The 144,179-nt window shown below is 36.1% G+C and overlaps 2 protein-coding genes across 3 annotated transcripts; one reads left to right on the top strand and one right to left on the bottom strand.

Moving 5' to 3' along the window:
• The first annotated feature begins 30,650 nt into the window (after positions 1 to 30,650).
• Positions 30,651 to 62,839, top strand: SERINC1 (serine incorporator 1). The gene is made up of 10 exons (XM_029223960.1): positions 30,651 to 30,777; positions 47,014 to 47,175; positions 50,054 to 50,223; positions 55,189 to 55,268; positions 55,506 to 55,643; positions 57,326 to 57,495; positions 57,600 to 57,690; positions 59,239 to 59,383; positions 59,493 to 59,723; positions 61,049 to 62,839. The coding sequence occupies exons 1-10, from the start codon at positions 30,739 to 30,741 to the stop codon at positions 61,182 to 61,184; spliced, it is 1,362 nt and encodes a 453-aa protein (XP_029079793.1). The 5' UTR covers positions 30,651 to 30,738; the 3' UTR covers positions 61,185 to 62,839.
• Positions 62,840 to 67,199: 4,360 nt separating this feature from the next.
• Positions 67,200 to 103,861, bottom strand: HSF2 (heat shock transcription factor 2). 2 transcript variants are annotated; one of them, XM_029224326.1, is made up of 13 exons: positions 103,670 to 103,861; positions 88,092 to 88,200; positions 87,790 to 87,917; positions 86,811 to 86,935; positions 84,548 to 84,623; positions 81,201 to 81,262; positions 80,217 to 80,304; positions 78,542 to 78,690; positions 77,882 to 78,121; positions 77,118 to 77,223; positions 71,465 to 71,518; positions 68,655 to 68,736; positions 67,200 to 68,220 (listed from the first exon to the last, which is right to left on the bottom strand). In XM_029224326.1, exons 1-13 carry the CDS (start codon positions 103,760 to 103,762, stop codon positions 67,928 to 67,930), a joined length of 1,605 nt encoding a protein of 534 aa, XP_029080159.1. In that variant the 5' UTR covers positions 103,763 to 103,861; the 3' UTR covers positions 67,200 to 67,927. The 2 variants fall into 2 exon arrangements, with proteins under 2 accessions (XP_029080159.1, XP_029080160.1); XM_029224327.1 differs by lacking the exon at positions 71,465 to 71,518 and having other exon boundaries at positions 67,207 to 68,220; positions 103,670 to 103,835.
• Positions 103,862 to 144,179: the final 40,318 nt, after the last annotated feature.

Below are 144,179 nucleotides of genomic sequence, written 5' to 3'. Positions count from 1 at the left end.
ATATATTCAGCTCTCAGTGTTATATATTCAGCTCTCTGCTTGATCCTTTTGAAGCTACTGATCTATTCAGATAATTTTTAAATTTTTTATTGGGAGAGGGATGGAAATCCCCACCCAAGTTCTGTCATGGACACTGCCTTTTCTGGCATGCTCCATTCCAACATCCAGGCCCAGATCTCAAAACTCCCTTCCAGGCTAGAGCCCTAGACCATCTTTTTGTGCAAAAGAAAAGATCAGACACTGATTATCTGGGAGACAATTTTCACATTTTTTAGTGCATAATAGGTGCTTAGTGAAGATTTGTCTACTATTTAGACATTTCCTAGAGGTGCTAGAAAGAAAAACATTTTAAAAATTCTTTAATGGAAGTCAAAATAGTGGTTACTTTGGGGGTTGAATAATGTCTGGTACTGAGCATGAGGGAAGTTTCATGGGTACTGGAAGTCTTCTATAACTTGATTTAGGTGGTTGTTAGGATGGGTACACTTGATAAAAATCCAAGAGTTGTACACTTGTATCAATAACGACTGGTTATTCCCTGGGGACGCAGTGGTTAAGAATCTACCTGCCAATGCAAGGGACATGGATTCGATCTCTGGTCCGGGAAGATCCCACATGCCGCAGGGCAACTAAGCCTGTGCGCCACAACTAATGAAGCCCATGAGCTCTAGGGTTCGTGCTCTGCAACAAGAGAAGCCACTGCAATGACAAGCCCGTGCACCGCAGCGAAGAGTAGCCCCCGCTCACCACAACTAGAGAAAGTCCACACGCAGCAACTAAGACCCAACGCAGCCAAAAGTAAATAAATAAATAATAATTTTTTAAAAGGATAACCATTATTGTATGTATCAATAAAAAGTCACCCCTAAAAACAAAAAGCAAAATCCTTGAGTTATTAGAATATTCCTAAAAACCTTTTTATCTCTAAAACTTCTGAGATTCTAAGACCGAATCCACTAAATAAACATTCAGATGATCCGTACATGACCAGGGTACCTCTATCTTTCTGGCCCATGGGTGGGAGTAAGGTTATCAGCACAGAGTAAGCTAGAATGGAAATTAGAATCAGCTGTCTGCTCACCCCAGCTCTAAACGGCATATCTTCCAAATGTCCCTGAAGGAACTTAAAGGACAGACCAGGAAAGAACGTCCCCTGCTCCAATATTCAACGGGGATCGCTCACCTTTCCACTGTTCCCTTGTTTCAGTATTTTTCAGTATGTTTCAGAATGTTTCAGTATTCAATATTATATTTCAATATTTCAGTATAAACAAGTAAATACTTGTTTCAGTATTGCCTCATTTGGTGGAACCTCTTCTGCTTTCTGATCTTGTCCTGTCCTATTTGATTCTAAATTTTCCATATCCCCTCAGTTTCCATCAGCCTGGCTCTTGCTACAAGCTAAGTCTGAATGAACAGTGGTATAGCTGCAAAATAGGACACACAGCAGCTGGACTAGCCTCTGGCCTCCCCGCTAATAGAGGGGTCCAGGACACAGGAAAACTGGATGCAGCGTACAAACGTGAAGGAGGCCAAGCCTGAGGTCTGCAGCAAAGTAATCAGAATTGGGAATTCAGGCAAAGCCTACAGGAACAGTTACCTATTAAATATTAAAAAGGAAAAAGAGAACTTATTCATCATCCAAGAGTTGATCTTAGCAGAAGGCACAAAGAGAGTTGGAAGTTGAAGGCAAGAACTTGGCCGAGTGATTGAGCATCAGTGATCAGAATTATGAAAGATGGATGTGCAAGAGGGAGAGGGAACTGAAAGCCAACTCTGATTCATCCTGAGATCTCCTGTGGGGTCATGTTAAATCAAAAGCAGTCCCCAGAGAGGCCGGTCTGAAGCCTGAAGGTGAGGATGAATAGAATTGCCTGGATGATGTGAAGAACAAATGACTGGAAAAAAAAAAAGACAGCTCTATATTTATACTATATCCTCCAGAAAGACAGGCACAGGTGTGCTCCCCAGCCCCAAGCGGTTATGTTTGTGCTCTTTGAGATTTACACTTTCTACTATAGGACATTTGAGTCTGCTGAAATGCCTAGAACTTTTGTATACTACCAGCCCAGGACCATTTTCACATAAATTTGTGGCTTCTGTTTTTCCCAGGCATATGGGGCATATGAATTCTGGCCCCAAACCAGAGAGAAGGCTTGTTGAGAATACTCAAGGAAAGAATTTTCTTTTTTCCCTTTTATCCAGGACAAAGGCCAAGAAAGGTAAGCATCTTAATAACCACCATCTCCTGGCTAAGACAGTTCACCCCCTTAACGTGTTCCCTTTGGAATTCCTGGATTTGCCTCTGTGTCTTGCTCCAATCTCTCACATTGCATATGAGCCCAAGTGTTCCTGACCCTGACAATCTACCCATTAAAATAAAACTTTAAATTGCCAGGGATCAACAGATGCCCTCAGTGCAAATGCTGACTTCAGCACTGACCGGGAGAGAGACTCATAATTTCTTATTGTTTCTGGACTTTAAGGCCTTCCCTACAGTTATACATTTTTTAAAATATTTTATTCAGTTGTTCCGTACTTGCACTCCAGGACCCAGGTAGAAGGAGAACACTCATGTGTGGTTTGATCTTCTCAATGTAGAGAGTAAGAAGAGCAAGAGAGCTGGTGAAACCAGCTCTGGTTTGTATAAAAGTTTCTGCTCTGGTGAGTGTACTGTGACTTCTGCTCACATTTCCTTGGCCAAGATATGCCCATGGCAGAGCCCGGTGTCTGTGGTGTGGGAAAATATGCTCCTCCCAAGGAAAACACTGTCAGCACGTGGCAGTGGCTGGAGATATACAATCCTGTTACAGGGAGGAAGAGAATGAATAATTAGAAACAATAATACAAGCTGCCACAAGGGAGATCACAGGTGGAAGAGCAAGTCTGATGAATAAGTTGATGTGTTCACATCAGACATGTGATGCTTGAAATGTCTATGAGACACCCAAGCACAGATGCTGAGCAAGCAGTTGGATATATGGGTCAGAAGGTGAGGGAAAATAACTGAATGGGAGAGATATATTTAGAAACATTAATTGAAAATGGTAGCTGAAATCTTATGGAAGTAAATGAAATCTTTCAGGGACAAGAGGATAAACTTGCCATTTGCACATTAATTTTTGCATTCTTCCAATTTTCCTTAAAACACAAAGCTCTCTTGGTCTTTCACTTTTCAATTTTTTATAGAAACAATGGATATCAAGAAATACTTCTCTATTATAAGAAAATCAATAACTGAGGTAAGCAATAACTGAGGCTTAAGGTCAATGTGTGAAGGATAGCAAAGAGAGTAGTAAGTGGAAGAGATTACAGTACATATCCTATCCAAATGGGCAGCTCTAGCTAACTATTGCCAGGTAGAAATACTAGCTTAGGTTGTCCAAATGGTCCAGTGTTTTCAGGAAAAGCTGAAAACATATTTAATGGGTAGTCCCCAATTTAAAAATATTGAATATAATTATTTCAAAATATTGCAAGGTCCAAATTATTATTATTTTCATTATCACTATCAACATTATTATTGTTATTCACTGTCTGTAGGCAGATTTGGTCTATGGAGTCACCAGTTTGATATATGATCTATGATACAGAGTGAGAAGAGGACAAAGAAAGAAACCTGAGAACAGTTAAAGAATGAGCAGAAAAAGAGAACTCCACTAAGAAAAGTGGTAGGAGAAACATAAGAGGACAGGGAAGTCACAGATCCCCAAAAAAGGAATATTTCTAGAAGCCCCTAATCTGGTTATTTTAAGGCATTAATGCTTCCTTATATCTCAAAAATGCACACAAAAAATGTGTTTTATATTACTTGAACTAAAAATATAATCTTGAGATGCTGGTGTGTTAAGATACCACCACAATTTTAAAGAGGTTAGGATATGTCCTGAAAAGTGTCTGCAATGCAAATCTATTTTTAAACCAAGACATTTTATTCACTAATGTGCTGTAAAATGTTTGTCCTTCAGTGAATAAAATATACAATTATGGCTATACCAAAATACGAGAGAAATATGAAAGATGTTATATAACTGGTCAAAAAAATTTTAATGATAATTTTAAGCCAGAAAATATAGCACAGCCTGTGAAAATGTGCTAAATCATTTTTCAAGCTATGGGAAGTAACTATCTCTGAGCACCCAGGTGTCTCTAACAAACATGCTAAAATTAGACAAAAAAGTGCATTAAGAGAGACTGGCATCAGCTTTCAAGGAATCTTAAATGAAGGGTAATGCTATTTGAGCACCTGCACTCAGCGGCTGGACACTGATACCTTAATGGCATGGATGCTACTTGAACTATATAGTAAAAAAAGCAGTGCTTCATTAAGTTCATATTTATTCCAGGTTGTCAAGGCCCATACTCCCTAAAACAACGTGAACTTTATAGTAAAATGAATTATTTTATCAAAAGGAAAATAAATTTAATTGATGGTAAAGATTCTAAAATAAGGAAGAACCCAGATTATTAAAGGTTATTAAAACCATAATCATGAATATCAAAAGACTTGACAACCATTGACCTCAGAAAGAAGACTCATTACTCATTACTGCAGTCTACCACCAAATGTAATAAATGTATGCCCAGCCCACTGAATCGGGAATTGAAAAAACCGTTTATGAATATACCCTTTGTTAGCATCTTTCCAAAGAATGTGGATAGTTGTCTGTTTTAACTTCTAGAAAATATTTTGGGCACTGCCATTAAAGACATTGGAATCAACTCATTATCATTACCAGAAACTATTGGTATAATGTAGTTGCATATGTTTGGCTAAATATAATAGAAATCTCTTTGAGTTTTGTTTCGTTTTGTTTTTTGATCTTCCCATAATCTTTTTGTCTCTCCTAAATTTGTTTGGTATTGGAGTCCTCACTTTCTTTGGGTGATTGTCCTTCCTTGACCCTAGCCTGGAACAGCTTCATGAACCAAGAGATGGTTACGTGACCAAGGCCTGACAACCATGATTGTCCACTGCACTGGCCACAGGAAGTAGCAGAGGAATGGGCAGAACTAAAGCTAGGTATTCAGTCTGCCCTGTAATACCCCTAAATAAACAAGTCCTCTCTTTTGGGGTACTAAATGGAATGATATGTATCCTTCATGAAGGAAGCTTGTGGTAGTAGAATAGAATTAAGCTACAAGAATAAAAGAAAAGAGATAAGTGAAGGAAAAAGAAAATCCTGAAGAGCTTATTTAAATCCCTGGATTCAGTCACCCTGAAATACAAAGTAAATTTCTTTATTTCCTCAAGCCACTTGGAATTGGGTTTTAAGAAATAGAAACATTTGGGGCTTCCCTGGTTGCGCAGTGGTTGAGAGTCCGCCTGCCGATGCAGGGGACATGGGTTCGTGCCCTGGTCTGGGAAGATCCCACATGCCACGGAGCGGCTGGGCCCATGAGCCATGGCCGCTGAGCCTGTGCATCCGGAGCCTGTGCTCCACAACGGGAGAGGCCACAACAGTGAGAGGCCCAAAAAAGAAATAGAAACATTTGTATAAATTATTAACATCAAATACCAACTATCCATAATAGTGATAACATTTGAATAAATTTAAAAGTAATATATAAGCCTCTCGTGAGGCATAATTTTTACTTCCTCTGTGACTTTTAAATCTTTATAAGGATTGCTACATGAAAATTTCAGAGACTCACTACCCTTGTCTGACTCTTTCAAGGTAGATATGTAGTTAGTTATGAAAAATTACTGAAGAGTGACCTTTGAGAGAAAAGAAACCAGGATCTACATAATTCATGAGCTGCAGAGTTCATCTCCAAAAAACCTGGAAATTACCATATTTAGCGTACCAAGAAAATGCATTTGGCACATATAGCAAAATGAATTTCCCTGCATCTAAGAAAATGCAATATCTACTTATTTTATAGAAATAAACTATATCTAGGATTCCATGCATGCAACAAGAGGTAAGTTCTCTCTTCTCTGTAGCAATTGGAACAATTCTAGAGACAATCTCAGGCAGCATGTTTTGTGTGAGCTCTCAGCTACACGGTGTAAAGGTTTATAACTAGCAATGTGTGAAAAGGCTCAAAGAAAATTATTTCCTGTACTAACTGTATAAATGTACTGCAAATGAAAATTTATCTATAGAAAAAGGTTGAAATAGTGGGACAATCTTCTGTTCTCTTCCTCAGCGTTACAATTTAGTTTTATTAATATTTATTGAGCACCTAGTATGTGCTAGATACTGAATATAAAAAATGAACATGACATAGCCTCTGCTACCTAGGAACTCAAAGCCTGTTGAGAATTTTCTTCCATTTTTCCTAATCTCGTTGAGGAGCCAATGACTTCAATACTGAAAAGGTTATTAAGGAAAGAGCTTTCACTACCATGGGCCAATCTGGCCTCTGTCTCAATAAACGCATCATAAAACTGATTTATCTGTAGAAGCATAGTTGAAAGGATTGGTTATGTGTAGTCTTATTTCTGTGGTGCAAGGCTAAGTCCTATTCTCTTAGTTGTATTCTTCCATCCCATTTACCCACTATCACCACCAGTACTCTCACTGAAAGTATTCAAAAAACTTTGGAAACTGGGTGCAGGTTATATGTGAACTTCCTGTACTATCTTTATGGTAAATCTATTCTAAAATTTTCTTAAGTTTTTTTTTTTAAACTTAATGTGTGGATAATGAGCTTTTCATGTAGGTATTTTCAATAAATGTTGCCAGCAATTATCAATCAGTCATACAAGAAGCTTAGGACGTTGAAAAACAACTTAAAATATTAACATTATTATCTTCTATATTAAGTATTTTCCTGATATGAAAAAAGAAATGAGATTTCTTCTAGAGGCAATTTTTATTTTGATCATTACTTTTCAACACATGTTCAGGGACCACAGGAGCCGAAAGACATCAAAGAAGCTTAGTGATCATCTGCTGATGTTTCCCAAGGGATGTGTCATTGACATTTCAGTCAGGACAATTCTCTATAGTACAACAGTGTCCCATGAATTAAAGGATAACTAACATTCTGGCCCCTGCCCTGTAGCACTCTTCAGTTACTGTGACAACTAAACAAACCTAGATATTTCCAAATACCTACTGGAAGGAGGTACCATATGGTACCACTAGCCTGTTCCCTATTTTTGGAAAGGGGTAAATAGAAGTCCAGAGAAGTTCTATGGCTTGATTAAGGTCACAAAGGTAGCAAAGTTCTAAACAGCAAGCAGGCTTTTCTTAATCAATATTCCTAAGATACATGAATGTTTTCTTAATCCTATAGCATTACATTTAAGGTTTCTAAATTTTTGGTGCTTGGATTTAGTGTGAATTATTAAACCAAATTCTCAAACAAGAAAACTCAAGGGGGGAATTTCCTGGCGGTCCAGTGGTTAGGACTCGGCACTCTCACTGCCGTGGCCTGGGTTCAATCCCTGGTCGGAGAACTAAGATCCTACAAGCTGTGTTGTGCAGCCAAAAGAAAAAAAAAAGAAAGAAAAGAAAACTCAAGGCCTCTATGAAATTGGATTTAGTAATTCATTTTGAATTACTAATAGATTTTTTAAAATTTCATCTCTATTAACATAAGCATATACCTCATGACTTTTTTTTTGAATTTTATTTATTTTTTTATACAGCAGGTTCTTATTAGTTACCTATTTCATGCATATTAGTGTATACATGTCAATCCCAATCTCCCAATTCATCCCACCACCTCCTGCCCCCTCACCACTTTCCTCCCGTGGTGTCCATACATTTGTTCTCTACATCTGTGTCTCTATTTCTGCCCTGCAAACCAGTTCATCTGTACCATTTTTCTAGGTTCCACATATATGCGTTAATATATGATATTTGTTTTTCTCTTTCTGACTTACTTCAGCCTGTATGACAGTCTCTAGATCCATCCACGTCTCTACAAATTACCCAATTTTGTTCCTTTTTATGGCTGAGTAATATTCCTTTGTATATATGTACATACAGCTTCTTTATCCATTCGTCTGTTGATGGACATTTAGGTTGCTTCCATGACCTGGCTATTGTAAATAGTGCTGCAATGAACATTGGGGTGCATGTGTCTTTTTGAATTATGGTTTCCTCTGGGTATATGCCCAGTAGTGGGATTGCTGGGTCATATGGTAATTCTATTTTAAAAAAAACAAACAACCCAATCAAAAAATGGGCAGAAGACCTAAATAGACATTTCTCCAAAGAAGACATACAGATGGCCAAGAAGCACATGAAAAGCTGCTCAACATCACTAATTAGTAGAGGAATGCAAATCAAAACTACAATGAGGTATCACCTCACACCGGTTGGAATGAGCATCATCAGAAAATCTACAAACAACAAATGCTGGAGAGGGTGTGGAGAAAAGAGAACCCTCTTGCACTGTTGGTGGGAATGTAAATTGATACAGCCACTATGGAGAACAGTGTGGGGGTTTCTTACAAAAAACTAAAAATAGAAATACCTCATGACTCTTAAGGACAATTTAAGAAAATAGTTAAAAACTTAAAGCAAGCAATAAGGTAAGTGGTGAAGATGAGAAAGATCTCATTTCTTCCCAGCAGTGCCACAGTACACAAATGACTGCAACAGGATTAGTGGGAACAACCTTCAATTTGGCCATGGACCCAAGAAGAGGATTATATATACCTAAATCTACAGAGAGGAAGGTCAAAGTCAAATCTGCAAATATTGGACTAGCTAGACCACCCCTTATAGTAAAGATGATTAAGGAAATTTAAGACCTAGGGAAAGATTCTGAAGGACAAGGGAAAGAAAATATAAACCTGAAGCTCAGAAAAAGGACAAGCCTATGAATTTTGTATACTAATCAAGCAGTAAAACATTTTAGAAAACTCCTTGGAGCTCTCAATCTCATGGAAAAAGACAAAGTAGAACCTCAGGCAGAAGGTTCTATTTATGAGGAACTAGCAATATCAGAGTTATAGAACAATGAACATTTATGTGTTGAAACGCAGAGCATCATTTATTAGATACATGTGTATATATAATAAAATCTATTAGAAACAGAAAGAATTGAGAACCACCCCCATAACTTTCCATAGAGGATTTTAATACTTCTCATACTTTGACAGCTCAAAAGGATTCTTTTTTTAATGCAGAAAGTTTGGATAACCTCATAAATGACGTTGAGTTTAGATAGACAGATATCATAGGAAATTATCCTTTTCAAGAATGCATGAAACAAAAACTAATCAACTACTAGGACACAAAACCTCAACTAAACCTGGGTAGAAATGGTAAAAGCCATATTCTCTGACTACAATGTATCAATAACAGAGCTGTAATTTAATGACAACAGTTTAAACAAAAAGGCTCATCATTGTGGAGAATGGAAAAAACATGTCCTAAATAATTGTTCGGTTAAAAGAAAACCAAAGCTACCGGTAAAGAATATTGAGAACATTTCTAAAAATAAGAACTCGTTCTATTAAAATGTAGAAGACATGGCAAAGTTATATGGAGGCAAATGCATAACCTCTTATACTTAATTATTTAATAGGGAAAAATAATTTAAAAGAACAAGCACTTTAACGAAAGTAAAGCACAAAATGTTAGAGCAATGAAAATAATAAAGTGGAAACTGAATAAAAAGGTAGTTTGATTTATAAAAGAAAAAGCTGGTCTTTGGGGGAAATTTTTGTTTGGAATAATATCTCTGATATTCCTTATTCTGGTCCAGGAATTAGTGGAAACAAAATATAATTCTGGAAAAATTACTGAGCCTGTCTTTGGTCCCATATTGTTTCCTAGGTACTCAATGGTAATGCAGATTTAGAGTCCAGAAATCGCCCTAGGTCATAGATCCAAAAGAAGCTCATGGCTTCCCTAAAACTTGGATTCTACTTTCTTTTCCTCTTTTCAGAGTTTTTAATCCCATAAGTACTACCAGTGAAAAACTGGTGATTCACCCAGTATACAAACATCACCTTCTGTATTTAGCGTAAGTAGATGAATCTATTTATCTGTATCTCCAAGACCAAGCCAGAATCCTCACTGTGTCCGCTACCTCTAGGGCACTGCTCTGGTAGCCCTCTGCTGCCCCCTCTTGGTTCTAAGCAATACTTTCTCAGGAACTGGGACAAATGGCTTAAAGCCTCTGAATAAAACCTCCAAATGTTTCAGAAATACCTGTGTAACCAAAGCACACTTGGTGGATATTCACTTTTAGTAATGTAATAAAGTTATAGGTGGTTTTCAGTACTCATAATCCTCACATACAACTAAAGGAAATTTGCCACCTGTAAAAACAGAGTACTTATCTTTAGCAAGTAGTTTCAGAAATTAACTTCAGCTCAAAGTTTTCTAGATAAAAACAGTCAAGGTATAGACATAATAAATATTCCCAGTAAGACAGTGATTCTTTACATTTCTGAGTCATGAACAGCTTTGAAATCAGATGAAGACTAGTGTCCAGAAGAGTGCCTATTCAGAATAGATCCACCAGGACACCGTGAGGAGATCCATTTTCTAGGAAAGACTTGCCTCAGCTGTGGGAAGTGCTGTCTTCAGTTAGCCTTCAGCTGCCAGGCCCTGCAGGAAGCCTTGGCTTGCCTGTCACCATGCCCCTTCTAGAGCCCTATACTGACAACTGATTGATGCCGGGATATAAATGTCTGGTCACCTTAGCCCCACTCGAGCAAGTCCAGAGCTACCCCATGGAGTCAGCTGAGGCTGCAGTTGAGTCTCTGCCCATTCTTGTTTCCTTCTCCTTCTTGCTGCAGGTATTGATCCCAAGGCACAACCTAATAAACATCCTTGTGTTAAACCTCATGTCAGAGTCTTCTTGGGGAACCCAACATGTGACAACTATGAATATCACTGCATAAAGTGTTTCCCCCTCCTTGTGGGAATTATTCACAGGCTACAGGAAGAAGCTTTTATAAGTTCCCAAACCTTTTTTGGAGAACTTGGAAACATATTTAACTTCCATACTCCATTTTATAAGTAAACTACCAAAAGCAGATGACATTTATTGAGATCACGAAGGAGACAGGGGAAACAAGGATCCCTGGAGAGAAATCTCAAGAGCAGGGGCCCAGAGAAAATAGATCTCAAAAAGCACCAGCAAAAATATACTTCCTGAAAATGGGGGTCATCCTGAAATCAATAAGTAATATTCCTAGTTTATGATCCTTGGTGCAAGGACTAGCTAGATTGAGTTGGCATATCTTTCCTCCTAAGAAGAGGTGGGGCTATAAAAAGAATCATAAAGAAAAGTTATATTTGCAGGAAGCAGCATGACTCTGTGACAGAAGAAGAGAAAGCCCTTGCACTATGAAAACTTGCTAGCCTAAAACTCTACCTTGTCTTCTTCCCCCAAAAGGAACCTCTGACAAATGACCAGTCTAAGAGAACCTAACTCATTCAATGATGAGTAGTATTTTAAGAGGACAGAGTTGATTTTTAAAAATTCCCTTTTTTAAAAAAAGGTTTTTCCTCTTCCCCCTTCCATTAGTTACAAAATATTCGTTGATTCCTTTCACTTCTTTTCCCTTGAAGCAGCCAAGGCCAGTGACACTGGTAGAGCCAAGGAGATTATTGGGGCTGTTGAAGTGGGCAGGGCATAGCTGGGTCAGTAGTTTGATTACATACAGGAAGAATGACCAAGTAAGTAAATTGAGAATAATGGGAACCAGATTTCTCACTATTAGAAAAAGGAGTTACAAATATGGAAAAGCCAAAGGTCAAAATCAGCCCTGTGGTATTGAATTGTAGTTGGAGTTGTCACTATGAATGCATGCTACTTAATATATAGAGGTAGATGTAGAAATAGATATAAATGTTTATGTGTGAATATAGATGGATGGAAAGATAGATAGATAGATAGATAGACATATTTTCTCTGCCTGGTGGGAAAGCCTAGAAGCAATTGCATCCCAGGGGCAGTGAGCAGACCTACTGCTCAGATCTTAGCTTCTAAATAGAATTCTCCACTATATAGAATGAGAGCTCCTTGGTGAAATGAAAGAACAATATGAACCTGGAAGATCTTGTGCCAGAAAGTACAGAAGGGCTAAAACGAAAGTGATGGGGAGATGTCAAAAATAAGGTCCAGCCTCGAGGGAGGAACATCCCATTTGCCAGATAAGTAGCAAATTGAGCATCAAAATAAATAATTATATCAATGATTATCAACCCCTTAAATCAATAGAACTCTATAAGCATGTATGTGTATACACATATACATATATCATATGAATACATAAATAAGAGAGGGGCAAGAAAGCTATGACTTCCAGAAGGATGCAACTAGAATGTAGAAAGAATGATGAAATTAGAAAATCACAATTTGGCAACCATGATAGTAAATATATATTGAGGTAAGAACTTCCAATAAATGCTGAAATGAATGGGTAAATAATTATTGAGAACAATATATTTACATAATCTCAAAATAACTCCTTTCAAAATACTTATTAATTACAAAGAGAAAAACAGAAAGTTTACAAAGGAGAAACTTCACAGATACAACTTTAAACAAGTGATAAAAGTTATTATCACTAGTAGTAGGAAAAATTGAATCAAAATCCAGACATGAAAGGCATTCTACAGATTAACTAGACTGCATTCTTCAAAAAATAAAAGGGTCATGAAAGAAAAAGAAAGAATGAGGATGAGTTCCAGAATGGAGGGTAATAAAGAGACATGACAGCTAAAAGCAACATGTAATCCTTCATTGGATCCTGGACCAGATTCTCTTATCTATCTATCTATCTATCTATCTATCTATTATAAAAGATAACATTAGGATAATGGGCAAAATTTGAATGTGCCCTATAGATAGTATTGGAGCAATTAATTTTCTTTATATTATTTTTATATCTTTCCTGTAAATTTGAAATTATTTCAACTAAGAAAGTTTTAAAATGTTGCACTTTTAAAAAGTAAAATATACAAGAAAAATAGTCATAGTGTAGATTTTATCTGTGATCAAACATTCTTCCAAAAAATTAAAAACTTATTAACACTAATCCCTCTAACTAGAAGACCACGAAGCAGAAAGGGGGCATCATGTCTCCCTTATTCTCAATTGATTCAATCACACTCATTGTTAATTCATGACAAAGAAGACATCAGCAGATGCAGTTGAGTGTTTCAATCCTCAGGCACTCTTCAGTCTGCTAAGGATTTCTATCACCACCCTTCAGGTCATACACCTGAACTTCATCTTCTGCTGAAGATGACTTCAGTCATCAAAGTAACACTGCTTTTGACGTTTCTGCTGTTAAACTAGCCGTCTTTAACCATCTCTGCTCTTTTCTAGCTTTGACTTGGAAACGCATTAGCCACTCCTTTGTCGCTTGTTTCTTGTTTGCTATGTGTGCTTCCCTTGGATCCTAATTTTTTTATTCCAGTCACATACTACTGGTTTTATCCAGACTCCAAATTATTCCAGAGCATTTCATGTTGTTTTTATTGCTGATACATCTGCCTTTTACCTAGAGAATAATGCTTTGACATGTTAGTTTGTTCTGATATTTTAACCCAAACCCTTCAAATAAATACTTTATTGATGACTATCTGGTCTATTTTTAAAACAAGATTCTAATTTTCCTTTGGGAAATAATTTTAGTGTGTAAATTCTTACTTAGATCTCTTATTTATATCTTGTGTAATAGGTTAATCCAGTTTTCCCATTTTGTCTAATTTTATTCTCAGTGGAAATATAGACCACCTAGTTACCACATTCTAAAAGAGTATATTTTCAGTGTTTCCCCAAACATGATCCATGGGATGTGATGTAGGTTGTTTTTTTTGTTTCAGAAGATAGAAAGTCCTGAGGTCACATAAATACGAGAAACACTGGCTTAATAGCTTTTTCACATCATTTCTCAAAGCCTTTAAAATGTAATGTGTGATGTGAATCTCTAATAGGGAAAGTACCAAACCTGTTTGAAAAAGGTCTCTTTATTTTGGCTCCTTTTTTATTTCAGGGCTCCTTCTTTCAACAGAAACAAATAAAATCCCTCTTCCTGTAATTGGCTACCTGAAGTTCTCCCACTTACTGACTGAGTAGCCTTGGACAAGTCATTTGATTTCTCCAGCCTTCAGATTCCTCATCTGTAAAATAGAAATATTAATAATATTTTTCCTGATGGAGTTGCGATGAGGATTAAATGAGTTAACACATATAAATATTTATAATACTGGTTTGCATACAATACAGGTTTTAGATTAATATATGATTATTGTTATTATTATGATTGATGACAATGTTAAAAGTCATATAGAGGAAAAGCAGCTCTATGATTACTTTTACTACCCTGGAATAAATGTCTGTGTTTCTAAATCAAATACAAAACAGAGGAACTAACTTGTAAAATGTATAAATAATCAACGAAAATATTCTTGTTGGCTTTTACTTTTTTTAAAATTAATTAATTAATTTTTGGCTGAGTTGGGTCTTTGTTGCTGCACGCGGGCTTTCTCTAGTTGCGGCGAGCGGGGGCTACTCTTCGTTGTGGTGCACGGGCTTCTCATTGCAGTGGCTTCTCTTATTGCAGAGCACAGGCTCTAGGTGTGCGGGCTTCAGTACTTGTGGCCCACGGGCTCAGTAGTTGTAGCTCACGGGCTCTAGAGTAGTTGTGGTGCACGGGCTTAGTTGCTCCGTGGCATGTGGGATCTTCCAGACCCAGGGTTCGAACCCGCGTTCCCTGCATTGGCAGGCAGATTCCTAACCACTGTGCCACCAGGGAAGCCCAGGCTTTTACTTTTGAAATGGAATATCATCCATTAGTGTCAGCTCTTTTAGTTTGGTTCTCATGTTTTAAAAGTAAATATGTTGTTACCAAAAAAAAAGTCATTAATGGACAAAAAATTACCTCTAATAATTCAAGCACTGCCTAGATAGAGTATTAAGAAAAACAAATCTGATTATAATTTAAAACCAATGTCAGAATGGTAAGATTTTAAAGTGCATCTATTGTAGAATATTCCATTACCTTGCATTGGACAGGACTAAACCTTACTACTGCAAACAGATAATATACACAATTTCTTTTAAATTGCAGCCTATTTTGTACTCTATATATTTCTCCCCTTCCCCAGGACATACCAATAACCTTATAAAATAAGTCAGGGTTCTTTAATCTTAAATATACTAACCCAACTTTCAAGTGTTTTAATGTATAATTTCAAGATAAAATTTGAATATCTATATAGAATAAAACTCTTATTTGAAACTGAAATTCTAATTCAAAGATAAATATATATAGAATCAACATTTTAATTTTAGAAGAAATAGTTCTACCATTTCTCACTGTTCTTACTGTTCTACTTTCTCAGACAAGACATTGGTTTTATTTATATAAAAGTTACCATATTTTTTGGTTGGCATAAATAATGCCCACACAAATCTTTCAAGGAATATAATGTCTGCTTTTTATGAAGCCTACATTCTGTCTTTAAATAAAAAACAAAGGTCAAGCTGTAGAAGTCAAAAGAATTTATGACATTCCCTTACCAGTGCCTACAGAAGAGGGTATTACTGAGGAAGCAATGAAGAGCTCTTAAAGAATCAAAGATCAATCCGTTTGCAATTAACGTTGGCTGCAGGCATGTTTGGAAGAGGCAGTAAACGCAATAGAAAATTTTTATGTTTACTTGTAAGTAAATACCAATTTAAAAATTGTCTGTGAGTTTTGGGAACAGCAAATGACAAACAAGATGTACCTATAATATGGAATTATTTGTAATCACACTATGGGTACAGTGTTTTACTTTTCATTCACTTACATAACATTCACAATCATGCTTTATTTTTTCAGTTCAGTTTGTTTTTTTGCTTCTCTCTTCAATGACTTGAAAGCATCTCATGAATTAAGCGACCATACTTTCTGAAAGATTTGCTTCCTTCTCCACATCTCTTTAATCCCAATTGTCTAAGTCAAGGCTGATACCTTCTGAAATAGCGGACGATTTGAACACTGTGAACCTTTAAATTGACTTAATATTTCTAAAAGCTAAGAGGAAAAGTTTTTAAATTCTTCAAGGCTGCAAGGATTTTCTTAGTTAAAATTCGTGGCATCTCACATTCCTGGCTTTCTAAATGTTACAATTTGTGGCAATTCAAATTTCTGGCTTTCTCAATTAAATTCTAAGACAAATCATAGATTCAAATTTTGTTTCCAAGGTAGTCACTTGTTCTACTCACTTAGGTACAGAAGAGGTCAAATGTTTTCAGGTCCCATTCATGTCCCATTCATTAGACAAGTGAAGTTTTGTTGAGATATTTTATCATAATATACCACACTCATTACCCTTTCTATCACTGAGGATGAACAAAATAGAAAATGAAAATTTGCTTTGTGAGCTAGAGTTTAATTTAATACTGCTTTGTATTGTGGGGGAGCAGAACTTGCCACCCCCAAATATCTCTTTAGCATTCAGATTTTTTCTAGCTAAAAATAATCAAGGCCCAAAAAACTCAGGAAGAAACTTTGACCTTTCCCCTAACTGCCTAAAGAATTTAGAGGGTTAATTACAAGAATAGAGCTATTACCAGAGATGTCTGCAATGAACATAGGCTAGGTATTGTGGGGGAAAACTTAGAGATCAGAGACTCTGTGTCCTATTGTCTCTGTGCGGCCCAGCAAACATTTGTTTACCAAACTTTTGATTTGCCATCTCCATGTGAATTGCCTTCCTCCCCTTTGAAGTCCCAAGCCACCCCCCCAACATCTTCTTTTGTCTTTAGCTGAAGATAGTATTTAAGGTGAGGGTTTTAGTCGTTTTGACAAGTCACTCAGTTTTTCTGGGGCTCACCCAAGGGTGTATGTTATTAAAATTTTGTTTGATTTTTCTCTGGTTAATCTATCTCATGTTAATTTAATTCTTTGACCAGCCCCAAGAACCTAGAAGGGTAGAGAAACCTTTCTTCCTCCCCAACAGCATTAAAGCCCTTCTATTTTACTGGAATTTGGGGGGATGGGATAGGAAGTAGGAAGAAAACTAAGAGATTTTCTCAACGGTTAATGTCACAGATTGCTTATCTCTAAATTTGTTAATATTGTGAGATTTAATAATAGCTATTTATTTAAGACTATCAATGTACTTGCTCGATTTTTTTCATAGAAAATAATAACCTGGGAAAAAATAAACATGATTTCCAGATTTTGGTAACTTAGATTATTTTCCAAGAAAATAATTTTGAAAGACATCAGAAATTTTTCATCTCCTAAAGAGATATTTTCACTGCAAGAGTAAGAGAAGGCAAAAAGGGACCGTAAGTAAGTACTTAGTGTCATCCAAATCCACCTTCTCTTATCTCCCCCTGCCATCAAGTTCACTCTTAAATTCATTCATTTATAAGTGTTTATCGAATGTATATTATATGTAGATGCATGATGAGTACTATCAGACATATAAAATAAAACTATCAGAGCATATAAAATAATCTATGACCTTATGTAATTTATACTATAGTGGGGTATTCAAGCAGGGAAACAGAACTAAAAGGAATAGTCAAGTTCATATCACACCAGCTCTGTAATTCATTAATTAATTCAACAAACATTTACTTAAACATACCTACTATGTAAAGGGCATGTTTTCATTTTGCAAATACAGTAAATTGCATAGGTATTGTGTGATTAACTGCTGGGTGTAGTGTTTGGGACATGGTGAAGACTACACATTACTTAAATGTATAACGGTATGCTTCTCCAGAGAAGACCTTACAAAAACAAGCCAGAAGCTTCATTAAAATTTTCAAGTATATATTTTGCAAATGTGTTATTTATTTCTGAATAATATTGAAATCTTTTCTTAAAAGTTATTTTCCACAGACAAAAATTATGTAAAGATTAAGGAGAATAAAAAACTCATTAACCAGACAATGACAAATTCTGCAGTTATTGCCAAAATCACAGTACCTGTAGTAGGTTGAATAATGGCCCCTACAAAAAAGGCCACATCCTAATTTCCAGAACTTGTGAGTATGTTACCTTACAAGGCAAAGGGGATTTTTCAGGTATGATTAAGTTTATAATCTGGAAATAGAAAATTAGCCTAGATTATCCAGTTGGACCCAATGTAATCACAAGAATCATTATAAAATAAAGGGAGAGGCAGGAGAGTCAGAGAGAGAAATATGACAACACAGTAGAAGTTGAAGTGATGAGGGATTGTAAGCCAAGGAAAGTGGACAACCTCCAGAAGTTAGAAAAGGCAAGGCAATGGATTCTCCCCAAAGCTTCCAGAAAGAACACAGTCCTACCAACACCTTGATTTTAGCCCAGTGAGACCTATTTTGGACTTCTGACCTTCAAAACTATAAGATAATAAATTTGTGTTCCTTTACACCACTGTTTGTGGTAATTTGTTACAGCAGCCATAGGAAAATAATACAGCACCTTCTTGAGCATTTACTTTGTGCCACTACACATATTAGACATATTATATCTTTTAATCTTCATAAGAGCCCTATAAAGTAAATACTCAAATTTTCTGTGTTTCACAAATGAGGGAACCAAGGTAAAACTGTTTAAGCAGTTTGCTCAAGAGACTGAACCCTTGGATTCCCTGGTGGCGCAGTGGTTGAGAGTACGCTTGCCGATGCAGGAGACACGGGTTCGTGCCCCGGTCTGGGAAGATCCCACATGCTGCGGAGCGGCTGGGCCCGTGAGCCATGGCCGCTGAGCCTGCGCTCCGCAACGGGAGAGGCCACAACAGAGAGAGGCCCGCATACCAATAAAAAAAAAAAAAAAGAGACTGAACCCTTAATCATCATTAAATTTCCTCATGATCAAGCAAGGAAATACATACATATGAAGCAGGATATCAACCTAGGAGCAATTTTATTTTTGAAGTGTTTTACCAAAGTGCTCATAGTTTCCTTCGATTTTATTTTGTAACTTGATGAAAATTCTGTAAGCATACACTACTAAAGATTTGAGTGATTGCTTGAGTTTCATGATAAACATGTTGGCTTTGTTTATTCTTGATGGCAGTACTCCATTTCTAATGTTTTCCATTTGTTTCACTCCTAGGAATTTGATGAGATATCTGCCACTGTCTCTCTATCTCTCTCAGAAATGGACCAAGACCCCCTAAACACCACCATACGGAAATGATATTTGAACAGCTTAAGGTAGAGTGGTTTATCTAATCAAGGCTAGATTAGGGATGGTAGAGCAGGTAATTGTTTAAAAATAACATAGAAGTATTGGAGCAGTGTGATAAAGGTATCGATTTTTTGTCACAGAAGTCTTAACTGCTTTCTTTGTTTAAAACTCACTCTTCTACAAGTAAAATATCAAAAAATATTCTCTCTATATATATTGGTAAACTGTTTAAGCACCATGCACTTAGTCAAACATTACATAAAACACATGTTTACCTTCTATTTTTCACACACAGATAAAGATAAAGATGGCAACTGGGGCTTCTCTGGTGGCACAGAGGTTAAGAATCCACCTGCCAATTCAGGGGACACGGTTCAAGCCCTGGTCCAGGAAGATGCCACATGCTGTGGAGCAACTAAGCCCATGCACCACAACTACTCTAGAGCCCACAAGCTACAACTGCTGAGCCCGTGGGCCACAACTACTGAAGTCTGTGTGCCTATAGCCCGTGTTCTGCAACTGCAACAAGAGAAGACACGGCAATGAGAAGCCCACGCACGTCAACGAAGAGTAGGCCCTGCTCGCCGCAACTAGAGAAAGCCCACGCACAGCAATGAAGACCCAACGCAGCCAAAAATTAAATAAAGATGGCAACTGTAAGCATATTAGAACCTATTATTTATAACTAGTTATCATGCAACATAATTTTTATTATTCCTATCAATATGCATCTATTTAACTAGTTTTATTATATCTTTTATTTGGTTGAACAATAAAATGTGTTCTTTTATATTTATTCTTTATAGTAAATGAAGAATAGTATGCAGTCTATGTAGTACTACCTTTTCCTCAAAACAAAGCAAAAACAATTTTTAAAAAAAATCATATGATACTCTTTTTTATGTGCTTGTTTTTACTTCCAAAAGCTTTATAGAGTAAACAACCAAATTCAGTGCAGTTTTGCTCATGCACAACTGAGGAAAATATATGTCAGATTTATATTGCTAAATGTCAGAGATACATTTCCCAAGGGGCTAAAAGCAAAACACTGTACCCTTAAACTTAACATTAAGATATATGATTCTAGATTGTATGAAAGTATACTTACCTTTAAAATTTTACTAAAAAGCTGAATTTTCCAGTTATTAATTTATTGCAGAAAGAATAATAGAATTTCTTTCTTACGCTACAGAAGGAGAATTGTCAGCTAAGATACAACTGCAATAATTATTGCTGATGAGGATACAAAAGACAGAAATAGCACTACTTGCTGACAGATCACAGGTGGAGCATGGGTTACTGGAAGCAACAAGAATTACATTTCCATTGAACAGCAAATGGACTTGCTATGGAGATCTCTAAGAAATAAATAGATCCACTCGTAATCTTATTCACACAAATCTATATTCCGTGAACTGAATTGCTACTTTTTATAGTTTTGAACAATTATTTGTCACACTTTCTAAAAACTTTAAATTCTAGTTGAATTTAGGTTCAGGAGTGTGATGTTCCTGATCACATATCAGTTACCAATATTTTCAGGGTTTTTTTTGTAAATAATACATTTATTCATTCAACTAACTTTATTGATTGCCTGTCAAAGGCCTAACGTTTTTCTAGCCTGAGGATACAAAAATGCCTAAGACACACTCACTGTCCTCAAGAAGCTTAGGATGGTTTGGGAGGTTAATAAAATACAACAGACAATACAATGAGGTAAATGCACTCTTGCAAAAATGCATAGGTTACATAGAGAGTAGTTAAGTTATCACACTTAATGTTAGGAATTAGTCAAGGAAAGAAGGGGAGGCTGTCAGGGAAATGCCATAAAGGAGATGCACCTAAGCTGAGTTTTAGTGGATGAATCGGTACCAGCTAGATACAAGCATTTATGGGGAATGGTGCTGAGAATATTTCATGCAGAATTATATACATGAGCAAAGACAGAAAGATAAGAAAGTTCATGGCATGTTGGGTAAAGTCCTAGTAACATGGAGTGATCGATGAAACGCAAGTTATAATACTGGGCTTCCAGTTGCAAGATGGAAGTGGAAGTTGGCATTTTCCCTATTCTATTCCTTGAAATCATCCAAAAGGAATGAGGAGAAAGAAAACAAAACTACACAATCTCATTTTTAGCAAAATTAGGGAATAGCTAAATCCTAGATGAAATTGGAGGAAAGGCTGACATAAATTACTGGAGATAAAATAATAGTACATTTAGGAGGAAGCAAAGAGAGTTTGCCTTGGTTGTAGATCCCCAGTAGAACCAGCAAAAGCCACTTCTCAATGGGAAAGAGTACACTTGGAGGTGAAAACCTAAATTCCTTATTTGCAATCATTAAAATCATTGGTAGACAACGTTGCAGTGCTTCTCTGGACCTAATCTGGGTTTGAAAAGCAGAGGTAGGGTTAACTGAAGCATCATGAAAATAAGTTCATTTAGGAAGGAAGGAATCTATGGTAGTAGAATAAAAGAGAAAACAGGAGAAATAAAAAAAACTTTGGTGGGGCAGTAAGGAGTGGGAAAAATTTCACTGGCTAAGGAGAAATGAAATAAAAATGACACAGCCACACCCCCGCCCCCTAAAATATCCAAGGTCAAAAGGAAATTTTCAGATAGATAGAGCATGGTGCTAGATATTTCTCCATATGTATCTCCTTTAATTACCACGTCTAGGACAAAACTCACCATTTAAAGATGAAATATTAAAATAGTATGAGCACAAGATCTATATAAGGATATTATAAGGAATAAGGAGAAAAGAAATAAGAAAAACAAATGGCAGATGGTGATCATGGACGAGAAAAGCAATGTGGTAGAGCAAATAAAATAGATAACCATGATCTTAAACAAGCAAATCGACTTCTATGAAGTATTGAGTAAGTGAAAATAGACATAAGAACTTAGTGAAGAGATGGGGAAAGTGTAGGAAGAGAGAAATTGTGAATTGGCAGAGGTCAGACACTAAGTGGAAGAAACTGAACAAAATAAAATAGAAATAAAGTTGACCCTTGGACAACACAGGTTTGAACTGTGCAGGTTGACTTATATACAGATATTTTTCAATAGTAAATAGTAGAGTACTACATGTTCCATCGATGGTTGTATCGTGAATGTGGAGGAACGGCACATATGGAAGGCCAACTATAAATTTTACACAGATTAACCCCTGCGTTGTTCAAGGATCAACTGTAAAGAATTTAAAAGGCTATGAAAGAAGATAATATGTATGAAAGATAGGCAAAAGAGAGTCAATATATAAATAATTGGTGTTTCTATAAAAATAATAGAAATAAGCAAATAATTAAAGATACAATTCAAGGCAACTTTCCTGGAAAAAAAACACCTTAAATTTGCTCATGAAAGGGTTCCTCATACTTCACGGAAACTTGACTCAGAGTGTTTAATACTAAGATATATCCTAGTAAAGTTACTGGACTTGAAATTAAGAAAATTGACAGCTAATTTGAGGTGGAACTAGCATTTAAGCACTGGCAGCCTTACTTCAGGTTTAAGCATTTCTCTAAAACATTTCTCTCAACTGCCATTCAATCCAAGGCTTTTCTGTATGGAGACACAATGGGAAAAGTCCATCTTTTGGATTCCATTTGTAAAAGCTACTTCTTAAAGCGTAATTTCCATGTATTATTATGTTAACCAATTCTGTTCCTGTTTTTTCTCTCTTACTAAAGACTACTGTTTGAAATTGCTGTCCAACCATGCCTGGATGAAAGCATACCATAGAAAAAGGAGTACACTTTTATATGTAGCTGGATGAGTATTTCTGGGAAGGAGAAATGTGCATTTATATTAATCGTACTGGAAATGTTCTCTCCATGGCAGAGAAACTAGATGGAGAGAGCTCTGCTCTCAGCCCAATAGCCCCTGACAGGTTTTCAAAAACTGGATGATCCCCGAAAGACTGAACTCTACTGTACAATATAAATAAAACGGGCCAACTGAGGCAGGAAATTCCCTTTGAGAGATGTCAATGGAAGATGGTTTCTGGTTGGCTCACACATGAGCTTCCTTTAACACCAGATCTTTAAAGAAGATAGGACTGTTTCTGGAGGAAGACAGATCTATGAGCAATATGGCAGAGTTCGTGGAAGCCAGGCCAAGCTATACCAGAAACAAGTTTGGGGAAAACAATAGAAGAAATGACACAACTGGATGCTACCAACAGCTACACATAGGATTTTTGCAGGTGATGCAGAATGGGTTCCATATATGAAGAATGGAGTACTAGGAAATACTGCGATGCTTTATGAAGAAATTAGGACCTTACCAGTTAATTATTGGGTTGAGTAAAACTTGGTAGGGAAAGTGTCGAAGGGTGTCCACACTTTTTTTCTAACTATTTTTGAAGTTAAAGCAAATCTTCAAGAAAGGAAAGACTGTGAAAAAAAAGAGTACCCAAAGTTCTTGATCATTCAGCAAAAAGAGAACAAGAAGAGATCAGCTTTATGTAAGAATTTGCAGAAGTGTTATATGGGGTAACAGAGAATACAGGTAGTGGAATGAGGTGTGGAGAGCTGAGTGAGAATCAACAAGCACTGTCTGGAATTATTTGAAATCAGGCTGCCTAAAGTGTCAAGGACTTCCTGGGAGCACCCTATTGTTACAATTAACTCTGGAGGGGAGAAAGCTAAGGCCATAGAAACTTATCAGATGATAAGTTGGTTAAAACAGAATTATGGATTATTTGGAATGCTTGAAAATCAAATCTGGTGAATTTCATACATATAAAAATAGCAGTATGATAGCCTAAATAATTATAAGAACTTAACATTTACCCTTCATTCAAGTCTATTGGATTTGATTTTTATACAAAATATTAATTAGATGAAACAGATTCGATACCTGAAGTAAATGTACAGGCTTAAAACCACTTTATCCTGAAATAGCTTAATAATTTATCCAAAGAAAAGTATGTTTTGCTTGTTTGTCTAGCTTGAACTGGATCACCTGGATAACTGCCTCAATTTTTTCTCTCAGCATTTAGATACGTGTTGTCCAATATGTGAACTATTGAACTCTTATAATGTGGCTGATCTGAATTGAGATGCACTATAAGTTATAATACAAACCAGACTTAGAAGACTTCTGAAAAATAATGTAAAACATGTTATTAATAATTTTCATATTAATGTCATGTTGAAATGATAATAGTTTGGATGTATTGGGTTAAATGTATTGTTAAAATTAATTTCATCTTTCTCTTTCTTTTTAATGTGGCTACAAGAAAATTTTAAATTACGGATGCACTGTATATTTCTATTGCACAGTACTGATTTAGACATTACCTTCATAACATATTTAATAAGAATTCAAAAATCTGATGAATGTCCCAACAGAAATAGTTGGCTCTTTTCTGTAGCATAATAAATAACATTTTTGGGTAAATGAATGCTTGATTTTAATATATCTTCAATATAGTAACATTATACTTGATCAGTTTCTATGTGCGATCAGTAAATACTAAACATATTTCAGCTAACTGCCCTTGAGAGGCAAAATGTTTTAGAATGCCATTAATGTTTCTTCAAGTAGTCACTCTATCAATGATTGTAAAACATTAAACATTAGAAACATTTGAATTCTCTATCCATTTCATTATTTACATTGTGAATATTTGCTTTTTGTCCCTAAATTTACATATGTTCTACCTGAAATAAATATTCTATTTTTGTAGTCATCTACTTCACTGGCATTCACAAACACCTGATTGTCAGAATTACTGGCTTAGATTTGGGCAAAAAAAAGAAAATCTGTGTGGAAAGAAAAAGTTTCATTTATATTTTTATGTTTTTTTTGTTTTTTGCAGTACATGGGCCTCTCACTGCTGTGGCCTCTCCCGCTGCAGAGCACAGGATCCGGACGCGCAGGCTCAGCGGCCATGGCTCACGGGCCCAGCCGCTCCGCGGCATGTGGGACCCTCCCGGACCGGGGCCCGAACCCGTGTCCCCTGCACCGGCAGGTGGACTCCCAACCACTGCGCCACCAGGGAAGCCCCATTTATATTTTTAATATTAAGTTAATAGTTTAGGAGAGTGTGCCTTTAACATTATTACTATCGTTATTTTAAATATCAAGATCACTGAAAAAAGCCTATCTTAAATCAGGATATGGTCTCTTCCAATTCTAAGTTTATACTGACCTCTATAGGCTATTATGTCCTAATCTATTTCTGGCTTATTCTTAAAGAACATATGGTGAAATATTTAAACATGTTTACATTAGGATTAGTCATAAAATACTTTTTATAGGCCTTTTTTCTCCTTATAAATGCAAAATTTTACTCATCCTTTAAGACAATTTATTTTGAGGGCCCAAGGTGTTTTATCCCTCAATAGTGTCAGTGTTGGTCTACTGAGGACAGGGGAACTAAATAACAAAATCCCTAATTTACAGCGAAATATGACCTGATTATTTTCCATTAAAAATCTGTTCTGTTTTCACAATGTTTCATAGCTATAGTCCATTAAGAAATTAGCTTTAAAGTTGATACAGAAATTTGTATAAAGGCAGGAAAACCTTGGGACCAAAGGTAAGTCTGATTTCAGTTAACCTTGATGGAAGGACACTAATTCTAGGTTAAAGTGGGAACTTTTAAAGTGTTGTGCAAGATACTAAACCATTTCCTTATGGATATGGGTGAGGAATTACAGGAGAGGGTGAAAGTTTACAGACCGCTGGCTTCTGGGCACAGGCATCTCCAGTAACATTTAGTGAGGAAGGAATTTTCTGCGGATGACCACTAGACAATATAGAGAGGAGCATGGCAGCAGCAACCAGCCAAGGCAGCAGTGGAAATTGTCCCATAGGTCATCATTGGTAATCTACAACAGGAACTCTATATACTCCGCATGCTTCCTTAAATTGCCAGTACCTGAATGAGATACTGAACTAATTTCTTCCCAGTCTATACATAGATAGTAAGAAAGGGAAAATCTCCACCTCTTAAAAGAAGAGTTTCGGGCTTCCCTGGTGGCGCAGTGGTTGAGAATCTGCCTGCCAATGCAGGGGACATGGGTTCGAGCCCTGGTCTGGGAAGATCCCACATGCCGCGGAGCAACTGGGCCCATGAGCCACAACTACTGAGCCTGCGCGTCTGGAGCCTGTGCTCTGCAACAAGAGAGGCCGCGACAGTGAGAGGCCCGCGCACCGCGATGAAGAGTGGCCCTCGCTGGCCGCAACTGGAGAAAACCCTTGCACAGAAACGAAGACCCAACACAGCCAAAAATAAATAAATAAAATTTAAAAGAAAAAAACTTTCTTTAAAAAAAAAAAAAGAAGAATTTCAACAGTGTTAATTATCAGGGAGCAGAAACTGCAGCAGCTCAGCAGTAAGTATGAGGTAGGCTCCAAAAGGTACAATGCCATGAAGTCCAGAATGTCGGTTCTATATTACTCTGTAATAATAAACACTCAAGAAGGAGTAGTGCATGACTATGAGATATCTATAGCTAATGTTTAGAAAGATCTTTCATTATTCATGCTTATTCTGGAGGAAAAAGTCAGTTATGGACTATGCTATATGAATTTAATATGAAGCCTGACTTGTTTTTCTTAAACTTGTACTTTAATATAATCTGAGAAATAGGGATAATCGAATGGTCTCCTTCCAGATCAGATAGTAATTTCCAGAGTATTATAGAGCAAAGATGTCTTTTGATCCTTTTTATGACTTGAAAATAGGCATGGATTGCCAGAAAAAATATTAAGTATTTTCCTTTACACTGAAGATATGGTTTTATTGCCATACAGGTAAATTCTGAAACCAAAATTATTATTTGGGTAGATACTCTCACAATACTAATGACTGATAGTCAATAAGCCTAAATTTCAGAGTAACTTATTTAGTTACATTAGGGTAAATTTTGTGCCCAGTTCATCCTGGGGATTACACTGGTCTAAGATGATTTTTATTAATGTATTATTGAAACATTTACTATTAACAGGATAACCTTGGTAACCCTGCTTTACATTTTTCTCAGGCTAAAATTATCACAATCATGCTCTACTTGGGAGCTTTGATTCTTTGTTCATCCATAAGTGAGAATGAACCCAGAATGTTTCCTGAGGAAAATCTTAAGCCTGCTTATAGTATTCCAGAATTCTCTCAGCCCACTCCTGTGCCTGTCTATTCTGACCTGTGTCTTGGTCTTACTCCTGAATTTCCCTGAGACTACTAATTTTAAATTCCATTTATTTTAATGCCAAAGTTTATATCTTGTCTTTAATTGGCAACATAGAGCATGCTCACATTCTTGCTAAAGAATATAACCTTGAGCTCTCTAATGCTCAAAAAGATCTAATCTTTTGATCTAATGACCAAAAGCTCAGTTATGAAAAATGATATTTTAGGAGGATTGCCAGAAGGCTCTGCAGTCCATCCTTTCCTCCATCAGCATATCTTAAACTATCTTCCACAGAATATTAATTATGATAGATATTAATACATGTTTCTTGGAAAAGAAAAAAGGGCTTTTAAAAGTCAAATGTTTCAAATGTTAACATGCAACATCAATCACAAGAATATAATACGCAGTACCACCCAAACATATTTGAAATATTTTCGGGGGTGGATACCTATTAGCATTTCTAATATTTTTGGAAATTGCCCACTTGAGATCTTCTAAAGTTGATCCCTGAATCAGGTCACACCATAGGAGAAATGAGCAGTTAGCATTTTTTAAAACTCCTAATTTACTTACTTTTACTGATTTGTGCTTTGGCATTATGACTTTGACTTGTACTATAAGAAGTAGCCTGGAGAAACTGCTCCTACTGAATTGCTGATTTGTACTGAAAACATGTTTTGGGTTGTCTTCGAGTACAAATCTAAAAAAACCATCATTTTAACTCTTTCACTGTTGGCAAGGAGACAATCTGTTAATTATAACTAATAATTCTTTCTTTGCTTTACTATTGGTTTACAACTAACGGTTATATTGTCCCTTAGTGGGTATCACAATAATTAGGGGTAGGGGATAATTCTGACAGTTAGTGAGTGGAGTTAATAATACTAACAAATCTGTCTCATAAAGCATAATCTCACATAATAAAATACTGTCCAATCTATAATGCAAATAATGTCTCTTTGAGAAGCTCTCTAGCCACTAAGAAGCTTATAGTCAAATTTATCACACACCTCTAAAATATCAAACTCTTATGATTACTGAGGCTATATAATTTATTATCCAAACTTGACAACTTGACTCTAAAATATATATATATATATATATATATATATATATATATATATATATATATGAAGCATCAAGAACAGCCAAAACAAGTATGAAGAGTAAGGTATAGAAACCCTTCCAGATATCAAGACTTACTTTAAAGCAACTATAATTAAAACCATGTATTTAGAGACGCAACTATAAAACTATGTGTTAGTAAACTATGTATAGATGGACAACTCAATCCATAAAATAGAATAGAGTTCAGAAACAGACACGTGTATGAAATGTGACATATGACAGCAATGGTATTGCTGCCATATGAGATGAGAGAGAAAGGATTATTATTCTAAAATTCATACTAGAACAATTGGTTATCTATAAGAAAAACTAGAATACAAGTGGACCTAGTGGTATGTTGGTGCTAGATCAAACTGACCAGTTGCTAAATAAATAGTCAAGAATTTCACAAGTGTATTGTTAAAACAATGGTAGATGGGAATCAGCCACAGTGGGAGTATTTATACTGGAAATCTGCAAATGCTACATATCGGGGCTATTTTTCCCCCCCTGGAGAGGCAGTTTACCATCACATCATTGACTGGATTTCTACCTCATACCATACACAAAAATCACCTCTAAGTGGATTAAAAACCTAAGTGTTTAAGAGCAAAACATTAAAACTAGAAGAAAATATACAAAGGAAAATATCTCTAAAATCTTGGTACTAGTAAGCAGTTCTAAACAACAAAATCATGTAACTTAAGGATCAAGTTTGTCAAATTTGACTACATTATAGTAAATTTAAAACTATGCTAAGGTGTCATCAAAGGACACCACAAAAAAGTGAAAGAATAAGTCCAGACTGGGAGATGTAATTGCTCCACACATAACAAAGAATTTGTATCCAAAAATATATTAAAACCATCTACAAATCAATAAACTATAGATGGATAACCCAACTGATAAATGGACAAAAAACTTGAAAAGGCACTTTATTCAGAAGATGATGTTGCGATGGTCAATAACAAAAGTTCTCAATCTTACTAGTTATCAGGGAAATGCAAATTGATAGTATAATGAGACATTTCACTTCTCTCATGTTAGCTAAAGTGTGACAAACCCAAGTGCTGAGAAAGATGTGGAGCAATTCTCATACACTGCTGGAGAAAGTGTACATTGGTAAAACCACTTTGAAGAGCAATTTGCAACAGTCAATAAATTGAAGACATTGTAGCAAGATTGCTAGTTGGTCCCTAACATTCATTCATTATGATCATCTCTTGGTGGAGGGGGAGGAGCAATTCTATTTGTAATGTTTTATTTCTTGAAGACAGGGGAAAGTTCATGGTTATGACGTTATTCTCTTTACCTTTTTGTAGGTCAAAATATTTCAAATTTTAAAGATGTTTGTATTAATAGCTTATTGGGTGATACTTCACTTTCTTACACTTTGCATTTAATTGCCCATTAGGCATCCAGATGAATCCCCTTACGGAGATGAAAATGTGGATCTGCCCCTCTGTCTTGAAACTCTGTACTACTTGCACGCCACTCCTTCTTAACTGGATTTGGTAGGTCTTCTCATCTCCCATAATTGTAGAGTCCCTAAAATGTCTTCCCAAGTATTGTGATAAATCAAACTTGTGTAGAAGCTATGATCTTTATAGTGGAGATACCACTTTATTTTTGGTTTGCATACAAGAGGTCGATCTCATATAAATAACTATAAGCCTACCTGAGGAAAAGACACAGCTCTGCAATCATAAATTGCAACTGAGTAGCTCTCTAGATGATCAATTAAGATTAACTGCTATATGGGTTTTATCCATAAAGGTATCAAGGGATCTCTTTTCTCAGAATATCTTCAGGGACTAATCACTATAAAAATAACTGGAACTTTTAGTGAATACATTCCCTGGAGATGTCCATTATCACCTATGGACAGGGTTCTAAATGTTTCCTCAACAGCTCGTGACATTCAGTAGAATCAATAACATGTTTGAATTATTACTATGTCTTATCTAACTCATTTAAAATTTTTAAATGTGCAAACTTCTTGTAACATCTTAATAAGGACAAGAAATTAAAATGCGTTCTCAATCGCAAATAGTAATAGAATTGGAAGCACCAAAATGAGTAGAAATATCCCAGTAAAACTTGGCCTAGGCACTGGCCTTCAGAAATAAGTTGAGAACATAAGTGGGAAAAAAAAGATGCAAAAGTTGAAAAACGAGACGCGTTCGGGAGTTGAATTAGAAGAGTAATCGCGGAAGGAGACAGCCTCGGGTTCCAGGGTCGCGCATGCGCAACCCAAGCACTGCACCCTCCGCCTCCCCAGGCCACGAAGGAAGTGACGCAACTGAGGGGCGGGGTGGGCTCTGCGCCGGAAGTGGCTTGTAGTTAGTAAATAAGCACGAAAAGGAGAGAGGAGCTGTCTCCATCTTGTTGGCATCTGCTACTCCTGCGACGCTGTGAAGATGGGGAGCGTCTTGGGGCTGTGCTCCATGGCGAGCTGGGTAAGGTGGTTTTTAGCGGCCTTCGGGGTGCTAGCGTGAGAGACAGAAAAAAGGCACCAGAGCTGGGCTGGGTGAGGCCTAGAGAGACCGTGGTACCCCACCCAACGGGCAGTGCCTTCCTTCCCCATTTTCTCCCTGTCTCGCCTGGCCACTCCGACTCAGCTTCGGGGCCCTGAGTCTTTCGAAGAGCTGACCGGGGTGGCCGTGAGGAGCAATGGACATGAGAAGTTGACCCCGATGGGAGAAGTGTAGCAGAGAGCTGGTAGTCTCCCTCCCCTACCCGTCTTTCGTGAAAGCTTTTCCCGATTCTTCCAGGCCCCCTTTTGTCCTATTTTTCTTATGTCTGCCTAGGCTATTTCTACAAAGGTTTTAGGCCCCTTCCTTTTGTGGAGTACCCCATCTCTTCCCGTCATCTCTTCCCAGCGACCTCAGACTGCAGCACTGTCATCCCTGGAGGCATGTCGGCCTCTTTGTTCTGTCGCGCAGACTACAAATAAGTGACGGATATGTAGGGCAGCTTGGCAGTAATACTGATATAGTTATATCCTTTTTAAATGGTCCTAACTCTGCGACTGGGTCCTCGACCTCAGTGGTATGAGAAAATTACGTACTTCTCAAGTAATTTATGTATCTAGAAAAGCTGGTCAGTTCTGTGGTATTAAATACCAGTTTTTTGACAGAAAGATGCTTGCGTAATTTGACATCTCACTTTTAATTAGGTGCACGTTGCATTTTGATTAGATAGCGTTGTTAGAGTGACACTATTCTTCATTATAGTGCCAAGATTTCTTGTTTCATGTGGTACAAATAAATTTGAGTTTGATATAACCACTCCCCCGCTCCCCAATAGACAAAATTTGACTTTACAGTTAATAAAGATATTTGTAATATGGGGCGAGATATTTGGGTTCAAGTCATATTTCTTTAATCCATGATTTATAAATTCCACTTATAACAATTGCTGGTCTGACTTCTCAGATGGCCCCATTATATACATTAGCCAGCATTTTTAGTGTTTTACATACTTTACCTCTTTTTAAAAAGTTTTTGATATGGCTTGAACTATAAGTGTTAAATTTTAGTTAAATAATACATAGAGGTTACTCCAACCCAGGTCATTGTCTTGATTATGTTATTTTTTCTTGTAGTTTGGTGTGGAAAGCTGGTATATTTTTCTTTCTTTCAAAGCTCAGAAAGTAGAGAATCACTTGAACCCATTGAGTATCTTATAAGAGGCATATTTAGTGTAATAATTTAAATGTATTACAAAATGATTATTATAAAATTGTCTTAATTTCGGGGATGTTTAATTCGATTTGTAAAGTCAGATTTTGTCCATTTATCAAGTGGGCCTGTTATTTGTATATAGTAAGTCATTAACTTAGATCAGTTAAGCCAGAATTAAAATGAACCTCATTCTTCCTTTGCTCTGGTTTCTTTAGACTTACTCAATTTTTGTAAAGGTTTTTTGTTTTATAAAACTGTAGAAAATACCTCAACTATGAAAAAAAGTATAAAAAGATTACATGTAACACTACTGTATAGAGATTAGAGTGTTAGTTTTTTAATTTCATTTTGTGGTTTTTTTGTTTTGTGTTTTTGCTGTTAAGTGGCCTAGAATTAGATTGATCTTAATCCTTGGTTCAAGCATGGTTATTTGATTGATGATTACTTTAAGCATTATTATAAACCTCTGTGGACCTCCTGCCTAATCCTGTAACTACATTACCAGCAATTTATGCCTACTTAAGTGCTTTTCCCCACCCCAATCTTACAATGCTGTTAGTGAATAGCATTGATATTTTGAATCACTGTACTTTATATACAGTAACTATTACTTTTTGCCCAAGATATTTAATGTAGTTAAGTAACTGAGAAGAAGGAGCTTGTGATTCCTGACTGCTTATTTTGTGCAGCCTCTGCTAGATTTTTATATTTTAGTACAATGACTTGATTTTGTAGAAATGATTCACAGTTGTTATGAATAGTCAAGCAGTGCAGAGTACAAAATGTAAATGTCACCAACAAAGTCCCACCACCAATAACATATCTTCTCTCTCAATGCATATATACAGTTGGATGAATGAACAGACAAAAATACCTTGTTAAGGAACGGTAGCATGGTGGACATGTATTTTTAAAGAATTTAATTTTTTTTCTGAGTTTAACAAAAGAATGTAAAAGTAAAGGAATTGCTGAATGTTAAGTAAACATTTCTTCATCAGGAGAGGTTCTGAAAAAGAGTTCTCTAAGGAGGTGTTTCTAGAGCAGTGGTTCTCAGCTGTGCCACAGGGAATATTTGGCAACGTCTGCAGGTATTTTTCATTGTCACAACTTGGGATAAGGGGTGCTAATAGCATCAAGTGGGTAGGATACTGCTAAATATTTCACAATACACAGGATAGTCCTCAACAACAAAGAATTATTTGGCCCAGGATGTCAGTAGTGCCATGGTTGAGAAATCCTGCTTTATCCTCTTCACTTGGCCAGTGTAAGAAAGGGAATGAAATTTAAGAGTCTTAGCTGCTCTTTAAAAAAGGATTCAACTAATCATCCTATTTTCACCTCTACCTTCAACCTCACTTATGGAGGCACCTGGTGCCACCAATTCCTGATGTATTTGAGGATTCTATACAAATTTTATTGCTTAACTTTTTCCTTACTTTTTCCTTTGATGGTTTATAATTCAACTTTCTTGACCCATTAAATCAGTTATTATTTTGTTCCTTACAGTTTATTCTCCTGGGTTTTGTTTCTTTTTACTTTTTAAGTTTATTCCTTCTGTTAAAAATCCTTTTATTTTTCATTTTATTGGTGTTTCTAAAGTAATTCATATATTCAGTTTGCCATCTTTAACCAGAATTCCTTTGTATTATTTTTTATATATGGCTGTATTGTGTTATAACCATAATTCCCACAGTTGTTTAATCTTAGAACTAAACCAGTCATCCTTAAAATATCCGGGACCTAGTAGCATCAGCACACTAGGAGACTTACTGGAAACACTGACTGGGCCCCAGCATTCTATTTTAATATGCTCTCCTCGTGATTCTGATGGAAAACCACAGTTCTACACTTAAATGGATTCAAAGCTCAAAGCATTCTTTTTTACCATGGCTTCTCCCAGTTTTTTTTTTTTTTTAATGTTAATGTCATCTCATAATTGACCAAATTTGGTCGACCAGTAGATTTTTTCAAAAAGGATTTATGCATGATGAAATCCCTGAATTTTTCGTATTTAAAAATGCCTCATATGTTTTTGAGAGACATTGTAGACTGGTATAATAGTATACCCATTTCCTTCAGGACTTTGTAGTTATTTATATGAATTGTGTTCTGTCTTATCCCACCCTGGTAGTCATTCCCTTCCAACACATCTCATATACATAATTGACCTGTTTCTTCTGCTTGGGTATCTGAAGAGCTTTACTTATCTTTGAAATTAACCAAGTATGTCTGACTTTAAATCTTTTATCACTTTTTTTTTCTGGAAAATATCGTTCTTTTGAAAATACAGATTTATTTCTTTAAGGAAGTTGTTATTGTATTATATCTTTGAATGTCCTTTTTTGTTTTATTTATTTAGAGGATTCTCTATTTTAAGGGCATGAGTTACTTTCATGTTATATTGTCTTAGTTTTCCTTCCATATTATTTTTCCTATTTTTATTTTTGTCATTTTTTAGTTGATATAATTTACATAAAATTCATACTTTGTAGTATGTGGTTCTGTGAGTTTTGACAGATCATGTAGTTGTGTAACCACTACAGAACATTTATCACCTTAAAGAATTATGCCATCCCCATCCTGGAAAATCCCTGTTTTTTTTCAGAGTCCTCCCTTTCCAGAATGTCACGTAAATGGAATCATACAGCATATAGCCTTTGGAGTCTGGCTTCTTTTACTTAGTGTAATCCATTTGAGATTCATTCATATTGTGGTGTGTATTAGTAGTTTCTTCCTTATTGTTGCATAGTATTCCATTGCTTGGAAGTACCACAGCTTGTCTGTCTATTCACCAGTTATGGGGCATTTCCAGATTTTGGTGGTTAAGTAGCTGTAAGCACTCCTGTAAAGTTTTTTTCTGTGACTATAACTTCTTATTTTGTTTACCTAAATACCTTGCAGTAGGATTGTTAAATCATATGGTAAATATACATTTCACTTACAAGAAATTGCCAAACTGATTTCCAAGATGGTCATATTAGTTTTTATTCTCACCAGCAAATATTTTCTTCAAGTCTGTGGCTTGTCTTTTCATTTGTCTTTTCATTCTCGTAATGGTGTCCTTTAAAAAGTAGAAGTAATTGTGCTTTCTATATTGATTTGCTTTGGCACTTTTGTCAAAAACTTCTTTACCACATTTAAGTCTGTTTTTGAACTCTGTTCCTTTTATGTGTCCATACTTTTGCCTAAATTACCCTATTTTAATTACTGTAGCTTTAAAGTTAGTCTTGAAATCAAGTAGTGTGAGTCTTCCAACTCTGTTCTTTTTCAAAATACTTTGGGCTACTCTAGTTCTTTTGCCTTTCCATAAAAGTTTTAGAAGCAGCTGGTTTGTTTCTACCAAACTCCTGCTAGAACTATGATTGGAATTGGGTTGAATTCATAGATCGGTTTGGAAAGAATTGATATCTTAATATGGATTCTTCCAATCCATGAGCCCAGTTTATCTTGCCATTTATTTAGATCTTTGATTTCTTTCATTAGTGTTTTTTAATTTTCATCATTTGAAAGCTAGTGTATATTTTATTAGATTTATACTTAAGTATTTCTTTTTGTTGGTTTAATTTCAGTTTCCAGTTGTTTGTTGCTAGTACTCAGAAGTATAATTGATATGTCCATACTGAACTTGTGTCCTGTGACCTCATTAAACTTTCTTATAGTTCTAGTAACATTCTTGTAAGTTCTTCGGGGTTTTTCATGTTGACAATTATGTGTGGAAGAAAGCAGTTTTATTTCTTCCTTTCCAAAGTATATACCTTTTCTTGCTTTTTCTTGCCTTGTTATATTGGCTGGGACCTCCAGTGTGCAGTCGAATACAAGTGGTGAGAGCAGAGATTCTTGGCCTTGTTTTGGATCTTAAGGGAAATCATTCAGATTTTCACCATGAAGTATGGTTGACAGCTATAGTTTTTTGTTTTTTTGGTTTTTTTGGTAAATGTTCTTTATCAACTCGAGGATATTCTGTTTGTTTGCTGAAAGTTTTTTAGTTTGTTTTATGATGAATGGGTATTGAGTTTTTCAAATGATTTTTCTGCTTCCACTGAGATGGCCAAAATGGTTATCCTTTAGTCTATTAATGTGGTGAATTGATTTTTTTTGTTGTTGTTGTTTTTGTTTTTGTGGTACGCGGGCCTCTCATTGCTGTGGCCTCTCCTGTTGTGGAGTACAGGCTCCGGACGCGCAGGCTCAGCGGCCATGGCTCGTGGGCCCAGCTGCTCCGCGGCATGTGGGATCTTCCCGGACCGGGGCACGAGCCCGCGTCCCCTGCATTGGCAGGTGGACTCTCAACCACTGCGCCACCAGGGAAGCCCTGTGGTGAATTGATTTGATTGATTTTCAAAAGCTTAATCAGCCTTGCTTTTTCCCAGCTAAACCCCACCTGATCACAATGTATCCTTTTGTATATTTTTTCTAAGACTATTTTTTTTTAAAGCAGTTTTAGTTTCACAGAAAAATGAGAGGTAGAGATTTTCCATATATCCCCTGCCCCGACACGTGGAAAGCCTCCCCCATTGCCAACATTCCCCACCAGAGTGGTGCATTTGTTACAATTAATGAACCTATCAATACATCAACACATCATAATCACCCAAAGTCTGTAGTTTACATTAGAGTTCATTCTTGGTGCTGGACATTCTGTGGATTTGGACAAATGTATAATGACATGTATCCACCATTATAGTAGCATACAGAGTAGTTTTCCTGCTCTAAAAATCCTCTCTGTGCTTTGCCTGTTCATCCCTCCACCCACTCCTGATCTGTTTGCTGTCTCCATAGTTATGCCTTTTCCAGAATGTCATACAGGTGGAACCATACATGTATGTATGTAGCTTTTTCAGATTGGTTTCTTTCAGCTAGTATCTATTTAAGGTTCCTCCATGTCTTTTCATGGTTTAATAACTCATTTCTTCTTAACATTGAATTATATTCACTGTCTGAATGTACCAGAGTTTATTTATCCATTCACCTACTGAAGGACATCTCATTTGCTTCCGAGTTTGGGCATTTACAAATAAAGCTGCTATAAACATCCATGTGCAGGTTTTTGTGTGAACTTAAGTTTTCAACTCCTTTAGTTAAATACCAAGGAATGCAATTGCTGGATTTTATGGTAAGAAATGTTTGGTTTTGTAAGAAACTGCCAAACTGGGGGGATTTTGATTTGGATTGCATTGAGTCTGTAGATCAAGTTTGAGGAACTGACATCTTAACAATATTGAGTCTTCCTAATCCATGAACATGGAATATCTGTCCATTTTGTAGTTCTTTGATTTTGCTAATCAGAGTTTTGTAGTTTTCCTGATATTGATCTTGTACATACTTAGTTAGACTTATACTAAGTAATTTGTGTTTTTGGATGCTAACATAAATGTTATTGTGTTATTTCAAATTCCACTTTTTCATTGCTGGTGTATAGGAAAACAGTTGACTTTTGTACATTAACCTTGTATTCTGCAACCTTGCTGTAATCGCTTAGTTCCAGGAGTTTTTTTGTTGATTATTTTGCACTTTCTATGTAGATGACAATGTCATCTGTGAACGAAGACAATTTAATTTTTTTCTACTAATATGTATACCTTTAATTTCCTTTTCTTGTCTTATTACATTCTAGACCTTCCAGTAAAATGTTGAAAAGAAGTAGTGAAAGGGAACATCTTTGCCTGATTTTAACGGGAAAACTTCCAGTTTCTCACCATTAAATATGATGTTGTCTGTAGGTATTTTGATGATGTCCTTTACCAAGTTCAGAAAGTTCTCCTCTATTCCTAGTTTATTGAGAGTTTTTATCATGAATGAGTGTTGGGTTTTGTCAACTGCATTTTCTGTATCTAAAATGTGATCATATAATTTTTCTTATTTTATCTTCTTGATGTGATGGATTACATTAATTGATTTTTGAGTGTTGAACCAGTCTTGCATTTCTGGGATAACTTGGTCATGGTGTGGAATTCTTTGTATACATTATTGGATTTGATTTGCTAATGTTTTGTTAAGACTTATGCCTCTATGTTCATGAGAGAGGTTAATCTTTTATTTTCTTGTAATGTGTTTGTCAGGTTTTGTTATTAGAGTAATGCTGACTTCATAGAATAAGTTAGGAGGTATTCCCTCTACTCCTGTTCTCTGAGACTGTAGAGAATTGATACAATTTGCTCCTTAAGTGTTTAGTAGAATTCACCAGTGAACCTGTCCGGGCCTAGTGCTTTCTGTTTTGGAAGGCTATTAATGATTGATTAATTTTCTTTAATAGAGGCCTGTTCAAATTGTCTCTTTCTTGTGTGAGTTTTGGCAGCTTGTATCTTCCAAGGAGTTGGTCCATTTATGAAGGTTATCAACTTTGTTGGCATAGAATTGTTCATAGTATTCTTTCATTATCCTTTTAATGTCCATAGGGCTTGTAGTGACATCCCCTCTTTGATTTCTGGTATTAGTAATTTGTGTTCTCTCTTTTTTTCTCAGTTAGCCTTACTGGGGGCTTATCAATTCTGTTGATCCTTCCAAAGAACCAGCTTTTGGTTTCATTGATTTTTCACTATTTTCTATTCCTAATTGCATTGATATCTGATCTAGTCCTTATTTTTTCTGTTTATTTTTTATTTAATCTGCATTTCTTTTTCTAGTTTCCTAAGATAGAAGCTTAGGTGGTGATTTTAGATTTTCTTTTCTGATAAATGCATTCAGTGCTATAAATTTTTCTCAAAGCACTGCTTTCACTGAATCCCACAAGTTTCTATAAATTGTGTTATTTTCATTTATTTCAAAATTTTTTAAAAATTTTTCTTGAGATTTCTTTGACCTATGTGTTTATTTTAAAAAATGTGTTGTTTAATCTCTAAGGATTTTGGGATTTTCCAGTTATCTTTTTGCTGTTGATTTTTAGTTAATTGCATTGTAGTCTGAGAGTAGTCAGTGTATGGTTTCTGCTGGTTTAAGCTTGATAATGTGTTTTATTGTCAAGAATGTGGTTTTGGTGAATGTCCTGTGTGATCTTGGAGAGGAATGTGTATTCTCTGGTTATTGGATAGAGTAGTCTATAAATGTCAGTTATCCATTTGATTGGTGGTGTTGAGTTCAACTGTATCCTTATTGATTTTCTGCTTGCTCAGTCTGTCCATTTCTGAGAGACAGGTGTTGAAGTCTCTTAACTGTGATAGTGGATTCATCTATTTCTCCTTGCCATTTTATCAATTTTGCGTTACATAGTTTGATGCTCTGCTGTTAGGTGCATACATATTAAGAATTATGTCTTCTTGGACAATTGACCCCTATCATGGAATGCCTTTCTTTATCCCAGATAACTTTTGTTGTTTTGAAGTCTGCTCTGTCTGAAACTAATATAGCTATTCCTGTTTTCATTTAGTGTTAGCCTGTTGTATTTTTCTCCATCCATGTACTTTTATTCTGTATATGTGTGTATATTTAAAGTGGGTTTCTTGTAGATGACATAATTGGGTTTTATTTTTTGATCCACTCTGACAGTCTCTTTTTTAATTGATAAATTTAGATCTCTGACCTCCAAGGTGATTATTGATAGATTTGGATTCATATTTACCATACTCGTTAATGTTTTCTGTTTGTTGCCCTTGTTTTTCCTGTTGTGTGTTGGGGGGGTGTTTAAGCATTGTATATGATTCCATTTTTCTCTCTTATTTAGCATATCAGTTAAACTTTTTTTAACTTCTGTAAAATTTTATTTGTTTACTTATTTTTGGGTTGTTGCCCTATTTATTAGTGCATTTGGGCTGCTCTAACAAAAGACCACAGACTGGGTGGCATGTAAAGAACAGAAATTTGTTTCTCACAGTTCTAGAGGCTGGTAGTCCAAGATTAGGGTGCCTGCGTGGTTATCTTCTGTGTCTGGTGAAGGCCCTCTTTGGGTTGCAGACTGCGAACTTCTTCATATGTCTTCACGTGGCCGAAGGGGTGAGGATCTCTCTCGGGTGTCCTTTATAAGAGCACTAATCCCATTCATGAGGTCTCTGCCCTTTTGATCTAATTCTTCCCAAAGGCCCTATCTCCTAACATCATCGTATGCATTAGATTTTCAACATATGAATTTCCATCTGTAGCACCATGGAATTTGCAGTGTACGTTTACAACTAATCCACTTTCAAGTAACAGTATACCACTATACAAACTTCAGTATAATGCTGTACCAGTTGATGGCTAGTGTGAATACCTTGTAATAGCAGAACAGTCTTTCCTCCTTTCCCTTCTACATTACTGTCATTCACTTTGTGTGTGTGTGTGTGTATGTGTGTATATATATACCCACATATATGTATGTATTACAGAAGTATGTGTATAGGCATAACATATATGTGCATACATAATACATTGTTTCTCTTGTTATTTTGAGCAAACGTTAGCTCAACGAAGAAAAATAAGTTTTTATTTCACTTTCATTTACCCTTTCTTTATGCTCTTTCCTTTTTTATGTAGATTAGAGTTTCTGACCTATACTATTTTCCTCATCTCTAAAGAACTTTGAACATTTCTTGCAAGTAGGTCTACAATTTGGCAACAAATTCTATTAGCTTTAATTTGGGAAAGTATTTCTACTTCTTTCAAAGGATAATTTGCAGAGTAGAGAACTATAGGTGGGTGAGTTTTTTTCTCTCAGTGCTAAAATATTTCACTTCACTCTTGTTCGTGGTGTCTGAGGAGAACTCGGATATAATTCGTTACTTGTTTATCTATAGGTAAGGTGTTTTTTCTTCTGGCTCCTTTCAAGACTTTTTATTTTCTGTAGTTACAAGCACTTTATCTAGGTGTAGGGTTTGTTTGTTTTGTGGAGGGTGGGGTATATATGTCTGATGTTAATTTGGGAAAATTCTGTCATTTAAAAAAAAATTTTTTTTTCCTTCTCCTTCTGGTATTCCCATTATATTATACCATTTGTAGTTGTCTCACAATTCTTGGATGTTCTGTTGAACAGAATATCAGTCTTTACTCTCTTGGCCTTTTAGTTTGGGAAATTTCTATTGAGATAGTCTACAGCTCAGAAATTATTTCCTCAGCCATGTCTGCATTCTTCATTTCTGTTAGTGTTTTTTATTTCTAGCATTTCTTTTTGGTTCTTTTTTAGGATTTTCATCTCTGCTTCTTGTAGGCTGTCTACTTTATCCATTAGAATCCTTAACGTATTATAGTTGTTTTAAATTTTTGGTTGGTAAGTCTAACTTACCTGCCATGCTGGTTTTGATGCTTGCTCTGTCTCTTCAAATTGTGTTTTTTGCCTTTTGTTATGCCAGTAATTTTATTCCTAATAGCCAGACACTGTGTACCAACTAAAAGGAACTGCTATAAATAGACTTTGGATCGTGTCATGGTGACGTGTGGGGGAAGGAGAAACATTCCATCATTCTCTGATTAGGTCTTAGTCTTTTAATAAGCCTATGCCTCTGGACTGTGAACTTTACAAGTGTTTTTCAGTTTTTTCCTCCCCCCTTAAATGGGGGAGGATGGCTAGAATAGGCTAGAGTTGAGTATTTCTCTTCCCCCAGATTATTTATCCTCTGATAATACCCCAGCAAGTTAAACTCCATTTAACTAGTTTCTCTTGAGGTCGAGTGTTAAGAGCAGTGTTCTAGTATATTTCAGAATGGTTCCTTTTCCCCTTTGCTGCAAGAAGCAGGGGGGAATTTTTCTCTCATGTTTACTATGAGAACCTGGTTGAAGTCCTAGAGGAAAAGTTCACAAATTTGTGGGGCCTTTGTATAACTGGGTTTTCCTGGAATTTTTAACTCTCAGACTTGTCCACAGTGAGGCTCCAGCAATTCTTCAGTTATTCTCCAGGATATCCTCCCTGCACAGTGGTTCCCAAGTCAGTTTCCACTTGTGGGCTCTAGTAAGCCACGACTCCCTATGTTCACCTGTCTGTCTCTTCAGTCTTGGGGACAGTGACTTACCCTATGTCCTCACCTAGCTTATGGATCCTAGAAGAATTGTTGATTTTTTTAGTCTGCTTGGCTTTTTACTTGTTGTTAGGATGGAGTGGGGTTTCTAAGCTCCTTACCTGTGGAAATGGAAACTGGAAATCTTTGTATACTTTTTATATTGTTGACAAGATGTTAGGGACTTTTTTTTTAATGTTCATAAAAGATATTGGTCTGTTGTTTCCTTATGATATCTTTGGATTTAGTATCACTTTTTTGCCTCTTCAGTTTTCTGGAAGAATTTGGGTAGAGTGGTTTGATTTATTCTTTAAATGTTTAATGGAATTCACTAGTGAAGCCGTCTATGCTTGCGAAGGTTTGTAACTACAAATTCAGTGTCTTGACTAGATACAGGGTTATTCATCCTATATATTTCTCATTGAATGATTTCTGGTAGTTTGGATTTTTCATGGAGCATGTCCATTTTATCTAAGGTGTTGAATTATTGAATAAAATTGCTCATAGTTTTCTCTCATAATCATTTGATGCTTGTAAGATCTGTAATAATGTCCTCTCATTTCCTACACTGATGACTTGTGTGTTCGCTCTCTTGCTGTTTTTTATCCTGATCAGTCTGACTGTAGGTTTCTAAATTGTAATGTTCTTCTAAAACTAGCTTCACGGACTTCCTTGTTTCCTGTTTTTTACCTCATTGATTTATCTTTATTCTGCCTATTTGGGCTACAATTTGCTCATTTAATAACAAGGTGGAAGCTCTGATCAGTGATTTGATATATTTATTCTTATTTAATATAGCCATTTAATGCTATAGGTTTCTTTTAAACACTGCTTTAGGTGCATTCCAAAAATGTGATATGTTATTATTTTCATTCTCTTTAATTTATTCTTTGATGTCTTCTGCCTGTGGGTTAATTAGACTATGCTATTTAGTTTCTAGAGATATCTTTGTTATTGATCAGTATTTACTTCCATTGTGGACCAAGAATCCATGTATGATTTGAATAATTTTATATTTATTGAGATTTGAGATTTGTTTTATGGCCCAGAATATAGTCTGTTTTGGTTAGTGTTCTCTCTGCTTTTGAAAATAGTTTTTACTGTGCTTTCATTAGATGGAGTATTTCCTAAATGTCAGACACAGTTGATTAATAATGTTCAAGTTTTCTATATATTTATTGGGTTTTTTTGCTTCTGTTTCAATTAATGAAAGAACATAAATGTGGATTTGTTTGTTACTCCTTTTAGTTTTATTAATTTTTTCCTTGATGCATTTTGAAGTTCTCTTTTAGATGCAGAAATATTTACGATTGTATGTTGTATGTTTCCTCCATGAATATCCCATATTTCCATGTATCGATATGTCCCCTTTTATTATGAAATGGCCCTCTTTATCCCTGGTAAAATTCTTTACTCTGAAGTCTACTTTGTCTGATACTGCTGTAGCGTGGTATGTGTGTATGTATATATACATATGTGTGTGTATGTATTATTTTTGTATATATATGTATGTACACTTTTTTCTTTATACTTTTAACCAATTGTGTCTTTGTGTTTAAGTGGGTTTCTTGTAGAAAAGTTGGATCTTGCTCTTTTATCTGACAATCTGCCTTTTAATTGGGAGTGTTTAGTCCATTTATGTGATTATAGATTATGTTTAGGCTTAAATCAACCACCTTTCTATTTGTTTTCTGTTTATCCTCTCTGTTCATTGTCTCTTTTCCTTAGTTTTTGCCTTATTTTGGATTAATTAGCCATTTCTTAGTATTCTGTTTTATATCTTTTAGCTTACTAGCTGTATTTCTTTGTTTTGCTTTTTTATAAGTCACTTTAGGGTTTTTAGTATTTAACTTAACTACAATCTACCTTTGTGTGATATCCACTTTATTTCTAGTTTAAGTGTATACAGAAGTATAGTTGAATGTCTCCTCTTCCAGCCTGTTATTTTTTTTTAATTAATTTTTTTTATTATTTATTTTTTGGCTGCATTGGGCCTTCATTGCTGCATGGGCTTTCTCTAGTTGCGGTGAGCGGGAGCTACTCTTTGTTGTGGTATATGGGCTTCTCACTGCCGTGGCTTCTCTTGTTGCGGAGCACGGGCTCTAGGTTCATGGGCTCTAGAGTGCAGGCTCAGTAGTTGTGGCCCATGGGCTTAGTTGCTCCGCGGCATGTGGGATCTTCCCGGACCAGGGATTGAACCTGTGTCCCCTGCATTGGCAGGCAGATTCTTAACCACTGCGCCACCAGGGAAGTCCTTCCAGCCTATTTGTAATTGTCACACATTTTACTTCCATCTTTGTTATAACCACCAGAATACATTGCTATTATTTTTGCTTAAAAAAATAATAATCTTTTAAAGTAATCTTTTTGATGTAAGAAAAAAATACACACTACTTCCTTTGTTCATTTCTTTTGTGTAGATCCACATTTCTGCTGGTGTAACTTTCCTTCTTGAAAGATAGATTAGGTTTGTTAGTTTTGGATTCTTTTCTCTATGCCTAAAAATGTCTTCACTTGGCCTTAATTTTTGAAAGATATTTTTGCTGAGTATAAACTTCTGTGCTTACAGTGTTTTTTTTCATTGAGTAATGACATTTGGCTTGCAGTATTTCTTACTAGAAGTTGATACCTTTCTTTGTTCCTCTTTATATAATGTGCCTTTATTATTTTGCTTGCTTTTAAGATTTTTCTGTTTATCATTGTTTTTCAGCAGTTTATGATGTGACTTGGTGTAGTTTTCATTATATTTGTATCACTAGGGCTTTCTTGAGTTTCTTGGATCTGTGAGTTTATAGTTTTCATTAAATTAGGAACATTTTGGCAATTATCTCCTCAAAAGAACTTTCCTGTCTCCTCTCTCCTTCAGGAGCCCCAATTTCACATATATTAGGCTGTTTGAAATTGTGTCACAACACTAATCCTCTGTTATTTTTTTTTTATTTTAGTTTTTTTAGCTCTTTAATTTTGGATCATTTCTTTTGCTATGTCTTCAAGTTCATTAGTCTTTTCTGCAGTGTCTTATCAGGTACTTTTTGGTTCAGAGATCTTATTTTTCATCTCTATAAGTTTGATATGGATCTTTTAAATTATCTTCCATATCTTTCCTTGACATGCTGTGTTCTCTCCTTGAGCAAATGAAGTATAATTACAATAACATTAGAGTGCCATTATTTATAACTGAATTAAGTCATCTGTGTAATTTCAGGTTGGTTTTGATTTATTGACTTTTCTCCTCATTGTAGGTTGTTTTTTCCATACTGGCATGCCTACCAATTTTTTTATTAGCTGTTAGGTATTGTAAATTTTACCTTGATGAGTGCTGGATGTGTTGTATTCTTAGACATAGGTGAGTTATTTGAAGAGAATTTGATCTTTTCAGTGTTTGCTTTTAGGCTTTGTTAAGTGAGACTGGAGTAGCTTTAGCCTTATGGCTTATTTCCACACACACCCCCTACCCCCCCACCCCTGCCCAATACTGTGTAATAATAATAGCCTTATAACTCTGCTCAAGGCCTTATAAAGTTCTTCCACTCTGTCTGGTAATACCACCCTCCCCACTCCCCCACTCCCACCCCACAGAGTAATTTAATCAAATGCATGTACTGATCAGTGCTCTGCTGAAGACACAAGTTGAAGCTTCTGCAGATCTCTGGAGTTCACTCTTGGTGTAGCTTCTCCTCTCCTTGTTTCTGCCCTATGAACTTTAGCTGCCTTCACTTCCCTGAACTCTCAGCTGTCCCAACTCTGTCTCCTCAATTCAGTAGACTGCTGTCCTCTGTCTGGATTCTCCTCCCTGCACTGGAAACTCTTTCCCAGGCAGAAAGATTGGGCCAGTCATAGAGTTCACACTGTTTCATCTCTCTCAGAAACTAGTGTCCTACATTGCCTGTTGTTAATTGTCTGAAAAACCATTGTTTCATTAATTTTTTCCCTTGGATTAAGGCAGTAGGGTAAGTCTGGTCACTGTTACTCTATCTTGGCTTGAGTTTATGGTACTTAATCCCAAACTTTATTCATCGATCAGATTTTATTTTCAGCTGTTCCTGTTTTGTTCCATGATAATTACTGTTTTTTTAAACATGTTTTTCCCCTTCTCATTTCTTCTCAGCCTTGCAATCCTCCTTTTCAGCTTGTTCTATTCTTTTCATTTTGAGCTCTCCTTTTTGCTTCAGGTGTACCAATTTTAGGGAATTTCCTCTTCTTACTGAGTTATGTTTTATTTCAGATTGGATTTTTCAAATGCCTTTTTTTTGTCTGAGGGGGCATGTTTGCTTATTTTTATGTTTTGCTAAAGTGTGTTTGCATTGTTTACACGACATTTGTTTTTATCTTACTGAAGTTTAGTATAAGTGGTTCTTATCCTACCTTATATTGGTTACTATAGTGTGTCTGGCTTCTACAATTCTCTCTTCCTGTGGTATCTGATGGTATGGTGGAGCTCAGCCTAGATTATATTCAATTCTTTTGAGGATACTTTCATTTTGCCTTTCTGAGATATTGTTAAATTCCGTTACTAGTATTTGCCTCTCCTGCTAAGGGAGATATTCTATTCCCCTAGGATATACTACTAGTTTAGTGTGGAGTTCTGTTAGACAATGCTAGCTAGCCTCACTTGTTCACTTATCCTGTTTTGCCTGATTCTAATAGAAAATTTTACTGTTATCACTACTACCAAGTCAGAAGAGGGAAAAGATAAGGGTATCAATTCACTTCTTTTCCTCCCCTGGCGTATCTGAGAAATATCAGACTTTTGTGAATTCACCAGCATGATTTCTGGGGTTAAAAGGCAGGAGTTGGAGATCAGCTTGTAAGTGTGAATATTCCATTCCTTTTCTTAGCTAAACTTTGGTTGCTGCTGCTGGTTTTTTCCCCCCTTTTTTTGTTTTAACTGAGTTTACTCATTTTGCTTGATATAAAGGGCAAGCACTTTTTGGTTTTACTTTGCTTCAGTTTTACCCAGAAGTTACTAAATTTTATAGTTTATAGATAATATATGTGAACCAAATCTCTTGGTAATTACTTTAACTCCAATCCTTTCTTTTTTGAGTAGATAGAATGTAAGTTTTCACTGTATCATTTTAAACTATACTGACTTTTAAAGTTCTTTTTCCAGATACCATGTTTGTGTGGCAGTGCCCCATGTTTGCTGTGCCGATGCTGTCCTAGTGGAAACAACTCCACTGTAACTAGGTTGATCTATGCACTTTTTTTGCTTGTTGGAGTGTGTGTAGCTTGTGTAATGTTGATACCTGGAATGGAAGAACAACTAAATAAGGTTAGTTTTCTTTTTTTTTTTTAAATGATTAACTGAACCTTTAGTATGTATATGCATAAAACTGCTTCTTGTGTATTGGAAACAGAATACTGTAAAAAGGAAGAATACTTAATCCGAGTTTTAGTAGTTCATGATCATTTAGGAAAGACAAACAGTGAAAGGCAGCTTATTAAAATTCTCTGATGGTAGGGCAGAAAATGTGTTGTGTTAATATGAGGAAATCAGTAATTCTAACCAGGGAAATGTCAGAATCACTGTGGATCTCATGGAAAAAGCGACATTCTAAGAATCGGTAAATTTTTGTATGCAAAAATTGAAAAATAGGAAGCAGAATGGGATAAAAGCTTTTTGAGCTAAGTATATATGCCTTAGGAAGATTTATCTGATAATTAGGATAGAAGGCAGCAGTTAAGTATGGGGGCTGTTGGAATGGTGTAATCAAGAAGGGCATAGAGGGCCTGAAATAATTCTCTGAATGTAGAATTGACTGAATCTGGATTTAAATATTGGCAGTGATAGAATAATAAATAATAACCAGGTTCTGATCCTAGATAACTGAGAGGAAACTGTTGCTGTTAACTCAGGAAAAAAAAGAGAGAATAGGTGTTTTATTAAACTTTTTTTCCCCCCCAGGGAGTCAGGTTGTGCAAAGAGATGGGGAAAATATAATCTAGTATATAATATGTTAGCTTGTGGGTACTGCACCACATTGTGTGTGTGTGTGTGTGTCCAGCAGGAAGTAAAAAATTTGGGTGTGTAACTCATAAAAGAAATCAGATAGAGATGAAATTCAAACTATGGCAGCATATGCTGAAGAAGACCATTTGGAGTGAGGAGAGCTAGAGCTTTGACAAAAGCTCTTAAGGGAGTTGGTGGAGAAAAGGGAACCTCTGAAGGAACAGTGAAAAAAGAGAACCAAGAGCCTGTTTAGTAGGCCTTAGGAACAGAGTCTTAAGAATGACAGCATAATGTCTGTTTAAAAAAGGTAAAGGAGTGTGAGGATTAAGAAGTAGCCTTGGGATTTGACAGCCAGTATATGTCTAGTGTCTTGAAAAACCATTTATAGAGTGCTGGCCTGGAAGGATTGGGAGGGAGAGTTAGATGGCTATGAGGAAATGGATCCAATGAGAATAGACTGCTGATTCAAGGAGCTTTGTAGTGCAGACAGTAAGTCTTCGAGGGAGGCTGAATTAAAGAAGTTTTTAGGCTGGGGAGATTTAATTATTTGTATTTTGAGAATAGTCATAAGGGATCTAACCCGTGAGAGAGAATGTGATCAAGAGAAGGCATATAGAAGTTACTTTTCCTCCAAGGAAAAATGAATGACAATAGAAAATTCGAGGTTGAGAGAGTGTTTATGTCAGATAACCTCCATTTTAAACCATAGTTGTCTGCTTAGGGTTGACTTTGGGGTAAGGAAAAATAGCGTAAGTTTGGGAAATGAGCTTATTACAGTTTCAAAGTAGCATTGTACATGGCATATGTAGATGCGCAGTTAATGTTATTCAGGTCCTTCGTATAAGCAGAAGACGTTCATATGTTTTTTGTCATGGATCCAGTTGACTGTTGTTATGAACGGTTTAGTTGATAGATGTTAGTTAGTTTGTAACCCCCAATGTTTCTGCTTCTCTGCTTTCTGAAGGTCATCAGAGAATTGCATTTCCTAGAGTGCTTGTGATATGTAGGGTCATGTCTCTGTTACTGGTCAGTGAGTTATGAGTAGAAGTGATAAACATCACCCTCTACTTGCTAATGCAGATTCTCCTTTCTTTTCTGTCACAACCTGTATATCATTTGAGATGGTGGCTTCTCTGGCAGCCTGGATTCTTTTAGTTGACTATGTAGAACCAACCATGTACATGTACATGAGCAAGAAATACATCTTTGCTGTTTAAGCCACCTATATTTGGAGGTTGTTACTGTAGCAACTTAACCTAATATAGGTGATTGAATTAAAACTTAATGATGGGAATTAGCCAGGTGGTGTGCTGCTCTCATTTAAGGGCATGGGATAATTAAGGGTGCTAGTGAGTACATGTTGCAAGTGAGTATGGGTAAGTACATATTGCCATAATTGTTAAACTAAGTTGGGAAAGTAGGGTTCAAGTGAGACCAAGAAAGAGCTTATAGACTGTACAGGAGCTAGCAAAAAGAAAGTAGCACCTGCATCAACTTAAATATAATTTTAGGTTCTTGATTTTAAAGGCACATATTAACAGCTGTATTTTGGCATATTGGTTTGCTTTAACGTTTCTAGAGGCAGTAATTCACTCTGATATATGTGAATAGTGTATCTACTCCCATTTATTTCACTTAAAAATATTTTTAAAATACTTTCTTGTACTCTGATTTCAGTGTGATTTTCTGAAATGGTCATCAGTCTTTTTTAAGATTTTAAGTTAAAAAATAAAAATACAGCCAGCCATTTTGCTGTTAATCCAAATCCATCCATTATCAGAAATAACACTTGTAGAATGAGGGACCCAAACTCAAAATGCCATCATGGTTCTCTTTAGTATTTAGAAACTGATTTAGTTACTCTGTGATTATTTACACTTTTATTGATTGTATTTTTCTCTTATACATGTGATTGAGTATATCCCAGTGGAATGCAAGTTTTAAAAAAAACTTAGAATAAGTCTGCATGTTAAAATAAGCATCCACTTTAGGATTGACATTTGTAGCTTATCCGGTGCTCACATAAAGTAAAAAAAGAGTTACACTTCTGTCTTATGAAAATGTGTAGACTTAGCTTGATTACATTTCAGCATAAACTGTAAAGTGAACTTCAATTTTCTAAACCTTAAACTATTTGATTACAGAATTTTCATTTTTTCTTGAAAAAATTCTAGATCACAAATTCCTGTTTTGTTTTCAGATTCCTGGATTTTGTGAGAATGAGAAAGGAGTGGTCCCTTGTAATATTCTGGTTGGCTATAAAGCTGTATACCGTTTGTGCTTTGGCTTGGCTATGTTCTACCTTCTCCTATCTCTATTAATGATCAAAGTGAAGAGCAGCAGTGATCCTAGAGCTGCAGTACACAATGGGTAAGGTTTTTAATAAACTTCAATATAAAGTCTGGATAGTCTCTTCTCAGTAATTTTGAGTCTGTCTAAAGAAAGTTTAAGGTAAAATAAACTTGAACAATCTGCAGAATTATTTTATTCATGAATGACAAGGTAAGAAAATCCTCTTGTCTCTATTAGAGAATGTGTTGGAATTTGGAAATATAAATATTAAATAGTAGCCCTGGGTCATTTATTGGTATAGTCTCTGCATTATGTTTAATAAAGTTGACCCATGTGAACAACGCAGGTTTGACTGTGCAGTTCCACTTTATACGCAGATTTTTTTCAACAGTAAATACAGTGTACTACACAATCCATGTTGATCTCTAGTTGAATGAATTCACAGATGAGGAACCTCGGATACAGAGGGCCGACTATAAGTTATATATGGATTTTCAACCATGCAGAGAGTTGGCACCCCTAACTCCAGCATTGTTCAAGGGTCAACTGTATTTTCATCCTAAAAAGGAAGATTTATCATATCTGTGACTAATAATGAGGAGCTTATTCCTCCTTCTCCTCTTAGCTTTTTGTAGGCCAATCTCACTACATAAAACTGAACTCAGTTCCTAAGATGTACAGTGCAGCCAAAATGAAAAACTTTATTCCTTTGAAACAAGGTGATTGATTGATTTTCTAAATGGTTATACTGAACAACCTAGAAACTTCAGGGTCCCTTTTATCAGTCTCCCTTAATATAGAGCACTACTTCTCACACTCAATTTTGAATGTTTTGAATTTTATCACTGTTTTTTCCCCTCATAAATTAAAAAAAATTTTTTGGAATATCTGCTATTGCTTATCTATTAACATGCTACCAAAGACAAGAAGAATGAACAAGTGAAATATTAATGAAAAAAGATGTGCTGTGCCAGGTTGATTTTATTTTGTTTTTTTTTTGTTCCCTTAGTCATTGGTTGTTTTAATTTTAATTTTTTTTGCACTCTTAAAACATCTTTACTAAATGTATTTTTAAACACTTCTCAAAATGCATTACAGGGTGGCTATCACAGTCATTTCATGAGATAACATTCTCAAAACATGCACTAAGCACTCATGTCACTGTTAATGTTTTTTTAAAATTGAGTTATAATTGACATATAACATTGTGTCAGGTTTAAAGTGTACAAAGTGTTAATTTCATACTTTAATATATTACAATATGATTACCATCATAGTATTAGCTGACACCTCTATCACATCACGTAATTATTATTTCTTAGTTGTGATGAGAACAGTTAAGATCTAGTCTCTTAGAAGCTTTAAAGTACCTTTTTCTTTTTCAGATTCCACATATTGGTAATATCATAAATGTTTGTTTTTCTTTGTCTGGCTTATCTCACTTAGCATAATGCCCTCAAGGTCCATCCATGTTGTTGCAAATGACAGGATTTCCTTCTTTCTCGTGGCTAAATAATATTCCATTGTGTATATATACTATAGTTTCTTTATTCATCTGTTGACAGATACTTAAGGTTGTTTTTATATCTTGCCAATTATGAATAATTCTTCAATAAACATGGATGTGCAGATATCGTTTCAGTACCCTATTTTCACTTTCTTTGGATATATACGTAGAAGTGGGATTGCTGGATTGTATGGTAGTTCCATTTTTATATTTTTTGAGGAACCTTCATACTGTTTTCCACAGTGGCTGAACTAGTGTACATTCCCAGTAACAGTGCATAAGGGTTCCCATTTCACCACATTCTCACCAACACTTGTTATTTCTTGTCATCATGATAGCCATTCTAATAGGTCTGAGGTGGTGATATCTCATAATGGTTTTGATTTACATTTCTCTGATGATTAGTGATGTTGAGCACCTTTTCATATGCCTGTTGGCCATTTGTATGCCTTCTTTGGAAAAGTATTTAGTTCCTCTGTCCATTTTTTAATTGGATTGTTTGTTTTTTTAATGAGTTGTATGAGTTCTTTATATATATTTGGTATTAACCACTTTTTGATACATGGTTTGCAAATATTTTCTCTTATTCTGTAGGTTGTCTTTTCATTTTGTTGATTGTTCCTTTTGCTTTGCAGAAGCTTGTTAGTTTGATGTAGTCCCACTTGTTTGATTTTACTTCTATTGCTTGTACTTTTGCTGTCTCATCCAAAAACTCATTGCCAAGACCAATGTTGTGGAGTTTCTTCCTTACTTTCTTCTTCCCAGTATCAGCATCTTTCTAGGTCTTAAATGTTTACGTCTTTAATTCATTTTGAGTTAATTTTTGAGTCATGTAATAAAGGAGTCCATTTTCATTTTTCTGTGGTTACCCAGTTTTCCCAAGACTGTTGAGGAGACTGTCCTTTGCTCATTGAGTGTTCTTGACTCCCTTGTCAAATATTCGTTAATCTGAAATGGAAGGGTTTATTACTAAGCTCTCTCTATTCTATTGGTCTATGTGTCTACTTTTATGGTACTACTGTTTAATTACTGTAGCTTTGTAGTATAGTTTGAAATCAGTAAGTGTGATATTTCCAGCTTTGTCCTTCTCATGGCTGATTTGTCTATTTGGGGTCTTTTGTAGTTACATACAAATTTTAGGATTGTTTTTTCTATTTTTTTGTAAGTGGCATTGAAATTTTTATAGGGAGTACTTTGAATCTATAGGTGGCTTTGGGTAGTATGGACATTTTAACTATTCTTCAGATCCACAAACACGAGTTATCTTTCCATTTGTTTGTGTCTTTTTCAGTTGTTTTTTTTTAATTCAGCCACTGTGCCTTTTGGTTGGTGAATTCATTACATTTACATTTAGCGTAATTATTGATATGAAGGACTTACTAATGTCATCTTATTCATTGCTGTCTGGCTGTTTCATATTTCCATAATTTCTTTTTTCTTTGTTAATACCTATGTAAATTGGTGATTTTCTTTGTAAATTGGTGGTATGGTCTGCTTCCCTATTTTCTGTAAATCTACTTTAGGTTTTTGCTTTGCGGTTACCATGAGGCTTACATAAAACATCTTATAGATAAAACAGCCCATTTTAAGCTGATAGCAACTTCAGTTGTATACAAAAGCCCTACCCATTTACTCCTCTTTTATTTTTTTGATATCACAATTTATCTCTTTTTATATTGTATATCCATTAACCAATTATAATAGCTATTGTTTTTTAATACTCTTTTTAATCTTTATACTACAGTTACGTAGTTAACACACCATGCTATTAAAGAATTAGATTTTTCTAAACCTGTGTATTTCCATTTACCAGTGTGTTGTATACTTTTGTATGTTTTCGTGTCACTAATTTACTGTCTTTTTGTTTCAACTTGAAGAATTCCTTTCACCATTTTTTACAAGACAGATTTAGTGGTGGTGAATTCCTTGGATTTTGACTGAGAAAATCTTTATTTCTCCTTTGTATCTGAAGGATAACTTTGCTGGACAGAGTAATCTTGGCTGGCATTTTTTTCCTTTCAACACTTTGAGTATGTCACTTAAAGTCATTCTACTCTCTCTTGGCCTATAGGGTTTTCTACTGAGAAATCCACTGAGAGCCTGATGGAAATGACTTTGTAGATTACAATCTTTTTCATCTAGCTGCTTTTAGGATTCTCTCTTGTTCTTTGATTTTTGACAGTTTTCATTATGTAATATGGCTTAAAAGGCTTGTTTGCATTGAGCTGATAGTGTGATCTATTAGCTTTGTGAACTTGGATGTCCAGACTTAGGAAGTTCTCAGCTATTATTTCTTTTCTTTCTTTTTTTTTTTTGTGGTACGCAGGCCTCTCACTGTTGTGGCCTCTCCTGTTGCGGAGCACAGGCTCAGCGGCCATGGCTTACGGGCCTAGCCGCTCCACGGCATGTGGGATCTTCCCGTACCGGGGCACGAACCCGTGTCCCCTGCATCGGCAGGTGGACTCTCAACCACTGCGCCACCAGGGAAGCCCCTCAGCTATTATTTCTTTAAACTTTTTGCCCCCTTCTTCCTCTCTTCTCCTTCTGAAACCCAGTCATTCTAATATTTGAATTCCATAGATTACTGAGGCTTTCTTCCCTTTTTCATTTTTTTTCTCTGTTCACCCCTGATTGGGTTATATCAAAATTCCTGTCTGTTTTTTCTGTCTTCCATTTGATCTGCCCTTCTGCAGATCTCTATTGTAATTTTCATGTCTTTTGTTGAATTCTTCAGCTCCAGAGTATGTTTGGTTCTTTTTTATGATTTCTGTCTCTTTGTTAACTTTCTCATTTTATTCATATATTTTTTCCTGGTTTTTGTTGAATTATCTTTGTGTTTTCTTATAGCTCATTGAGTTTTCTCAAAACAGCTGTTTTGAATTCTTTATCTGCTAGACTGCAAGATTTTATGCCTTTGTGCTCAATTATTGCAGGATTATTGTTATCTTTTGGAGGTGAAATATTTTCTTGATTCTTCATGTTCCTTGTAGTTTTGCATTGCTTTCACATTTGAAGTAGCAGATGCCTCAAATCTCTACTAGTTGTCTTCAGATAAGGTTATTGATCCTGTTATATCTAGGGTTCTCTCTGACTCTGAACACCTGCTTCTCACTTCTTGCGCCTTTCTGTGGCAGAATTCTTAAACTTTTATGTCTTCTCTGATTCTTTGAACTCATTTGGCTAGCTAGTGGAAATCTGTCTTCCAGGCATTTATTGTGTGTTTTCAAAACTATTCATTTGTACAGTGTACCTTATTTACACTTTCATATACACCAGTTATAATAGCTATTGGTGTATATGTAAAATAAACCTGTGAAATGAAACTAATATTCTCATTTTATCATAATGAATTAAAACTGTCCTAAAATAGTTTACATGATATTCTTCACTTCTCGTTTTCAGGATATCCTCAGAAAGAATAGAATAGTCACATAAAGTGTAGCTGTTCTTTAAGAATAGCTCTTCAAAGATTTCATACATGGAACTACTTGTTGAATGAATATTTATTAATAAAAAATTATTTTTTTTTGTTTTAGATTCTGGTTCTTTAAATTTGCTGCAGCAATTGCAATTATTATTGGGGCCTTCTTCATTCCAGAAGGAACTTTTACAACTGGTAAGAAATCTTTTTTTTTCTTTAATTGTGTGATGTTGATATTTTATAAGGAAATTGAAATAATTGTTGCCTGGAACTGTAACTATTTGTTTCCCCCACCCCCACCCCCCCGTTGGCAAAATCAAGGCATTTATGTAAACTTTTATTTTTCCCTTTGTATATTGATTGTGAAAATGAAATAATGAAAAGTGAACCAGTCACTCATTTGTGGTTTTTTGCTTTTTTTTTTTCTTTCAGTGTGGTTTTACGTAGGCATGGCAGGTGCCTTTTGCTTCATTCTCATACAGCTAGTCTTACTCATTGATTTTGCCCATTCGTGGAATGAATCATGGGTTGAAAAAATGGAAGAAGGGAACTCAAGATGTTGGTACGCAGGTAAGCTTTTTGTCTTACAGAACATCTTCAAGATAGCTGAAGTTTGAAAGTGAGAACAGATGTGTAGACTATGGGAAAATCATGATTTTTATGGTATAATTTTCTGTGAGGAGGTTTTTAGCTTAAGTTTGTGAGTGGCATCTTATCACATTATATCAGCAACTTTACTTGTAGAGAGAGTTTTTGGCATGTCAACTAGGAACATACCCAAGAACCAGGAAATAATCCAGAAGACCATGAATGGCTAAAATAGAAGTTCCAAAGCCTATTGCTGAATGCATGTATATTTTACAGCCTAATTTCCTGGGAAGCCTACAGAAGGTTAAAAGTAAAATATTAAAGGGACGAGGACTGCTAGAAATAGATGAACAAACAGTGGTACAATTCTTAAACAGCAGCAAGCAGGAAAAATAAAAAAGCAACTCTGAAACATTTTGCGTAAGTGCAAAGAATGCCCTTATGTGTAACTAACACCTAAGGGAATTTTTACAGTAGTGTTTTAATGTTTATTTATAATGATGAGCTTGAGTCCTGTGCTTATGCTCTAAAACAGGGATCAAAATTCAGATGCTTACAACAGGTAACAAAAATGAGGAAGGAGAACCAGGTTTAAGTGCATTTTCAATCCTTTTGCAAATAGAAGGGACTGTGATGAATTGGAGAGTGTAAAGGCCTTTATCTAAAATGCATATAGCTACTGCTCAGTTCCATCTAGTAGTTGCCTTGTGGAAATGTGAACCCAGTGTTGCTTAACTTTTCTGATTTTTCCAAAAGAAGCCATAAATCTGAATTTTTATGTGAAATGATCTGAGTTTCAGCTAAAAAAAAAGAACAATTTTTAAAAAAAAATCAGTGAAAGCTAAATCCAGCATGTCTGCTAGCTTCATATTTTCTCTCATACAACTAGTTTGTGGTATTCGATCTCAGTGGTTAAAATAAAGGGTTTGGTATTCAAAGAAATGAACTTTGGTCATTTGGAAAATTTACTTATATAGAATATCTCATTTTTTAATGTTACATCTAGTGTAAGAGTTTCTGCTTTGTTCCCTACTATATCCCTAGGGCCTTTGTAGGTATTCAGTAAATATTTGTTTGATGGATCCCCTGTCAGTGAGGCACATCGACATAAATACATGTATATTAAGCATACATTAGCACAGAAACTAAAACGTGTGTGTGTGATAGAAGAAACTTAGGTTGTCTTATTAAATAATAATGACTTACTCTTGAATAATTTTTTTTAAGATTTTAGTTGATGAGGAAAAGCATTGTTTTGCAGGCTTAGCATTAACAAAATAATTTTCTTAATGCCCTTGTTTACAACTGAATGATTATCATTCTTGTAAAAACCTTAATATTTCCCTCCTAGTTATTTTTTCTGTATTTTGAAAATAATGGCTAATACATCTGAATGTGTTTTGGAAACTCTATGAAGATCATAGTATGTTATTGTCCTTGAAAACACATCATCATAATGAGCTATATATAAAGACTATAAAATTCTTAATGTGATAAAGCTCAGAATATCTTTACCTGCTTATATAGCCTGTGTAATGCTGGCACAATGTTAGTTGCTTAAAGTAATATTTTTGAATGAAATAAGATTGCTTGTAAAATGAGCCATATGCCTAATTCCTAATATTAGTGATAAAATCTAATTGTCCAATGTATTTCTTTCACAGCTTTGTTATCAGCTACAGCTCTGAATTATCTGCTGTCTTTAGTTGCTATCGTCCTGTTTTTTGTTTACTATACTCATCCAGCCAGTTGTGCAGAAAATAAAGCGTTCATCAGTGTCAACATGCTCCTCTGCCTTGGTGCTTCTATAATGTCTATACTGCCAAAAATCCAAGTAAGCTTGGATTAGTTCATTAATGTTTATGAAGCTTCTATTTTTTAAGTTTTCCTAAATCTTGAATGATAACAATATTTTTCTGTTTGCTTATTTTTTTGTAGGAATCACAACCAAGATCTGGCTTGTTACAGTCTTCAGTAATTACAGTCTATACAATGTATTTGACATGGTCTGCTATGACTAATGAACCAGGTATGTTCGTTTGCTTGGATTTGTTTCTTTTTAATGAATCCTACAGCTTTTCTTTTTTCAAAGATGGTCATTTTGTAAAATTAAGCTCACAGAGAAATGAAGAGAATGGGAATAATACTATTTTCATCTTTGATGTATTGCTATATTTTTTCACTTAGTTTCTTCTTTCACTAGCAAAACTATAAGAAATTATAAGAAATATACCTAATTTGTACAGTGCATATGATAGTATATGTAGAAGGAAATAAGAGCTGTTAAAATGTTTGTTGATTCTACTGTAAATAGTATAGTTTTTTTCCACCTATTATTTTTTGTCTGTGATTACCTTAAAAGTGAATATAATTAATTGGTCTTTGTAATCTTTTTATAGGCCAGTTTTATTGCATTCTGTGGGAGTAGAAGCCTGTATATGTCATTTGCGGTGAAACAAATTAGAAGTTAATAATTACAGTCAACCCTTGAACAACAGAGTTTTGAACTGCACAGGTCCACTCATCCATAGATTTTTTTCAAATATATGTACTGCATTACTACACGATCTGCAGATATGAATGGCTGGATATGGAGGCCAGCCATAAAATTATATGCAGATTTTCGACTGTGTGAGGGGGTTGATGCCCCTAATCCACTTGTTGTTCAAGAGTCAACTGTACTATTTTTTGAAAAGGAAAAAAATGGTCTTTCTTCCTCAGAATAAAGAAAAATTATAAAATGTTTTCTGAATCTTATATTTCATTGAGTTTATAAATTTTATAGATGCTTTATCAATAGTTGGAGAAAATGTTTTTTTTTTTTTTTTTAGTTTACTAGAGAAAGATTCCTTATATTTGTCCAGGTAAGTGTCTGGAAAAAAACTAATAGTAATTTGCTTTAGGGATTATCCTTATATGAATGGCTTAAAGATAAAAAACATTTTTCATTGATAAGGTGGCAATTGACATATCTGGCTTTGTGGGAGGAAAACATGTGGGACACTAAAGTGGATACCAACCCTATTTAAATTCTTTATTTACGGGAGTCAAGAAGCTGAATAAGCATTAGGTCATTATGCCTTGTTTGCTCATTTCCACAAACTATTTGCTAAAATTCTAGTAACTGATTTTACGTATAAACTATATAACAATGTAGTTTGGCAAATTGATAATAACAATAGTCTTTTATTAAGTTTATCTCACACTTTGTAGTAGGAAAGCCAGTGCATTTTAGTTTAGAATATCTGAATTTTATTCTTTACTTGAGCTTTGCTTTAGAGGTCATCTAAATTTCACCAGTTTCCTGATCAACGAAAAGCTTAATGTCTCAGCTCCTGCATGAGGTTGAAAATGAAATTGTTTTCCAAGCACGTCTATAAAATTAGCACTATAAAATTTTTATAAAAAGGTCTCTATAAATAAAGTTGTCTTAAAGTATTTTTTTGTTGTTTTTGCCTTTTTCTAACAAAATGTTTTGAATTTGCAAGAGTATAAGAGTTAAAAAGAACTACATTGTGCTCTGAAAAAAATTTTATACTATTCTAAGATTTTAATTTGACCTTAATTTACATTATAGAAACAGAGTGCAACCCAAGTCTACTGAGCATAATTGGATATAATACAACAAGCACTGTCCCAAAGGAGGGGCAGTCTGTACAGTGGTGGCATGCTCAAGGAATTATTGGACTAATCCTCTTTTTACTGTGTGTGTTTTATTCAAGGTAAGAAAAATTATGGATTTTCATTTTTTTAAAAGTCCAGCTATTATTATATGAATCTTTAAATTCCCCTTTTTTTTCCTTCTCTCTTTCTAAACTGTGTTCCATGCAGCATCCGTACTTCAAACAATAGTCAGGTTAATAAACTGACTCTAACAAGTGATGAATCAACATTAATAGAAGATGGTGGAGCCAGAAGTGACGGATCACTGGAGGATAGAGATGATGTTCACCGAGCTGTAGATAATGAAAAGGATGGTGTCACTTACAGCTACTCCTTCTTTCACTTTATGCTTTTCCTGGCTTCACTTTATATCATGATGACCCTTACCAACTGGTACAGGTACTTATATTTTATGAAAACTTTGCATGTGGAAACTGATGGCTTTTTTGTGATTTCATTGTTAAATGTGGTATGGAGTACTTTTTAATCCTCCAATATATTTCAAAATTTACAGCTAAATGAATAGTGAGATCAGTTTCAGAAATGCAGGCTTTATTTCCTTGCTTCAGCAATAACAATCATTGAAATATTTCCACATCTTGAAGAGACTGAAATAAAGTTTCATGAAACTAACACATTGCTTAGGGAAATACATATTGACAGTTGATCAAACACAATGCTTGCTTTTCTTTTTAATACTAACCAGTTCCCAACATAGTGCAATAAAAAGATACCTTTCTTCTGTTTTGTTCAAACTTTGTCATTAAAATTTTTGAAAATTTCAAAATTGAGATGTGAATACATTAACAGATGGATTCTTAGAATTCTTCACAACTAATTTTTTTTTATCACTTCAAAACTAATCTTTTTGAAGATTAGTTAGTTGGAAGATAGCAGTTTATATTTTGTTTTTAAAAATTCTAATTTTGTCCAGAGGACTACTGAAAGATTTAAGATTCAAGTTGAACTATGTGGTTAGGGCAGTTCTAGTTTTAATAATTTTTAATGCATAATATCCTTAACAGTTTGTAAGAGGGCTCTGAATACCATCAAAAGATGTAGAGAAAAGATTATTCTTTGCTTTATTTCTTTGAGAGCAGCCTCTACCAGCATTTATTATTGAAAAATATATATATTTTAAAATTCCTACACTGCAGTTTCTTAAGATATACGAACCCAAATAGTTCTCAGTAATTCACAGCTTTGGCTGTCAGGTTAATAGTAAATGTTAAGATTAGATGAAAAATATTTTTGGTATGTTTCATCAACATAGAAGTCAGCTAACTTTGGGATGTATTTCCTTCCCAGTTTCTTAAATCTGAGAAGGTGGAGGGGGTTCCCATATACACTCTGAACAGATTATATTCTTTATAACATAAAGACTTACCAATTCTGAACTGTATGTCTTATTTATTTATCTAGAGGTCACATTCCATTTCTCTATCTCGTAATTAGTGAGCCAGAAAAACATAAAGATTTTCTGAGTATTAGCTAAAAGAGCTGTTTCAGAGGCCTATGTCCTCTACTCCTTTAAAGAAAATTGATTTTACCTTCACATTAGCTATCAAAGTGGTGTGGAAAAGCAAGGCAACAGATAATTAGTCCAGCAACTATATATCTGTTATCACAAATTATATACAAAGAATATTTCTGAAGTAATGAAGCCTGATGGCTTGATGACCGATAATCCAACCTCTCCCCCCTTTTTTTTCCTTAAATTTTAGGTATGAGCCTTCTCGTGAGATGAAAAGTCAGTGGACAGCTGTCTGGGTGAAAATCTCTTCTAGTTGGATTGGCATTGTGCTGTATGTTTGGACACTGGTGGCACCAGTTGTTCTTACAAATCGTGATTTTGACTGAATGGGACTTCTGGCATGAAAGTCTCACTTTGATCATCACTTATTTGAAATTAACAGTATTCCCAACTTTTTTAAAGTTGCATATATGTGTGCTTCCCATGTAACTTCTCCAGTGTTCTGGCATGAATTAGATTTTACCGCTTGCCATTTTATTCATTATAGTCTTGCCAAGCACATTGATAGGTGTTTTAGATTGAAGCAGAGTTTTGAGTATGTTGGTGGTGGTAAGTTAGGAGAAGTGGACATTGTTAGGTTTATCCTTTGCTCAGTACCTGTGAAAAGAATAAAAACAAAACTGCTTGACAGTTTGATTTTTAAATTGTGTTATAACTTAAGCTGTTTTAGAAAAATACGAAATTTATGGCTGCCTTCTGAAATATTTGATGCCTTGCCCTACAGGATACTGCAAAGAACATGGCTATCCTAAAATTGTATAAACAAGTCAGTTAAATGCCAGTTTTCTAAAAAATCTTTTCAGATTTTTCCCTTGATAGGAAGAGAAGGAACTTACACAGGTGTGGAGTGTTTGATTGACAACAGTGTAGCTTATGGTGGAGACTGAGATACAGAGCTTTCAAAGAAAGATTGCTGGTGGTGGGTACTAAATTGAATACCCAAGGTGGTTTGTAATGATTCCTGGGTAGGGATGGCCTTCCATACTTACATAGTGAACTTTGTTTTGGTCATTATAAACACATGCAGATGTGTTAAAATGTGTTCAGTGGGTTCAGTGGAGTGATTAGGAACTCTGAAGGATTTAGACAAAGGCCTTGAAAAGGATAATCATGGGTTAGGAGGTTGAAAATCACTTGGAAATTTCGTTTTGAAAATCAGAGTTGATAAACTTTTGACAGAACAGGAAGAAACTGCAAAATAGGCTTCAGTAGACAAAGTCTCATTTAGTTTTCTCATTTAAAAAATGAAGAAACTGGGCTTCCCTGGTGGCGCAGTGGTTGAGAGTCCGCCTGCTGATGCAGGGGACATGGGTTCGTGCCCCGGTCCGGGAGGATCCCACATGCCACAGAGCGGCTGGGCCCGTGAGCCATGGCCGCTGAGCCTGCACGTCCAGAGCCTGTGCTCCGCAACGGGAGAGGCCACAGCAGTGAGAGGCCCGCGTACCGCAAAAAAAAAAAAGAAACTGAAGCATAGGCTTAAACACAGCTTATCAGTGGCAAAGCTGGGAAATCCCAAGTCTGTCAAAACAACTGGCATTCTTTCTAGCATTCAAAAATAATTACTATTCAAATATATGCATAATAGATTTTACACCTTGTGAGTGGTGGATAATTTATGTGATGTGAGTTGCTGGTGTCCAGCATGCCTTCTACACACAGACAGGCCAGGAGAATGATGGACTGCTGTAAACTCCTGCTTACAGTATACTAAACAGTTCAAAAGATGCTTTTGTATTTGCTGCCATCCAATTGAAATATATAGATTATAATCTTTCAACCTGAAAATCAAGCAGTATCAGTGTTAGGTAGAAACTCTTAGTTACTTGTGTGATTAGTGTCTTAATGAATCTTAAAATCTACATTTGCTTCTTTTAAGATATTTATTAATGTGAATGAAGTATAACAATTTAATTTCCCACCTGTGTTGATATTGTGTTCATGATTTCAAATGGCTGTGTTCTATCTTTAAATAAATGAATTCAGAGAAAGTGTGTGGTGTATTAATTCTTTAGCAGTTTGAATTTAGGTGGTATAATATTCAGATCTACTTTCTTCCTGTGTATGTGACACTGAGGGTTAACTGACCATTTTCTGTACTGAAAAACTGAGTTGTTTGTTTTTAAGGTGATATTTACCCTTTTGGTCCTCTGTAAGAAACTCCTGAGTGGATCTCAAAGGTAATTCAAGTGGTGTTCTCCTAAAGAACCTTCAGGAGGGAGACCAGTTAAGTTTGGAGAATATTTTTAATTCATTTGATTGATAGATATTCTACACTTGCTGTGTCCTCCAGGCATTTTTTCCCTGAGTGGCAAACTGATGCTTCTTTCTCTGACAATTAAGATAGATAGTATTAAAAATAATTATAATAAAATGCTCTATTCCATAACAATGAAATATCAGGAAGAGAAATTAAAGAAACAATCCCATTTACCTTTGCATCAAAAAGAATAAAATACCTAGAAATAAACCTACCTAAGGAGGCAAAAGACCTGTACTCTGAAAACTTAAGATGCAGATGAGGGAAACTGAAGACAACACAGATGGAAAGATATACCATGTTCTTGGCTTGGAAGAATCAGTATTAAAATGACCATACTACCCACAGCAACCTACAGATTCAATGCAATCCCTATCAAATTGCCAATGGCATTCTTCACAGAACTGGAACAGAAAAAAATTTTAATTTGTATGGAAACACAAGAAGCCCCGAATAGCCAAAACAATCTTGAAAAAGAAAATGAGCTGGAGGAATCACGTTCCTTGATTTCAGACTATACTACAAAGGTACAGTAATCAAAGCAGTATGGCACTGGGACAAAAAGACACATAGATCAATGGAACAGGATAGCCTGGAAATAAACCCACTCACTTGTGGACAATCTATGACAAAGGCAAGAATATACAATGGAGAAAAGAGAGTCTCTTCAGTAAGTGGTGCTGGGAAAACTGGACAGCTACATGTAAAAGAATGAAATTAGAACATTGTTTAATACCATATACAAAAATAAAATGGATTAAAGACCTAATGTAAGACCAGGTAATATAAAACTCCTAGAGGAAAACATAGGCAAAACACTGACATAAATTGCAGCACTTTTTTGGACCCGTCTCCTAGAGTAATGGAAATAAGTGAATGTGACCTAATTTAACTTAAAAGCATTTGCACAGCAAAGGAAACCATAAACAAAAGACAAACTGCAGAATGGGAGAAACTATTTGCAAATGATGCTACTGACATGGGATTAATTTCCAAAATATACATATACAGCTTAATATTAAAAAGAAAACCCAATCAAAAAATGGGCAGAAGACCTAAATAGACAACTTGTCACTATTTGGCCATTGTTCCACCCTTTTTAGTACTATCCTGTTCCAGAGAGACAGACCAATAGGGTATGTGTTTGTCTGTGTGTGTGTGTGTGTACAAATTACAGAGGCTGACAAGTCCAAAATCGGGCTGCTTGGGTTGGTTTTGAGACTGCACAAGAGATATTATAGACGCTTTGGGCTCAATCTAGTAAGTCAAGGTTAATATCAGCAGTGAAAAATCAGGTTGATAGCACTTACCTTTCATGTGTTGAAAGTGGCACTTCACTTCTATGATCTTTCCCAAAACCCATAATCCCAGTCTAATAGGAAGAAACATCAGGTAACCCCAAATTGAGGGGCACTACAAAATATCATGCCAGTACGCCTCAAAATTGTCAAGGTCTAGCTTATTTGTATTGTAGTTACTCTGTTTGAAACCAATTCCCTGAAATTTGACTTGCTTTATGGCCTAATATGCAACTGATTCTCAAAATATTTCATGTATGCTTGATATTTCAATTAGGCTCTAATTCTCAAATGTAGCATTTTATGTATGTTCATCATGTGTCATTTTCCCAGTCTGTGGACCTTTTGTTCTCACACTTCAGCCTCTAAATTCCTGAGTATATACCATCCCTATGAAACACAGTGACACACCCCAAAAGAACACTTAGCTGTAAGTCACAGGCTCTCCTGTGGGCCTACTTGTATCCCACTGAGGCAAAAGAAGCTTGGAGGTGGGATGAAGATGAGGGGTACCCTCTAAAGTATTCATACTATGCTATTTGTTTTCCAAACAGCACACAGACTTTCTGCAGTAAACACAAGTTAGGTTACTTTTAAAGGAATCAGTTTCCAGATGTTCAATTTCCACGCGTACATGGAAATTTCCTAAAGTTGATGTGCTTGAAAAGATGCCTCAGGACAAGGCATCATCCCTCTTAACAATTACTCTTTTCACATTTGACAAAACAAAGGATATATAATACCTCTTAATTCATTCTGAGTCTTAATACCAAGGCACTTTGGATAAAACCGCTAAACACAGAAGTAGAGACAATTTTAAATATTGGTAAGAGAACGACGCTGGTTTAAAAAATCCTTAGGTGATTTTTATCTTTCGATGAAATTGAATCAGGATGATCTAATGAAATTAACAGCTAATAAATTTTAAAATACTTAGTGAATTATGAAGGACTTCAAATAATTGAGTGACACTGCTGTAACAATCTCTTTATAAAAGTTTCTTAGGACTCTATAAAAACAAAAAAAATTGATGCTCTTATTATATTGATATAAACTTACCCCCAGATAATAAAACATCTGGGGAAAAAAAAATCCCTGAGATCTGTTCACCCCACAAAAAGATGTATTTCTGGTAAAATTTTACTTTGTATGTTTAACAGTTCATCAAAATTTGGACTATATTCTATTAGCGAACACTAAAATCTCTAACAGATCAGTCCCCCAAAATTCAGAGACAGAATATAATAAAGGTTTGTCCCCCCCGCCGCCCCACCTGAAGTCTAAATGAATATCCAGGATTGATGGGTGGCTCTCCTCTAAGCGGTGATTCAGGAAGCCAGGTTTCTCCCTTCTCCTGTGTATACTCGGAAGCCACATACTCCTCTGCATCAAGCTAGTAGATGGGTAAAAGGTGAGGGTTGCATGGGGGAGATGTTCACAGACCAGACCTGCAAGTTCTGAACATCACTTTTCCTGATTTATTAGAATTCAATTACATAGCTACCCTGTTTACAAAGGTGGAAATAATCTAACTGCATGATAGGAAATGGTTCAGCAATCAGTTAACAGTCTCTGCCACATACGTTTATACTGTTTTAATCAACTGTGTATTTATAATTGGAGACAAACTTTAATGCTTAGAATCTTAAGGTTACAGAATAAAATTTCAAATTTTGTTGCAGAGAAGCGCAACAATTATATTCAATGTATGACTGTCATGCATAATAAAAGTAGGATAAAATTCTTTGGAGGAAGTGGAATGGATGATGAAGAACATCAAATCACTATGGTATTTAGATTCTTTCCAATACATTTAAAAGCACGTAACAACTATTTTTTAAAATGGCAGTATTTAACACTATCCTAAACTCTTCCCGAATACTTAAGATGAAAAAATTTAAATGTCACCTTAAAAAGTACTAGGAGGTATAAGGTTTTCAAAATTATTTTTTAAATACTTCTAGAGTTATCCCCAAAGGAGAAGAAACTTAATCATATCCCACATTGAGGAAGGGAAGCGAAAAAGAAAAAGGCTCTGAAGCTCTCTTCTCCTCAGTCTCTAAGCTCTTCACATCTTAACAATCTCTAAGAAAGTGATCTCTAAAGCTTACGCAGAAAACTGTTCTGGGTTCTTAAATTAGTTCACCAAGATCCCACTGTCAGAGCCAAGTATTTTAGGATCTGCTAAGGAAGGGTTTCTTACCCCTCTGTGCTACGCTTTATTTGAAATTTTACATCACAGTAAGAGAGTTCCAAGATACTGAGACTATAACCAACAGGAAGGCCATCTTGGCAATTGCTCATCCAACTGCCCTAGAAAATATTCAGATACTAGCTCACTGCTTTCAGTCCTCTGCTTGAAGGTACAATTCTTCAAGTGATAGTGCCCTGGCCTTGCATTAAGTCTAATTCTTCTGAGCAAGTGCTGCAAAGGAAAGAAGTGATTTAACTTTCTCTTATCTTCTCTCAGGGCAAAAATTATAGGCCCTTAGCATCCAGTGATAATGTTCTTACCTAATTTGGGACAACTGGAAGCATACTTTTCTCAGTTCTTTATTAGCAACATAGAAAGCAAGCCAGCATAATTTTTAAATTTGGAGGCATTAAATTTCTTCCTTGTTGCAATACACAGTCTATCTTCTGAGATGAGGCACAAAGATCTTAGTATGACTCATATTAAGAATAATGGACAACAGACAAAGTTTACAGTTTAAGTCTACTTCCTATGAAAAGGAAAAACTGTCACATGGATGTCACCTCCAAAGAAGACACATAACAGACACTAGTACGCAACATTCATTATATTTATTTTACTAAATATTATGCTTCAAAAAAACACAAACAAACCAGAAAACTTTTACTTAAAACTAGTCCAGCGAGGTGGATGGGCTGACGGCACCCACCCCCCTTCTATGTACACGGAGCTGCGACTGCCTCAGACAGCAAGCACTCAAGTACACGTTGCCTTTCCTGTTGGACATGAATGAGCTTCTCTGAACCAAGAGAGACAAATGAAGTTTTACAAGATACAGGCACTTTATGTTCCCAGTTTTATAAAGAAGTCAAGTGAAAAATACTTAATAAAAGCAACTGGAACAGAGAAAGCTTTAGGAGTTCTACCATTAGTTATAGTGACTTACACTCAATGCAAACAAGACAGCATCAACAAGTAAAACAAAGAAACAAAAAGTTTAACTGGGGTTAATGAACATACATGTAAAAAACAAATCCAATTTGCTGTAATTGGAGAAAAATGGCCATTTGAATCCAACTTAAAGATATGCCAATACTGTGATTTAACGCATCAAATCTTATGTACCTACGTAGCTGGGTAACATCTGAAAGCTTTGCAAGAGTGTGTGGTTAGTGAGAAAAGCAAAAGGTGCTTTTGATTCCACAGTATCTGATTAAACGAAACAAAGCAATTTACAAAAAAAAGTACCAAATGATACTTTAAAATAAATAGTTCATCATTTTGATGAATATATACACGTAGAGTCCACTTCTTGGGGATTTAGCTATCTAAAAGTGGCATATCACTATCCAGAGGTGCAGGAGCAAGTTCACATAAATAAAACAGTGTGGCTTCACTAGCTTCAGCTTCAGTCAATGGCTCCAGGCGAACAAGCTTACTTTGGGTTGGTTCTGGGTCCAAGCTGCTGTCCAGAAGCTCATCAACTTCTATGGGTTTATCTACAGAGGACATAACTTCTGATGATGCTGTACTCCCCTGTTCAACAGTAGAAGCAGGGTTCCCATCGAGGAATGCAAGAAGTGGAAAGGCAGTGTACTGTATAAGCTGCTTATCTATAACAAAGATAAGAAGACTGATCTTTTATCACCAGCTTATATAGAGTTCAAGCTATATGATGGAAAAAACAGAAGCAGATGTGCATATGTGCAATCATTACCCTTATATAGCCAAACAAGAAATATCACACTTTGTGTCAGTAAATTTAAAAATGTACAAGTCAGAAAATGTATACTTTTATTCAACAATTAAGAACTGAGGGTTCTTTCAGTTCTCCTGAAGTTAAATAGGGGGGGAAAAATGACAATCTTTAAGAACTATTACTACACCAATTCAATGTCCTTTATATGCTGGAACCTTGATACGTTATGCATAGAACTGAGACTAATACAAATCTGTGTTCAATTGTTAAGCATGGCAAAACCTTCCTTGGCCCAGTTTCTACACAGAAATCTTTATTTAAAAAAACTAATACTACATTTATACCTACCTGTTTTGGGTTTAGATTTTCTTCCCTCTTCTGAAACTGGCTGAACTACATTGCTCTTGGTTTCTAATCCTTTATTCTCGGACTAAAAGAGAAAAAATAATATAAAAATACTTGTCTCATATTTTATATGTTCCTGAAAAATAGCAAAAAATTAAAAACTGGTAAAATATAAGAATATTGGTATGTTCTCTGAAATATATGGGAAAGGGGAGCATCAGGAAAGATGAACTAGGGAGAGAAAGAGATTTGAGTAGAGGTAATGAAACTGCCTAAGAAAACTACTGCTGTCATCAGGTGGATGAAACAAAGAACCTGAACTAGGATGACACTAAGTACAAAAAGGAGGGAGCATTTCAGCAGTAGAACAGACAGAATTTGACAAGAGTAGAAGATGGTAATGAATCAAAGATGGCTAATTTCTAATTGCTAATGAAGAGATAATTCTTTAAACAATTAAATTCATTTTAAACAGCTTTGATTTAAAACGTATTACACATTTCTTTTCACTGACAAACAGAATATTTAGCATAAGTGAACACGTTTACAGTAGCTCAGGATAACATCCTTCAAACTATTTATCCCTATATTTGGAAGCCTCAAAGTTGAGGTGGTGTTTCTTCATTTCCTTTTTGGCTCTTTCAATTCTTTTCTGTCATTTAAATTGCTTCTTTCAACCACTGTCTTCTCTCCTTACATCTGATTGTAAGGGGATTAATCTTTAAATGTTAAGTTCTTCAGTGTTCTTTTCAACGATGTTCAAACTGAGGTGCTGAGGTTCACAATTTTTCCTGAATAGCTGTAAGTCCCGGATATCTGCACACTTGTAAACTATATATGATGTAACAAACATACTAATTCCTATAATTTCCCTGATATTCATCACAAAATTAAGCAGTACAAGTTTCCAGGCTTCATAGATAATGACTCCAAGACATAATAAAAACTACTTAAACTTCCACCAAAATTTACATTAAAATATTTCTCATTTAGCATTCACAATAAATAAACATTAATGAAATAATACCTTCTGTATTTTTCTACTTCCTAAAATAGGTATTTTCCAAGGATGCCACTCTTGTTATTCTAAATGCATATTAGAACCAGGATGACAAATGGGTTTCATCTCCCATACAAACTGTTGCTTATTAGTAGTGACCACTTAGACTGCTACAGTGAGGAGTATAAGGCATCCTGACTCATTAGTAAAGAGTGCTGTAATACATGTCACATAATACCTGTCATGAGCAAGGGAATGACAGCTGATGTGTCAATTATTAAAAACAATCTAGATTCTAAAACTATGATAAAAAGAATCACTCTCAATTTTAATTTTTCTATAGTACTATAGAGCAATATGTAAACTTGCTGTTTAACTGCTATTTCTAAAAGCTTCTGGGAACAGGAGATGATTCAAGAATAGAGAACGACTCAATGTCTAACAATAAACAAACAGTACAGCACATTCACTAAATGAATGCATGATATGGGTTCATTCAACTTAAGGTCTCACATTCAATAATATATTTACTGAAACACAGTACTGACGTGGTCCACAGATTCTTATAATATAAACCTAGCCAAACTATAGTCCAAATGCCAAATTCAGCATCCTGACTTTACTGAAAGTAAAGTTTTACAGAAGCACAGCCATACTCATTCTTTTATGTATTGTCTACGGCTGCTTTTGCACTACAAATTGCAGTTGACTAGTTGTGACAGAGAACACCTGGCTTCATGCAAAACCAAAAATATTTAGTCTTCACAGAAAAAGTATGACAACCCCTGATATAAATCATCCAAATACTGAATGTATAATCAACCTTCTAGTTCAAAAATTCACAAATTCCTTCAACTTTAAGTTACCCAGGCTATAACTTTGAAAATGTAGAAAATGTGGTCAGGCCATCCTCACACATGACAATGGTCAGAAAAATTCCACCTCCCCACTCTAATACCTCATATTTATTTAATATGTGTTCATTTTTTACTATAAAGAACACGAATAAAAATTTTGATTCCACTAATCTAGAATTTGTACACATTTCAGGGGACCTGATTTACCTTTTTATTCAACGAAAAACAGGGATTACAGAACAATTTGGTATAAATACAAGATAAATGAAGTATATACCTACTCAAGACAATAAGCTATACAACGAAACAGAATGATTTCTAAAGGTCTGCTCTAACAATTTCACACTGTTCTTATTACTCATTAAAAACCAGTTCTAAAGAATTTGTTAACATCTGCTAATCCCAACTGCAGGTACTATACATTTAAGAAAATAAAACAATTACTTAAAAAAAAAAAGTCCAAAATCCATACTTCACTGTTCCAACTCACCTTACCTACAAATAATATAAATCCCTGTGCTTTTACTGTATACTAATGAAGGAACTTATTTTAAAATATGGGTACCCTTAAATTTTCAATAAAAAAATGCTGAGAAGTTTTTTATAGATGGAATAAGAATGTAAAATGAAGACACAGAACATGAAGAAATCATATTCTAATAATTTTTTTCAGTGATACACCTGAATATGCCAAATTTAGTCAGTTTATTTCCCAGCACATTGAGGGCTGATTTCACACTGGTACTTAATAGCACAAGGCACAGAAGAACTGGGCAATGATTCACCCCATAACCAAAAGCTAATTTTTCATCTAGAATTTTATTATCTTGATCACATTTATTAGGTAAGAATATAAAATGCTTTTTGTAACTAGGAGTGATACTGCTCTCTACTTACTAGGACTGTTTTCAAATTCTTACAGCTACGGGTCCTGAGCAACACAAATTAAAACTTACTTTTGTATTATTGATGTAATCTGTGGGATTCATCTGCACAGAACTAGTGAAAAGCTGAAAGACCAAACAAGAAAGATGATAAGTTTAAAAAATATTTTAAAAAAATTAACTGTGTGTTCAAAATTTCTATACAGCCATGTTGGGTGAAAAGATGTAGCTCCTGCACTAGGAAGTTTCCATATAGTAAAGCAAGTTTGGAAGAGAAAAGCGGAAAGAAAAATGAACAAAAGCAGAGCAAGCTAGCCCATGCATTAGCTGTTTTAAGAATTTCTATTCTATAAAGTAGTAGGGTAAATCACTTGAGACAAATAGTGGTTTTCCCCACCTCCCCTCTCCTTCATTTCCTTTATTTTTTCCTCCCTAAAAGCCTCTGGCCTTAAATGGCACCCAGGGCTGAGTCCCTTGCCCTGACAAGAGCCTTCACTGACTACCTGCTAATTATGTGATAAACTTATAGAATCTGCTCTATGACAGTGGTTCCTAAATTACACCTCAAGTAGAGCCCTCTGACCAAATGGCTTAACTCCATGTTGGTTCTTTTCACCTCACCTAGCAAGGGAAGCCATAAATGCAAAGACCACTGCCTACTGCTTACTGCACTCCTCAGACCAGCCACTTGACAAACATAACTTTTGTTTATGTCATAAGCTTCAAAGTCATCCAGTCCACAGGGATTTACTGAGCATCTAAGAAAATGACATCATGAAGAATACAAGATGAAGACACTATTCCTGCTCTCCAGGAGCTTACAATCTAAAAGGCAAAATAAGAATAACATCAAATAGCAACATATGATCAGATACAATCCAGTATTACAATAATAATGGATGGTGCGGCTCAAAAGTACTAAGGAGCTAAGAGAAAGGAAAACAGACACACACACACACCCTGTCCCTCAGATGAAACAAAAAGTCTCGATAAAACTATGTGACATGTAGTTCCTGGAGAACGGTTAGGACTTAGAAAGGAGAGGATGAAGGAGTACACTGTTACAGCATTAGCAACAACAGAGAGGAAGAAATGGTTGTGAGGTAAGTTCTACAAATAAGATGGTAAGTCCAAATAATGCAGAAGTCCTGAGTTGAATAGTAAGTTGTATACATAAGGTTCAAAAGGTACGGCAAGGCCAATGAATGGACAGGACATTCTGTCAGCAATAAGAGACTTGGGAGTGGCCTGAGTAATGAAATATACTGACTAAAGCATTTTAAGAGAATGAGCACACCAAATGGTTTGCAGGATAGAATGAAATGCAGAGACGCTCTTCCACCCTCTCTAAACACTGATTCCTCTCCTTAAAGTTCCACATTCATTGTAGCCCTAAAAATATCCCCAGCTCTTCTTTTCCTTTCATTAACATTTCTTCCTTTCATAACTTTTCCTCCTACTGATCCATGAAGAGGAAGAGACTCAGTTTCTTAAGAGTAGGTAACTATACATCACTGCCAATCTCTACCAGTTCAGCTTGTACTTGCCTCAGAGGCCTGACCAGATTTTGTCCCTACTGAGAGTGGCATCTGAGGAGGACCAGCAGTATAAACTCCTCACTCCTTCTTTGCCTCAATCCCTCTACCCACTGACTCAGGGATACCTTCATGTATTCCCAGCAGACACATGGTCTGAAGTAGGAAAATAGATCATGTATGAGGAGCTGACACAGTTGAATTCTAAGGTCAAGTTTCTCCTACTGATTCCACACTGGGTCACTTGTACTGAACTCTGCAGCAAGAACCCATGAGCTTCTCAGCATACTTATTACTCACACACGTTCGTACCATCTTTGCCATCTCAGAGAATAAGGCAACCTATGGGTAGATTTTTTATTTATGACAATACCCCAAAATTCAAGGATGAAATAAACAATGAAGGTCTTAGATGAGAGGCAACAGTGAAAATATTGGGTTGGCCCAGAAGTTCATTTGGTTTTTCTGTAAGATGGCTCTAGCAGCACTTAGTTGTCTTTAACTTCATTTGAAACAATCTTGCTAGACTGTATTGTGACAGCTGTCATATCAGCGTGCATTTAAAAAAAAAATTAAAATTGGTGAATTCTTATGTAGTCATTTTAATATTGAAGATGGAAGAAAAAAAAGCAACATTTTCAGCATATTATGCTTCACTATTTCAAGAAAGGTAAAAACGCAACTGAAACGCACAAAAAGATTTGTGCAGTGTATGGAGAAGGTGCTGTGACTACTGAACGTGTCAAAGGTAGTTTGCAAAGTTTCGTGCTGGAGATTTCTTGCTGGACGATGCTCCACGGTTGGGTAGACCAGTTGAAGTTGATAGCGATCAAATCGAGACATTAATTAGAACAAGCAACATTACACCACATGGCAGATAGCTGACATATTCAAAATATTCAAATTGAGCATTGAAAGTCACTATGAAGTTTGTTATGTTAATATGTATGTTAATCGCTTAGAAGTTTGGGTTCCACATATGTTAAGTGAAAAAACCTTCTCAAACATATTTCTACATGCGATTCTCTACTTAAATGTAAAGAAAACATTCCTTTTTAAAACAAATTGTGATGAAAAGTGGATACCATACAATAATGAAAAGTGGATACTGTACAATAATGTGGAACAGAAGAGATCATGCGGCAAGTGAAATGAACCACCACCAACCACACCAAAGGCCTGTCTTCATCCAAAGGTGATGTTGTGTATATAGTGGGATTGGGAGTCCTCTGTTATGAGCTCCTTCTGGAAAACCAAATGATTAATTCCAACAAGTACTGCTCCCAATCAGACCAACTGAAAGCAGCACTTGACGAAAAGCATCCAGAATTAGTCAACAGAAACTTCATAATCTTTCCATCAGGATAACGCAAGACTACATGTTTCTTTGATATCCAGGCAAAAACTGTTACAGCTTGGCTGGGAAGTTCGGATTCATCAGCCATATTCCAGATATTGTACCTTCAGGTTTCCATTTACTTCGATCTTTACAGAATTCTCTTAATGGAAAAATATTCAATTCCCTGGAAGACTGTAAAAGGTACCTGGACTAGTTCTTTGCTCAAAAAGATAAAAAGTTTTGGGAAGATGGAATTATGAAGGTGTATGAAAAATGGCAGAAGGTAGTGGAACAAAATGGTGAATACATTGTTCAATAAAGTTCTTGGTGAAAATGAAAAATTGTCTTATTTTTACTTAAAAACCGAAGGCACTTTCTGGCCAACCCAAAAGAAAGTAGGGATGGTTTGTGAATGTTATTTTGGAAAATACACAGGCTTGGTGAACAAGGAGATGAAGAAACCAAGATTACTGTGATTACTATCTTGTGTGGGTAACAGAAGACTGATACCACTACAGAAAATAAAGCTTAAAAAGGTAGCTAGTTTAGAAAATAAACAAAGGTTTGGTGTTAAAAACAAATAATTTAAGGCAAGATCTAACTGATGATCCCAAAGGCATGGAATCAGAATTCAAGCAAAGGTTACTTTAAAAAATATTAAGAGCTGGAGATATACATTTGAGAGCAATCCTACAAGCCAAAATCCCTCCAGAGAGGCAGGATAGAAAAAAGAAGAGAGGTAGGAAAAAACAGGATAAAAGACTGGGTACCTTGGGGAATATCCACAAGTAGAAGACAGCAAGAAAAAGAAAAGCTCTTAGAGGAAACAGAATGGTTAGGGAGATAGGAAGAGAACAAAGAGGTCCAGTGCCTTTAAAATCAACAGGAAAAGTTCTACAGTAGAAAATCAGTAGTGTTAAACAGTAATAGTGTTAATTACTTATAATCCTTACAAAAGCCCTTCACGTCAGGCATCAGCCATATTTAACAGATGGGGAAACTGAGCAAGAGAGGTTAACTTTCCCAAGATTAATAACTTAGCTAGTAAGTAACATGAGCCAAAAATGGAACCCAAATCTGTCTGATTCAAAACAAACCTTCTTCCACTAGCCCAGTGGCCTAATTTGAAGAAAAAAAAAAAAAAGCTGCAGGCTACTTACACTGGATATACCAAGACAGCACAGGCTTTGAGTAAATAAGCAAGGCAATCCAGGGTTTCAAAGGAAATATAGAGTGAAAAAAAAAAGTAACGAATACAGCCACTCATTTCTACAGTTTTGTAGTAAAAGGACTGGAGAAGCAGAATGGTAAATGAGCAGAGCAACACATCAAGGCAGTTGGAAAAGATCAAGGATAGAGAGAGAAAAACAGAGAGGTGGGGGGCAGGTGTACAGACTGGCTTTAAAAAGGAAGTACTTCCTCTAAGAAGAAAGGATATGAGATTCCACAGCTGATGAGAGTATCAGGGCATGGTGAATTATGCTCTGTGAATAGGGAAGTGTTGGCTGGATAAGGTCGTGAGGACAAAAGAACGTGATAACTGTTCCAAAGTTAAATTAAAATGACCTACTTGAAGACTGTGAGGATTTGTAGAGTCAGAATTACAGGATTTTATTTCCTTCTTAGTGATCTAAGGGAGAGATATTCTAAAAGGTCTCTGGATTCAGATTGGGGACAAAGACTGATAGAATCAAGAAGGGCTGTCAAGTTACTGTTAAACAAGTCCAAATAGGTCATTAACATGGATGTTGAATTCAGTTAAGAGAATAACATGGAAAGGAAATCTTCAAAGAAGGTGAAATCCATCCTGTGAGGCACTGATGATTTAGGAAAAATAAGTCATGTGACACTGACAAACTATAGAATCCTCTGATGCAAGAGAAGCTGTATTTTAAGGAAAAAAATGCAAAACAAAGAACAAAAAAACTTTTCAAGTAAAAGAACACAACAGGTGCTTCCCTGGTGGCGCAGTGGTTGAGAGTCCGCCTGCCAATGCAGGGGACATGGGTTCGTGCCCCGGTCCGGGAAGATCCCACATGCTGCGGAGCGGCTGGGCCCGTGAGCCATGGCCGCTGAGCCTGCGCGTCCAGAGCCTGTGCTCCACAACGGGAGAGGTCACAACGGGAGAGGTCACAACAGTGAGAGGCCCGCGTACCGCAAATAAAAATAAAATAAAATAAAAAATAACACAACAGAAAATGAAAATAGGGGAAAGAACAAGATTCATCTGGATGAGACCAGGCCACATAGAAAGCTTTAGGTAAGAGAGAGAGGAGTGGTAGGAACAAGAGAAAAGAGAGCAAGGTTAGTACCAGAAATGGTAGACAAGGATTCAAAGTCCAGACAACATAGGAATCAAGTTCATATAGGTGGTGGTGAGGACTGGAATAGGGGAATCTTAGGACTCAATCCAAAAAAATTTTAAATATAATAACATATAATACATTTGACTGAAAAACATTAATTCCCAAAGTATTAAGAAGTGCCTCCATGCTGTTTCCTGGCTAATTATTTATACTATTTGCACTGATTTCTATTCAGTGACAATTTACTCTAGAGCAAAACATAACACAGCAACAAGTCCAGACAAGACCTGGATTTAATAGTACTGTTGAACAGAGTTGATATGTTGTTACACAGGGATTAACTGAACTTCTACTCAGAGACAAATAGTGATCTCCCTCCTTCACTTTCCTGAACCCATCTGTTCATTCTAATAAACAAAACCATTCATTAAAAAAAATAAACTGCAAAAACAGTGTAGAATTCAAGAATATGATGCACTGATTTATAAATACTATACATAAATACACAAACTGCCGGTACAACAAAGAATATTCAAAGTACCTACATCGACCAGGAGATCTGGGTCTATGCTAAACTGTCTTCCTGACAGCATAGCTTGGAAGTCCTCTAAACTGCAATCAATACTGTCAAGATAATCCAACAGCTCAACCCTAAGGAAAAAAGATTTTAAAAAAATCAAATATTAGGTTTCCTTGCTTTTATGTTTAAAATCACACTGCAGTCTAGCTAGGCAAAATATTCCTAGCAATTGTTGAATCCTTACCAATTCTTAACCTTAAGAGATCCTATTCACTATTTAGGATTCAAAAAAACTTGGTTAATTGAGAACCCACAGCCTTTATACAAAACTTTAGTATTTAAAGAAAAAAGGTTCTGCAATAACCCAGTCTGATTTATCTTTTTCCTCTATACTATAAATTATAAAATGTTTAACCTCTTACTACTGGTTATATTGCTACTAACTTCTAGTTTTCTTTTGCTATAAAATAAGTTCCTTCATAGAGATTGTATTATTCCACAGTCCTGATAAAAACACAAATACACACAATCATACACACTTTTTTAAGACATTCAAAACCAAGTATTTCATTACAGAAATCTGAGGAATTGACAAGAAGATCCCAAGACTGCTCTTGGGATAATTAAATCTTTCTCAAAATACCATCTGCAGAGCTCAGCACTAGCCAGAACAGAAAGGTTGACTACATAGGTTCATAACCTGAAAGGAAAATCATTCAAAGAGAAAAAGAACATGTGAAGTAAACAAAGAAAGCAAATAAACTTAGACAACCTTTAGATGATACTCACTTTCCCAAAAGATTGATGTTATCATTTAAAATGGAATCCATCATGGTCACAGGATCTTCTGTGGTCAGACTAGATGAGCCATTTAGCTGGACGGCACTAGACATGAGAGGGCTGGTGCCATCACTGCCTGAACTTAAGGATTCTCTGGCTGGTTCACTCTGATCTCCACTCTGAATGACAGGTGCATATTCATCTTCATTGTCATCTTCAACAATGACAATATCAGGGTACTGGCTACAGCTAGATCAGCAATATGAGAAATAACCAATTACATTCTCAGACTAATTCAATAAATTCACCCTATCCAGTCACTCTCCATGGAAACTCTCTCCCCAAACCACCTGTCAAAAGGCTTTTCTTGGGTGTGTAGTTTAATGAAAAATATTGATACTTCATATAATATAAGACCACAAAGAATCAATTAAAGGTCTTTAACTCCAAACTTTAAAAATAAGAATGAATTCTCATTACTTTTTGCTGGGAGTCTTTTCGCTGGAGGGAGGGGGGTTATATGCTTGAATAATTTGGCTTAATTTTTCAGTTCAATAATTAAAATATGAGTCAGATATTAGTTTATCAAAGAATAAAGTAGTTTTAAATTTAGATCTCTGATAAAAAAAGAGTAATATTTTCAAAAATTGTATTTCACAATCTCCTTACTTGGAGGGATCAGATATAACATCCTCATTAGTTTCTGGAATAACTGGGATATTTTCTTCATCTGCATTATCATCAGTAACGTCATAAATAATGATATCATCTGAAATCCGCTCCCTTGGCTTTAAACCTTCAGTCCTACTGTGTGGAACCTAAAAAATCAGGTAGAAAATATATCAAAAAACTGAAATTATTTTGACTACCAAACAACATACCATTTAAAAAATGTTAACTGGGCACTGAGATACGATGGTAAGCAAAACAGATATGTTTTCTGCCCTTATGGGACTTATACACTAAATTGGTATTAGAAGTACCAATTTACAGAGGTATGAGATGTATTATCTGCATGCTACTTAACTATTTCTTTTACTGTAAGGGACCTTAAAGATGACATGCCTCAGAATGTTTCCATGAAAAGATCTTCAAATTTTAAAGATTTTTTATACCCAAAGAGTAAAAAAGTCTTAGGACTTCATTAGAAATCTCGAACATAACCAGATGGCCACTGGGCTGATGGGGATTATTTCATCTCAAGCTACTCTGTTTGACACCATGTTTTATTCTTACTCATTAAATGGTTTCTTTAAAAGGGGGAAAAAAACACTTCAACTATTCCACAGCTAAATGTCAGTCTGGCATTTTAGCAATTATTATTTTTTTTAATTCAGCTACAGCTATATTCAGGCCATGGATACACTAATAAAAAAACATTCAATTCTCCAAAGCAAACTAAAGTCATTATTATAATAGAAAATTCTATCAATTTCAACTCTAGATAATATAGAGGCAAAAGATGCAAATCAAGTTAAATTAAGAAATCTTCACCCATTTACATGAGTCTTCAATCCTAAAAACAGGTATGCTTGATAATTTAAACAGTGGGAAGAGGAACCAGATGTCAGGTTAACTCTGACTTGCCTGAGAACAAAAATCTCAATACTTTAATAATAAATCTAAAGCAGTATTTAGAATTCTAAGATTTGAAAGTAACAATGATAATCAGATATTAAAAGAAGTCTGGACTCAACTAATTGCCACTGGGTATAAGTTTGACAATTTACCCAGAGAGCTTGTGAAAAAATGAAGGTAAACAAAAATATTTTTTGAAATTGCTACAGTAAAAGAGTCTAGGTCTGTACACATTTATAATAAAAGTTGGAAACAACTTAAAATAACCAATGGACAAGTGCATAATTACATTATCATAACAATTAATCTCATATAGTAGTTAAGATCAACTAAATCTCTATGTTTAATAAATCTCAAAAGCAAGACCAAGTGAAAGAGGCCACACTGCAAAATGATATGTACAAAATAATATCATTTATATAAAGCTTAGACATATGCAAAATAATACCAAATATTGTTTATGGATTCACACATCAAACGGCCATGGGAATGACACATACTACTTCAAGATAGTGATTTATCTCTGGGTGACAGGGGAGACTGGAGAGGGAGAGAAAAATGAACTTGGGAACAGGTAACTGAGACAACTGTATTTGTAATAGTTTATCTCTTAAAATAATCTAGAGCAAATGATAAAAAATGTCATGATTTAAAAGCTGGAGGATGAACAGTTAATTATTCACTAAACTTTTTCAAATGCATGACATACTGCTGTAATAAAATTTAGTTTGAGGTAATAAATATAAAACAGAATTTAAAAAATTACTTTATGATGGTGATTATCAGCTGGTTCTTTCACTATGTGCTGAAACAAATTCTTCTTTTGAGCTCCATTAGTGTTTAGAAGTAGAGGTCTGAAAATCAGAAGATATACATGAAGTTCAGTGAGCAAACATACATGGAGTTTAAATTGCTTCTAATAATTTAGCCACATATAAACACACTCATTTTAATAATGAATAAAAAATTTCAGTACACAAGAAACTCTTAAAAACGATTACCTCTTTGGAGGGGTATGGGGGATAGTGTATCCACGGCTTTTACTTCTCCATTCTTCTGTGTTATCTTTGTTATAATAAACACTATAAATTACTCTCCCCAAATATACTTCATTGCTGACTGAACTACATAACTCTTTATGGTTCTTACATAGTAAAAAGTAGGTAATATCACAAAGACTCAGTGGAAGTAGAGTTAATTCTACAGCATAAGCTGTAAGTATAACCAAGCTCTGCTAAAATCCTTTGCCTTACAAGATAATTTTTCTCCTTCTACCTATTCCTTTGTCCACTGTTTTCCTTATGTTTTAATTGTGACAAAGGTAGTTACTGACATTTATGGGTATCACAACCCATGGTCAATGTACAGGTTTTTAAAGACCCTTGTGAGTAGATTAAACATGAGATATCAAGTAAAAACTTCTTATGCTTTTTTCAGCATGTATCCTCTCTTTAAGAGTTTCTCTCACTGAGGACTAATGCTACAATAATTTGCTAATGTGAATGAAAGATGAACTCTTTATAAACCGTATGTATGTAAAACGACCATTTAGGCTATTCTCTCAAAAACAGCAAGATGACAATAGTAGGCAACACCACCACTCTTGAAATGTTAGAAGTATAATTTAACAAGGGAGGACTGTTCATCTGGGACAACACGCATATACTCAGCAAATGCAGACCATTCATGATTAAATTCTAACGTTTGGTTGTCTATAGATAGGTCAAAATGTATTATCATAAAATCTTACCTTTTACGTTTTAAACTCACAAGTTGGTTATTCTGAACCAATGTAACAATAAACTGGACAATCTAAAAGGAAAATATAAATAAGAAATATTCCATCATAGATTCTTAATTCTTTAGTCTATATTACAAGTCTTATAAAATTAATGCAGGTACTGTATGTCCTCTATTCTAAGTCACATAGTTTCTCACATATTAACATTTTAAATTTGGATGCATCTTACAATGATATTTAAAGAAATGTACCAGCATCCAGGCAGAAGAACAACCTGTGATAAAGTTGCTGCTACCTAAGATATAGAGGTACCTAGGACATCCATCTACCCATATATCTATCTATATATCTAGCTTCCTACCCACCCATCCACCTATTTATCTATCAAATATTCAGTTCAATTATTTGTCTTGATGATAAGTACCAAGCATGCCTGGATACAGATCCCTATTTTTACTTAAAATTCTTTCAAGAAGATTATGACGCAGAAAATAAAACTGATGTTTGACAGATATTTTTCTTATACCAGGTAATACAATTAGAGGCAAAAGAAACTGCCAACTCTCTCAGAATAGATCTTACTATTTTCAAGTTAGAAAAAGTTTATTGGCTAACTCTAGAAAAATTATTATTGAGACACTGAACATCTGTCAAAGCTTCCTGATGACAATCACGGGAAGCTGATTTAATCTTCAGAGTCTGATTAAATTTAGAAAAAGACTATTAAACAGATCAAGACATGCAAACAATACTTCATATTTTATGATAGTGTTTCTTAAAGTGTGGTCCATGGACCAGCAGCACTGGCCTAGGAGCTTTTTAAACATGCAAATTCTCTGCCTCACTCCAGAATTGCTGAATCTTAAATTCTGAGGATGAGGTCTAGCAACATGTGTTGTTTAGCAAGACCTCCAGGTGATACTGATATGAATGTGAGAACTGGTTTAGGGTATGTCTTGAAATTATACTGCCTAAAGGAGTTAAAAGAGTAAACTATTAAAAGCAGTATAGGGGCTTCCCTGGTGGCGCAGTGATTAAGAATACGCCTGCCAATGCAGGGGACACGGGTTTGAGCCCTGGTCCAGGAAGATCCCACATGCCACGGAGCAACAAAGCCCGTGCGCTGCAACTACCAAGCCTGCGTTTTAGAGCCCACAAGCCACAACTACTGAGCCCACATGCCACAGTTACTGAAGCCTGCGCGCCTAGAGCCCGTGCTCCACAACAAGAGAAGCCACCGCAATGAGAAGCCACGCAATGAGAGTGGCCCCCGCTCGCCACAACTAGAGAAAGCCCGCGTGCAGCAATGAAGACCCAAGGCAGCCAAAGATATATAAATATTTTTTTAAAAAATTTATTTTAAAAAAAAGCAGCAGTATATCACTGAGATGTTATGAATAAAGGCCAAGTGACTGATGACTATTTAGACTCTGCAGAAGAGTTCCTTGTACAAGCTTTATGAAATATAATTACACAATTAAAATAGAGAATTGTCCATTGAAAATACACACCGTATAGCTTTAATTTTGTACATTCTCCCCCAAACGAGGCTACTAAATGGTTTGCCTTACAATCAGTATTAACTTTGCCATGGAAAAAAATATAGACATTTTAGTCGAAGAGTTAGACAGCATTAGAGTCTATGAAAAGGAGGTTAGCCACTAAATTGCTTATTCAAAAGAAAATGCTGACAGCTGATGAAAAGACAACATTTAACCTTAAAGATATCTATGAAATAGTCCAATTACTTTTGTTAATTTATAAAAAAGTGTTAGGGAAAATTCTTAAAACATTAGTTGGCTGAATTTACAAGAACATGAATCTCTGGCTAAATTTCTCCTGAAATTTGCTGTGTATTTCAGTTCTCTTCTGACACTTTGGCATTATGTTGTAGAGTTCGTTTCCTGAAGGAGAAGATGAGGCATTTAACATTTACATCATTGGACTTCTTTAGCTGACAAGTTCTATAACAGACACCTCCCATATATTATTCCAATTAATCCAAGGCCAAACAGTAAATGGCAGAATTAGAAACAAATTCCAGGAATAGAGAAAAAATTATCACCTGTCATCATGCATTATGTAAACTCCCTAACCCCACTAAAACACATAGATTCAAACTCAAATTTGAGCAGAAAGAATGTTAGATTTCATGAAAAACTGAAATGTTAAGTAAGTATTTTATCAACTATCCTTGCTTTCAAAAAAAAAACCCAACAAATTATGGAGTATTGTGAGTTGATATTTAACCAAAACATTGTTTTCTGAAAAAGATTAACAGATTTTAAAAATAAAGCACAGGTTAAGGTACACCTATCATTTAAAATCAGGTATTCTTAAACAGGGTTTCAAGTTGGAATCAAATATGAAAGTTTTAAAAATACATGTACTTGGACTAAACACTTAAAGTTGAATCCTACATTCAACCTTCACTTGCATACTTATTTTTAAAAATCAGTATACCTATTTTGACTATGGGCCAAAGGCTACAGCTACCATTCATCTCTGTGTTCTAAGCCTGCTCCACTACACCCATATCCTTTCAGTCATAACACTATTTTTAGCTAACGGCCTCTGACTAGGAACAAACTGAAGCTCTCCCACCCTCCCTCCCCTGATAAAACCTGTTGCTTAAACTTAGTCCAGTTTACTCATGAGCAAAAAATAGCTGCCTTAATTACTTTTACGTTTCACCTCTTATTAACATATGAAAACTGATATGAGAAGATTAAATCACAAGGACACAATTGCAGCAGAGAGATTTTCTGTTCCCCCAGTAATTTTCAGCTCATATACTAAAATCTAGGATTTATTTTACAACACTACATTAACTGCTTTTCTGCACATACTAATAGTGGCATACACTTATAACTCATTTTTTGAACACATAATTTGATCGACTGATTTGAAAATATTAGTCATTTATCTTCCAAGGCCATATCTATGCCTTTTAGAATAAAAAATAGTAAGACAAAAAACAAAAAAAAATCCCACACAGTAAAGCTATGTCTTTTACATAAAATGTTAAGAAATTGGTAGTATATTGATTATACTCCTAAGAATTAAGTATAATAAAGTTGTTATATCAGGCAAAAAAATTTTACTAAAAGCTAATGAAACATTATCTGGAAGTATGGAATGACTACATTTAGCTAATAAGAATTTTTTTTTATTACAAAGAATATGTAACACTTGGCTTAATTTGTTTGATTTCATAGTTTTACTTCTGTGTACCCAATACATAAGAAACTAAGATCAATCACTGACTACTCAATAGAGATTTCTGCGGGGGGGGGGGGTCACAAATGGTACTCATTAAACAAATGCAGATTACAGTCACAGAGAAAAAAGCTTACCTTTCGAATAACTTGTTGCTGTTGTGCATGTTTTGCTCGTAATTCTGACACCTCCTTCCAAAGGGATTCATTCTCACTATGTTATCATTTATGAAAAATAAAAATAAAAAAATTCAGTCAGATAAGCCAGACCTCAATATCTTTAATTAAGAACACCAGACTTGAACTAGTTTTTACTATATATTTTTATGAGACTAGGAAAACTTTGGTTCAATTACACAGAATGGCAACTAACCTTGACACAACTCCAGAATCCTTCCTTCATAACTGTAGTATCTTCTACTCATGGCAATGTATGCACGAAAACTTAAGATTTATGCTTACATCCATACATAGTAGGCCATTTACTCCTCTGACAATCTGCTTCATTACTTCCTGTTTAAAAAATAAGCTAACTTTTCAACTATGGCTACCATGTGAATTCAGGACTTGTGCTTAGGAAACAATTCTTAAAGGGGAAATGACATTTACCCAACACTTGCTATGCCAGGCACTATTCTAAACATTTTATGTGTATTACTTAAACTTCTCTAAAATCTGTCAAGAAAGGAATTATCTCTATTTTATAGATGAGGAGACTGAGACTCAGAGAATTGAGAAGACTTACCCAAGATCACACAGACAATTTGTTAAGTATTGATGTCGAGCTGAAGTCTATAAGACTCTAAAACTGTCTAAAGATCTGTCTCAAACACAAGCATATAAATGTTTGGTTTTTTTAAAGCATATTAAAAGATGTGTTTTTTTAAAAGCATACCTAAATACATGACAAACCAATTATATGCCCAGCAGTAATAGTTTTTTTTCTTCATTCACCATCTTCCATTGAAATTGCAGTTATTAAATGTTAGCAGCAGTGATAATTTTGAGAAGGCCTGAAAGATTAATTCCTCTATTAAATGCTCTAATTTTTGCTCTTTTGTTAATTTACACAAAAGCCATCTTCCTCAATCCAAACTATTACAAAAGGGACTGAATTTAAATATAGAGGGCACAGAAAATAAGATTTTGATACTTACTGAATAACTACTGTACTTTTTCTGACTCAGAAATATAAAGATACCGTCATCTGCCTACTAAAGATAAGTAGGAGAATGGTTACCACTAAGACTTACAAGATGAATTTGAGATCCCACTCCTTAAAAGCTAAATCTGAGATTCAAGGAACTGGGTCAAAGGGCACTTCAACAGACACAAGATACATAGAGTAAACCAACATAAGTGCTTAAATAAAACATGCAAAACTAGCAAGCTTCAAATTAAGGCTTACTAAAAAAGGGAATCAAAGTCCAAGGTTACTCTCAATGAAGATACTTGAGTTAAGAATAGCTAAACTAACGTCCCACAATTGAAATGGGACAGACAATACATAAAATAAATACTCTTAAGACCTTGGCGCCTATTTACTATAAGAGAATTCCAACTACTTACTAAGAAGAGAAATATAGGTCTACTCTATACACAAGTTGTTACTGTGGCATTAGGATAATGGTGCCAAAAATTGTAGCAAAACAAAATACAGCACTTTTCTGTAGATAAAAGGTTTGAATATCACTTTCCCAAGTCTATGTAAAGTAAGTATCAAGTAGGACAAGTCTCTAGTGTCCTTTTTTCCCTATTTTTTGTGTCCTATTTTTTCCTAAAAGATAGGCCACATAGAAAATGTCCTAAGAAACTTCTATAAAAGAAAGGATAGGTAACGTATGCAGTATTTTTTTCTAAGATTTTTTTATGTGGACTAATTTTGAAGTCTTTATTGAATCTGTTACAATATTCCTTCTGTTTTTTTATGTTTTTTGGCTGCGAGGCATGTGGAATCTTAGCTCCCCAACCAAGGATCAAACCCACACCCCTGGCATTGGAAGGTGAAGTCTTAACCACTGGGTCCACTGGGTCCAGAGAAGTCCCTGTAGTATGGCTTGTGGTCCTCATATGTGTGTAAACATATGAAAGTCAACCTAAGTAGAATCATAGTTTCCTACACCAACTTAATGATCTATTATTTCATCAGTAACACTTGTGCATCAAATTGTTTTGACTGACCAGGTTTATATATTCTTTCAACACCATCATGAAAATACAATATTGGGGTAAAGTTTATGGCTACAAATAAAAAATAAAGGGAATCAATACTTAAGAAAAAGGCTTTTGATCTTGGCTTCAACAATGTAATCTAGGTACTTAAAGCACCAACCTCCAAACCTCAACACACACATACACACCAACCCCCATATTAGGATTATATTTGGAAATAATACTTTACCTTTTTAATTCAGAAAGCCTGGACTCAATAGTTTCTTGTTTTATTTGAACCTTCTGAGCACTACTTATAATTTTTGTTAAATCTTCCTGACGAATTTTATTTTCTTCTGGTTTTGCAGATGAAACCTTTCAAAAAGTAAATGTAGGAAATTAAACAAATACTAAACACCATGATTATAATTCAAAACTTCCCTGTTATAAGACGTTTTTGTAGCCTGTTCAGGAAGTGAGATTTAGTTCCAAAAGCCCAGGAAAAGAATAGACTTCATAGCTCAAAGAGAGGATAAGGAATTATCAGTTTATTTATTTATTTTTAATGTGGAAAAGTTTCCATAAGCAGGAGCAACTTAAGGGCTTTTTTTTTTGTTTTCATTTTCTTCTGTCAAATTCCCAGTAATTTCCCCAAGCCTATTTATTATTCATTCCACTTTTAATTAAATTTATGCAGAATAGTTGCACACTAAGACCATGTTCTTTCATGGTCCACTACCCTTTTACCGCCCCCCACCCCACCTTGTGAATTTAGTCAAAATATCTTATTTCAGCAAAACATATCATCCATTCAAAAATGTATTATTTAAATTCCTACTATATATAAGGGACTTATTCTGAGCACTAGATATTCAGCAGTGAACTAAAGAAAAACGCCCTCCAGACAGCTGACTTTCTAGTAGGAACTTATGTTTTTTAAGTTAAATTATAAGGAGTGAGCCATCACCATATAGATGACTCCTTATCCTAAGTCAGAATATAAACATTTCCTTTCCTCTAAAAAGTAAAGACTGAGCCCTCCATACAGTTGAGCGCAGAGGAAAAAAAAAAAATAAAGGGCAAAATAATTAAAGCTTTATTAGTCTAAGTTGTCCCAACAAGAAAACCTGTGTATTTCAGTACCTTCTTAATGTCAACAAATGAAATATGTCTTGGCCAAGTATACTACATGTTAACACCCTAATTAAATCATGTTAACAATAGCTCACCTTCCTTTTAATGTTCTCCAACAAGTCATCCTGGCCTTGTTTGAAGTAAGGATGCTGAAATTCAACAGGACCATCTCGTTCTTGCTTCACAATTCCAGAGTCAATATGTACTACTTTACGAAAACCATCTGAAAAAGATTCAAAATTCAGATTTTGAATAAAATTTTAAATAGACAAAAGTAAAAACTTAAAAAATTAATGGTGCTTCTATGGAATATATTTTCCTTTATCATCCTAATGGTGGAAAAGGTTTAATCAGTGACTGATGACAGTACTCCAATTAAACTGCTATCCATACTCACACATATTCAGTTGCCTTACAAAACTTGCCATGTTATTGTGCTTGAAATATTTGGGAAGAATTTCTTTTGCAAATCTTTGTTCATCCAAAACCAGAAAACTTTGGCCATTCTGAAAAAAATTGAAAACGTCAATTAGTTAAGATCCTCTGAAATTAGGTGATACATATGAACCTCAAAACTTGGCAGTCTTTCCGTGACACCTTCAGACCATTATTTTATTCCTATTAATAGCAGCAAAAACAAACTGCAATTAAGTTACAAATTTCAATTAAGCTCCAAACTGCAATTAAACTTTTTGATGTCAATCTCAAAAGTTTAGGAGTATGTATTAAACCAAAAGCTGCATCAAACTTTATAGTTAAATATTAGAAAGATTTCCATTCTTCTAATCAAAAACTAATAAAATACAGTATGTAGCTAGTATAATTACTTAACAATGTTTTAAAGCCAATGCAATTAAGACAAAAATAAGATAAAATTTGAAAGAAAGTCATATTTTATCAATAAACATAATTATATATTTGTACAATCAACTGAAAAACCACAAGAGAATTCAGTAAGATATCTAGCTACTAATTGACACACTAATAACGAAAGGTCAGAAAGAAAAATTTTTTAAAAATCCCATTTACCATTGCAACAAAAAGAATAAAATACATAGGAATAAACCTACCTAAGGAGACAAAAGACCTGTACTCTGAAAACTGTAAGACATGGATGAAGGAAATCAAAGATGACACAGATGAAAAGATATAACATATTCTTGAATTGGAAGAATCAATATTGTCAAAATGACTATACTACGCAAGGCAATCTACAGATTCAATGCAATCCCTATCAAATTACCAATGGTGTTATTCACAGAACTAGAACAAAAAAAATCTTAAAATCTGTATGGAGACACAAAAGACCCCGAAAAACCAAAGCAATCTTGAGAAAGAAAAAATGAAGCTGGAGGAATCAGGCTCCCTGATTTCAGACTATACTACAAAGCTACAGTCATCAAAATGGTATGGTACTGGCAAAATAACAGAAATATAGATCAATGGGACAGGATAGAAAAGCCCAGAAATAAACCCATGCACCTATGGTCAATTAATCTACAACATAGGAAACAAGACTATACAATACAGGACAGTCTCTTCAATAAATGGTGCTGGGAAAACTGGACAGCTACATGTAAAAAAATGAAATTAGTATACTCTTTAAAACCGTACACAAGAATAAACTCAAAATGGATTAAAGACCTAAATGTAAGACCAGATACTATAAAACTCTTAGAGAAAACATAGGCGAAACACTTGACATAAATCACAATATCTTTTTTAAGCCATCTCCTAGAGTAATGGAAATAAAACCAAAAATAAACAAATGGGACCTAATTAAACTCCTCTGCACAGCAAAGAAAACCACATACAAAACAAAAAGACAAACCAAAGAATGGGAGAAAATATTTGCAAAGATGCGACTGACAAGGGATTAGTCTCCAAAATTTACAAACAGCTCATGCGGCTCAATATCAAAAAAACAAACAACCCAATCAAAAAATGGGCAGATGACCTAAATATAGACATTTCTCTGAAGAAGACACACAGATGGCCAAGTGGCACGAGAAAAGATGCTCTACATCTCTGATTACTAGAGAAAGGCAAATCAAAACTACAATGAGATATCACCTCACACCAGTCAGAATGACGATCATCAAAAAACCTACAAACAATAAATGCTGGAGAGAGTGTGGAGCAAAAGGAAGCCTCCTACACTGTTGGTGGGAATGTAAATTGGTTCACCCACTATGGGAAACAGTATGAAGGTTCCCTAAAAAAACTAAAAATAGAGCTACAATATGATCCAGCAATCCCACTCCTGGGTATATATCCAGAAGAAAACATGGTTTGAAAGGATTACATGCACCCCAATGTTCACTGCAGCACTGTTTACAATAGCCAAGACATGGAAGCAACCTAAATGTCCATCGACAGATGAATGGATAAATAAGATGTGGTACATATATCTAATGGAATATTACTCAGCCATCAAAAAGAATGAAATAACGCCATTTGCAGCAACATGGATGGACCCTGAGATTATTATACTAAGTAAACTAAGACAAATATCATACAATATTGCTTATATGCAAAATCCAAAAAAATATACAAATGAACTTATTTTCAAAACAGAAACAAACTCACAGACTCAGGGAACAAATTTATGGTTCCACGGGGAAGGGTGGGAGGCAAGGGATAGATTGGGATTTGGGGATTGACATGTACAGACTACTATATTTAAAATAGATAACCTACAAGGACCTATTGTATAGCACAGAGAACTATACTCAATATTATGTAACAACCTAAATGGGAAAAGAAATTGAAGAAGAATAGACACACATATAACTGAATCACTTTGCTGTACACCTGAAACTAACCCATGGTTAATCAACTATGCTCCAATATGAAATAAAAATTAAAAAAAAATAAAGTCACTAGTGTATTTCCATATAAAAAATAAACAATTTGAAATTTCCTTCTAAAATAATCAAAATAATATGGTAGTGACATAAAGACAGACCAATCAATGGAACAGAATAGAAAATCCAGGAATGAACCCTCATACATACAGTCCAAGAATTTTTGACAAGGATGCCAAGACAATTGAATGGAGGGACTTCCCTGGTGGTGCAGTGGTTAAGAATCCACCTGCCAATGCAGGGGACATGGGTTCGAGCCCTGGTCCAGAAGATCTCACATGCCGTGGAGCAACTAAGCCCATGTGCCACAACTACTGAGCCTGCACTCTAGAGCCCACGAGCTACAACTACTGAGCCCACGTACCACAACTACCGAAGCCTGCACGCCTAGAGCCCGTGCTCTGCAACGAGAAGCCCGCGCACTGCAACAAAGAGTAGGCCCTGCTCGCCGCAACTAGAGAAAGTCCGCGCGCAGCAACGAAGACCCAACTCAGCCAAAAAAAAAGGCAATTCAACGGAAAAAGAACAGCCTTTTCAACAAACCATGCTGGTAAAACTGGATACTCACATGCAAAAGAATGAAGTTGACTCCTTACCTTATACCATATACAAAAATCAACTCAAAACAGATCAAAAGCTTAAACAGGACAGCTAAAACTATAAAAATCTTAGAAGAAAACACAAGGGGGAGAAGATTCATGACAATGGATTTGGCAAAAATTTCTTGGATAACCAAAAGCACAGGCAACAAAAGCAAAAACAGACAAATGAGGCTACCTCAAACTTTAAAACTTTTGCGTAAAGAACACTATCAAGAGAGTGAAAGGGTAACCCACAAAATCGGAGAAAATATTTGCAAATCATACATCTGATAAGAGGTTAATACCCATAACATACATTAAAAAAACTTCAACTCAACAACGAAAAACAAGCCACCTGATCAGCAAAGGGTAAAGGACTTGAATAGATACTTCTTCCCAAAAAAGATACACAAATGGCCAATAAACACATAAGACGCCTAGCATCACTAATCATTAGGGAAATAAAAAGCAAAACCACAATGAGATATCACTTCACTCATTAAGATGGCTATTAAAAAACAAAAATACAAAAACCCAAAAAATAAGTATTGGTCAGGATGTGGAGAAACTGGAACCCTTTTGCACTGCTGGTGGGAATATAAAATAGTGCAGCTGCTATGGAAAACAGTACAGTGGTTCCTCAAAAAATTAAACACATAATGACTAAATGATCCTAAAATTCTACATATATATCCAAAAGAATTAAAAGCAGGGGCTCAAAAAGATATTTGTACACCGATGTTCATAGTAGCATTATTCACAATAGCCAGAAGATGGAAGCAACCCAAACGTCCACTGACAGATGAATGGATCAACAAAATGTGGTACATACATACAATGGACTATTATTCACCCTTAAAAAGGAAGAACACATGCTACAATGTGGATGAAACTTAAAGACATTATGCTAAGTTAGACTAGTCACAAGAGGACAAATACTGTATGATTCCACTTATATGAGGTATCTAGAATACTCAACTTCATAAAAGACAGAAAGCAGAATGGTTACCAGGGGCTAAGGAGGAGGGGATTGGAAATTACTGTCTAATGAGTATGAAGTTTCAGTTTGGGAATATGAAAAACATTCTGGAGACGGATGGTAGTGACAGCTGCATGACAAGTGAATGTACTTAAGGTCACTGAACTGTACACGTAAAAATGGTTAAAATGGTTAATCTTAAGATATATGTATTTTACAACAAAAACCTAAAACTAAAATGGAATAAAAAACTCCAACAATAGAAAAATATCAAGTATCTAAAAATAAATTTTAAGAATACACAAGGCCTTTAAGAAAATATTAAACTACAGAGAGACAGTGTTGTAAAGATGTCAAGTCTAATTAAGTTAACCAGTACGTTGACTTCTCTCTCAATTAAAAAAAAGGTTTTGGAGACAAGGTGAATAGATGCTAACACAACCAAATATTAGGTACTAAAGTTCATTTCATAAAAATTATGTAACAAATAGGTAAGAAAATACTGAAAACAATGGAGAGAGAGGTGTTAACCCTACCTTACGCAGACAACAGAATTATAGTGTCTACAAGAGTTTGGTACTAAAGAAGGGATACTCAAATAGCTGAATGGACAGACTAGAGAGAACAGAAGCAGAAGCAAATCTATTTGAGAATTTAATAGGTAATAAGGGCAGCATTCAAATCAGGAGGAAAAATCAGGAGGGAAAAGGATTAGTTAATAAACTTTCCATTTGGAAGGAAAAAACAAAAGCTCAATGCTAACTCAATGTTACCTCACTCTTTATAACCAAGCTTTTGAAAGCATCACATAAAAAACCCCAGAAGTCATACAGGTAAAAATTAGTAAATGTATTCACGGAGACTACTAGCTGCCTACTCTATCTTGATTTCTCTTTCTTTTTTATTTTTTAAAACTAAAATTGGGGGCTTCCCTGGTTGCGCAGTGTTGAGAGTCCGCCTGCCGATGCAGGGGACATGGGTTCGTGCCCCGATACGGGAAAATCCCACATGCCGCGGAGCGGCTGGGCCAGTGAGCCATGGCCGCTGAGCCTGTGTGTCCGGAGCCTGTGCTCCACAACGGGAGAGGCCACAACAGTGAGAGGCCCGCGTACCGCAAAAAAAAAAACAAAATACAAAAAAAACAACTAAAATTGTATATATTTAAGGTGTACATGATGATTTAACATATATTCACACATGCACAGTGAAATGACTACTACAAGCTAATTCACCAAACTAAAAAGCTTCTGCACAGCCAAGAGTAATCAACAGAATGAAAAGACAACTTAATGGAATAAAAATATTTGCAAATACATATCTAATAAAGGATTAATATCTAAAATATATAAGGAACTCTCACAACTCAACAGCAAAAAGACGCAACCCAATTAAAAAATGGGCAAAGGAGGGCTTCCCTGGTGGCGCAGTGGTTGAGAGTCTGCCTGTCGATGCAGGGGACACCGGTTCGTGCCCCGGTCCGGGAAGATCCTGCATGCTGCGGAGCGGCTAGGCCCGTGAGCCATGGCCGCTGAGCCTGCGCGTCCGGAGCCTGTGCTCCGCAATAGGAGAGGCCACAACAGTGAGAGGCCCGCGTACCACAAAAAAAAAAAAAAAAAAGGGCAAAGGATTCGATTAGACATTTTCCCAAAGAATACATACAAATGGGCAACAAGTATGTGAAAAGGTGCTCAACATCACTGATCATCAGGGAAATGCAAATCAAAACCACAATGAGACATCACCTCATACTTTTTAGGATGGCTATTCCTAAAAAAACAAACCAACAAGTGTTGGTGAGGGATGTAGAGAAAAGGGAACCTTTGTATACTGTTGGTGGGAATGTAAATTGGTAATGTCATTATGGAAAATGGTATGAAGGTTCCTCAAAAAGTTAAAAATAGAACTACCATATGATCCAGCAGCCCTCTTCTGGGTATATACCCAAAGGAAATGAAATCAGTATCTCTAAGAGATATCTGTGCTCCCATGTTCACTGCAGCATTATTCACAATAACCAAGACACAGAAACAACCTAAATGTCCAACAAACAAAGAATAAAGAAATTGTGAGATATATACATACTTTATACATATATTGATATATTTTATACATACATACACAATGAAACATTATTCAGCCTTAAAAAAGAAAGAGATTCTGCCACTTGCAACAACATGGATGATCCTCTAATTTCTTACTAACAACACAATTTTGTCTGATGCTACAAATACATTTCTCAGTCCCTCTTAGAAACAGAGGTGGCCAAATAACACATCTGGCAAACAAGATATAAACAAAATGGATTGAGCGGAGCTTCCACAAAAGCTTCTAAAAGGGAAAAGACTCAAAGTGTCAAACTCCTACATCTCATATTCCTGCTCAGAACCTGGAGCCAACGGCTAGAGCTCCAGTAATGACTGAAGTAGAGGAACTAAGTATGGCTGAAAGGTTGAGAAGGTGACTCAGTATCTTCAGATGTAAGAGTACATCTTCAGATGTAAGAGTACATCTCTATACAGTACATCTCTATTTTGTTTAAGACATTGTTGTCTGGATTTCTATTACTTGTGTCTGAACTTAACTGACAACATTTAAAAAATTCAATAAAGTTGAAAGCTTACTAACATAAAAATATATCCAACATTTATGACAAACGATTAACTGCATTAATTAAAAATTTTCTATCAGTAAGATGAAACACTCAATGTGAAATTTAGAAGATCAGATCTCATTCATAATAAAATGTACAGTAAAATAATGAATTTCACTTATTAGATTGGCAAATTTTTTAAAGTTTAAAAATAACCACTGTTGGTTATTAGGTAGTAGCTATTAAAATTTTAAAATGCATACATCTTTTTCTATCTTAAAAGGACTTTCCCTCTACCTTACTTCCTCTCAATCTATCCACCCCATCTGTCTTTTGATTCACTGCAAAATTTGACAAATATTTTAAAGCCCTCTTCTCCAATTCAGGGCCATCTACTTACTCTCACTAAAATTTGGTTTCAGTTTTTGTGCCTCTACTGAAACTGTTTTTTCTAAAATGTCAAATGCCAAATTTAATGCCCTCTTTTCAGTCCTCATCTTCCTACACCTCTCTGTGGCATTTCATTTGGCACTACTGACACTCCCCTTCTTAAATGCTCTGCTCTTATGGCTTCGAAACTATACAATGGGTCTCCTATCTCTCATGTTTCTTTTCAATTGTTTTCCAGCTGTCAAGAGGTAGTGGGTTTTTTAAGTTTCTATCCTTGATTATGATACCTTTTATACTCTTTCCTTAGGCAGTCTCATCCACACCAATTTCTCTAATTACTGACTTTATTATGTATAATGATTATCACAACTATGCCTCTGCCCCTGACCATCTCAAATTTCCCACTTGAATTTTTCAATCATTAACATTTTTACACAATGTTCTTTGACTCACTCACTTGTCTATTTCAAACCCATCATCCTACTCCTCCAAAGTCAACTTTTTCCTGTATTCTCCATCCCTGCATGCCCTGTCCCCTCTAAGCTACCCAATTAATTCTGTCATCAATAACAAAAAGGCAAACTAAAAATTCTCAATTTTAACAGCTAGTAACTTAAAGGGGAAATATTTAAAACATTTCCTTTAAAAATAAGAGAAAGGGATCCCATGATTGCTGCTTCTATCTGACACCCTGAGGTATCTTAACCACTGCAAAAAATGAAACTGAAGGTTCTCAAAATAAGAACAAAACTGTCATATCCAGACACCTATGGATGTACACTTTGAGAATCCAAATCAGTAAAATGAATAGCTCACTGGTTTATTATCAATATACAAACGTTACTTGTGTTTCTAATTACCAGCACAGCAATTATTTTTCATTAAAGGATACCACTTAAAATATCTATAAAATCTAGCAAAGCTGTACAAGATCTAATTGCAAAAAATATAAAATTTTATTAAATAACAAAATGAATTTAGAAAAATGATTTGTTCCCATGAACATATATCATAAAGATACCTATTTCCCTAATCTGATTTACAGTTTCAGTACAATTCCAATAAAAAAAAAATCCTAATAGGTTTGCTTTGTTTTTTTCTTTAATGGAACTTGATTTTAAAACATATATGGAAGAGCAAAGACCAATAGTAGTGAAGGCACTCCTGAAGACTACGTTGCCCTCCCAAAAGCTTTACAGAGCTACAGTAATTAAGACATGTGATACAAGAAAAAGGATAAATTATCCAGTGGAACAAAATAGAGAACCTAGACACAAAAACACAATCTACATATAATTTTGCTTATAAGACAGAGGTAGCAACACAAATCACTAGAGGAAGAAGAAACTGTTCAATAAAGGGGTTAAAACAACTAAATATGGAAAACAATGAAACAGGATCCCTTATACCACACACAAAAATCAATTCCAGTGAATTAAAGATTTAGATATAAAATTCAAACCTTTAAAATTTTCAGAAAAAAAAAAAAGAGATGGAAAAGTATTTCTCTCTCCTTGGGGTAGGAAAGCAAAAACATCCTGAAGAAACAAAGAACATGAATCACAAAAAAGGCTGATATATTAAATTATACTAAAATTAAGAACTTATACTCATCAAAAGAAAGTAAAAAAGATAAGCCACAACTAGGAGAGGACAGAGGCAACACGTACATCCAAAAAGATCCAGAATTACAAGGAATTCCTACAAATAATAAAAGATAAACCACCCAATAGAAAAATGGTCAAACATTTCATAGAATACAAAACACAAATGGCCAATAAATATGAAAAGGTGTTTGAACACATTAATTATCAGGGAAATATAAATTAAGACCTCATCGATATAATATTTTATATCCACTAGATTGGTAAAAACTCAGAAGAATGAGAATATCAAGTTTTGAAGAGACAAATTAATGGGAAATCTCATGCACAGCTAAAAGGAGTACAAGCTGATTTTTTTCAGAAAATAATTTGATCTTGAGGTTGAGCGTGCCATACCTTATTTTCCAGAAATTCTACTCCTCAATGTAGGTTTAACTACCTTACAGAAATTTTTGCTTACATACACCAGAAGAGGTGTATAAGAAAAGTCATAACAGCATTTGACATGGTTGATCATCTCTTTCTTGAACCATTTTCTTCCATTAACTTATATGACCTCACTCCCTTGTGTTTTCTCCTTTCTCACTGTTCCTTCTCAATCTCTCTTGCTGGCTTTTTCTTGTCTTCATACTCTCTAAATATTAGAATACCCTATCTTGCAGGTCCTTCTATCTTCATCTGTCTCCCTGGATGATCTCATCCAGTCCCATGGCTTTACCACTCACAAGCTCCAAACTCCACCTTGTATGCCAGTCTTACATTATCTAAATAACCTATTCAACATTGCCATTTGAAGGTCTTGGAGTACAGAAGTCATTCATGCTGTTCTCCTTTCCAGCACTGCACTTCCCCAGCTCCTTTGAAATAAGGTGTCGTCATATGACCAAGTGTGGTCAGTGAAATGCAAGCAAAACAAAACACGTCTGAAGTAATACTAGCGATCCATTTGTAATCTCAAAGTTAACATGGCCAAACAGAATCCCCACCTGCACTTCTCCGAATCTTCCCGCATCTCCGCAAATGGTACCATCATCCATCCATTGCTCAGGCCAAATACATGAGTCATTCTAATTCTTTTCTATCTCTCCTCCAACTCCAGAAAATTTATCATTAAGATCCGTGACCTTGCCTTCAAAGTAGATATTACATCTGCTGCTCACCACCTCCACTGCTATTACCCTAGTCTCAACCACGCTATTTTCAATACCATAGTGGAAAACTGTGATAGTCTTCTAACTAGTTCCCTCATTTCCAATCTCCTTACCATGCCCTAAGGCCCTATACCATTTGCTTCTGCCTACCTCTCTGACCTCACTCTCATGTTATCTAAAGATAATCCAACTACATAGGCCTTCTGCAATCATATGAACATGCTATGCTCAAGGCCTTTACATTTTCCATTCCCCTTTGCCAGACCCATCTTTTCTAATCATTCAGATCTCTGCTCACATATCACCTCCCCAAAGAGGCTTCATCGTCACTCTACCTAAAATACAACAGATTCCAGTCATTTTACATGCTAGTTATGAATTTACTGCGCCAAATTCATTCTTCGATGTCTGCTCTGCAAATATGGAGCTGAGTCTTAAATATCTTTCTTTTCGAGCATGGTGTTAAGCTTTGTCATAGAAGATACTAGAGAGATATTACAAGAGGAAGGGATTACCCTTCCTGGTTCCAGTGTGTCCTTGGCAGGTTCCTGCTGTGCAGGCAGGTTCTCCAGCACCTAGCTCTTGCAGTGCACAGAAGGCAGCAGCACCCTAAGGCCAGCAGCTTCCCCCAACACTCCCCTCTCCCTTGGGAGGCTTCAAATCAGAGTATCTCTGGCCAGACATCTCTCCATGAATAGCTTTCTAGGGTACCCTAGAGCATAGGCTAATAAACATGTTCTTAAACGGCTAGATAATAAATATTTTAGGCTTGCAGGTCATAACTCTGCCCCTGTAGCAAGAAAGCAACTACAGACAATATGTAAGTAGACTGAGCATGGCTATATTCCAACTAAACTTTACTTTTAAAACACATGGTTGGCCCACAGGCCATAATCTGCCAACCCCTGCCCTAGAAAGCATATTTCCCGGCAAGTTCTGAAGGATGGATTTCTAGTAAGTCCCACTAGTGTGGCATCACTGAAGTCTTTGCCATTCAGTGAAATATGGTCATTCTCTCTCCAACAAGGTCTTAGACTTCGGGGAAGGGCTCTTATTTGGGCACTCGCTCTTAGGCCTACCAGTGACGGCTGCTTCTTATAACTGCTATTCCTATCTTCTTTAGAGTTTTCTTTACCCCAATTCTCCTAATATAGTTATCCTATTAAACTTTCTCTGTTCAAAATACTGTGTGATTTGTCTCCTAATTGCACTCTCTCTTTACCCTGCTTTATTTTGTTACTTATCACTAACTGAAATTATATTATTTGTGTTTGCTTACTTTTTAATTATCAGTATCCTTCACTAAAATGTAAGATCTATGAAGGCAGCTATTTTGTTAACTACTGAATGGATTCCTACTACCTGGCACACTGTCTGGTTGTAACAGAGTCACAACTATTGTGAGTGACAATAAATGAGTCTTTGATCACAGTGGACCAAATTATATTTTTAGAATTTCAACTCTTAGATTATATATATCAAATGAGGAGATGAATGCATCTTGCTTATATTGCTCTCTCTCTCAAACACACACAACCCTAACTCACTAATATTGTTCTGTGTCTCTGCTTATGGTATTCCTTCACTCGCTACTTCAAAATTAATAAGTAACTTCTTTGAGTGCAAAATTTCTACCTTACTGCTGTTTAAACCTGTGAAGCTTAAGCACTGCAACACAGAACTCTCCCTATGCATTTTATAAGGGACAAAAAGCCACTATTACTCAGTAGGGTGAGAAGGATGGTAGCTTCTCTTTAGGCCTAACCCATAAATGTTAGCAAGCTTCCAAATAGTAATTGTTTCTGCTCAAACTGGTACTCTTGGTTATAAACGTCCAAAATACTCTTAATAATAATCTAATACTTCAGCCCCATTACTTTAAAAGTTTCCAAAATAGAAGTCTCTTTTTTAAACAACCGGTCTGTAATTTCTTAATGTTTACCAACCATTCCTTGTGAGTCTCTAGCTCTTTCTCTTACATATACAAATAAAAACTAGTTGTCTGTGAATCAGTCAACTTTTCTGTAGGTCCATCTAAAGTGGATTTAACCCCTATTCTGCCACACTTGTGGCCTTTCTTGTTTTCACTTGAGAGTACTGCTGGGAAATTCAAAACAATACCATAACACTGGAAGTCTAAAGATCTACTGTTCAAATTCATCCAAAACAGCTAGAAAACACTGGACAAATTCTGGTTTTGCTCCCTTTCCCTCCTATTTCCTGATCTGTCTCTGCTGACTTGAGATGGATAGGGAAGTACAGACTGCCATAGGGCACAAAAAGGTGGAACAGATGGGTATGAAGTCTTTGGTGGAAATCACTTCTTGGTATTCTCAAGCAACCTGAAGAACTGAGACAAAGGAAGTAACACTGGTAAAACAGTGACTTTCCAGTTCTTTCTTTTTTTAATATTGCTTCACTTCAACATACACTGAGTATCATATATCAGTAACAGTAAAGGCTGTTCCTTACGATCAATGGCAAGAACTTCCATTCAACTTCCACAACTTCTTGTCCCTGAAGATCAAGTTTCCCCAGTTGCTACCAAGCTAAACCTGTGCCCTCTGTTGAGGACTCTGTTACATTTAAAACAGCTTTAGGTTGTTCAACAGTACTATCCCTGTCCTCGATTCTGGTAACAGACTGCCTACCAGAGCCAAAATAGCTATAGGAAATGTAAAAACAGACAAAAAAGAAAGGAAAAAGAAATATCAGTGGGGAATTTGGGGGATGTACTGTATGTTTTAAAGACACTCAGAATCTAAAGACATTTCTATTACTTGAGTTTATAACAGTATTATTTTGATTGTTCAGAATATTATATTTCTACAATTAATGACATCAATGGGGGTATTAGTTCATTTCTGTCATACTACAAATTTCAAGGAAAACTAAAGTTATATAAGTCTTCAGGAATATTAAGCCAAGCTTTTCAAACTGCAGTTGGTAAGTTTTCTCCCCTTGCCTTACACTCTAGCTAGAGTAAATTATTTTCCACAAGTGAAAACAATTGCATAAAAGATTGCCTCCTTTCCAAAACATCTTCTACTTCTAAAAGGTCTTAATATGATTTTCACTCAGAGAGTATAAATGCTAAATTACCTCAACAGAAGTCCAGCAAAACAAATTTGAAGGAAACCAGAAACAACCATAAATAGCAACTTCTAAAAGAAGAGAGTAAATTATTTTGGTTTTTCCATCTAACATAATTGTTCAATTAAAGTTTTACCTTTCATTGTTAACACTGTTTTCGGAAAAATCTGTGGGAATGTAAGACAACTTCCTTAGGCAACTAAGCATAGCCTAAGACATTAATCCAGAATTGTCCACTGACTTGTGGAGGAGTAATATTTTGGTATAAAAACTAAATATTGTGACGACCTGTATTAAGTGTAGGGCCGTTGATGGAAGAATGATCTGGGAGCTCAGAAATCTATGTTAGAGCCCCACCTCCGATAATGCTAGCTTTTTAATTATAGATAAATAATCTAACCTAAGCTTCAAATCTACATAATGAGGCTAAACCAGATAATCTTTGAGATTGTTTTCAGGCATCATTCCACTTTTATCATTCCTACCATTTCCATTACATAGTCCAAGGATTTCACTGCTTAATCAAACATTTATTAAGAACCTACTGTATCCCTTGGCACAGATACTGTCCCTGTCCTCACTGAATTCATATATATATATATATATATATATATATATATTTTTTTTTTTTTTTTTCCTTCAGTACGTGGGCCTCTCACTGTTGTGGCTTCTCCCGTTGCGAAGCACAGGCTCCGGACGCGCAGGCTCAGGGCCATGGCTCACGGGCCCAGCTGCTCTGTGGCATGTGGGATCTTCCCAGAATAGGGCACGAACCCATGTCCCCTGCATCGGCAGGCGGACTCTCAACCACTGCGCCCCCAGGGAAGCCCTGAATTTATATTTTAATTCTCCCACTATGTATTAAAAAATGAGAAGCCAAAACATAAGTTTAGACTTAATAATGGAAAAAAAATAAGAATGATTTTTAAGTGGTTTATTTAGCTTAAAATTCATAAAATGATGCATTTATGGATTAGTATGAAACTCTACACATTTGATACTGCCCATAAAATTAAAGTATTATTAAAATATGCTGGCTAATGAGAATTTATTAGACCTGCTGACAGAATACCCCTTAACTAAAACCAATTTCCAATATATTTAGGTACCATTTCTAGGCAATAAAAACAAGAAGGCCCACCCAAGACAAATAGGTGTGATAAAGTCAGCTTGGGAGTGGGGAGACTCTCAGTCCAATCTCTTACACATGCACAAGGCTGAGTAACTGCAGTCTGTGCTGATCCATCCTTGTCAACTTTTAATCCTTATGACTGATGAAAAGCATGAGACATCTGTTTATTTTTAAGTGTATACTGGTGGCTGGCTTCCTTATTTTCACCCCACCCCTTCTTTGTACAACTGTACAGAATTCATCAAATGCCTAATGCACAACATCCACTCGATGCTACTGACCTTCAAGAAAATTAAGTCCTAGAGGGAGATAAAGAAAATAAACAAATGACAGCAATATAAGGCAGACTGTGGTGTTACAGTAGTCAAAACTTCACGTACTCAATATAGTGCTCCCTGTTAAGATAAAATAGTAAAACTGAGGGTTCCTAGCATAGGAAACAGAAGAGAAAAGAAAGTGAGAAAGAGGGGAGATAACATTTACTCAGCACTTAACAGGTGCCAGGCACTGTGCAGGTAGTTTTCACTTACTCTTTTCCAGGCCTCTAAACAAGATAATATCCAAAACAGATGACCATCTACAATAAGAGAACTCCACTCCCCTTCACAAAGCGATTCCAATAGCCTATGTGTATTGTAACGCAAATGCTCTGTTTATGTAATAATCATTCTAATTAGAATCAGTATTTGGAACTAGAGGGGGGTCTTGGATCACCTAAGTAACCCATTCATCTTATGGACGACGACACTTGGGTCAGACGAGATAAGGAGCCTGTTTAGTGGCAGAATTGGGATCAAACCAATAATCAAGACATCTATACACCACACTGCCGGCAACTGTTTAGTGAAATTCAGTGATTCGTTTTTGCTCTCCACTGTGTTACTGAACACCTGTCTATTGGCACTTTTATTAAAATAATCATAAAAATCCGTTTATAAAAATGGCTCAGAACCGCGAAAGAATAACGTACCATTTTCTATATAATATTTTCAAGCCTCCTGATAAGCAGTAACCTGCGTTTGAACATGTGCCTCCTTCCCTGACTGCCGTCATAAAGATCTCAGATGCGAGGCGAACTGTGTGTCTGTTTTAGGGGCGAGAATCAGGTCGTGAAGGTAAAGACTGCCTCACATAAACCCCGCGTTGAAGATCCCGGCCAGAGCTGCCCGTGCCCCCAGCGAGCCGCAGCCCGCGAGCCCGGCGGGAGGACGGAGGATGAGTGTGCAGTAACGTGGCTCCCGCTCCCTCGGCTCGTCGGCCGCCCTCGTTCCGCCGTGCTGGTTCCGAACGCCGCCCGGATCGGACCGTTACGGGGTCTCCTGGGCCGCGGCGCCCCGCGCGGGCCGCCCCTCCCCCACCGCGGCCTGAGTCAGCGGCACCGGCCGGGACCCCCGCGGCTCCCCGCGCGAACAATACCGGGGTTCCCCGCGAGGCTGCACGCCGAGGCCCGTGCCACCCCGCCACCCCCGCGCCGCGGGCCTCACAGAGGGCGTTGAGCCGCAGGCCGCGAGAGACAACCCCGCGGGAGAGAGCGAGAGAGAAGGACGTTAGTTAGGGGGTTCGGAGGCCGCCGTGCCCTCACCCTTACCTGACTCCAGGTGATGAACTCGTTCGTGTGGGTTTCCTCCACAAGCGTCCACAGCTTGCTGAGGAAAGCCGGCACGTTCGAACTCTGCTTCATTGTTAACGAGGCGCAGGAATTCCTAATTCTACACCCAAACGCGGCGGTAGCGGCGGAGGCGGAGGCGTCGGCAGCGGAGGCGGGGGCGGCGGCGGCGGCGGCAGCAGCTGCTCCCCGAAAACGCCCACAACGCAGGCGCAGCAGCTCCCGGGCCCCGCCCACCTCGCCCCGCCCCGCCCCGCCAGGCGCGCAGTGAGGCGGGGTAACCGGGCGGCCGCACGTGACTGACCAGTCTCCCCGCTCGGCCTGTGCTCACTGGTCTCGCGCCGGTCCCGTTCCCGACCAATCCCAGGAGCCGACCGCACAACAGAGGAAAGCAATTGGATGCTGCAGATGGGGAGGGGTGGGAGCAAAGGGGGACGCTGCTTTCTCATTCGCCCTGTCTATAGGAGCTCTCGCTGTAGCGGATCTTCTGCTTGGGGGACTGTGTTTGGTTGTTTCACGTGGAAGCAGCTTTGGATGTTTGGGCTATGGCTGGAAGGCTACAGAAAGTCCTCAGGGGCCTTTGAGTCATAAGTTTGGTAGGCAAAGTGTGGGTTGCGCCAGTCAGGCAGGAGGAAGGAGTGTAATACTTCACACGGGGGGGAAAAACAGCTTTCAAGCATGATTTGCTAGGCCCCAAATTGAAACTGTGTTAATAATAATGAACCTTGTCCTTAAATTTTCATTAGGAAAAAAATCGTTCCTATAAAACACATTTATCAAATAGAGGAATTTAAATAAGTCACTCTTTACTAAGCACGTACTACAGTGAACCAAGAACTGTAATAGGCAGCTTACATGCTGTTTAACAGACATGGAATGCGCACTATGTGCGCAGCATAAAAAGAAATAGTATCATTTATTCTGTTTTAATCAATTAAAATAATTGTTCCTGTAGGTACTTTACAGGTATGTTCTTAAGATAATTATCGCTGTATGTCCTTTACAGATTTGGTATAGTGGAAAAAATATTGGACAAGGAGTCAGCATATGAGTTTAGACCCAGCTTCAAGGACACATTAGTGGATATTTAATTACACTGGTAGTGTGTGTAATTAGAGCTATCCCTTAATCTGTCTGTGCCGGTCTTTCCCATCTCCTCATTGGGAATAAAACTGTCTCTCTTTTCACCCCTTAAGATAACATTAATAACATAAGAGGTTTGAAAATATAAAGAATTGTACAAAATTTAAAATATTTTGAGTCAGAATGTAAACATAAGAATGTACAAACAAGTCAGAGATAATAATTAACATTTTATAAGAAATTCAACATAGGATTGGTTTACCTCCTGGGTACATGTAATTTAATACAATAAAAAATGAAATACATACAATTTCCAACAAGCATATATTTATTGAAATTTGTGTTTGACTTTGTGTCTAGAAATGATCTGTTTGCTGAAACAAAATCAGATGTGTGGTGGGAGACATCCAATAAATGAACTAATATTTGATGAGCACTTAAATATGCCCAGGGTTTTACATATATTATATCATTTAATCCTCACAACAACCCAGTGCAGTAGGTCTTATTATCCCGTTTTTCCAATGAAGATTCTGAGACTCAAGAGCAAGTTTACCTATATCACTGCTAGTAAACAAGAGAGGGTGTTTACACTCAGGCTTTATTGAGTTCGAAAGCCTATGTTCTTTCCGTTGTATGATGATGACACCATCTCAATACTTAAGATGTTTATACTCTGACTTAAGACACAAGACGAACACAATGATGAGCAATCATTAATATTTTAAAAATAGCTAAGTTTGTCATATAACTAGTACTGAAACATTTAGAAAGACAGAGTTGAGTGAGTTAAGGTCGTAAGGGAAGAATTCTCAGAGGATGGGGACCTTAAGTTGGGTCTTGAAGTACAAACGCATTTGGCTAGCTAAAAAGAAAACAGCACTGAGCAAAGATGGGGAGGCCAATAAGCACCGTCTGCCTGTGGAGACTGACAGCACAGGAGGTAGTGTCTGAGGAGAAAATGTGGCCCACTTTCATGGCATTGTATTGTTTCCATCTAAAAACAAAACAAAATGGTGTGGTTAGATACAAGCAAAAACTCCTCTTGGGCATTCAACCTGTATAGTTGTAGGCCTATGCTTAGTAGGGCCCCTTACTTGGTTTAATGCTCTGCTGTCACCATCTTGAAATTCTTAGTTTTTGAACAAAGGACCCTGTATTTTCAAGTTGCTTTGGTCCTCTCAAATTACATAGCTGGTCTGCTTCCAATATATTACACTTATAGACCAGTGGTTCTCAAACTTAAGCATGTATCCAAATCACTTGGAGGCGGAAGACTGTCAATATAACAGATGATCAGTTATCACTTATAATACTCACAAGGCCAGCTATGGGGTTATTAACCAGATAATGTGATGATGGCACCAGGAAATAGATGATGTGTCTAAAATCAAATGTCTGGGGTTGGAATGGAAACCATGTCTTTCATAGTCTGAAACATATGCTTTCTTCCTTTATACCAATGTGCCTCAAGCTTTAACCTATATCAGAATCACCTGGAGGGCTTCTGAAAAAACAGACTGCTTCTTCTCCCCCACTCCCCAGCTCCACTCAGTAGATCTGGGGTTCAGGCTAAGAATTTGTATTTCTAACAAGTTCCCAGGTAACGCAGAAACTGTTGGCCCTCGGACCACACTTTGAGAATCATTGTTATATAGGAAAAATTAGTAAACTGACTTTCCCTTGCTAACATTTACAGACTTATTGCTACTCACCCTTCACCTCAACAAAATCCAGACTTTCCAGGAATAATTTAAACTACTGTGTTTTCTTTTTCTATGAACATAATCTTTAATATTGATTGTAATTAATAAACTCTTTGAAAACTTTAAGTACTGATTAGAGACATTTGGGGGAAAAGAAAATCACTATTGGCTCGTTTCCACCTAAATATAAAACTGAGAAGGGAAGAAAACCAAATCAAACTAATTCACAATTATTTGCCACCTACAATATCCCACAAATATCAGAAGAAACATATTTGAGCCAGTGTCAACAATTTTGAAATGTTTACAATATTAGAAGATAAAAATGTCACTTTCTTAAAGTTAATTGCCTCCTGTTGGCTACAAATTAGAAAAGTTGGAATATTTCCATGGCTCACTTGCAGCCTGGAATGTAAGATTTAGAAGATATAGAATAACACTAGAAAATATGAGTGACCCAGGCCTTTGCCTAGGAAACAGAAAAGCATACTGTGGTGTGCTTTGAAACTTCAAAGTGATTCAAATTGTATAAATTCTGTCTAATCTATTATGCAAAACTACTTGGAGTTGGCACTACAACCAGAACTAGCTTGTAATTATTATTTTCAAGGATAGCAAGACTGAAGCCAAAGGCTAACTGCATAGAGGTTTCCAGCTATTTATATTCCTATCGGGACCAAGTGTTGATTTTCATCAATTTTGGAATGGCCTATGGGGCCTTAAGCCAATCACTTGACACCTCTAAATCTTAGATTCTTCCATGTAAAATGTGAGTAAAAATACCTGTTATGCTTACTTCACAGAGTGGTTTTGAGAATTTGATAAACTGCTTCTTCCTCCAGTCCACGCTCACAATCTTTACAGAGATCTTTCCAAGACACAAATCTGAAAAGGTCACTTCCTGACTTAAAACTGTTCAGCGGCTTCCCATTATTTTCAGAATAAATCCAAACCCCTTAGAGATGGCATAAAATGACCTTCCGTGATCTGATGCCACCTACAATTTCAGTCATTGTCTACCACTCTCCACAAACACCTAACCCTTAGCCACACCCAAATCTTGTACTTACCTTGCAGATCATGTGCTTCCATACCTCTACATATGTCCATGAGCTGTTGCCTCTGTGTGAAGAGCCCTTCTTCTTCCCCATTATCCCAAAAGAAAGTTCCTCCTTAACCTTCAATTTCAAGTACAATTCCATACTGAAGTCACCTCTTTCAGTCAAACTCTCCCTGGAGGCCTTTATAATAGCACTTATTAATAACTAAATAAATAACTACTTGTCATTTATTACATGTGTTTTTTTCATACTAGCCTATGAAACACTTTCAGCATAAAGACTAAGTCATATTTACATTTATTCTCATCTAAAATGGCTCTCACAGTGCTGGCACACATAAGACTCTCAATAAATATTGAATTAAGCAATGAATACGTGAACAGATGAGTGCTAACCAACCATTTAATCTTCCATGACCCCCAAATTTGGATGACTCGTTCCTCCCCTGCGCCCCCATAGCATGTGGAACTTGACCCTCATGGTATTTGCCACGTTGCATTGCTCATTTACTTCTCAGCAACCCTCACTAGCCTAGCAGATTGTGCTTGCGTTGTTCACTCTTGTATCCTTAGCAGTTAGCACAGTGCTATAATATAGCAACAGCTCAATAAATATTTGTTAATGAATAATTTTAGTTTCTGATACATTTTGCATAAAATGTACTCTACTTAATAATAAAGAAACACCTTACAACTTATTAGGGCTCAGTCCATACAAACTTTTTAGTTTATAGGAGAAGAAAATGAAGAGAAGGGGAGCTTAAGGATAGCTCAGCTGAAAGGTATGTGATTGAGGAGCTATTTGTGGAATAAGTATCAGAATTCTGGAAATGCCAGACGTTGATGGAATGTCATAGAGTCCCAGGCTTGAGGTCATTTGTCTTTGAAACAAACAAACCTTTGGCGATAGCAGCAAAATGTTTAAAGACCCTATGGCTTTTGAATAAGTAGAGGGCTAGGAGACTGTGAAAGTTAATTTCTTAAAATTTTCAGGAAGGTCAAAGAAGAATCTTCTTTCTTTCTAAGGCTACAACTTGGATGTAAAAGGGACTGGCCGGAGGAGATTTTTAAGTAGGAAATGTGTTAGTATCACTGTACCAGCCTTGGGCTGGCACTGCTGTACATGAAACTTCCATTGTATGCCACATGTGCTAAAATCCAGCCAATCACCCAACGACTGACAAACTGGTCCAGATTTGTGCAGGACTTTCCCATTTTAGTACTGCAAATCCTATGTCCCGGGTACTACCTCAGCCCCAGGCAAACCAGGATGGTTCGTCACCGTAACTCCAGCCTCTTCAAGCTACTGATGTTGGACAGGAAGCATTGATTTATCAAGCTGAGCCAGGTGACTTGTACAGCAGCTAGCACAAATGAGAGATCTACAACTTTAATGCAGTTCTTAGCCTTTCTGGAAGCAATGTGGAGGTACTCTTTCACAGGCACCCCAACAGATAGCTGATAAAGAGAAGGAATCTATGTACCCCACAAACCAATATCCTAGAGGAGGCCCAGACCCAAGCTGAAAGATATTGATAAGGAAGAGAACTCAAGGCCAGAAAACTTAAAAGAACTGGAAGCATTAGAAAAATGTAGTAGATTGGCGACATGGCCTGTGATGTAAGCCTTCCACTAGAATAGCATCGTGCTAGGGGTCCGGTTTCCATTCCCTTGGGACTGGTTTTGCGCCACGTGGAGGTGGTAGCCAAGATAGGTGTTTGGACTTCATCTTTCTAAATAGTGGGGTTTAAATGATCATTTTATTCAAATCATTTGATGGTGGAGATCTGAGCCCCCTCAATGATTAAATGTGTTGGGTTATATGGCTTGTGTACAGAAATTTACCCATACCTTGAACACAAGATTGAACTGGAGAAATTGGCTTCAGTGAGGAGGTACCACTGTCAGAGATGTGGGCCGTGATCTAAGAGGTGTGTAGGGAGAGGTGGCAACCACTTCTAACCTGTTTACAGTTTAGCCAATTTCTATGAGCAGCATCAAGGGACCAGCTGGAAAGGGAGATGTCCTTTCTAGTCTCTGGGCTCACAGTGTGGGTTCTGAACAGCAGATATCAAATTGAGGTCTGTTAGGATAGAGTTGAATGACTTCTGACCTTTCAGAGAAAAGTCTGGGCATTGTTTGAATGCGAGAACATATTAAAGAACTGCTAGTTAATGGCAGAACTCATGATTATAAAGCCCTTATATATGGTGATTGTTACATTTGCTATAATTTACTTTAAAATACTGCTATTTAAACAGTGGTATATAGTGTGATAGTTCAGTGTAATTTGCACCCTAAGGGCAGTTAGTTAACATTTGAATCACCCTAGTTAGGTATGCAGACTCCAGGGGTGTTAGTTAGCACTTGAAAGCTTAAGCAAAGCTCACTCTCTGAAGGCTTTATCTTAATTTCATTCAAAAAAAAAAATTAACCAACACCAAAAGTTTTGTTAATTAGGAAAATGGATGTGGAAGTGATTTTTCCTTGGCGAAATGAATGAACTTCAGGATACATGTATCGACTAGAAACATCAACTAGAAACAGAAAGCCAATAGGCTTTCTCCACTCTCAACTGAACTGAGTAACAAGATATCTTGAGCCAGTAGCCTCTGCCGTTCTGTGGGTGCTCTAACCTTAGGACTCTCATAAATCCTGTATTCAGAGTGCTTTCCAGGCCCATTCAGGAGATTCGGGTAGCCTGGGTCAAAAGTAAAAATAGAGGCCCGCATACACATTTTAGAACCTTTGAACATCACAAATCAAGTTAACAAACTAAAAACAAGGTAGAAATCTTCCTACCTTGACAAATATATTTTCATAATAACGTTTGAAAGATATATGTAAAACTACAGTTTTATAATGACAATAAGTTGGCAAAATATCCAAAAGACCAAATTTAATTAGTTTTGTCTGGTGTCCATTGAATAGGAAGTGCTTTAGATGACTAATAAAATAAAGACATATATAATTCATAAATCATTATATGTTTATTCTATAAACTTTTTTTCTTGCCTTTATTTCAACAAAATCATTAGTTAGGTTGTCAAGATTTGATCTTGTCAAGATCAAGATTTTTGCATAATCTGTGTTCTAATGGTAATGATCAAATAATTAAAAATGTAATTGTATTCAAAGCATGATTGCATTTAAAATCCAAATTTGAATATATTTTACAAAATGTATTTTAAAATAAATGTAAAAGTATTTAAAATTAAGGTTATATTAATATGTTTTAAAGTTATAAAATATTAAGAATTACATAATCAAATTTTAAATGCTTCCACCTTTTGGCTATTGTGAATAGTGTTGCTATGAACATTACTATAGATACATAGTTTTATGCATTTTGCTTTCCTCACTTGACAACACAGGGTGGAAATTCTTTCAAGTCAACTGACGTAGCTGTAATTTACTTCTTTTAATGACTCCATGGTATCTGTGGTGTGTGTGCAGCACAATATATTCAGCCATTATGTTACTGGCGGGCATCCACTTTGTTTCAAGGCTTTTATTTATTTATTCTTTCACTCTAAAAGATGCTGAAAAAAATCCTTAAATATAAGTTATTAAATACTCGTGTTTTATTTCTCTGGATTAGTGAGTTCAGATATTCATGTATAATTTGCATGGTAAATCTATACATTCGATTATTGTACCAGCATAGAAAAAGAAAGTCCTGCTGATTAAAAGGTCCCACATCTGAGCTGACAGATGCTATTGTATACGTACCCAACACTACGACGCTCCTAGCAACCAGAAATGTCAACACCACGCTACTATGGCAATAAGCAAATGTTTAAGCTTAACAGAAAATACTCTAATATGTGGTGTTCAGGGAAGTTTTGACTATTAGATAGACATTAAAGGAGATACCTTTGTTCTTAGATACTTCCACAACATATTAATGCAAAGTCAGGAAACTGTAGATTTATTACATGTGACTTTGTGACACTGGTGGCTGAAGATACATTCCATGTTGCTACTGGCCCAGTTTAGTTCTGGTTTACTTTTCACTAGATTACATTTGTAATTGGTAATTATCTCCTCCAGTCCCACTCAGCTGTGCAAAAAGGGTAAAGAAAAAGAACTAGTGTTTATGGAGATATTTACTGAATTTGAGACCCAAAGAGGTGTGATCACATTTTCATAGATTCACAAACAGTATGATTCATATTTAGTGTCTTGATTCAGAACTTTTTCACTTTAAAGCTGATGTCTTTCCACCACTTTGTTTAGGATTTACCCTTCGGGGACTCTAAAGAAATCCAAACCAAACCTGGTATCCCAGGTCTCCTATCTGATGTGTGTGGAGTGAGGGTGTGGCTTTCCCCGTCCACAGTGGCAGCCTTCCCTTTCAACTCTCTTAACTCCTCTGGACCCTATAACTGGAAATCAGTCATAGACTTCTGATTTGCATTCTAGTTCCCATGTTAGGTCAGAGCCCTGCCTTGGCTACCCATCCACTTACCTGGGCTGCTTCCTTAGCCCTTAGCCAGGATTGGCCACAGACTGGCTAAGACCCTTAGAGGCCAAGTAACAATAAGTATAATAAGTATATATAACATAAGTACAATAAGTATAATAAGTATATAACAATAAGTTATAATAAGTATAAGAAAATGCAAAAAAGTTCTGCTTTTTCCATGATGACTGCTTTGATGCTTTTTAAAAATATCAAAATCTGAAAAAACAAAACAAAACAAAAACCCCAAAGTACAAACAAAAACATGTTTTGGTTCTCCTGCTTTGCCTAGTGCTTAGTTAGGTAATTGGGTGCTACAGTTCAAGTCTTGCTTTAACCGGATAGATGATTCAGATCTTGATGCTAGGTGTTATGGGCTGGATTGTGTCTTCCCCCACCGCCCCTGCCAAAAATTTCTATGTTGAAATTCTAACTACCGGGACCTCAAAATGTGACTGTTTGGAGGCAGGGCCCTTAAAGAAGTAATTAATAAGGTCAGATGGATGGGCCCTAATCCAATATGACTTGTGTCCTTATAAGAAGAGGGTTAGGACACAGACAACACACAGACCAAGGGACGAGCATGTGAGGACATAATGAGAAGGTGACCATCTGCAACCCAAGGTGAGAGGACTCAGAAGAAACCAAACCTGCCAACACATTGATCTTGGACTTCTAGCCTCCAGAATAGTGAGAAAATAAACTTCTGTTGTTTAAGACATCTAGTTTGTGATATTTTGTCATGGCAGTTTTAGCAAACTATACCTCAGGTGAGCATTACAGCACCCCAACTACTCCTTGAGTTCGCTTTCTTGGGCATCAGTCCTGGCCCAGGTAAGGAAGAAGTTCACCTTACTCTGCGATATTTGTCATTAGCTAGAAAAGGTTTAATGAATAAGCAATACTTGATACGTAAAAAGAAAAAAATGGAACTGGCAGAAAGACAGGCTCCATTTAATAATGTATTAACCCTACTCCAAGTTATCAAAGAAATGAGCCACTAATGGGGTCAATAAAGAGTTTAGGTTGACCCTTAAAAACATGAAATACAAATCAAGGTACTGTATTGCTATTACTTGTTCCCTCAATAAACATGTATCTAAGATTTTTCCATACCACTTGTAAAAAAATTTTCAGTAGTAATGATTTGAGACTTTACAATAAATTTACAGAGTTCTAATCTTTTATATTAGTTAATTTTTGACATTTGATAATTCTTGCTAAATTTCCTTGGATAACTCTAGAAATATGCATTTTGATTTTTTATTCTCACTTTATCAGTATTTCCATAGTTGTTTTGCCTGTGTAATATAACTGTTTAATCCAAAAAAATTATTTCTCCAATTTATCTTACTTCTATTAATGGAAGATGTTATAGAAGAGCTCATACTTGGAGTTTGGTAGACACAGATTTGAACCCCAGTTCTGTCATTATTAATGACAGTGTGACTGTAGACCTTTCTGAGCCTCACTCACAAAATCTCATAAGGTGGTTGTGAAAATTCAATTAAATAATGAATTCATTGTGGATAAATAGGTATGTAAGAGTAAATATCTGACAAATGTTCCCTGATACTGTCAAATAACCCTGAAACAGTGAAATACTGTTTATTTATTTGAGCAGTTCTCAGGTTTCTTCTGAGCGTACTTATAATTTTCACTTTCCACTAATGAATGTGCAGGCTTACATGTCATACTAGTCACTTATTCACTTCTAAGACATGGAATACATTCATTAGTTTAGCTGATGCTTCTTTGAGTGTCTCTTAGGTGTCCTCAATTATATTAGTTTCATGGACAAATCAAGCAAGCATACAATACTTTGTGGGACCTGACAAAAGGAACTTGTGATCCAATGAAGACACAAAATGAAAATACATAAAATAATTAGAGAATAAATATTAACTGGGTAACAGTGTCTAGGAGTACAGTGAAATTAAAAGTCAGAGTGAGTTGGAGAGATTAGAAAAAACTTCATGGAAAGAGTGTAGAGTACTATTTGAATTGGCCTCAATTAACTCTCAATATAACAAAAACACCAACAGTAAGAAATACTTTTACAGCACTTAACATGTTCCAGGAACAATTAAAGTGCTTTATATTTATTAACTCACTTAATTCTCACCAAACCCCTATGAATTAAGTACTATTTTAATCCCATTTTATGAAGGGGGAAAGAGGCAAAGGAAGGGTGAGGATTAGAATTGTGATATTCAGTCTTTCCTACCAAGTCTACAGGAAGGTGGAAGAGGTTAACTGAAAGGGAGAGTCTATTATGAATATTGCAGACGGACCATCCTCGTTGTTTGACAAATAACGTACAAAACCCCCAGTTATTCTTTAACATGCTTAAACTTCTCCCTCTCTCACCTCGTGTTATTATTCATTTTGTTCTCTCCATTTACACTCATTGATAACCCTCCATCCCTCAAGATTCCTCAGAGGTTGTGTCCTTAGAAAGTTTTCATGTTAATCTCTTATATCCCCATAGAAAAATATTATATTTTCCTGATAGTACTGATATTATACTGCCTTGATATTTATTTGTGTCTATTTCTTATTATATTATGAGCAGCAAAGGAAATGAATAATGTCTTTTTCATTTTTTTCATTCATTCCTTATTGCTACCCCACCCTGCAACCCTGTTGCCTACTACATATTTTTCATACTGTAGGCATGCCTTAAGCATTTATAAAATAAGTAAATCAGTGATTACAGCAGCAGATTTTGTTATTCCCATTTCACAAAAGTGGAAAAGAGGTAGCTTTTTCAATAAATATGAAAAGAGAAAAAGGAAAAGAAAAATTTTGAAACAATGGCTGTTATAAAAGAGGGGAAGCTTGCAGATGGAAGAAAAGGATGAATGAAAAAAGCAACAAATTATGAAAAAGAAATTAAAGAGCAATAAAAATAGGGGTTGGGCTTCCCTGGTGGTGCAGTGGTTGAGAATCCGCCTGCCGATGCAGGGGACACGGGTTCGTGCCCCAGTCCGGGAAGATCCCACATGCCGTGGAGCGGCTGGGCCCGTGAGCCATGGCCGCTGAGCCTACGCATCCGGAGCCTGTGCTCCACAACGGGAGAGGCCACAACAGTGAGAGGCCCGCGTACCGCCAAAAAAAAAAAAAAAAAAAATAGGGGTTGAAATAAAATGTGATTGGAACAAAGGATAAAAATAGAAAAGAAAACATAGATGTCATTTGGAGAAAAGGAGTTGTAGAAATGAAAGAAAGATTAAAAGAAGTAAAATACAAAGGAAAAGAAATATATGAAAAAATAAGTGAGAAAAACATGAGACAATAGAGAGTAGTGAATAGGCATTTTAAATTGCCTCACTTGTGGGAATAAATCTGTAACTGGGCCACCCTAGCAAGTACTTCTTAGTAGAAGTCATGAGTCAGATGATTTGTTTTGGCTTAATTCCCCCACCAGGGCGTCAAGTCTTCATAAAAGTATCCCAGACTCTGCACTGATTGATGATACTCACAATGACGATCACGGAGGTGGTGAAATATTTGTTAATTGTGTTTCCAAAATATTTAAAAAATATAATTTCCTAATTATATTTGCCTAAGAAATAGTATTTGGCAAGAATGAGCTCCAGTAAGGGTAGTTTGAAATTTTCATACTATTTTTGAGAGTAAAGAAATCTCTCAATTATTTCTATCAGTACGCACTGTACTCCCTCACGGTGCGGAGTTTTGCATATGCATGCCTCCTAGGAGTTCGAGCATGGTTCAGCTGTAGTGGTGAGACACTAGGCTCACTGACATTCCCAGGTTGGCCTGTGCCTCTAGCTCCCTCTGCTGTTCACGCTGCATTACTGCTGCGACCTGTGAATCCACGCGTTATTTTTGGCCGCTCAGTGAAAAATACATACAGCAGAAAAAGGCTACTTATAAGAAAAAATGTCTATTAAAGAAAGATGAATCTCAGTTTAAGAAGCCCCAAATGGTATTTAATTTGATTAATTTCCTAAGTTCCACTATCCCAGCACTAGAATTGCTCATTCTTAGCAAAGCCACATCACTGAATATTGTACTTCAGAGAGTTGTTTCCTAGGATCAGATTTTTCTCACCTTGGTTCGTATCAGTTTTATACTTAGTGATAAGGCATGAATGCATAGCAAGTGACTCTATTTGTAGGTTTTTTTTTTTTTAAAGTGTCTACATGGTGTTAAAGGCACATGATTTCTCTGAGTATTTCAATGATTCATTAGAACAATAGAGTTTTGTAATACCCTTAGAGTATGGTTAATATTTATTTAAACATTTTTAAAAGGTTATTTTCTTACATTTTAAAAGTGTGGTTATTTCTGAGATCCTAGGAAACGATGCTAGCATTATAATATAGAATAAATTGCATTTATAATATGTATTACAATAACTATGTTATATTATCAATATAAATTTTAATTTCTGAGAAAACTATTTCCATGGTCACCAATCCACTGAGTATTAAATACCCCCAAGAGGGATAAGTAAGCACTGTAAGACAGGCCACTAACATCCTAACGCTTAGCCAGGGCAACCAGTACAGACGGAGAGAAGACAATGAAAGAGAAAAAGGGATGGGTGGGTTCCGGGGGTAGGGGTAGGGGTGGGGAATGAAAGGAAATGAAGGTGAAAAAGAAAGGAACAATTGGTGTATGTAGCAAAGGGGAATAGAGCACCAAAACATTTTTGCCTGGAAGATCATAGAAGGATGAGAATTTGGGTTAGTTGCACTCATATTAATCCTTTAATTCAATTTGACTTTATAGAGATGTTTACTACTATTATGAGAGAGCTTAAAAATTCATCATATAAATTTAAATTTGGCTTTTCTAAGCTTTGGAATTAACCTTAATCAATGGTAAGACATGATTTTGAAAGCTATTTTAAACAAGTACTTTTTCTGTTATCAGAGCAATACTTATTCTTGTTAAAAGAAATAAAATAGGGCTTCCCTGGTGGCGCAGCGGTTGAGCGTCCGCCTGCCGATGCAGGGGACACGGGTTCGTGCCCCGGTCTGGGAGGATCCCACATGCCGCAGAGCGTCTGGGCCCGTGAGCCATGGCCACTGAGCCTGCGCGTCCAGAGCCTGTGCTCTGCAACGGGAAAGGCCACAGCAGTGAGAGGCCCGCGTACTGCACAAAAGAAAACAACAACAACAACAAATATATATATATATATATTAGAAACAAAAATCCAGAAAATTCCAAAAAACAAAACTTGAACTTGCCATGCACACATAACTATTTTCATGGCCTTCACATTGTATCAGATATTATAAGTATTCTAGAGATGATTTAAGTATACACGAGGATGAGGTAGATTATATGCAAATATCACATCATTTTATATTAGGGACTTGAGTGTCTTGAGTATGATTTTGATATCCCAGGAGGTTCCAGAACTAATACCCTGAAGACACCGAGGGATGGTAAGGGATTTTACGTATATTAACTCATTTAATCCTCACGATAAATACCATGAGGTATGTACTATTATTGTTCTTATTTTACAGAAGAGGAGATAGGCATAGTGGTTAAGTTAATTTAGCTCTCACACAGTAAATCTCTATCGCTAAAATATGCTTATATATCTATTGTTAGATTTATCAGTTTTATTCTTTATCGACTTCTTGCTATGATAGATCAGGATTTAGCTCATTTTTGCCAAGCTTTCCAGTATTCCCCTGCTTCTCAGTATATTTTTATCAAAAATTTAATCTTCTATGTAGCAGCTTTAGTTTAGTTTAGCTAGTATAATTTTTTTACTATCTTGATTTCTTGTTTCTGCAACTATAGAGTATCTTTTGACACTTCTCTATAAACACAAACAGTAGCCCTGTTCTTCAGTTTTCCTAGTTTCCCTTCCGCCTTCACCTTTTGTCACTGAACTTTTACTTTTTTCACGGTTCACACCACATACATTCTACGCTATAACCACGATGATTTTATACTTTGTCCACAAGTTGATTTTAAAATATAAAGTTCAGTAGACACTGTTCATGTTATTAATGATTGTGTAAAATATAAATGTCATTCACTGAAGAGGCAAGTAGTGCATTCGATTTATGTTTCCTTTTACAGTTGTTTCTTTCTTGTAGGGTTTCTAACTGGTTTTGTTTTTTCCTTGATCATTTACCTTTACTATATTTTACATTTTGTTCAAACTACCCATCACGCAGTCTATGATACTGTGAACATTTTTTTCCCGCCAAGCTCTCCTGCTTGGAGCCCTCCATCATCCTCATGATTAGCCAGTATGACTTGCTGTTCCGGTGCTCCACTGTCATCCTGCAGCTTATCTTTACTGCCCTTCTGAGAAGAAGCCACTCTTTGCTGGTATTTTACTTTTTCTTGGATTATCCCTTCTTTTTTTTGGCATATATCCTAAAAGGAATTTCATCAGAAAGCACCATGGTAGCTGAACTTTCCGACTGCATACATGTCTGAAAATATTTCTTGTTTCTGCCCTCACAGTTCATGGGTGGTTTTGCTGTATACAGACGTCTAGGTGGAAAATCATTTTCCCTCAGAATTTTAAACATTCATTCGCTGGTTTCTATCATCGGGTACTGCTGATAATTCTGATGACAGTCTGTGTTTTGTTCCTTTTTATGGAATTTGTTTTTGTTTCCACACTAGAAATTTAAAGTGTATTCTCTTAGTTTATTGTTTTGAGGTTTTAAAATGCTATGACTCAGTGAATGTCTTCCTTTTAGTAATTGAGCCAGACATATCATTGAGCAGACTTTCACTGAAGTACTTTAGCTGTAGGAGATTTCTTCTAGGATGATTATTAGTATTTACTATTATTATCACCTCTCTTCTATGATATCTGTTCTCTCTTTCTAATGTTGGGCATCTTGTTTTATATTTTCTATTTCTTGACTTTTAGTTCTATTATGCTGGAAGATTTTTAGTATTCATATTTTAATTTGACATATATTGTAACACATTTGCTTTCTGATATTTAATCTTTAATAGCATCCTGTTCTTGTTTTTTTGTTTGCTTTATACATGCAATAGATATGGTATCTTCTTGAATATTTCTGAGGATACAAGTTTTTGTTTTAAAAATCCCCTTGTTGAGGAATTACCTCTGTTTTTCCTAGAGTCATTTTTGCTTTTTTTTTTTTTTTTTTTTTTTTTGTGGTACGCGGGCCTCTCACTGTTGTGGCCTCTCCCATTGTGGAGCACAGGCTCCGGACGCGCAGGCTCAGCGGCCATGGCTCACGGGCCCAGCCGCTCCGCGGCATGTGGGATCTTCCCGGACTGGGGCACGAACCCGTGTCCCCTGCATCGGCAGGCAGACTCTCAACCACTGCGCCACCAGGGAAGCCCCATTTTTGCTTATTTTGATCTTTCTCATTCATAGTGCAGGTTTTTTTTTTCTTCAGATATTTGGTGGTTCTTGCTTGTTCGTTTATATTTTAGAAAGAGGTAATAGAAAAGCTGAGCGAGTTTTTGTCAAAGGCTGTACTGCCCTGACAAGCCTTGTTGAAGGTGTGTGGGTGCCGAGATGAACATTATAATTTGAGACTCTTAAATGTCAGAGTTCCTACTCCTACACAAGCTGCCCTACTCCTTCTCAAGCACTGTATTCAATTTTTATAGAGAAGAATGGCTACTTTTACTACTTCCTTTCTTCTTTTCTCCCTCCCTCCCTCCCCCCACCTTCCTTCCTTCCTTCCTTCCTCCCTTCCTTCCTTCTTCTTTCTTTCTTCTTTTTTTCTTCCTTTCACCCGGCTTTGGGCTGAGGGTGAATGCTAGGTAATTGGACCTTCTGAGAAAGATGTTGGCTGAGAAAGGAGGGTGTAGGGGGAGATAACATGTTTTCTCTGAAGTCTTTCAATGAATCTCTTCGCTTATAGCCCAGGCCTCACTTCTGCTCTCCACTGTAGTTGGCACTTCAAAGTTCTCAGTCATCTGGATTCCACCAGGCAGATTAGCTGTCTTCTACAGCTCGCTCTGTGAGCATACTTATAGCATCTTCCTTTGCCTTAATGTATCAGTCATTAGTTCATCATCATTTGCTTTCAGTCTTCCCCAAATCTGTGGCAATCATTTGGCGAGTGCCACACTGTTGATCCTCTTTCTCGTTGTCCATGTATATCATTTTTGTGTATACCTCTATATTATTTTTATTGAGTCTTGGGAAAGAGAGGAGATAAACATAGGTACTCTGTCTTTCACCTTGATTTTTTTTTCTTGGAATGAAGACAAAAATGGCCTTTGTTGTTCATGTATTTATTTGTTCATTCAAGAAATGTTAAGTGCTTGCTAACTCTATGCCATGCACTGAAAATACAATGATAAGCAAAACCGGAGAGTTTTCCTATGCTCATGAGGACACCAAAGGGGGCAGATAAGAGAGGGGATCTGGCCTAATCTCAGAGGGCAGCTTCCCTGAGAAAGTGAATTTGAGCTGAGATCTGAGGAAAAGGCTGAGAATGAGGTGATTAGATTAAAATGGGGTAAGAGGAAGCATGTTCTAGAAAAAGCAAAAGTTATTTACAAAGGTCCAGGCTGGGAAAAGAGAATGGCACTTAGAGGAGCTGAAAGAATTCTGGTGGCTACAATGTGGAGGACAAGGGGAGCAGCGTGACCTGAGATAGATAAAGCAGGTACTGGCCAGATAAGATCAGTGAAACTAGCCTTCTTAGGTAGATTCAAGACTGGAGTATTGATCCCTAGGTGCACTGGGAAGCCACTGAAGGATTGTAAGAGGGTTTCGGGGGTGGGAGCAATGTGATGAGAATGGCCTGGCTGTTGAGTGGTAAACTGAGCCTGGGTGGGAGTGATGAAGGGAGATGAGTTTGGACCTTAGGACAGCTGCCCAATTCAGAAGTGTTGGTTGTTTGAACTAGGGCTGCAGAAGTGGACATGGACAGCAGTGAACAGATTTCAGAGTTATTTAGTGGTTTGGACAGTGGAGTAGATTTGAAGAGCAAGGAAGAGGCAGTTTTTAAGGTTGACTTTCAAGTTTCATGGTGTCATAGCCTAAACAAAGGGGAGCTGCAAGAGAAGGAGGCTTGGGGGGGAAAGAACATAATGGTTCTAAACAGGTTGAGTTGAACTGTCCTTGAGATATGCAAATAGAGATACTGAGTTGGCTTTTGAATATGTAGGTGTAAGATCTGTATACTGTATATGGATACTAATTTGGAGTCAATAACGTAAAACTATTAACTGAGACTTTATTTTTGAATGAGACTAATTAGGAAGAGAGTATAAGTGAGAAGAGTTGAAGGCATAGCGTTTTAGTCTTGATTAAGTATTTTCAATATAGTATAGTAAGGACCCTCTTCTCATTTAAAAAAATTGTGTTTATAAGTAATATCAATAATTTTTCTAGAAAATAAGTTGAATATATGCCATAAAGACAGAGTTGCATATTAAAAATGTTTACTCATAGAGGGTAGTGTAACTATTAATTGAACACACTTTGCTACATACAGGCTACGAGGCCCAGAAAGATATCTGGTAAAAATGGTCATGAAATTCAGTTATTTTTCCTTCTCTTTTTTGGTAATAAAACATTTAGGTTTGGAAGTTTTTATAATCTACATTTCAGTTTCCCTTTCAGTAATACAGTTTGTTTTGTTTTGTTTTTGGTAAGGAGAATAAAAGAGAGAGGTTTTTCCTTGTTATTTAAATTATTTGTTGGTAACACAAGTGTTACATTTAATTTTAAATAGATAGACTTTGGTTTAATGTTAGAAGAAAATCTAGCTGTAGGCTTTCCAATTTACGAAGGGAAATTCGAGTTTAAATTATGTTCAAGAAAAAGTTTTTAGTAACTGCAACTATAACTATTTATGCTAGACTCCAACTGGCTTCTACATCATCTAGATAAGATTGGAAGTCATATTCCAGCAGGACTGCCTGAAAATCACCTCAGGCAGATGAAAGTAGGTTCTATTTTATAACTCTAATGATGAGATTTTTTACTCAGTCTCTATAGCCAATGCAACTATGTTCAATATAAATTTTACATATTTCCTCTAGGTGGTGCACAAAGCACAGTTTTTTTTTGTTGTTGTTGGAAAATCAATAGAAAACTAAAGCCTTTCTCGATTTTATCTTGCATCTGAATAAAATCAAATCTTCTCTATCTATCTATTATAATTTAATAATTGAGATGACATTTTGTCATATCTTTGAGATAGTAGCATGATTACAATAACTGCTTGGAGTATACTAAAATGCAGATATAATTTTTTCCTTGGTATTATTATAAAATTAATTTCTAGCCCTCAGTAAAGAAAAATTTAATATATCCTATCCATTTCTTTTAGTTATTTCAAGTGAATCATACATTTTCAAATATCATTACCATCATTAACCATACCACTATCAATGTAAAATGCAAAATAATCTACATTCAAGTACTTCATATTAGCTCTTAGAGGTGCTTTCTGCCGCTGTGCCTTCATATACGTTAAGTAATTCCCATCTCTTCCCTAACATCAGTGAAAGATACAGGAAGTCTGAATGCAGTGGCTTATACAGTTTGGATTAATTTTCTTCCGTTTGTTGCATAGGACAGAAGCCACCACAAGAGTGCAGGGCAGGCTTTTGCAAGAAATGGTACGGCAGTGGATTGGTGAGCACTGGACTGGTGTGGCTGGACAGAATCCTTTTTTAGGTGTTAATCTGAGTTTTAATAATTTTTAAAACTTAAGTTTTCTAAAAGAGGTAGCAGTATTCAAATAACCCTTAAAATCTTTATTAAATCTGAATAATTCTTTAAGGTTGCCTTTTGTTTTCTTCTGATGACTAATTGACCCAGAAGTTTAAGACTATGATACTTAATTAAGGTCTGTGTTTTTCAAATTAGGATCTTCTTTATTCTTCTCTTTGTGGTAGACAATATGGTACAGCTATTTTGTGAACAATCCATTTTTAGCAAATATAACGTATTAGTATTGCCATGATAAACATCTCTTGAGAACCCTGCTATCCCAGGGTTTAGTATTTCAAGGAAGACTTTTCTAAATCCCAAATACATAGTGTAAACAATAAGTAAAATACCTCTGGAGTTCAGAGCTCTATTGAGACCTCAGGCCCTCTGTTGGGCCTTGAAGAAATGGGATGAGCAAAGGTTCAGACGAGAAAAATTCCTTCTTTCCCTTTCTTTTCTCTTTCAGTTTCTTCCTACTCATTATCCTCCTGATCAATTTTAAGTTATAAATGAAATACATGCTAATACAAAAGAAAGTAAAACAATAAAGAGCTTGCCCCCAACTCTTCCTAACATTACCTAGAGGTAGCCAGTATCAAGACTTAGATGAGGATATTCCCTCATATTTTAATACATAAATATTCTTATATTTTACACCAATGAGGTATAACAATTTGTCTGTTTTGCAACTTGTTCTCTTTACTTTTGTTTACTAAAAGGTTTATTAAGAGATCATAAGATTATGTCAGCATGCTCTATAATTCCAACCTTCCTTATACAAAAGTGACCTCTCTCTTAGTGTACTAACTATATCCAGCCTTCTAGTAAGACTCGCACAGTTATTACACTCACTATTATATGATATTTTGTGTGAACACAGAAAGAGGGCCTATATATTTAAAAATTTTTTTAATTTTGACATAATTATATATTCACAGGAAATGACAAATATATGTATGCGGAGGTCCCACGCACCGTTCGCCTACACTTCCTCAATCTGTAGTACAGTGTCAAAACCAGGAAATTGATATTGGTACAATCTGCAGAGTTTATTCAGACTTTGCTAGTTATATAGGCACCCATTTGTGTGTGAGTGTGTTTGTGTGCGTATACTTCAATGCAATTTCATCATAAATGCAGCTTCCTGTAGTTACCACCAGAATTACAGTACAGAACTGTTCCATCACCACAAGGCTCCCTTGTGCTATCCTGTTACAGCTACACCCGCAGTCCCTCACCCCTGGCAATAAGTAACCTGCTCATCTCTATAATTTTATTTCATGAATGTTCTGTAAATGGAATTGTATACTTTGTAAACATTTGAGATCGCCTTTTTTTAAAACTCAGCATAATTCCCTTGAGATTCATTGATGTTATTGCAGCAACCTTTTCTTTTTACTTAATGACGTATCATAAATATATTTCCATATTAGCACATATAGATCAATCATATATATATATATTTGTTAATTTCTGAAGTGCAGTGTGCCATTGTGTAGATGCGTCATAATTTATTTAACTGGTTACTTATTTCTTATTTGATCTTTGGGTTGTTTCCTAGATAGTATTTTTAATAGCACAATAATGTTTAGTAAGTAAATTTGTGTATATATATATGTATATATATATATAGGCATATATTATATTTGCCTACTTGTGTTAGAGAATTTATAGCACAAGTTCTTAGAGTTATAAAGGACGCCTTTTAAATTTTTGAGAGAAATAGCCCTCCAAACACTGAAGTAATTTGTGTTGTTAATGAATTAGAGTGCCTATTTTTCCACCTCCTTTTTAACACTGAATGTTATCAACCTTTTAACTTTGTCTTTGTCTATGTCCTGGATTAAAATTTTATTTCATTGTTTTAACTAATGTATCTTTAATTGTGAGTAAGGATGAACCCATTTTTGTGTATTATTTGTTGTTTGCATTTCACTTAGGAGAAAGAAATGTAAGCATATATTCAGGGAACTATTAAAAGGCAGTTTGGAGCTGAGTCTTTGATCTGGGGATCAGTAGGATATTAGATTTGAGATGTAGGGTCCAGATTGTGACAATATAATGAGAAGTTTAGTCTAAAGGCAATGGTAAAGGATCTAACTGAAGGGTTGGTGTAAAGTTGATATGTAGTATGTCAAATCTGCTGTAATTGGGAAACTAGAAACAGAAATTCAATTAAGGTGCTATTGTGGTGCTTCATGATCTAGAATGATGGGGGTCTAGGCTAGGCAGGATAGTGGTCCTGAAAAGATTGATGAGAGGGGCAGTCTTAAGAATCAACAAGAGAGACCAACAACAGATTCTGTGAGAGTGGACTCCAGATTGATGTTGTGACCCAGGGGTAGGGGGATGTGGGAAATGACAAACTTTATAGAAGAAAGAAAATTGGCAGCAACTGATTTGGAGGCTAAGGACTGGATGGAGGTATATGATTTTGTTTCAAATATTATAAGTCAAAAAATATTACTCCAGTGCACACAATGTGCTGGCACCATGTCCATGCTTTTATATACCATGTGACGTTCCAAACACTTTAAGATTCCTGATATTTTGCACTGAAAAATGTTGAAAACAATTGAAATTTGGGGGGAAGGTGATGGGAAGAAAAGGGCAAGGTTGTCAGGGACTAAACAAGATATGAACATGTTAAGGGTTCCCAAGTCAGGCAGACCCAGCTTCCAGTTCTGGCTTTGCTTCTTTCTAGCTTTGGGACCTTGGGCAACATTTAACTGCTAAGCCTCATTACCCTCCTCTCTAAAACAGAAATAGTTATAGCAATTATCTCAAAAAACTGGTACATCAAGCGAAATAGTCCATGTAAGAGTGCTCAGCGTAGGTCCTTGCATATAGTAAACCTTTTAATTAATTACATTTATTATTATAATTATGATTGGATAAAATTGTATAAGTGTTTTTAGTTCTACCCCTCTAATTCCCCCTGAAGAGGATTCTGGCTGTGCTCACTTAGCCTCTTCCCCTCAACCACCTTCCAAAGGGATTCTGATATTTCCAGAAAGGATTTTAGGTTGTTTGTGATGCTGAGTGATGAGAACAGGTGCAGATATGGAAAGGATAAAGTCAGTGGGCTGATTCTTACAGAGAAAAGTCATGGACATTTTAGATGACATCCCTCAGGAAGACACAGTCTGTTGGAAAATTTCAGGAGCATCAGGTGTGAAGGTAGATGAAGAGAGAAGAAGAACCAGGCTCAAGAGGAGGCAGCAACAAAATCTCTGAGTTAAAAATTGGGAGTTTAGAGACCGAGAGTTTATGGAAACCTTGGGGGAGCAAGAGAATTGAGGAGAAAAACGAATTCTGCTGTGTTTTTGTGGACCATGCGTTTAGGTCTCCTTTTTATGTTCTTTGATGAATGCAAGTAAAGGATTTGGATCAGAAATCTTACATTGTGCTGCATGTTATGTGCTACTGATGCTACTGCTGGTGCTGCCAGGCAGGAGACAATGCGGTGACTGCAGAGCTTCCTTCATGCTTTTTCATCTGTGTACCACTAACTCATAACATAGTTCCTGGCACATGGATGTTCTAAGAGTAGTGACATCATCTGAGCTCTGCTTTCCCATTTCTTTTCACAGGAGCACCGTCATTTTTCAGGTTCCCTTCTGTTTCCCAAAATAAAATGTTTGGCATCATCTATGAAGTTTCCTTCCTTTTATCAAACTGGTACCAACCTATCACTAAATCCCATCCATGCTCCTGCTGTGATTATACTGTTCCAGGGGTCATATTTAAATAGCTACTTGGGTCAGAGGGGTACCAGAGCTGTCTGGTGTGAGGCAATATGGTTTTGGTTCATCTTGTAGAATCAGAGATATCTGGGGTTTGGAGAGGAGCAGTGCATAACATTCACCTGAATCTTTCCTCTTCATTCTGATTCAACTGGGATAGACAAAGAAGTCTAGCTGAGGAGAATCTAAATGTTAGTTGTATTATTGCCATAGCTGCTGGGACACTCATCTTGGGTATGTGGCAAAGATACTGAACCCCATAAATATTGAATCCCATAAATATCTAGACTTTCCAACCCACAGGCCTGTCTAGACTCTGGCAGGCCTCCTCCCCCAGGGCAGAGATGTAACATTTTAGTTGTGTTAAGGATAGAGGATAATGTGTACTCTCTGCAAACAAATTATTCCTAAAAGGAAGGTGAGGAGTGGAAGGATCTCAGCTCTGCTTGTCGGGTTCTTGTTCCCAAACTTGTCAGTCGAGTTTCCTGAGTTTCCCCCGTTCTCTATTTGCCACATTCCATGGAGTTATTGTTTTTGTTGTTATAACCCATTGGGTTTAACCATTAAGGCTATGGTCGGGAATTCCCTGGTGGTATAGTGGGTAAGACTCTGTGCTTCCCCTGCAGTGGGCCCGGGTTTGATCCCTGGCTGGGGAACTAAGATCCCACATGCCATGTGAGTGGCGTGGCCAAAAAAAAAAAAAAAAAAAAAGACTGTGGTCAATTAGGAGTGGTGTGGCTCTCCCTTTTTTGGGAGAAGATGACACTTCTCTCCTCTCGAGGGCACTCCCCTCCTACTTGTTATTGAACTTCTACCACCACAGGTTGTCAGTATAGATTTAGCACTCAAGGCTCTGAAATAAGTCAGAACATCATACCAATTAAATTGACATTTTGTAAGCAAGGCTGACCACAGTATCCACAATCGCTTAGCAGGGTTTTGCTGTGAGGTTGAATGCAAACATTAAGATACTCTGGTAATTAAGTGCTATCAACACAGAGATGCCCTAAATTTGAATATAAATCCCTTCTATGTATAACATTTCTGGAGAGATTCCAAAGATTTAAAGTCTCAAATCGAATTGTATTGCTGAGGTTAAATTAAAATCAAAGGACTTCAAGTCTTCCCCAATTTCTTATTCTCTCTCTGGTGCCTGGGTTGTGTCAGGTTTTCTTTAGCATCTCTGGCTAGGGTTTTTCACCAAAAAACATGTAGTGCCTTCAGCTGTAAGTTAAGTCTTTCATATCCTTGTCTTTAAAAACGTGTCCAAATAGTTAACAGAACAAAAAAATCATCGGAGCACCAACCCCTCATTAGCCTAATTGAGAAAGTGGGCCAATTCCCATCTCCTAGAGCAGTGGTCCCAAGCAAAAGTTTGTCTCCAGGGCCTTTCACTTAGTGTTGCCAAAGTTCAAGTAGTATTTGAGAGGAGAAAGTTAGATTTTTCTCTGTTTAGAGTTGCGGCAATTCCTGTCCATGATTAGTTCTTTGAAATCCAAATCTACAACCAGGGAACTCAAAAGCCTGAGATCTCTCCTAGCAAGAGGTAATTTTGGCAAAATCCCATGGCCAGAATTGGGGAGCGGAATGTATCCATGTGCTGTGTATTTTTTCTCCAAGCTTAGGAGTTACAATGGTGGCAACTTTGGCCCATGGGTCTCATTTGAAATGTTTTTTTTTACCTTCTGTGTATTTAAACTCTTTCAATTCCCAGTTTTCCTTTTGAATCTTGTGCTTCTGGCACTCCAGAGCTTAATGAGTGTGGACTCTGACCAGATGTATAGTCATCCAATGTCTTGTCAGCAGGCCTTTTCAGACCCGTACCTGTTCTTTCCTTTTAATATGAACAGCCTGATCCCAGAAACCTGTTGCTAGGGAAGTTTTCCCCTGGCACCTACCTGAGAATCACTCAATAGATTTCTCAACTTAAGACCCTTTTGATAACTGTGAAAACTGCACTCTTAAGGGCCGGCTCATTAAGGCATTGTACTTAGTTTTTAAATGTCTTGAGTAACATTATTTTCTCCCAAATATTCTTCTGTGGTTGTAGAATATTTGTCTCTAGTTTCACTTATCTCTAGTGTTCTGTTACATCTTCAGAGAAGCTCAACTGAATTTTTTTTTGTTTGTTTGTTTTTTTGGTACGCGGGCCTCTCGCTGTTGTGGCCTCCCTTGTTGCGGAGCACAGGCTCCGGACGCGCAGGCTCAGCGGCCATGGCTCACGGGCCCAGCCGCTCCGCGGCATGTGGGATCTTCCCGGACTGGGGCACGACCCCGCGTCCCCTGAATCGGCAGGCGGACTCTCAACCACTGTGCCACCAGGAAAGCCCTCAACTGAATTTTTAATCAGCTTCTTAAGTTGTTTTCTTTATTTTTCTAACACGCTTTGCCTGATCTATTCATTTTTTTCCTTTTAATTTATTCTTTCTATTTCTACCCTATTCCTCCAGATTACTTGTAGATGCCAAGAGTGGTATAGTATGATTCCAGGACTGCCAAAACCTTTGCTTGTCAAATATATCTTGCCCAATTTATATGTTTTGGGTTGGATAATCTTACCCAGGAGCTATTCTCCCATCAGACAAACATCGAATTCAGACTCCATCTGCTTTGGTCTTGCTTGGCTCCACTTTTATGTGCCCCTTCTTTGCTTTACCATCCCTTACAGTCATAATTTCACCCATATTTCTGGTATGTGCTTTTAGGGCACTGTATTGCTCTGAAATTCACCTGATAGTTCTTGGAGTATTTTACTGTGATAATCCCGATGTTCTCCCCTCAAATATATGCAGAGTTTTATGTTCTTTAACAATTTAACATTGCTGTCCTAAACTTAAGAGTTTGTTCCCCAATTACCTTTACAATGGAATCCGTATTTGTAGCTTAAGAAACCACATCTTAATAGTTTCCAGGATCCTGGCCTCCTTGGGGAAATCATTCCTTTCTTTCTTTTCTGAGACTTTACCTCTCTCTTCCTCTCTCAGATGTTGTTGGGCTCTAGTAGCCATTAGATGTTTTTTCCTTTTCTAATGACTCCTTTAACATCAAACATTCCTGGATACATCTCTTTTTCCTTTTAATATGTTTCTATTCAGACCTTCAGAATGTCATATTTTTCCATCATATTTATCCTTTTTTCCATATTTCAATTTTCTCTTGTGAAGATGTCTCTCTTTCTCCAGCTTAGTTAGTCTCTTATTTGTGTTTAGTTTTCTACTTGGAAAATAAGTTTGAAAAGGCAAATTTGAGTCAGATTTTAGAGGGCCTTGAATGCAAACTCTACCCTATAGGTTGCTCTAATGTGGCTGCATATTATAATTATTTGAGGAGCTTTAAACAAGCCAAAAGCTCGGGCTCATTTCCAGAGATTTTGAGTTAATTGATTTGATGGAGATTGGACATGGTGTTTTTGAATATCTTCCAAGATGATTCTAATTCTTAAGAAGAGTGAAAGGTCTGAAATTTTACTCTATTTGCTAGATAACAACTTAGTCTGCCACAGTTTCAAGGATGCTGGCATAAAACATGAGATTCCTTAGTTAGAGATGAAGGACAGCTTACTATTCATAGAAATATCAACGTTTTTCGTGCTGGTTCCTCGAGCCATAAGTCCCATAGGGTGATACAAAGAGGGCCAGATGACACCTTTACACATAGTAGGTTTCATTACAGAAGAGGATTCAGGAGTTTAGGGGACCTGCATATTTTATACTAGAAAGTAGTACGCCTACCCTTTGCTCCAGAGGGAGAGATGCTATCTCTATCTTCTATACAAACATCCTTGAAAGATAATGTGAAACAAAGGACAGTTAGTGATTTGTTTCTCATGATGAACCTGTGGTAGACCTGTGCAAAACTGACCCTCAACAGAGTTGAGACCACGTCTATGGACAAAGGGGAATCCTAAAATTATTTTAAGCAGATGAATAAAAGAAATGCTTTAAATAATATATTTAACCAGGAAAGAAAGAAAGCATAGTCACAACTTAGAAGCTATTATACTAATTCAGACAAGACTTGAAAAAGGGTTTGACCAGGTAGTTGTAGAAGAGAGAGATTAATGCAAGAAGAAATTTTGAAGAAAAACTGATAACATGGGTTATTGATTAGATGTAGGGGAGAAAGTGACTGACAATGAAATCTAGTGTTCTTTGTGGGAAAGTTATTTTTGGTTTCTTTAAATAGATAATGAGATATTCAGGTTATCAGTTTCTTCTTGAGTGAGCTTTGGTAGTTTATATTTTTTAAGGACGGTATCCATTTTATCTAACTTGTTGAATTTATAAGCATGAAGTTTTTCATTAGTCAGACAGCGATGGGATATAAAAATAATTGCCCATTACAAGGATGTGGAGAAAAGGGAACCCTCGTGCACTGCTGGTAGGATTGTAAATTGGTGCAGCCATTATGAAAAACATTATGAAGTTTCCTCAAAAAATTAAAAATAGAACTCCCATATCATCTGGCATTTTCACTTCTGGGTGTTTATCTGAAGGAAAAAACACATTAATTTGAAAAGACATATGTGCAAAAATGTTCATTACAGCATTATTTATAATAGCCAAGATATGGAAGCAACTTGGGTCCATCAATAGATGAATCGATAAAGAAGATGGGGAATATATATATATATATATATATATATATATATGCCTACTATGCAATATTACTCAGCCATAAATAATTGAAATCGTGCCATTTGGGATACCATGAATGGATCTAGAGAGTATTATGCTAAGTGAAGTAAGTCAGACAGAGAGAGATAAATATCATATGATTTCTCTTATATATGGAATCTAATAAACAAGACAAATAAACAAAACAAAACAAAATCAGACTCATAGATGCAGAGAAAAAACCGGTGGTTGCAAGAGGGGGAGGGATGTGGTGGGGAGAAATAGGTGAAGGGGATTAAGAGGTGCAAACCTCCAGTTAAAAAAAGAAACCGTGGGGCTTCCCTGGTGGCGCAGTGGTTGAGAGTCCGCCTGCCGATGCAGGGGACACGGGTTCGTGCCCCGGTCCGGGAAGATCCCACATGCCGCGGAGCGGCTAGGCCCGTGAGCTATGGCCGCTGAGCCTGCGCGTCCGGAGCCTGTGCTCCGCAACGAGAGAGGCCACAACAGTGAGAGGCCCGCGTACCACAAAAAAAAAAAAAAAAAGTAACCGTGGAGATGTAACATACAGCATAAAGAATACAGTCAGTAATATTGTAATAACTTTGTATGGGGACAGATGGTTACTAGACTTATTGTGGTTATCATTTCATAATGTATACAAATGTCAAATCACTATGTAGTATATCTGAAACTAACATAATGCTGTAAGTCATTTCAATTAAAAAAAATTGCCCATTCATTTTAAACAGTTGAAAATATAGTTTTTTTCCCACTAAGAAAATGATACTTTTTTCTCTTCCTTCCCTCCCTCCTTCCTTCCTTTCTTTCTTTTCCTCCCTCCCTCCCTCCCTCCCTCCCTCCCTCCCACTTTCTTCCTTCTTTCTTCCCTTCCTCCCTCCCTTCCTTCCTCCCTTCCTTCCTTCCTTCCTTCCTTCCTTCCTTCCTTCCTTCCTTCCTTCCTTCCTTCTCGCTTTCTTTCTTTCCTTGTCTTCCTACGTGTCTGGAGAAGTAGCATGGCACAGGAGAAAGTGTCCTCAACTTTGGAAGTGTTCAGACTATCCATCAACAATTATTGATCGAACATCTGTTGTGTGCCCAGCACTATTTTTGGAGCTAAACTCACATTAGTAAATTATACCATGTTGGCCCTGATGGAGATAATATTCAAGTGATTGAAGACACTATCTGATGTCTGAACTCTAGTTTCCTCAACTCTAATGCGGAGTTTTCCTAAAATAAAGGTATTGTGACTTAATGAGGTAATGAATGCTAAGTTCTTGAAACATAACATATACTTATGAAATTGTACCTATTATTATTATTAGCATATTTTCTTTGGTCTATAACTAAGCTTTTTCAATTTTTTTTGTTGAAATTTACTAAATTCCAGGTAGAACAAGTGGAAGTCTGAGGTTCCTTGGCAACAGGTACAGTTGTCATGAGTAGCTCTCTTGAGCTACCCAAGCAAGTAACTCAAAACTACCTGTTGAAAATTGGTGATTAATCTTCTCTAAAAGTTCTTTGAGGCTAACATTTTCCTTCTGAAGGTATGAAAAACACCTTTCCCTTCTTTACCCCACTGCACACATGGTTTTTTTGACTCACTTGTCACATGAGTGACTTTAACAATGTATCAATGGCTAATTTACTTAGTATGTGGCCAGAAACCACCTACAAGCCACAGAATTTCTGTTTAAGCTGGAGAGTTATATCCACAGTTTCTATCCTGTGGTACATTTCCAACCAAAGGTTGTGAACATGAGGAGAAAACACCTAATAGATATTTTTCTTTTTTAGTCTATATTAATTCCATTTTACAATAGCAGTATGAAAGCCAAACAGAATAATTTCTTGCTGTTTCATGCAGTTCTTGTGAATCATTTTGCTTTTGGCCTCAGGCCTTACAACAGCCACTTAAGGTACCATCTGTGATAACCACTCAGAAATGTGCTGCCTAGCGGGCTGCGTTGCTTAGATAATCCAGTTTTGTTATTTCACTCAGCAGTAACGTGTCTTTGAGCAAGATGAACTTAATACCAAACACTCCTTTCTAAAGGAAAGCAAAGTTTAGAGTCTTGAAGGAGAGGATATCTCATTTTAAGAGGCTTCTGATCATTGAATGGTATGTGGATTATTGCCTTCTCGGTATAAAGGAGTAACCAACACTTTCATTCTCTTCCTATAAATCAGAAAGTGTTTCTGGATTAAAGTAGATTTGAAGGCTTTTTCTAACATTTTCATGCATGACTGAGGTTTTTGGTAACTGAATATATGACTATATTTGGAACTAATGCATATAGCTAACTCTTAGGTTTTTGGAGGGGCCATCAAGAGTTCATAGATCATTCTACCCAGATAGTTTACTTGATGACAGATTGATTTCAGTGAGGTCAACATGACTAGCTCTCTCTATGTGCTGGTTAGTGTCACACAGAGACACACATTGCTCCTTAGTCACAGGCTGTATTCAAGTTTCTGGTTGGCTGTTCCCCATATGCTTGTTCATAATTGAAGGTTGGAGCAAACACATCTATTAACAGAAATCAGCTTGAAGTTGCATCTTGTATGAGTTCTTTGGAATTTCATCTGTGAAATCATCTTATCACTAACTATTCTTTTTAGTAGGGAAATGTAGAGGAAAATAAGAGAGCAATTAAATGCATATTCACAAATATGATGCACTGAATTGTGTGGGGATTTTTCTAAATTACTTAGAAGAATTTATTAGTTGTATGTGCATTGGTGATATTTTAAGAAAAAAATAATCATAGTATTTTCTCCGAATAGCCTATCTGTTAAAGTAATTACATAAGTAGTTTTTCTGTAGTTGTCAGCAAATGCAATTAAATGACCTTATGTGGTCTTCACAGTAAATGCAATAACTCATTGTCTAATTCACATATTTGGTGGATCACCTGCAGTTATTGATACTAGCGGCAGCACAGAGCTGTGGAGAGAAAAATTCTTTTTAATTTTTAAAAATATTTATTTATTTATTTTTGGTCGTGCACCATGGGGCATGTGGGATCTTAGTTCCCCGACCAGGGACGGAACCCGTGCCCCTTGCAATGGAAGCGCAGAATCTTAACCACTGGACCACCAGGGAAGTCCCAAGAATAGGTTTTGGAGTCAGAAAAATTTTGATTAGAATTCTCATCCCCCTCATTGGCTCACTTTGGGTCATGACAGTCTTTAACAGAAGGACAATAATATCTACTTCCTAAGGTTGCTGTAAATGTTGTATTTAATGCCCTTAGCATCAAAACAGGAACACAGTAGATGTTCAGTGAGTTGGGTTACTTTTCGTCCTGAGATTTTCAGAAGTGTAGCAAGGGGGATTGACCTATGCCCAGGCTTTTTGCCATTGCCATGAATATTTGCATGATTAAAACTGTAAGAAAAAAGATCATCCATGCCACTCTAACTTACTGATGGAGAAAACATCCAACAGAGACATGGTAATTTCTGATGTTGGACATAAATGTGAAATATCTTCTTACCTTTCATTAGTTCAGAAGTCTGTATAGTATCTATATTCCTCAAAACAAAAAAAAATAAACAACTAATAATCTTCTGATTGAAGTTGATTTTGTTAATTTTATAAAGGCATTTTATAAGAAGCCTTGTTATTTTCATGTATTTCTATTTTCTTTATTTAAAGATGCACACAAAAAAGAGTTTTTAGCAAAAACGAGCACCCACTCCTGAGAGTAAGTGAGAAACCAAGCAAACATCAGCTTTTATCTTTCTTCTCTATTGATATATTTCTGTTGAGGGTTTGAGAGGTTAGATGTTCAAATTTTTATTCTTCCCATCTCATTATTTATGCCTAGTCTTCTCCTCTGGGACCTGCTATAGAAAGTAGAAAAGGGTGAGGGAAAGAATACATTGACCTGGATTCTGAATCCTTACTCTTTTGTGCAAAACATTTTTTCACCATCTCTTGATTTATTTCCTTGTCAAGCATCCAATAAGTCTTTTGCACAAAAACCATGCTAGCTTTGAAGCACTTAAATTAGTGTTTTGGTTTTCAGTGGGGAAGGATAAAATTCATGTGGGTTATTGCTGGAACAAGATGTATATTTGAGACTCTGGAATTCTACTATGATTTTTTTCCTTTTCTTTTTCTTTTTTGGTAGCAACGATCAGGGCTGGGTTATAACATTTGTCTTGTTGTTGCTTGTTTAATTTATCTTTAAATGGAATTGAAGTCTGTACACAAAATGAGTTTCTGCTTGTTAGAGCATCAGTGTTGGCGATTTAGAATGGGGAATTATTCTTTTGAAACAGTTCTGAATCAGTACCTTACAATTGAATTAGTTCTGTGCTCTAGGGAAATCTTAAAGTTCTGACTTCTTAAAACCTCATGAAACTTCTCCTTGATGGTAGCAATTCTCTAAGAACATTACTAAGGTGACAATTATTTGAGCTGTATCTACTCTTTCATTTTGATAGTTACTCAGCATCATTTAGATTCCCCATGTCCTTTCAAACTGGTAACGTTATAGTCTGTCATTTGAATTTAATTTGTTTTTAGTGATTTGCTTCAGTAGCTATTATATTTCACCCTAGGAGTACCTCAGTTTTACAGGTGAAAATGAATTACCTGTATCTTGTAAATGAAGCTTAGTAAGAGGATACAAATGATAGGATGATATATATGGTAAAGATCAAAATACAATTATTGTTAAACTTGGTCTCAGCACTGAGACAACAGCTAAGGAATAAAGCTTTTGTGGTAAACAAAGTCTTGAACTAGAAGACATAACATTTAGCTCCTACTCTTAATGCTGCCACAAATTTGCTATATGATTCTGACTAATTAAACTATCTGGGCTTCATTTCTTCACCTATAAAATGTGTGTGTGTTCCACAATATTTTTTCCTACTTTAACATCATGATTTGAGTGGTAAGAAGCCCAGAAGCATCCCTGAATACAAAACACTTAGTTTGAAATGCCATTAGAACCTAGGATGAAAAACAAGAGCGTGGGTGTACTTGAATATGGATGTCAGGTCTCTGGTCTGACTCAGGAGGAAACACATGGCCCAGGGCAAAGCAGGCTGGAGGATTCAAAATCTGATCAGTCTGGACTTATGGAACTGGCAAGAGCCATAAGTGTAGCGCAAATGAATAGAAAGATAGATTTAAGGCACTATTCCAACATTTTGCCTCCTCCAATCCCTCATATACTTCCTGTTCAGCCAATGACAAACCCCAGTTAAGTCTGACTTAAGAACTGAAAGAAGAGAGAGTAAAGCAGGAATATATTGCTGATGTAAACTGAATCTAGGTAAAAAAGAAGACAGACTAACCCTTACATGTGTAAATCAAGCCATTTTTCCCTTTCATTTACGATTTTTAACGAAAATTGCTTTCTTATATTGAATTTAGACATGTCTTGATATCTAAGGTGACATACTGTAAACAATCCCTTAAATTCATAATTTTCCTGGTGTTGATTATTTAATTTTTAAAAAGCAATGTCAAGTTAATCACATAAATATTTTGAACCTCCATGTCTTTGAAACTGGAACTGTAAACCAGGAATTTGATATTTCTACAAACATGGAAGGATTCATTTCATTGAGTTTTCTGTGGATCTAAAGGTATGTAAGAGATAACAGACAATATAGATATGACTTATAGAAATGAAAAATGAAAGGGAAGGATTCAGTTCCTAGGCAAAAATAGAAATTAAAATACCTATTGGATATGTCCATTTGAAGATCATGCCATCAACCCATCTTCCAAACTCCCCTCTCTCTTACTCTATAACTCCTTTTATGTTTCTTATTTCTTCCAGGTATCCAAGTCTAAAACTCAAAAATCATCCTTTACCTTTTCCCCTCTCTGGCCTTTTGTAGCCAGGTAGTTCTAAGACCTTTTGGTTCTCCATCTAAAATATATCTAACATCTAACTTATTTTTTTTCATGTCCATTCCCCAAACCGCCATTGCCTTCTTAATTTATTCTCAATGTATTCTAATTCAGAGGTTACTTCTGCACATCCCTTTATTAATTTTCTCATTCTGAATTTTATATTTTGAAAAGTTCTAACCATAAAATAAACTGCATTTATAAGTTGGCATGGTACTTAGTTAATTTACCTATATTTTATAAATCCAAGATATGTAATGTGTAACTACCATAAAAGTTTGATCCACCTGTAATAATCAGCATAACCACACAAAGAAAATATGCTCTTTTAGCACCCTGTGCAGTCCTCCATTTGTGGACCACACATCTTGGGGCTACAGGCTACATACCACTGTTCTAATCCATTTGAGTGAAATACTAATTTCATTATGTTTAGAGCAACTATAGAATTTATTGTTCAAACTGGATCACTTTGAACAATGAAAGGGAGGATATTAATAATTATTATAATTACTCCTAGTGGTATAAACTAGAACTGTTCCAGGCAAAGTGGGAAGTAGGATCATCCTAGTCATGTCACTCCCATCTATAACCTCAGTGCCTTCCATCACCAATGAATAGAACTAATTTTTTTAGCTTGGCATTCAGGAACTTCATATTAACCCTTTGTGCCTCTCTGATGGGTGTATTCACTGATCTCCTCACACCCTTTGTTTAAACTTTTCGACCCTTGCACCTTTGCTTACATTATTCTCTCTCCTTAGAATGCTATCCCCATACTACTTCACCAATCTAATCCCTATACAAATTTTAAAGTAAAGTTTATCCCTCCTATTTCTGATAAAGCTCCCATACTTTTAGTCTGCTGAGATTACTTTCTCTTCTCTCTGAACTCCTAAGCACTGGTTGATCACTTGTCTTATACATGTAAGCTTGCACTGATAACAGATTTTTAGGTTTAATTATCTGATAACTCTCAAATGGATTTCAGATTCCCCAAAGGCACCTTTCCTATCTTATACTTCCTTTTGATACTTTAGGGTCTTCTTTTATTTTTTCTCTTCACTCTTGTTATCTAGACAAGAAGCTCTGGAGGTGATGTTAAAATGAAGGAAGGGATTCTAGAGGTCAGAGACTACAAGAGATACTCTCCATTGAGATGAGAAACATGGAGGCTGGACAGATGGACAAAGAGACAAACTGTGTGGCTACACCAATAGTTAATAGAAGGGGAATTGATGTGAGGCATCATGACAGTGGGTCATGGAGAAGAGAATAAGTAGGTTGGGAACAAATCATGGGAAAAGTTGGGAGAAATGGCTGTAGTAGAATTCTGAATATTGTCTAGCCCTGGAAACTTGTTATTCAAAATGTTCCACAGTCCAGAAGCATTGGTATCACCTAGGAGCTTATTAGAAATGCATATTGTCAGGGCCTGTTCTAGATGTGCTGAGTCAGGATCTTTATATTAATAAGATCGCTAGGCAATTCCTTTGGGAAGTACTGGCCTAAAGTATCCATTTGTCTTTGCGTATAGATTTTATGGTCAAGCTGGGTTCTGGTGCATGAGTGGATCTGTCTGAGTTGAATATTCAGGGGTGACCCTCAGTATATCCAGTAGTAAAAGTGAGTTGATTAAATGCTGAGTTTAAATCTAGTTTTAATTCCCCATTATTTCCTTAGTGCTTCAAATGAAGGTATAGGACTTGTATAGACTTTCACAAACATGGGGATGGAGGAGATTTGAGCTCTGTGTGTGTTAGAATAATATTTTTCAGGTAACAAACTGTGAATTAATAAGAGTTGGGTGGAGAATAACTGAAATCATCTAATTATTGATGAACCAGAGTTTTCAAGTGTCTGTTCATGTCATTAAGATCTGTAAGGTTTTTGACCTCAAATATATTCTTGCCAGTTTCAAGTGCTTCAGTACAGGAAAACAGTTGGCCATCTGGTTTTACTAAACACTTTCTCATGTACAAGGATGAGATGTATTACTTGGAGCAGCTAGAATTGCACTGTTGGAAGAATTTAGGACACTTCTCTATACAAGCAATTTCTCAAAGATGAAGAGCTTGGCCTGTATCAAAAATTAAAGAAACTTTTGTTGAGAGTATTTCTGATTCTTTCTTCATATGCTTCAGTTTTCTGCAGCTGTGTATAAATAAGCATTTATTTGACTAGAGAAGGTATTTCACAGTTTGAGCTACACATAGCCACTTACCCACCCTTCCCTTCATGGAATAGAGAATTTTGCTCTCCAAATCTTTAAGTGAATCAGTTATGTTTTTCTTGTTGCTTTCATTATTAAGTTGGAAATGACACTTAACTAGTTAAAATTTTGTTATTTAACAAGAAAAAAGTGAAGTTACAGATTGAAAAAGACTAATGGTAAATTTCTGATAAAACATTAGTTGTATTGTCCTATAGAAAAAAAAAAGCAACATTAAATAATAGAAAGTAACAAAATTCAGGGTATGGTGTTAAACATACTGTTTTCACTACAGATGTAACAAACTCAGAAACACGAAACCTTTCAACATTACTAATTTTACGCTTAAAATAAATAAATCTTTTCCTCCCATGATTTGATCTAACTAGTTTTCAGCAGACTTTCTTTTAAATTGTACAGTGATTCCTGTACAATTTGTCATAGGATGCTTTGATCACAGTTAATAGCAGCAGAAAAATATAAGGTCAAAACTACCAATTTATATCTAGGAGGACAGAATCAAACAGATGTCAGCTGGCATATGTATTTGTTCAACCACAGGCAAGATTACTCAGCAAATACTTAGTTAATGTGTTTCTCGACTTTTGTATTTGATTCAATTGTTTGTTTAGCTAATAATTTGCGCTTGAGGCAGTAACATACAGGCATTTGTCAAAATATTGCTTATTGTAAGATATTAGCCAGTAGCTAAATTTTAAATGTAATTTAACAGGAGGAGCAGGATATTTAAATTGGGGATCAAGAGAACTGGTGGAAAACAGTGACATAATGTCCTCAAATTCAGTCAGATTGGAGTAAAAGTATTTATAGAGAATTTGTGACCTCAAGGCCTCCTTATGCATGTACAGGCATACCTCAGAGATATTGTGGGTTCAGTTCTAGACCACTGCAATAAAGTGAGTATCGCAGTAAACCAAGTCACATGAATTTTTTGGTTTCCCAGTGCATATAAAAGTTATTTACACTATACTGTAGTCTATTAAGTGCGTAATAGTATTATGTCAAAAAAAAGTACATACCTTAATTAAAAATACTTTATTGCTAAAAAATGCTAACCACCATCTAACACCCCTACCCCTCATCTCTGGGAAATTAAAGATTGTTCATATAAGAGGCCTGTCTAACTCCTGATACTTTCAATTTCTATACTTGTACTGGTTCCTTTCAACCAAAATTCTAACTAATTTAGAATCATGGAAAATTTACTATGCTGATGTTTAAACTTATTTGGTGGTAAATGTGGCAAATTCTTTTTAAATACCATGAGGAAGAAAAATACTGACAAAAATCATTTTATGGGTTTTCATGTATTTTTTTAAAAACAGTAATGGTGACACATCTTTGAACACTAAAAAACAATGAAATGTCATATTTAAAGTCAGACTCCAGGCAATTTGTTTGAATAATAAATCTGGTTCCAAAACCAGCGAAACAATTGAGTTTAAAAAAAATTTAGATGCTTAGTGCAATAAAGTATACTGTATTGTTACATGCAGGAATCACTGATGTCTATAGAGAGACCCCTGCAGCATCTACACAACTCATAGCTTAAAATGAAGTAGCAATTCAGGGAAAAAGTGTCACTCGAATATTTCCTTTTCTTTTCCTTTTAATCCACTTGCTCATTGTATATACAGTAATCCTCTTTTATTTATTTATTTATCTATTTATTTATTTGGTTGCACCGGGTCTTAGTTGCAGCAGGCGGGCTCCTTAGTTGTGGTACATGGGTTTCTTAGTTGTGGCATGCATGTGGGATCTAGTTCCCTGACCAGGGATTGAACCTGGGTCCCCTGCACTGGGAGAGCAGAGTCTTATCCACCTTACCACCAGGGAAGTCCCAATATTTTCTACTTTTTTTTAAAAAAAGAGAGAGCTATGATATTTTTAGACCATTAGAGTTGGCTCTTTAGTTATCCAGTGACAAACGTCATGAGGCAGGTATATTAGTTTTCTATTGCTGCTATAACAAATAACCACAAATTTAGGGGCTTAACACAGCACAAATTTATTATCTTACAGTTCTGTAGGGTAGAAGTCTGACACCAGTCACTGGACTAAAATCAAGGTATTAGTTGGGCTATGTTCCTTTTTGGAAGCTCTAGGGAAAAATCTGTTTCCTTGCCTTTTTTTAAACTTATAGAGACTGTTCGCATTCCTTGGCTCCTGGCCCCCTTTCTCCATCTTCAAAGCCAGCAATACTGTATCTCTATGACAATTCTTCAAGACTCACATCTCTCTCTTCCTCTGATTTACTCTCCATCTTTAAGGACTACATTGTGATTACATTGAATTACATTGGATCTACCTGGTTAACCTCCCTATTTTAAGGTCAGCTGATTAACAACATTAATTACAGTGGATCTACCTGGATAACCTCCCTATTTTACATTGGATCTACCTGGATATCCTCCCTATTTTAAAGGTCAGTTGATTAACAACATTAATTCCATCTGCAAACTTAATTTCCCTTTGCCATGTAAACCTAACATATTCACAGGTTCCAAGTATTAGGACACATCATTGGTGGGGGCATAATTGTGCCTACCATAGAGGGAGATGATGTGGAGCTATGAGAAAACAGGTGGAAATTCTAGAGCCACATGAAGTATAATTCTTTGGGGTAATCTTTGGAATACTGTGAAGATGGCCCAGGGTCCTGCTTTGCAAGGTCAGGTCCATGGATCAGAACATGGTCATCACCTTGGACTTTGTTAGAAAGCAGAATCTTGGACCCCACCACAGACCTACTGATTTGGGAACTGCAGTTAACAAGATCCTCAGGTGAGATTCATATGCATATAAAAGTGTGAGAGGCAAGGTTCTAGAAGAGGGGCTCTGTTCCTTTAACCAGAGGAACTTTCAGTTGTATGTGTTTCAGTTATTGGGCTACTACTAAGTTTTCACTTGAAGAAACATCCTCTTCTCAGATATTTCTATTCCCACCGTAAGTCCATGACTTCATTTGGCATTACTAACCTGCTTCTTTAAGTATTACAATTTTCTTATGGGGGGGTGGGTGCTGGGGAGGGGTGGGAGATGAAAAGTGACAGAAAAGTGTAGACAGCGAATTGTTAAACTTCCAGAGGATGAAAAGAGATGTTTAAGTCTAGTATAAAGATTTAGAATGCGGCTCTATTTAGTGACACACTGAGCAAATTTAACTTTACTATCTATTTCTAATATATTGGTTTCTGTCAGACTCTTTTTTTGGCTCAACTTATCCATTTTAAGTACCTTTTCAGTCTCAGTTTAATATGCCAGCCTTTTTTTTTTAACATCTTTATTAGAGTATAATTGCTTTACAATGGTGTACCATTCTTATATAACCTTATTAATGTTTATTGAGTTTTAATGTTTTCCATGTGACTCTCAACTATATGTATTATTATAAATTATTTTTGGTATAAGCTTATCCTTTAATAAATATGTCAGCACATAAACTTAGAAAACAGTAGCTTCCTAAGTCTTGAGAACAAGACCTGAAAACATAATCTCAATCTCTAGGAAAAGTATAGAATGCAGTAACAAAAAAACTGCAAGCACTTTGGAGAATTTTGGAGAATTGTGACATCACAAGTCTTCAAAATAAGTTCATTGGAAACAAGCCATAACATATTTTATATCCTTCTGTAATAGAGTTGCTAGTATGGTAAATCAGGAAAATATGTGCACAACATAACTTGAGTAAAGCACTTGATATGCTTCATGTAATTTTCATTTGTAAATCAATCAATGAAATGCAGGGTGAATGACAGAAGTGATAAATTCTGGTCTGGTTAAAAACACTGTACTCAAGGTGTGTTGCATGGTGATTTACACAGAACAGAGAGGTTGAAGGCTCATGATAGGTGTTTGTCCTTGACTCCAAGCTACTCATTTTTATAAAAGCCATTTAATAAGATGAAAGAATGATGTTTTTTTTTCTAATCTTTGATTTAAGGGTTTAACGGGGTGATGAATAGAATATACAGTATGGGGAACTGGAATTAAAAATTGTCATTCTTAAAGGGAATGCTGTGATTAAAGTCAGTGAGTTTCATCAGTGTGGAGGAAAATTTCTTTACATATCAGTAGACAGAGATGGTGATCTGCTTGTAGAAACACAAATGAAAAAGAACTAGGGTTCTAACTGATCATAAGTTTCCCATGAGCTAATAGTGTAATACAGCTATATGAGTGCAGGGACTACTTGATTTTGAATCCCCAAAGTCTAGCCTAAAACGTAGTACTTAGGTACTTGGTAAATGTTTGCTGAATGGATAATTACTGAATTATATAAAAGCTAGCATTATGTCTGGTTGTAGTAATAGAAGTCTAGAGTCTATAGTATAAGATGATTTACACCAAAATAGTACATCTGCTCTGGGTACCATGTTTTTAGAGTTACACTGACAAAATGCTATGCAGGAGAATAAAATGGAAACTCGAAGAAAAGCTAAAAACTGTGTCCTATGGGGAATGTTATAGTGGAACAAAAGAGAAAACGGGGACATTTTAAATAGTCATTATTTTAAAAAATTTATGTAAACATGAAGACAGACTTGTTATTATAATAGGTTAAAAGCAAAATCAAAAGTAGGAAAAATGCAAAGCTATAAATTACAGTTTAACCTAAGAATTTTCTAACAAGGCTGTCACTGATGGAACGGGCCTCCCTTGATGGTGATGCTTTTCCCATCACTGGAGGCTGTGTGACCATTGGTCAGAGATGCTGGGTAAAAGAGTGTTCATGACATGGAAGGATGCCTTAAAGAAACTTCTGATTCTCAAGCATGTTAGGGTGTGGGTTGCAGATTTTTATTTTTAATCTACCATACTATTCAGGAAATATTTATTGACTTGGCATTTGTTAACTTTTATGGGGTTAATGTCTCTTTAGTTTGCATCTGTAAATTTGAATGAGCCAAAGGGAGAGGGTATAGTGCATAAGGAATGGGAAGGAATAGGACTCTTCAAGAAATTTAGGAAATTCAGAAATTTCTAGTTAACCCCTGGTTACTAAATTTCTATGTAGTCCTCTTATT

Source organism: Monodon monoceros, unplaced genomic scaffold (genome assembly GCF_005190385.1).
Source record: "Monodon monoceros isolate NGI ecotype Baffin Bay Population unplaced genomic scaffold, NGI_Narwhal_1 Super_Scaffold_15, whole genome shotgun sequence".
In the NCBI taxonomy this organism is placed as follows: Eukaryota; Metazoa; Chordata; class Mammalia; order Artiodactyla; family Monodontidae; genus Monodon; species Monodon monoceros.
This window is presented reverse-complemented; position numbering and strand designations above follow the sequence as displayed.

Coding starts and splice junctions, on each gene's coding strand:
- SERINC1 (XM_029223960.1), top strand. CDS start 30,739: ATGGGGAGCGTCTTGGGGCTGTGCTCCATGGCGAGCTGG. Junction 57,691..59,238: donor TGCTATGACTAATGAACCAG/GTATGTTCGTTT, acceptor TTTACATTATAG/AAACAGAGTGCAACCCAAGT. Junction 59,724..61,048: donor ACCCTTACCAACTGGTACAG/GTACTTATATTT, acceptor CTTAAATTTTAG/GTATGAGCCTTCTCGTGAGA.
- HSF2 (XM_029224326.1), bottom strand. CDS start 103,762: ATGAAGCAGAGTTCGAACGTGCCGGCTTTCCTCAGCAAGCTGTGGACG. Junction 80,305..81,200: donor GTGAGTTTAAAACGTAAAAG/GTAAGATTTTAT, acceptor TCTGATTTTCAG/ACCTCTACTTCTAAACACTA. Junction 68,221..68,654: donor AAAATCTAAACCCAAAACAG/GTAGGTATAAAT, acceptor TCTTTGTTATAG/ATAAGCAGCTTATACAGTAC.